Raw genomic sequence first — 144179 nt, 5'->3', positions numbered from 1 at the left:
GGTGGGGTGGCTGTTAGGGGGGAATGAGTGTAATAGCAATTGGTTTGGAAGAAAAATGTGAGACCTTGACCCTGTCTACCTCCAGAGAGTGCAGATAGTAAGAGGGCTGTGTGTGTGTGTGTGTGTGTGTGTGTGTGTGTGTGTGTGTGTGTGTGTGTGTGTGTGTGTGAGAGAGAGAGAGAGAGAGACCCAGCTGTCTCAGGCTCCATTAGTATCTAATGCCACTAGGCTTTTAGCACTGCTCAAAGAAATAAGCCCATCTGATACCAGCCTCTTCATTGCAATATACTCTCCGTCTGTGGTCATTATTCATATGTATGTTCAGTCATTTTGTACCAGTGTGATACTGACTGAGACACACATGCTCAGACATATACACACTTCCAATCTTTTAAACTATCTTAACATACTGTATACTCGAATATTTGATCCATAACATATAAATTCATGCTCAGCCTGTGAAGTCAGTTGTTATAAATGAACATCAACTTCATGTCAGTGTCATGTGTCATAACTTAATACATAATTTAATAGTGTGCAATAGAAATAAGTATTTTGACTCCACTGTTTCAATGCTTACTACATCTCAGCCAAATAATCATAATAAAAAAACAATTGAAATTAAATGCTGAAATACAAAAATAAAAAATAAATTTAAAAAATGGTTTGGAGCATGACTAGAAAGTTTCTGATCACAAGAAATGTGTGCTTTAAACGCAAAACAGTGCCCACTTCCTGTGGTGCAGTGATCTACAGGGATGACATATCTTTGCCAACCCGGAAGTTATCATCACCCTGTTTCCTTCGACAAAAACTCAATAGGATTTTTCCATTGGCTTTTATATTGTTGCAAAAAAATAAGCCCTGTGACCAACAAAAGTTCATGTTTCTTACATGTTTTGTTAATCAAGATAATCTTCACAAATGAACACAACTTTTATGAATGTTGAAGGTTGAAGATACAATCGCCAGAAGCAAAAAGCTAAAGTTGGTACGAACTACATTGGTACGTTGGTGACTTCAACGTCACCACCGCTACGCTTCTGACAACTCTTTCTAGCTTTACTTTAAAAAAAAACAAAAAAAACACTAAAACTAGAAAATACTATAAATTGATAAATCTACAAGTTGGAAAGTTTGAATTGGAATAATTTGCAAGAGCGAGAGTATTAACACAACAAGGCTGTAGTAGAAGAGTTTTCCTGTTTGGTGCGATGACGTTTAATGTCACCGACAACCTCTGTAGTCTCATTTAGCCACTTGTTAGCCACCGTCTTTTTCAAGACACGTAAAAGTTTTTTAAAAATCACGAGTGCGGTATTACCGATGCATTTTATGTTGTAGAATAAAATGTGAAAATATCTTGAGCTTGGCATTTAACCAAAAACTCATTTTAAAAAGCACGTCCACTTCGGGACGATGGAACCGGAAGTGCTAAAATGCTAACTCCGGTTTTGGGACTCATTCCTACAGCACTCTATAGATATTCGTCAGAATAGCAAATATCGTAATGCCATGGATACAAGTGCACTGAGAGTGTGTAGGAGGTTTTAAGAGCAGGTGAGTATCTAACTCACATAACAAAAGGACAGAAGTGTTTCCAAAGCAACAGGTGGCCGGGGAGATTACAAAGCATCAAGGAAAAAGAAGACTGGTGTGAAGGGGAAAGAACAGAGGAGAAACTCAGCTATTAAGGTCTAAACTGCATGTTTAGCTTCAAACGCATATGGCTGGTCCATGCGTGTTGTCACATCAAAGAGAAGAACGTGAGCATGGTGCAGGTCTAAACACCAAACACCCACTCAAAATGAAGAACAAAACGGTGGCATAGCCTTCAGCAGAAAAAGCAAGAAAATAGTGTGATCTGAGAGATGTGGTTTCCTGAGTGTGTTCCTCACACTTCTTCTTGAGTCTTACAGGGTTTTTCAGCAGTCTTGCACACACTGTTTGAGTGCCTTACACACAAACATTAATGTCAGTAGTGCAACTGCATAAAAAAGAGCATTTCACAATGCAAATTTCTTTACATGCAAATGATTTGGGGGGTTTAGGGATTCTTTTTTTTTTTTGTCTGTGTTGTTTCTTTTATCATATTGATATATGATGAATAAACTGCATGAGTCGCATGTAGAGAGAAACTCATACAAGATCAGTTATTCAGAAATAAAGATGTGTGCAGTACATGTAAATTAGGGACTCTGAGACTCTGTGAGAGACTGTTAAGTGATAGAAAATAAGGTTTTTGCTTTGTCTCATTCACATTATGCAAAAACACAACCTTATACAAACATTCATTTTTAATTCAGTTTTTTGCCCCATACGCGCACACACTCATACACACACAGTGAGAGATGAAAGGCATGTGCCCTTGCAGCTGGCCTCTGGTGCCGTCTCACATTTCACGTTGCCAGATGCTGCTGTCATGCATAGCCTTAAGTTAAATTGATTTTCTCATAACGGCTTGGGCTTCAGCCTGCAAAGAAACATGGGCAGTGCTTTTACTCCCTTCGTTATCTCACTTTCTATCTATCAACCTTTCAGTGAAAACTGAACACTCAAATAGCATTGGTCATGTTACTGGGAAATATCTAACACACTGCCTACAGTATATTCTGTGACTGGTAACATAAGCAATATTATAAATAATAATGTTCTTCAATGTAAATTTAACACTGAAAGAGATGAAATATGTAGGGAAATGCACTGATAAGTGACCTCATTACACACTGCATATTATTATAAGCAGAGGTATGGATTTTTAGGTGGTCAGATGGTCCATATATTAATAATCCTCAGAGTATCAGACCTAACTTATTATTAAAATACAGACATATTGCTAATTAAATTTTTTGATCATACGTACGTTTTCAACCAGTTCAAAAATGAACACAAATTCACGTATACTGAGTGGTGCAACAGAGTGTGTGATGTTCAAAATATGTCACTACAGTGATATTTTCAACCTACTTAGTGCCAAAATAGTACTAATGTTACTACCACATCTTAGAGACCACCTCTTACAGCAGACACAAGGCCAAAACATTTTTCTTGGTTGAAATAAAAGCTTTACATAAATTAAGCCCCTTACAATCTGCTTATTTGCATGTAGAATAGAAATAAACAAATTATTTGTTTCTACTAAATTTAAATTGGACAGTTGATGCATGGTAGATCAGATAATTACCAGAATTAATAAATAGGTTTAAAAGAAAACTATTTAAATACATCACACTGCAAAAAATGGCCTCTTGGCAAGAGAAAATATATTGAACATACTCAAATTTATCTACTATTCCATATTATAAGATTACTATAAACTAAATATAAAAATTATTAATTATTTTTGTAATCTTCTAATAGTAAAAAGGAAATAGGAAATCATTTTGACTATATTCAAGATATTTTCATTTGCTTCTTTTTTTTTTCTTTTTGCAGTACAAATGTATTCCCATAATAAATATGCCTTTGCTTATAGCCAGAAATTGTTTTCTACATCAATCAGTGCAAAATCTAATGGCATGTTATTATGAAAATGCTGAGCTACAAGTGGCATGAAGAAATGCTCAGATCATCATGTTTTCAGTCAGGTGGTCAAGCTTTGATCTCACAATTTATGTACCAGCTGAGGCAGCATGCACTGTATACACCCACACTCACATGCACACATGCATCAAACATCTACACTCAGCCCATTCCACACTCCATGCTGTGTTGTGGTTCTGGCAAAGGGAATGAAAAGAGAAAGAGAGAGAGAGAGAGAGAGAGAGAGAGAGAGAGAGAGAGAGAGAGAGAGAGAGAGAGAGAGCAATGATGATGATAAATTGCTGAAAGAAGAGTAGTCCAGCTGTGGGGAATTCTCCTTTAAAAGACCCTTCGCCTTTGACCTTTATCTCTTTTTTCCTAAGAGCTAAATGTTAGTCAGACTGTTACCATTCTGCTTCAGTGTGCACACACTCATATACACATTCTGCCATTCTGTCAGACACGGACAACCTCACACACTGCAGACTTACACAAACATGTAGACATCTTTATCTCATTATCTCTCTCTACCTCCCTCTGCAATGTCTCTCTTTTCCTTATTCTTTCATTTTATAAGTCATCTATTTCTCTTTTGTGCATGTGTGTGTGAGTGTGTGGTATCCACATCTCCTTCTGCTGTTTCCTCTACTTCCATCACCTTTCCACTTGATGCTGTTAGCTCTTACAATGTCAAAACTAACCTCAGTAAGAAACATTTGACTTCCACATCCCTTCCATCCTCCTGTACGTTGCATTTGGGCAGAATCATGGCCCAGAATGTAAGAATGGAGCCTGGATCTTAATGCAGGACCAGCCAGTGCCAAATGAAGATACACATGATGTTCTTTAATGGAATTTGGCAACCATTCATATGGCAAAGTACATCGCTGGCCACAGATAACCTGGGAAGAAATATAATTCTCTCTCTCTCTCTCTCTCTCTCTCTCTCTCTCTCTCTCTCTCTCTCTCTCTCTCACACACACACACACACACACACACACACACACACACACACACACACACACACATGCTTTGCCTAACATTTTAAAAGATCAGAGTCTGTCATTAAGAGGTATTAAGTTGTCCGCTATGTGAAGGTTCTCTGTATATGAAAGGGTTTGTGTTTTTTATTGTCATGCTCTGTCCTGACAACCAGAGGTATCACTTTTCTGATAACTCAGCACACAAGAGAAGAGACACAAACACGTGTCATTAGAGTGAATTTCCTGGCCTGACCCCATAAAGATAAGTGATCACTCTAAAATCACTGCCTGTCTCTCTCTCTCACACACAGACACACACAAATACACAGGCCTGCATTGTGTCTACTTATCTCTCCATCTTGGACTGGTAGAAGGGAGTGTTCGAGTGAACAAGAGAGGGAGATCGAAAGAGACATGCAGAGTGTATGGAGTTGGGAGGAGGGGACTGGACTGATGTTTAACTGCTGGTGCCCTGCAGCCTTTAACCTGTAATTTAGCCCCACCTCACACACTCCTGTGCAGCCAAACCAATGGAGGAAGAGAATGAGCAGAGAAATTAGGGAGGCAGAGAGAGAGAGAGAAGAGGAATGTTTTTCAAGCAAGTTAAATAGAGTCTGCTGGAGGTCTTTTGTGATAAAAGACACACACAAGCAACACAATCACACATACACTTCAACAGGGATGGCAAATATACAACCCTAATTCAAAAAAAGTTGAATGCAGAATGCACTGATTTGCAACCCATATGTTCTTCACAATAGAACATAGAAAACATATCAAATATTTAAACTGTGTAAATGTACCATTTTAAGAAAAAAATAAGGTAATTTTAAATTTTGATGACAAAAGTCCCTGTGTCATCAAAAGAGAATCTGGAGAAATCTCTGTGCACAAGGGACAAGGGTGAAAATCAATATTACATGGCCGTGATCTTCGGCTCTCAGGCGGAACTGCATTAAAATCAGGCATGATTCTGTAATGGAAATCACTGCATGGGCTCAGAAACACTACCAGAACTCACTGTCTGCAAACACAGTTCACCGTGCCATCTACAAATGCTGGTTAAAGCTCCATCATACAAAGAAGAAGCCATATGTGAACATGATCCAGAAACACTGTCGTCTTCTCTGGGCCAAAGCTCATTTAAAATGGACTGAGGCAAATTGGAAAACTGTTCTGTGATCAGACGAATTGAAATTTAAAATTTTTGGAAACCATACATGCCATGTCCTCTAAACTAAAGAGGTCTAAAGAAGAGAGGGACCATCCGGCTTTTCATCAGCACTCAGTTCAAAAGCCTGCATCTGTGATGATATAGGGGTGAATTAGTGCCTATGGAATGGGCAGCTTGCACATCTGGAAAGGCACCATCAATGCTGAAAGGTATATACAGGTTTTATAGCAATATATGCTTACATCCAGATTCAATCCCATCTTTACTTCGGAGAACTCTGCCTCTTTAAGATACTCTTTTTATACCCAATCATGTTACTGACCTGTTGTTAGTTCACCTAATTAGTTGCAAAATGTTCCTGCAGCTGTTTCCTTTTAGTAACACTTACTTTTCCAGCCTTTTGTTGCCCCGTCCCAACTTTTTTGAGATGTGTTGCAGCCATCAAATTCATGATTACCTTATTTTTTTCTTAAAATGGTACATTTCCTCAGTTTAAACATTTGATATGTTCTATTGTGAATAACATGGGTTTGTGAGATTTGGAAATCATTGCATTCTTATTTTATTTACATTTTACACAGCATCCCAACTTTTTTGTAATTGGGGTTGTACTAAAACATGTAATTGAAATATAAATTTTGTCATTTCTTTTGTATATTTTAGAAAAAGCACCTTAGGTTCTGTGTTTTTAGTTTTTCAAAATACAGAAAATACTTTAAGTGGTGACCTCTTGTAAACTAAAGGACATGCAATAATTATTGATTTTGTAATAATAATATATAAATAATATTAATAAGAAGAATGAGCGCTCTTTTTGTTGACTGTGACAAAACACCTGACATTTTGAGGAGAATAAATTTGCTCATTTGTATAGAAAAGTCCTGCTGCTAGCCATGTTTCCTACCATGTTGACGTGGGAAACAAATTAGAGATTAGAATCTAGGGATGCACGAGATATCCAAATATCATTTATTTCCTGTAATTAAGATATCAGTTTTGCCATATTTGAACTGGAAGATATTTAGAAGATATTTGGAAGATAGTTTAAGTTAAGTGCCAGTTAAGCGCCAAGTGGAAACATATACATGGAAAAAAGTAGCTGCCCTTAGATTTCCTCCTGTTTCCTTCCCCAGTCCAAAGACATGCATTGTAGACTAAGTGACATCTCTAAAATGTCCATAACATTTGAATGGGTGTGCAAGTGTGTGTGTGCAATTGTGCCCTTCATTGCGTTGGCACCCTGCCCAGGGTGTCCCCTGCCTTGAGCCTCAAGTCCACTGGGATAGACTCCAGGCTCCCCCATGACTTTGTGTAGGTATGGGAAATGGATGGATGGATGGATTGATCGATGTACATCATGCCTTCCTGTTTACTATCAGCTCCCTTGTTTGATGGACAGCTAAGATTCTCCTACTGTTCTGAAAGACTATGGAAAACTCAGGGCTTTTCAAAGTTGGGTCACTCTCAGAAGTAGCTCTGATGATATAAAATAAAGCCCTTAACATTACCAAGTGCTACTGCTCATGTTTTCCCTCTAAATGAGCATTTAGGTGAATACATACAGTATAAATTTAGGATATTTTATATTTTTTAAAAATGATGTATGTCGGTCCATTCATAGACACTCATGTTTACACATTCAGACTTCCTCAGATTTTTCATCACACACATAGTTTGCCACGGTCTACCTCTTTCTTGTGGTCTGAGCTCAGTGGTGGTGTCAGTGTCAGATAAACGGAGTTTCTATCTACTCCGTCAGCATGCCGATCTGATGCCCTGGTGCCATTAACACAACAGCTGTACTGTCACAGCGCCACCCAAAACATCAAGGCCTGATCTGGTCTTGGATAGTTTTGCAATAATGGAAGCCCTGTGTGTGGAGTATACAGTACACCTACACAGTCGATTCTGTATCTTTTTATGTTTGTTCTTGTGGGCATAACTGCTGGAGCTGATAAGAGTAAAACAAAATCAACAACCTTTTCACTGTAACATGAGTGCAGTAACAGATTCTGGTAGATTTATTAAAACTGCCCAAATGTGTACAAACTGTGCCTGAGTATATCACTGACTCTATAGTGTTGTTTGTACTGAAAATGTTGCTGTTCCTCTGTCCTTCAAACCAGGCAGTTCTGTTTCAGCTGAGAGGTTTTTTATGGACAACAAACAGTACAGACCCTCCCAAAACCCCATAAAATTGTACAACAAAAGCCACTCTGTGTGTGTGTGTGTGTGTGTGTGTGTGTGTGTGTGTGTGTGTGTGAGAGAGAGAGAGAGAGAGAGAGAGAGAGAGAGAGAGAGAGAGAGAGGCTTTGGTGGGGACTAATGAGAACTGGGTAATGAGAGAGCCAGACCGTCTGTTAGACCTGATTCTAACAAAGTGGACATTAATGGCTGTGGCTGCACTGGTCTCAGTGGACAGGGTAATGGAGGCTTAGAGCCACATGAGGACCAGTAAAATGGGCAACATTTAAGGGCCTAAAAAGGCTCATGCCAGCTGGGACCTGTGTATGTGCCAGCATATACAAGTAAGTTCCTTCTCCCTCAGCCAGCCAAGCTCCTACTGTATATAATTGAACTATATATAACTTAGCAAAGCTTTGTAATTTTAAACAAGGCTGTTTGGTTTTGTTAATTTTCAGAAATTAATAGAGCTCAGTGCTGCTGAAGTGTGAAAACACGTTCAAATACTGTGACTCTTTATAATATCAATTTCTAGGATTCTTAGTCACTTAACCAGTCTGGTAGCAAAAAATCACATCACAATATCTAGACACATTTTTATAAAAGCAGTACCAGCAAAGCAGTAGAGCCAATATGTTTAAAAATATAGAATACTATTTTAGGATTAAATTCAGAATTGACAAATAAATATAAATTGTATGAGAAGGAATAGTGGGACAAATTAAGTAATGATACAATTCATAAAACAAAACAAAACAAAAACTCTAAAAGTGTAATGTAGAGCATTTTATTTGCAATATTAACATCATATTATCTGCCCCATCTACTGTTGTGGTGAACTGTCCATATTCTCATGAAGTCCACACAAGTTTCTGCTAGATTCTACTGTTTTCTTTACACCTCCCAAAACAGTCAGAATGTAGGCGCTGCTTTGGGATTGCAACTGATCCAAAATCCCATTGATAAGACACTAATGATCTCATCCCACCTTTAGCATTCACATGGGTTAACAATCAACAAAACTGTTTTGCCTATTCTTTGATCTTACAATAGCAGTAGGTCTCACTAATCCATTGTGGTGGATCCAGAGCTTACCCAGGCAGGAGTGCTTCTTGGGTGGTATGCCAATCCATGACAGGGCACCACACACTGCTTCACACCTAGGTGCAAATTAAAGTATCAAGTCCACCTGTTGGAATGTTTTTTGGAGGTGTAAAGAAAACAGTAGAATCTAGCAGAAACTTGTGTGGACTTGATGAGAATATGTACAATTCGCCACAACAATAGATGTCCCATTTACAAATGTAGGTCAGCAGCATATAAATCTTGAATGCGATCATTTTTACATAGAAAGAAACCCAGCCATTGTAGTAACACTTTTGAGAGTGGCATCATCAATCAATTCCCAACTTGATTTATATGGTACAGATGAGACTGTGTGATAACTGGTAATAATCCCAACTATGGGTGAGACCAAAACAGTAACAGTAAGAAGGAAGTACATAGCAATGTCCATCATTTTTTAATAAAGCTGATAGAGATTTTACACAAAAAAAGTTATTTTTTGTTATGTTGAAGAGTTCTGCTACATTGCTGTGTTGTCTGCAATATTTGCAGAGTAGCTGTTAAGAATCTTTATTTTTGGAAGACTGAAAAAATTCCTGTCAACCTTCTTCCATTGCCCCATGGTCCATTTCTGATACTCACATGCCCATTCTAGGCACTTTTAGGTGGTGGACCGGGTTCAGCATGGGTACTCTGACCAGTCAGCTCCATAAGCAGTAAGCTATGATGCACTGTGTGTTCTGACACCTTTCTATCATAACCAGCATTAACTTTCTAGGAAATTTGTGCTATAGCATCTCTTCTGTGGGATCAGACCAAACGGGCTAGCCTTGGGCACCCATGACCCTGTCACCGGTTCACTGGTTTCCTTCCTTGGACCACTTTTGGTAATTACTAACCACTGTGTACCGGAAACACCCCACAAGACCTGCTGTTTTGGAGATGTTCTGACCCAGTCGCCTAGCCAACACAATTTGGCCCATGTCAAAGTCACTCAGATCCTTACACTTACCCATTTTTTTAGCTTCTAACACATCAAACTCGAGAATTGACAGTTCACTTACTGCCTAATTTATCCCACCCCTTGACAGGACCATTGTAATGATGCAATCAATGTTATTCACTTTACCTGTCAGTGATATATATATATATATATATATATATATATATATATATATATATATATATATATATATAGAGAGAGAGAGAGAGAGAGAGAGAGAGAGAGAGAGAAAGAGAAAGAGAGAGAGAGTGCTGTGAAATTTTTTTTGCCACCATCCCGATTTGTTCTGTTTTTGTGTATATCTCATACAGAATACAACATAAAACAAAGGCAACCTGAGTAAATACACAATACTGTTTTATTATAATTGTTTTATTGAAGCCAAAGAAAGCTATACAAAACCTATCACCCATGTGAAAAACTAATTGCCCCCTTAAACTTAAAATCTGTTCTGCTTCCGATAACTGGAGATCAGTCTTTCACCTACTTCTAGGACTAGGACTCAAGAGCTCCAGTTGCTCTTGAGTTTCAACACACGGATTGAAGATCAGACATTCTCCTTTAGGATTTTCTAGTAGAGAGCAGAATTCACGTTTCCCTTAAATATTGCAAGTTGCATAGTCCATGAAGCAACAAAGCATCCCCACACTATCACACCTCCACCACCATGAATTCGGTGTTTGGTTTACACCAGATGTAGCAGGACCCCTGTTTTCCAAACAGTTCTACTTTCAACTCATCAGTCCACAGAATATCCTCCCAAAATGTTTGAGGATCATCAAGGTGTGTTTTGGCAAAATTCAGATGAGCCTTAATGTTCTGGTTGCCTCTAGTCCAGCTGAACTTCATTATGAATGCAGTTACATAAATTTGGGCAATTAGTAACTACTACACACACAGTATATAACTCTAATCCTGTAATGCAAATACAGTAGAAGGATGGGCTAGAATTTAAGTAGAGGGAGAGAAGGTCCACAGTTAAGTCTTGTGAGTGTGAAAGGGTGTGCAGTAGTGTATGAGTGCTTATGACACAGTGTGTGTGTGCGCACATAAGTGGGAAGTGTGTGGACGGGGGGTGTAAATCTCCTGACTGACAGCTTCAGGCTCCTGTATTAATGAGATGATTCCTGAGTCAATGGCTCAGCTTTAGGGGAATTCTTCCTATGTGGGCTATGCCACCCATATGATGGGTGCCATCCAATTGGCATGTATTCCATAGTAGACTGTCATCATCACTGTAACATGGAGACAATATCCTAACTCAGAACCCCATTTCTGTGGCAGACCACAGGCATGTAGTAGACAGGACAGTATACACAACTACATGGTGAACGAATTTTAAGCAAATTCACATACGTTAATCATAAGATTTCTATACAGCTAATTGCCTTTAGAAAGATTGTATGTATGTGTAAAGAGCATGGAATGGCATGTTAACACAATACCTGTGTCTACCTGTGACTCCTGGCTGGCTTCACTCTATTTAGGGCAGTGGTGGGTCAGTGGTTCAAGTCTCTGGGTTATTGATCGAAAAGTTGTGGATTCAAGCCCCAGTACCTCCAAGCTGCCACTGCTGGGACTTTGAACAATGTCCTTAACCATATCTGCTCTAGGGGTGCTGTATCATGCCTGACCCTGTGCTCTGACTCCAGCTACAGTACATAACAAGCTGAGATATGTGAAGAACAAATTTAACTGTACTGTAATGTGTTTGTGACACAAAGGCTTATATAGTAGGCTAGGCTGATAGTGTGTGTGTGTTTTGGGAGCGGGCTGGTGGAGAACAGTTTGGAAACACCTTACGAAATATTTTGAAAACTGGTCTTATCATTCCAGTTTACAAAAAAGATCTTTTTGTGTGTATTTGTGTGAGTGGTTATGTGTGTGCATGGACAAGGATGTTAAATGTTCACATTTTTTATTAAGCCATTGATTTTTTTTGGCATTCTACTAACTCCTACAAATGTGAAGTATCTCTGTCTTTTTGTCTTTGTCTTCGTGTGTGCAACATCTGTGTATGAGAAACATCTGTTTCGCATTGAAGAGCCTCCACCCTTTTGGCCTCGCTTAGGGGTTCACAGCTCTGATATCGATTTAAAATATGTACACAGTGTGTGTGTGTGTGTGTGTGTGTGTGTGTGTGTGTGTGTGTGTGTGTGTGTGTGTGTGTGTGTGTGTGTATGGGTGTGTGTGTTTCTACTCTGTTTTCTTCTCTTTTGATTTTATTAACAAAGTGGCATGCATGGCCTTTCTGTGATTGAGTGAGGTTGTATGGGCATAACCTCTGCCTCTTCATGCTTCCTGAAGCCCAATCTCTCTGGATCTTTTCTGTCCAGATCAAACATTGAATCAGAATGCAGCACAGCACAGACATGGATGAAGTTGCAGCCCACAACTAAAATTGACATTTGGTGCTGATTGTCCTCCATGTATTCTCTCATTGCTGGGTGTCAAACCATCATGAACACATCTGGCATTCTTCACCTTTCACATGTGTGTGTGGACTTACATACGTATATGTAAAACCCCACCTGACCTCTTGTTTTTGACTCAAGGTCTGCTTGGCTGTTTTGGGCTGGTTTGTTTTTGGGATCTCAGAGGTGAAAGTAGTTTTCTGATATTGAATTGATCTCATTTCATATTTAGCTCCAGAGTTAAAACACAATAAAAGCATTTCTTGCAAAATGGTTCAGACTGTTGAGATAAAAGTCAACAAGTGTGGCACTTCTTGACTTGGCAGTATTTTCCCACTCTTTCTTGCAAAAACATTCTAGATCCATCAAATTGTAAGGGCATCTCCTGCACATAGATTTTTAGTTGGATTCAGAGCGGGATCCTTCACTGATTTTTTTGGTTAATAGGCAGTCCTTGCCCAAAAGAAGTCTTCAGTGTCGCAGCCCAATGATTGGAAACCTCTGGTTTAAAATATGTGACTATATATACCGCCAATTCAAAACTACAGCCATTACAATCTAACAACAAGAATGAAACAGACATGAAAGCATTTCTTACCAAAGGTGTATTATTATAGTTTTACACCATAATTTTCAATAACAGCACGACTCTGACTAGTTCTGGCTGCAAAGCAAATTTATATTTATATGTGTTCATTCTAACATGTTAGCATTTCTCTGTAGCATCTGTATTGCACACACAGCAAGTTCACAAGTTATTGTTGGAAAATTGCTGTGGTATAACAGGAATAGAACACTTCAGGATGTGCCGGGGTGGTAACAGTATCTCTGCTTCCTGTCGGGTGAACAAGTGTGCTAATATTAGCTAGCTACCTATCGAGCCACTGAAATGTCTAACCTGTTCAGAAGAAAAAAGCCATCTCTGCATTAGTCTTCAATCCCTTCAGATATCGGAGTTGCCGCCACCTCTCAAAAGCCATGCTGATATTTATTCTTATTAGCATGGGATCTGTCGCGTTCCCTTTTTGACTACAGGCTGTCCACAGTTCAAAGTTTCTTGGTTTTGACAACAGCTAATTCCCCAGATGTTAACGATGACTGCGTTTCGAACGATCCAGATTAAAAGCAGCTATCTAGATGACAAGATAAAATTCTAAGCAACTCTTGTAAGAACAAGCTACAAACACTCCACCATCCTCAGCCCTTCACACACCCAATACAGTAGCTCAATTTATAATTAATTATTATAAGCTTACCGTTGCGTATTGGGGTACGGTAAGGAGACAGTTTTGAACGCAGATGTTTTCATGTACTTGCTCGGTAATTTATTTTTGTTCATTTCTTACCCAAATAAGTTATGTACTGCAGCTACTGTATAATAATTTAGATTTAGCACTTACTATACAAATACCCTTGAATAAAGAATGCATAAAAGTATTCTACAGTCCCAACAACTGACCTTACACCTCCATTCTAAGTGAGTTTGGAGTTTGTTCTTTCATTTCAACGTAAATGGAAATGAGTGAAAAATCTCAAAGATTAGTGAATGTTAGAGTATTTTACATCTGGATAGTCTATGGCTTAAATTCTTAGTTCTTAGTAGAAACTTTGTTCCACTCAGTTTTATTTGTGTAACCCTTAGTGAGTCCAATGTGAGCTGACTAACCCATGAATTTGTCTTTATAGTGTTTCCCTTCTGATGGTAATAGTTGAGCCGCTTCAGTGATTTAACACAAAAAGTTTAGCTTGTTTTATCAGCAGCAGTGGAAGCAAAAGACCGAGACCTTGCTGAGTGCTACCCCATGTCCCTCAAATAAAATAAACAGTAGACTGGGGGCTTGACACAGCGGTGTCAAACAGCGGTAGCCCAGGGGAACTAATTAAGGTCGAGTACATGTTAGGTACAGATACGTACACACACACACACACACACACACACACACACACACACACACACACACACAAACAGAAGTTGCTCTACTATAATTGGGACCAATAACTCAGAAATCCAATAAAAATATACATGCAAAAAACATAAGGTTGGGCAACAATTAAGGCTCATAACACTGACTCACACGCACACCACACACTTAGCGACCCCCTGTTGAGGTCTGCAAGCATGACTGGAGTTCCAGTGATGTGATGATTGGCCATATTCAGCCAGGGTCCATTAATGCTTTGGAGAAATTATACAAACCGTTATCCATTTATAGGGCTTTGCATGTGTATTCCTGCTACGATGAGGCTTTTTGTTGCATATTCATGCTCATGGATGTTCATAGATGTTCCTAAATGCTCTGACTATATTCAGGCTTTTCCTCCATTATTCTTATTCTTCACTGGGTGCACCACATCTATCTTCTCTCTTTCTTCATCCCTCTCTGAACGTTGTGAGTTCAGATTACAGGTGTTCATTTTATAATCTCTGTTTTAATTAATTGATCTCCACATATAAATTCACTTATAATGTTGCATAACCATAACTATTAAAAGAAAACATGTGCTCATCTCAGCGCCTTCTTGTCTAGCACCAAAACAATGCCAGGTCACATGACCATGAGGATTGAGGATAGGGCAGGGGAACAACACACACATGCACACACACGTGTACTGAAAATAAAAGGGCAGGCACACACAAAGGCACAATTGAACTTTTTTTTTCTCCCAGTCCCTCCCTTTCTCTTGAGTTTTCCTCTCCTTTACACACACACACTGCCAGGAGAACCATGTTGTTTTCATTAGTACCCTCTGTGGTTTATGACCCAAATGGCTCTGCCGTAGTCAGGAATCTGATCCAAGCCCCAAACAGAAACCATAGCAACCATTTTTGTGGGAATTTTTTTCTTGCCCCTTGCCCTCATATACATACATACGGCCACATGTGTGCATGCACACACAGACACACACACACACACACACACACACACACACACACACACACAGCTAATCACTTCTGTATGTGAATTCATATATTGTGGTTGATTTCAAAAAGCCAACCTTTGGGCCATATAAATGGCAAAACCCTACACAACCACATGTACACACACACAGCCATCTGTTTTCATACACAGACTCACACTGATTGAATAATAAGCCCATAATTATGGAAATAAATTGTGTAGCACAGCAGGTCTACCTGGAATCAAGCCTTCATGTCCAGCAGCTATTCCTTCTTCCTTTAGGCAAAGGAAACTCACTGTAATTTATCCCTTCTGTTTTACACCTTTAACTCATTTAATTCCAGCAACATTAATATTCATATTAACACGTCTTAGTTCAATTTGCTGTCACTCAGCTCACGTACTTGATCTAGACATCAATGAGATCCTTATATTGTTTCAGTTTCCTGCTGTATACTTATTAATCCCTGTGTCACTAATGCAGCATGGCTGCTAGTCGCCCCATATACCCTGAAAAAGATTACATTTTATACTCTTCCATGTTTCTGCAGCTGTTCAGCAATAAGTAATAAGGAGAACAATAAGGCCATGTGGGGTTTGAAAGCCTTTTGCTGGCTCTCAGCTCTTCGGCACTGGAGCAGGCTGCCTTATTGCTTTCTTGTTTGATGTTCTGTGTTTAATAGCCAAAACCTTTTTGTCATTATTATAGAGTGTGTGCCATTTGCATTGTGGGCTGAGTGGAGTGCTGGCAAGTGGAGTGGAGGAGTGTGTGTGTGTGTGTGTGTGTGTGTGTGTGTGTGTGTGTGTGTGTGTGTGTGTGTGTGTGTGTGTGTGTGTGATAGACTAAGTGAAAGAGAGAGAGAGAGAGAGACGGCGAGAGAGTGTTTTAATCTGTCATGCCTGTTTTCATTACTCATGTTAGATGTAACCAGCCGCTGATTTATATTGGCACAGTAATGCGCTCAAGACAGCAACGGCTGAACCGATTGCCCCAGACTGTGTGTGAGTGTGTGTGAGTGTGTGCGAGTGTGTGTGGGTGTGGGTGTGGCTGTGTGTGTGTGTGTGTGTGTGTGTGTGTGTGTGTGTGTGTGTGTGTGTGTGTGTGTGTGTGTGTGTGTGTGTGTGTGTGTGTGTGTGTGTGTTTGCATGGGTGAATGTGTAGAGGTGAGTGCCTCAAGGAGGAACATTCAGTAACGTGGGAAGTGCACATACAGTGCCCTCCACTAATATTGGCACCCTTGGTAAATATGAGCAAAGAAGGCTGTGAAAAATTGTCTTCATTGTTTAAACTTTTGATCTTTTGTTAAAAAAAAATTCACAAAAATACTCTGCTCTTATGGATATCAAACAATTGCAACTAAACACAGGTTTATCAAAAAAAAATTGTTAAATATAGGTGTGCAGCAATTATTGGCACCCTTTTAGTAAATACTTTGTGCTACCTCCATTTGCCAAGATAACAGCTTTGAGTCTTCTCCTATAATGCCTGATGAGGTTGGAGAATACATGGCAAGGGATCTGAGACCATTCCTTCATACAGAATCTCTCCAGATCCTTCCAATTTTGAGGTCCATGCTGGTAGATTCTCCTCTTCAGTTCACTCCCACAGGTTTTCTATGGGTTTCAAGTCAGGGGACTGGGACAGCCATGGCAGGACCTTGATTTTGTGTTCAGTAAACCGTTTCTGTTGATATTGATGTATGTTTTGGATCATTGTCCTGCTCGAAGATCCAACCATGGCCCATTTTAAGCTTTCTGGCAGAGGCAGTCAGGTTTTCATTTAATATCTGTTGATATTTGATAGTCCATGATGCCATGTATCCTAACAAAATGTCTAGGTCCTCTGTCAGAAAAACAGCCCCAAAACATTAAAGAGCCTCTACCATATTTAACTGTGGACGTGAGGTACTTTTCCATATGGCTACCTCTCTGTGTGCCAATACTACCTCTGGGGTTTATTGACAAAAAGCTCTATTTTGGTTTCATCTGACCATAGAACCCGATCCCATTTGAAGTTCCAGTAGTGTCTGGCAAACTGAAGATGCTTGAGTTTGTTTTTGGATGAGAGTAGAGGCTTTTTTTCTTAAAACCCTTCCAAACAACTTGTGGTGATGTAGGTGACTTCAGATTGTAGTTTTGGAGACTTTCTGACCTCAAGATGCAACTAACTTCTGCAATTCTCCAGCTGTGATCCTTGGAGATGTTTTGGCTACTCAAATCATCCTCTTTACAGTGCACTTAGACAATATAGACACGTGTCCAATTCCAGGATGATTCATAACATTTCCAGTTGACTGGAGCTATTCTTACTTATTGCCCTGATGGTGGAAATGGGCATTTTCAATGCTTTTGCTATTTTCTTATAGCCACTTCCCATTTTGTGAAGCTCAACAACCTTTTGCCGCACATCACAGCTATACTCCTTGGTCTTACCCATTGTTCTGAATGACTCAGGGAAATTGGCCTATCTGCTATCTCATATTTATACCCCTGTGAAATAGGAAGTTGTGGTTGAACAATTTCCTGTTCCTACTAACCCAGGTGTACAAAAAAAAAAATAAATAACAATGGGAATATACTTACAAATATATTTTTCTCACATGAATTCATAGGGGTGCCAATAATTGTTGCACACCTATATTTAACAATTTTTTTTAATAAACCTGTTTTGTTTGCAATTGTTTGATATCCATGAGAGCAGAGTATTTTTTGTGAATTTTTTCTAACTTTTTCAAAAAGTTAAACAATAAAGACAATTTTTCTCAGCCTTCTTTGCTCATATTTACCAAGGGTGCCAATATTAGTGGAGGACACTGTATGTACTCTATATGTAAGTTTTATGTATTGTGTTTGGGCTGTACAATACGACAAGTATAACAATATGATATTGGTATATGTGATAAATTTCATCACTAATTGGTTTATTAAGAAAATTTTATAACGCTGACCATGACTATAGTTACTCACAGAAACTCATAGCTGATTGAATTCAGTTATTTAATCTTCCCTTTACTAGGTAAATATGGTAAAATGTGTTTATACAGCAATTAAATAAAATCTAATTTAAAATGTGTTTTCTGTAGAGATTTAAAATGTGAGGCAGGTTTTGTAGGTTTTTAATATTTGCTGGATTGTTCATAGTAGCATTTACACAAGAGATTTCATATGAAAATCCTGTTAGCATGGAAAAATGTTATCCTATGAGAGCACCTGAGTTTGCACAAATTTACATATACGGAGGACACGCTGCAGTGGTTCAGCTGTCGTATAAGCTGCTATTGTTTGCCACGGCATTTTCTTTTAATGCTGTGCAACACTTTAGAGCCAAGACTAGGTGAGCGATCTGTTATGTCTCAATCTGTGATGTGCTGTGTAATCCCTAGTGTGCTGCGTGCCATCATTGAGCATTGTTCATATATCGAGTTTCCTTAAAACACATAACCTCTTGCTTTTTCCAGCATGACCTCGGGAGCAAAAGCTGGTGTGAGAAAGGCCAGAGTGTGCGAGAGGCCAAAGAGCATGTCGGAATGAGAGAAGCAGACACTTAAAACAATTAAACATAGCAGTGTGAGGTGTGTGAGGTGTTTGGTGTCCATGATCACCTGGGTACAGTGTAGATATCTTTTTCTTTTTTTTTCCATTTTCATGTCAAGCTATTTTCTTTTCACCTCACTTAATTCACTTTTTCAGGTGCTGTTACACTGCCTACTACTATTTTTTATCAGGATAGATGTGAGTTCAATAACTTCCAACTCTGCTTCTGATTCCCTAATTCCCTTCCTTACCGTTTTGTCCTCATTTTGCTGTTTTCAGCTATTTGATTACGAGCGCTGCCTTTAATGGCGTTTTGTGGTGATTGCTAAATCTCAAACGAGCTCATGATTTTATAAATGATATAAATGGCATACGGCGACATACGCATATGAGTACTGTACAATGAAAATCGGCAGAATTATTTTGTTCAATTTGCCCTACAAAAAAGATTTATGCACAACTCTACTAGAAAATTGATAAATGAGGCCCATGGTTAGCAAACTTAAATATTATGATCTTAAATATACATCTCCAATATCATAAAAATGTTTTCAAGTACCCTAATCTAAGTATATTTGAAAGACAAATGATAGCATTTACACCTAAAAATCAACCTTACATGTTTCTCAACACATATGTTCACTCTTACCTGTCTTTTCAACAGTTACAATTTATGCAAACTGAGTTCAAATCTCAGTATTTTTGATCTAGATGCATGGACTATATGCTACCTCATTGGCTGAGGTGGTAAAAGTAGCTTTCACTCACTGAGTTTAATTACTGATGGTAAATTCACCATTCACCAGCCCTTTCACCAAAGAACGTGAAGAAACATTAGCTAACAAAAGTTAGCTAGCATGATAATAAATGTGATGATAAAAAACTAGCTGAATGCTAATAGCTAGTTGTCACAAACTGTCATGATAAATACAAAGTGTTTACGTAGCAACAGTGATGGGTATGAGGTTTCCTCTTCTTGCAGCCAGATTTGTTTTTATGTATCAAATAAATGATTATGAAGAAATGTAGTGATGTAATGTTTGAAAATGTAGTGAGTAGAAAGCATGGATTTATCTTTTTAAATGTAGTAAGTAAAAGTAAATGTATTAGGTGACAGAAAAATTAAAGCACTGCTATTTAAAAAGCAGACTTATGTACAGTTAAAATATAAACTTTCCACCTCTGCTCACTTGTATAAAAGCGTCATTAGCTGCAGCTCTATGCCTCTAAAGCTTACTGTTATACCTGGACCAGTCAGTCGTCCCAGAGGAGTCTGAAGCATTACTCTCTGTGATCTATCTCTCTCTTAATGCAGATCCCTATAATAGTTCTGGCTGTGTTTATGAGTTTTTTGGTTTGGGGATATGTGTGCGTGTGTGTGTGTGTGTGTGTGTGTGTGTGTGTGTGTGTGAGTGTAGCTGCAGTGCTGAAAGGTCGTGGAAGCTAATATATGAGAGTGGAGGAGGAAAGACTTGGGTACAGATCCCAATAGATCAGGCACATAGGTACTGCTTTAAAGAGGCCCTTGTTCTGAAGGTCATGCTCTGTTGAGATAAACCTGAAAATACTGCAACAGAGCAAGACCACTTGTGCTGCTTTACCCTTTTAAGTTCTCTCAGTAACAATGCTCTAGACTCATTCCAGACCTCTGGATAAGGAGGGAGTCTGTGCATGTTTTTCTGTAGAAGGGTGTGAGAGTTTGGACTAGCGAGCAGGTAGGAGGCAGATCAAGGGCAAGGGAAATGGGGGAAAAGGCAAAGGGAGAGGATGTGTGTGTGTCTGGTTAATACCATGTCTGTGGAGGCTGCAGATTTTATTTTGACCGTTTCCATACCAAAAAAACAGCTATGTGTTAAGATGTGGTTTTAGAAAGAAGAGCAAACATAATAATTACATCATTCAGCAAGTCTCATTTCTCCATTATGTATGTAAAATAAAATAATATCAATAATATTGGCATTGTATTGTTTATCGGACAGTTCAACTTTCCAGAGACAAAACCTACTCTTGCTCTGTTACAATGGATATAAATAGTCTGCATAGCCCCTGTTAAAATTTCAGCTTTTTGTGATGTAAAAAAAAAAAAAAAAAAAAAAGAAGCCAAACCAAGATACATCATGTCAAATCTTTTTCCACCTTTAATGTGATGCAGCAACCAAATTCAGGTGAAAGCCAAATAGAAGGAATTTGTTTTAGGGGAGAAAAAGAAAACAAAAAATCAACTTACAATAGCCTGGTACACATATTGGGGCATGTGACATCACAAAGCCTGCAATTTCAACTGGGGTGTGTAGACTTTTTATATCCACTGTATATCCAATTAGACACAGAGGCACACACACACACACACACACACACACACACACACACACGCTGTATACAAACCCTGACTAGTGTGTAGTATAAGGAGTGTCCTGAATGTTGTGAAGCTGATGTATCTACATTGTTCTCACTCACTATATCGTGGTCAGATGATAGGATATCCTCAGGAACTGGATAAAGACTGGATGAAGCATTGACCTAATTAAAACGTCTAATTATTGTCAAGATCACATCACAAAAGTCTCACACCAAAACTATGAACAGGAGAAGGTAACATACTTATTATCTGGGCCTAACGTGATTCAACAAAACCTAAGAGCCCAATGTTTCTCATGAAGCTAACCTACTGACTTTCTTTCTTTCTGACTGTCTTTCTCTCTCTCTCTCTCTCTCTCTCTCTCCCTCTCTCTCACACACACTCTCTCTCCCTCTCTCTCACACACACTCTCTCTCCCTCTCTCTCCCTCTCTCTCTCTCCTCAGAACCAAAAGCCATAAATTGGGAACGCTGAATGAAAAAACCATATGCCTAATGAAATGAAACTCCTAGCGACCAGCAGATGTAGTGATTTGTTACAGTAATTTTAGTAGCATTCAGATTCATGGGCTTAAAGACCTGTGGCATATGGGGAATGCTTATAACCCACATATAACTAAGGCTTGTAGCTTTCCCAGGCTCTTTATCAGCTGGATTGGATCTTTCTCTCTGTCAGGCCAAATAGAAGGCATGCAATGAAGTTCCATAAACTCCTTTGAAAATATCAGCACTGCCCTGTGATTACTGTCCAATTATGCACCCTAAAATACAATAAGCAGGCTGCCAGAAAAACACGACGTGATCAAAGCAACCACATTAATACAGAACAGTGCCATTTAAAATGTATATATATATATATATATATATATATAAAGCTTAAAATGGATTTGGATAGCATTACATCTTCAAGCCATAGCTGTTCTCATTTTTCATTAGGTGTAGTACTGATCAAAAGTAGCTAACAGGCTGCAAAAAGCAAAGAAAAGAATTTCACTGTGCTGTAATGTATATGTGGACAATAAAAGGCTTCTTTTCCTTCTTCAGTACTTCTTGCCCTGTGTCTCTGTTTGCTCTTTGTTAGCTGCGCACAGGGTGCAGAGTGTATTTTGTACGGAGTAAGATAGAGCTGATATGTGATACCAATTGACATGTGGACCCCTATCAGACCCCTGGAGTAATGGAACACATTTTGTGTATGTATAATATACATACATACATACACACACACACACACGAACACACACACACACACACAATATCCATGTTCTCACACACAACACATACACGTGTGTGTGTGTGTGTGTGTGTGTGTGTATGTGTGTGTGTGTGTGTGTACAGTCTGCCCCCACGCCCACTTGTGAAAATTTGGAAACCAGCCCCTGAGGACATGTGGTCTATGAGCAGTCGCAGAAGCCACTGACATATATACATATACAGTATATACCAAATATATGTATAGACACACACAGACATGCACACATTCTCACAAACCTTAATCTCAGACCCTGACACTCATTCCAGGCCAGGCATAGATTACTCATTCAGGCAGAGTAGAAGTAAATAGCAGTGGAATATACACCACAGAGACGGACAGTCTGACTCTCCTGAGGACGTTTCTCTATGTGTCAGGGTTTACAGATAGGAGTCAATGTCTGTCACTAATAAATTTTTGACAGCCATCGTTTTAGTCTGGTATTTTAGAAATGTGTTTGATCCGTAGATTCAGTTGCATGATAGCTATGCCACTATGGAGGGTGCGTGTGCGCCTGTATATGATCTCGGCCCTCATAAAGCCTCTCTCATCTGTCACTCTGTCTGTGTGGCTGCATATCCTGTGAAGTGCTCCTGGAAGCCCTCTTCCTCTCACAGAGCACGCACACACGCACACACACACACACACACACACTCATAAATCAGGGGTCATACAGATACTTCAACATAAACTCCCAGGAATTTTCAACCACTATTTAATTAGTTTTAAGGATGTTTGTAGAATAATGTCTTATTTTTCAGCCAGGTGTCACATCATTAACTCAGGGAATATAAACTAGGTGTCAGGTGTGAGGTGTTAGGTCTGTGCTGGTGCAAGTACTGCTTAGTCAGGAAGCCTACAGCTTCTTAATGTTGCCTTTGTGTGAACCCTGTAAATGTAAATGCCAGGAACAGGCTTATAAACTTCGCTAGGAATTGCTCAGGCCACATATGTACTCAGCTTCTCTAACTGCAGGCTCTTCTCAAGGCTATAGACTTTTACAAATACCATATGTACTCCATGTGTACACTTGGACAACTTCATGTACATACTCACACTTCAGTTAAAGTAATTAAATACTGCTTTTTTGTCACTGTAAATGCTATTGTCTACATATATTTTGAAGTATCATAATGTTATACTGCAGTTTAAGGCAGAAAGTGATGCCACACTGAATTGAATATGTCAAAAACATCAAGCATACACAAACCAATGACAGTGCTTTGGTTTGATTTTTGTTTTGGTTTTGATTTGAGTGTTTAATGCAACAGGATGTCAGTTTTGACCATAGACTTACCCTGGTATAGCTGTTCTAATATCTCAGAAACGAAGACCAGCACAAACAATGGTTGCAGCACAAACAAAAAGAAACACAACACAAAAACATAGGCTTTATTCAAATTCTTATTCGGTGGGGTGCCAACATGAGCGGTCACACATTTGCTTCACACCTCATGCAACAAAACATTATTCACTGAACGTGAACATTAATTTTGACTCAAGGTTACTGACAATCTAATACAAAAAAAAAATGTTGTGTTTCCTCTCCAATATCAAACATACTATTAGCTCAGTCTCAAAAAGCAATTTAGACTGATGTCATAAAAACAAACTTGGCCAGGCCTGTTGAACTGTGAATTCCTGTCTTGATGGCTGTCATTAGTTCTGAGCAGGCCAATGTTTTGATGTCCAGTAATTATATGTTATTGTGCCTGGAGTTGGGCTTCAAATGCATCTTTTTGTGGTATGTAGTAAACACAAATTATACAATGAATTCAAGTCAAGTTAAAGTTCAGCTTAGTTGTTTTAGTTAGTAGTGTTGGCTCCATTTATACCATTTAAAGCTTTGATTAATGTATTAATATCTTCAGTGAGATAGTGGAAACGGGGGTGCAATCAAAGAGTAACTCTAACTGTACTACAGAAAAGGTTAGGCTTGCTAAGTTTCTGTAGACATGAAATAGTTCTCCATGTGCAACAATGCACCAGTGACATCTAGTGGGTATGAGGTTTCCTGTAGAAACCCTGAAACGGTAAGCGAAGAGATCACACATGCCACAACTTTCTGTAATTACCAACTACAAAGGTTATGCTCTTGCCGGAGACGTGTCCACCAATGATCGTGTCCGCCAGTGAGACTGAGCACTACCTCTGGCCAGTCATATTTGTACAAATGAAGCATATGGATATTTTTCCAAGGACCAAAGACATTCCATCTGCATTCTATAAGCCTCAGTGGACAAAGAGGGGAATCCCTGCCTGTGTCCATGACCTTCTGAAACAGAGAGAGAGAGAGAGAGAGAGAGAGAGAGCAACTAGATCTGGAAACTACACCACACCAGAGCATCTGGCCCAAAACCACTGAGCCGCATAGCATTCAGGACCTTTAGAGTGTTACATGAGCTGTAGCTATGTGGGCTGTGCAGTTCTGGTAACTCACACCCAGCACTCTGAACACTGTTCCCATCACCTGCTTCTCAGGGCTCAGGGCCAGAAGCAGCCAGTGCTTCCTGCTCGTACAGGAGGACTGAAGATTGTGTGTCAATGATTTACTCGGCCAAGTGTCGGCATAGCAACATTCTTGCTTTTTAAATGGACAGATGGAATGCTTGTGATTAAGACACTTCCCTGAACGCCTCAGTGACACTCCATGTGTTAGTAATTTGGTTTACACCGAGTAGCTTCGTCCCCATGTACTAGGATAGATAATTGACAACAAAGCGTGAATACAACCACCAAGAAAATAAGATTCATTCAGTGACAGTCAAAGCTGATGGCATAACATTTTAACTAAAGTTGATCTTTACACCAGTTTTATAAACAGCTCCACATTCACTGGACTTATGCTGCCATCTGCTGGCTATGATGAGATAAGATGTTCCTTTATTGATACGCTATTAAAGGACATTGTTGGTTCTGCCTGCCTTCTGCTTACACTGTTTTAAATCTTTCATTGTCAAACATAAGATGCAAACAAGGCACAAACCTGAAATACTGAATTTACGTATTTCAACTCAAGCAATGAAAAAGTAATGTGCACTAAAATGTAATCCGTGACCCTGAAAAGGATAAACTGGTATAGAAGATGGATGGATGGATTGACTAAAATGTCATCTTTTATATATATATATATATATATATATATATATATATATATATACATAAAGACAAAGTGTATGAAATTCTACACATTTTCACTATGAGAATGTTTTGTGACCACAATATTTAATACATCAATACATTTCTAACATATTTTAGGTCAGTGGTCTCCAACATGGTGCATGTAGTCTGTGAGTTGCCCTCCAAGCGTGTTCTGTAAATAGGCTCGATTTACATGTAATACATTTCATATAACATTAAAACATTTTTTAAAAAATTATCATTTAGAAATGTAAATATTTAGAAGTTTACGCATGTTATTGTTAACGTACATTTGTCGTGACATAGGCACATGACAAGATGAACTCAATTATAACAAAAAAAAACAACAAATGATTAATTATGGCTGATGGTGCACCAGGCCCTGCAAAAAAAGAAAAAAGAATTTAACTTGGAGTAGGAGAGAGAATTTCTCTTCACAAATGCCTCATCTGTGGCGCTCGTATCACAGTATCCAAGAGACACAACGTGGAGACATTTCCCCTCAATCTACAAGACCTTCAATAGCAGTTATTCACCAGGTACATCACTTGGAAAAGCAAACATTAACGAGTTGAAAGCAACATTAAGCAGACCCGCTAAGAAGTCACAGGCTACAACTGAAGGTTTGTTTAGGGTTGCTAATTTTTTGACAAAACATAAAAAAATCGTTCTCTCAAGGGAGCAATTATGCACTTTGATAAAGCGACTAAAACAGGAATACTCCACATGTCTTAATTCCATTTGTGTTTACTTCGAGTATGACTTTGGTCGGATTAAGGTCATCAATAATCGCTGTTTACATGCTAGTTTCTTAATCAGAGTATTGTCTTAATCGGTTAATATCAGATTATTGTTGTCCATGTAAACGTACTGATTGTCTGTGATGGTGAACACACTTACTACGTTTACATGGACAGCAGTAATCTAATTATTGACCTTATTCAGAATAAGGTGTTTACATATTCCTTTCATGTTCACGTTTTACATGTTATAGAACATGGATGGATTAAACGGCACACGTCATTACGTCCCCACACCACGCCAACCGACGTTCCCTCCAGAATTTCACCTATCAACATACAGTTTTGGGTGTTTCGGTTTTAATTTTACAAAAGCTTAAAGTGCAGTTAATTATTTGTCCATGCTGTACATGCAAATAGACGACTGCTTGAAGCCGTGAGCTGTGTCCGAAACCACATACTTACCTACTATATAGTAGCCAAGATACGCGTATTTCTCCTACTACATAGCAGGTAAGTATGCGGTTTCGGACGCAGCCGTGCTCTCTTTCATCACAAAATGTGTTGAAAATTTCCACACGTCGTTAATAGTGTGATTAAGGTGTGTACATGTCTGTAACGCACGTTGATAAAATAAGAATACTCCACATGTCTTAATTCGATTTGTGTTTACTACGAGTATGATTTTAATCAGATTAAGGTCATCAATAACCGCTGTTTACATGCTAGTTTCTTAATCAGAGTATCGTCTTAATCTGGTTAATATCGGATTATCGTTGTCCATGTAAACGTACTGACTGTTTAAAAATCACAAGAATGGAGATGAAACCACGTCTGCACTCTCCGACGTTCAGCTCTGGGTGAACACAAAATTTCAATACATTTTCTTGGAATATTTTCCAGGATTGATTGTTTAATAAAAAATATTAAAACAGCTTGTGAGAAATCATTAACTTATTTTTATGCCAAGATATTTCAATATCCCTGTGACAATGGTGTTCATTGAAAGTTTAAAAAAAAAAAAAAAAAAAAAAAAAAAAAAAAAAAGCACCATTGTGTTTATATTTATATGATTTTTTTTTTTTTTTTTTAGTATATCAAACAAGTAGCCCCCTAGACCAGTGGTTCTCAACCAGGAGGGCACGGAGAGATCGGAAGGGGGGCACAAATTGTTTTCAATAAAAAAAAAAAACCGAGACAGGGCATCATTTGGGTTCTCAGTGTATTTTATTGCTTTTCAAAAAGAATGTGTATAAATGAAAAACCCAGCTTTCCCTCTCTCTTCCTGTATTTTGTTTTTGCTGGGGAGAGGTGGAGTTTAGCCTGCCTTTTATCTAGCAGTCAGTGCAGACCAGTGTTGCCAACTTAAGAGACTTTTCAGACCCCTTTTTTTGCACAAAAAAAAGCGATTAACGACAAATCCAGCGACTTTTTGGACAAACTTTAGCAACTTTCCAAATATCACCAGTACTGTCCTGCAAGCGCGAGGTCTTGCTTTCCCACTGCACTCACACCTCTCTCTACGTCTGCTCTGTTCAGTGAAGAGCCGAGAGCCGGGGATATAACAATGTCACAGATAACGAGACACACCCTTCGTCCCAATTTGCATCATCCGTATGTGAATGTTTTTAGAATGCAAGACGAATGTAATGCAACATGTTTTACATTTAAAATAGTCCCCGTTATTACAGCCAAGTTCTCGTTCAAAGTAGTTATAGTGCTCAGAAACATTTTTGATCATTCATGTTCCATACCTGTCCGTTATATAGTTTTATAAAAGTCATATTATTTTTTTAAAAATCATAAGTTATGAAAAGTAATTTTAAAAAGCTATTTTATACATTTATCGGGCTCTATGGACAGCTGTTACAGTCCTAAAAATCAGATGACAAGCACAATCACAAGACAAATAACGACAATAACACCAAATTAATCTAGTTAGCCTTCACATATCAGTATCTTACTAAAAGAATAATACATGAGACATTTTTCCAAAAGATATCTTTATTGTGTGTAAGGCACTACAATTTAGAGTGAAGTACATTCCACACTTTACTTGTCTTTTGTTTATCGTCTTGCTTCAGCCACATTTTCACTTAATTAGTGTCAGATAGAAAATTCAGAGTGATACAGGCTCCATATAGTTGAGCTGACTGAATTCGTTAACAAAATAATTAGGCTAATAGCAGAAAGAAGTGCTATGTCTATGATGCTCTTGAATCTTGACATCCCTGCTGTTTTGTTTATGGCTGTGGGGTATAGCGCAGGTATTTTTTCCCAGAAGGCAGTTCCTTGGTGGTGAATCCAGCAGGGAAAAGCTTCTTGGCCTCTTCATCTGAGAGAGAGGGGATAACCATCACTTCTTCTCCAGGCTTATGGGTGAAAGCAAAGTGATAGACAACCATGAAAAACATTCAATATTAAAGAACACCAACAAAACAAAAATACAGTGTTGACAGTTAGTCTTACCTTCCAGTCCACAGGTGTAGCCACCTTTTTGCTTGCCGTCAGCTGCAGGGAATCGATGACCCGAAGGATTTCGGTGAAATTGCGTCCTGTGGTGGCAGGATAAAGGATTGACAGCTTCAACCTCTTATCAGGCCCAATAACGAACACCTGTAAAATGACAAAAAATATTTTAGAGAAAATCTTTTAGACCATTGTCCACAGTTTTGAACATTTTGAAGGTCTATATGTATTCACATGTCCTGTAGTTATAGCAGCTATTGAACAGTGAACATTCCAGTCTGTTAAACCTGACTGAAACTGGAGTTCAGTCAGGCAAATCACAACAGCCATATCTTTAAGGTAAGCAACACAGTAACATTAAAACATAATGGTACGGCTTTCTTTCATAATCAGCACAAATGTTATTGTAAGCAAGTTTGTGGGGCAAAACAAATTGCGCAACAGAAAAATGTTGAGGAGATCACAAGTTCAAATCCCTGTGATGCCATAGCAATCTGTGGAGAGAAGTAAAAGAGAACAAAATCTGTCAGTGCTTAAGGCACCAGCACCAACAAAAAGCTACTGTTGGGTCCTTGAGCAAGACCACTGAAGCTGATGTGCTCAGGTACACTGGATAAAATCATCTACGAAATGAGTAAATGTAAATCAGATCGACACTAAAATAAAACATTAGAGTCTCTGAGCTCATGTACAGCCAGATCCAAAAGCATTTGTGACACACTTTCCGTAATTTTGCCTGTGTACACCACCACAATGGATTTGAAATGAAGAAATCAAGATGTGACTGAAGTCTAGGCTTTCAGCTTTAATTCAAGGGGTTTAAGATAAAGATAAATATATATATATATATATATATATATATATATATATATATATATATATATATATATATATATATATATATATATATATATATATATATATATATATATATATATATATTGCATGCACCATTTAGGAATTACAGCCAATTTTTACAGGCCCAAAAGTAATTAAACAAACTAACAATCATTAATTTAAGGATTATTTTTAGTAGTTGGTTTAGTAGTAGTAGTTGTTAGTTTGTCCAATTACTTTTGAGCCTGTGAAAATGGAGGGACTCTGCGAAAAATGGCCGTAGTTCCTAAAGGGTTAATACAATATTTTTCTTAAACCCCTTGAATTAAAGCTGAAAGTCTACACTTCAATCACATCTTCATTGCTTCATTTTTTCAAATCCACTGTAGTGGTGTACAGAGGCAAAATTATAAAAACTGTCACTGTCCAAATCCTTCTGGGCTTGACCGTATGTGGAAGAGGGTCGGTTGTACTTTCCATTGAGTGTGTTCAGTTGCCCTGTGATGTATGTGTATGTGTATGTGTATATATATATATATATATATATATATATATATATATATATATATATATATATATATATATATATATATATATCTCACATACACGTGCACAAATGAAAATGGGGTTTCAAATAATACATTTAAATAAATAAATAAATAAATAAATAAATAAATAAATAAACAAACGTGCTCATCTCAAATAGTGCTTAGACAAGATGATGCAAATAAGGTCTATATTCAGTTTCCATGGCATTCTGAAAATTTAGAAAGACACCAGGTAGGAAATCTTATACACAGAGGAACATTGTGGCTATTATTTTTACTGAAATTCAAACACAACTGGTTCCAGGTGTATAAACAATGCATGTTATTCTTCAAACAATTAAGTGGTGGAATCAGGTGTACTCCTGCTTGGTTGCAGTGAAAACCTGCAGCCCTTTGAGACTACGATTGGACACAGCTGGTGTACAATTCACTCCCTAAGGCTTCTATGTAAACTTGGTCTTATTAAGCATAGACAAACCAGAGATCTAGGTCATTAGAAATCACTAGGGAAACGCACACAGCGGGCAGTAAGGGGCATGCCATCTTTATCCCGCTCATCAGGGTCCAGCATTCCCAGTAGAACCGAGAGCTCCCGCTTATCATCTGCTATAATGGGGAATGGCAGAGGACTTCCTGCTGTTTCTGAGTGAAGTGCCACCACGTCCTATAAAAACACACATGAGGAGGTAGAAAGAAAGAAAGAAAGAAAGAAAGAAAGAAAGAAAGAAAGAGAGAGAGAGAGAGGTTTTAAACTTGGTTAGTCTACACATCAGTGTAAAGGTGATGAGCAAGAATATGGAGTATATAAACATAACCAATAATCACTTCTATCAATCAAATTTGGTTTATAAATGAAGGGGGAAATTTTTATCATAGGAGCTGTATAAGCAGCTAAAGTGAATAAGAGTTGTTCTTTAAAAAAAAAGGGCAGTAATAGCCTTTATCAGCTACTGGACTCCAGACAAACATAATATTACACCATGGGAAAGATGAGCTTTTACTGTTCACACAAGTTCAGCCAAAGGTTTGTGTCTGTGGGTGTGAAAACTGAGAATGGCAAGATACTTCTCTTGCACTCAAGCATTTAATGGGAATAAAACAAAGCTACAGAATCATTTAATAATCAAATAGCTCCAGTTCAATAACCATAGGGCAGGGGTTCCCAAATTAGAGGGCATGACCCAACATGGGGTGACTTGATTTACAAATGGGGTCACAAGATTTTTGTTTTATTCATTTAAAACATTTTACAAATGAATATTAGAAATTTCACTCTAACTATGAAGACTGATTTTGTGTATTAGTATTTTGAAGTTACTATGAGTTGCATTCAAACAAGCATTTATTCAAACACCTTTAAGAGTGTGCATTCTATGGGAGTCCTTTCACGATCCTGTTATGTAGCACTAATATAGGACTTCAGCAATAAAAAAAAAAAAAAAAAAGGACAAATTTCCCTTTCCATATACCTGCTCCAAAAAAAAAAAAAAACCCATAGTGTGTTTCAAAGCACATATTACACTATTCTAGACTGTTATTGAGTACTAACTACACTGCCAGTAGTACACTAACTTGCTAAACCACTCATTTTGCCTTTAAACCTAGATTAGTAAATGCTGTTCAGAGTTTTTTGAGATGCAGCTCAAGAGAACACGATCACAACAGTTCAGCAGTTCATGAGTGTGTTTAAGATCACTGTGCATGTAATCACTACGCATTTTACAGTTCAACTTGGAAACCAGGGATGTTTTGTCTCTGACATGCGACCTAGTGAGTTGCACATTTAAGGCTGCATGCTTCGGCATGCATGTAAACTCAGGAATCAAGTATAAACCAGACCCCTACAACAATGCAAAGCAAAGTTCAGCCTTCGCACTAGACTGATAAATCAGTGCAAGGAATATTACTTTGGATTTTAATCACTTATGTTACACAAACTGTATAATACTGAACTAATAAAATAAATATTATATAAAAAATTACAATAGTTATACATAATAAATCTGGAATTCAAATAAATAAATAAAAATGTGGGGTGGTCAAGGCTTGGGCTCACAGGAATTTGTAATGTCCATTTGGGGTTGTTTGCTCAAAAGGTTTTGGAACCAAACTGGCTTCATAACTGTAGCCATCTCATTTATTTATATACAATGTTTGAGCTTTTTAGATATAGCAATCTAAAAAAGTTCAATCATGCAACTGCTGTAGCAGTGCATGATGTTTTGTTTACCTTTTTGCCCTTTGAGATCACACAGAGGTGGTGCTGTGTCCACCAACCAGAGAACTCCAATGGTTCTAGGAGCCAATCTCTGATCACAGAAATTTAGCTTATGGTAAAAAAAATATTTTCCTTGCTTTTATATTAACTGAACTACTGGACTTGCTTAGTGCTGAACCTATGAACCGGATCAGGTGATAGGGGTAATATATAATGAATAACCCATTAGGCATTGGTAGAATTTGCAATAACAACTGACTAATCCCTAACCACACCTTGCTCCAGGCACAGTGGTCTGCCACGCTGTCTATGGACAGCGCGATCATCTTCACACCGCGCTTCTTAAACTCATCACTGAGCCTAGCAGCACAAGCCAGCTCGGTTGTGCACACAGGGGTGAAGTCGCGTGGGTGAGAGAACAGGATGCCCCATCTAGAAAAAATGGGAGAGAAAAGGAGGGACAAACAAGAGGGGAAAGAATATGTTAAAAGATGTTAAATTATTGCAGTTAGCACATCACTGTACAGGAAATTCCTGCTGATTTGTTCAGGGAGTTGGACTTTAAGTTACACAATAGCTTCCTCTGGAGAGTCTGGCTAGTAATTCATTACACAGTGAAATATCACCATAAGTAATATTGCACCAAGCAGGGAAAAGAACAAACAAGCAAAAAAAAACAAAACCCTCACCCTCCCTTTCCATACAACTCATAAAATGTAGCCAGCTCAGTCAGGAAAATGGCTCTCCAAAAGACCTCATAGTTGCTCAATAATGCACACCTTCTAGTCAAGCAGAAGTGCAACACCAGACATTGCTTAATGTTTTCCCACTGAGGCCTAATTTATACTTCTGCATCTTCATATCTGCAGTTGACACTTACACACACACACACACACACACACACACACACACACACAACAGGAACTTGTGTACTAGGAGACAGAGTCTCATGTAACAAACCAAAACGTACAGAAAAATATTACTTGGGAAAACAACGAAACGCAATACAGACTTGAGTCGGATGTCAGACATAAGAATTGATGGACATGAACCCTACTATATGATTAGCATATCTCCATCTTAGTTGCTTTGTTTCTAGAAAGATGAGAGCACGGACTACCATACAGTTTAATTTATCTTTAAATTCAGAATCTCAAGTGTGAATGTTTATCTAGATAAACTCAGCAAGAAGGAAGACTGCGCACTGCTAGAAGCAATATCTTTGGCAAAAACACTGAAAATTTGTGTTTAAACAATATTTATATTTTGTTTAATCACAATTTTCAGAGCATGAATAAATAAATAAATAAATAAATAAATAAATAAATAAGCAAGCTCTTGCACTCACGATTCAGTTGTGAAACCCAGTGCTACTGGATACACATCTCTGCTGAACCTTTCAGCAGTTGGCTGAAGCACAGCAGCACAACTTTGCATGATACAATATTGAGATTTTGGAGGCATGTACATCGCCTCCTCTGCAGACTGCTGTGAAGTACATGTACCCATAATCCCTTTCTCTGCACTACGATGCACATATAATCAGTCTCTGCAGGATTTCATGATTTTGCTATTGCAGAACTCCGCGATATTCGGAGGAACAAACGCCGCAATATTCTGAGGAACAAACGCGGCAAAAAAGAAGCAAGCACAAAAAACTCCGCAAGTTACATCGCAAAATTTAAAGAAAAAAAAAGCCAAAGTAAATTCAAGCATTTTTGGCCACAACAATCACAAAAAACCCCACAAAATCCTGTACGCACTGTACAATTACACACAACAGTAGAAATCAGTCAGCTGTGAATCCTTTCTGGCTGTCCACTTTTCCTGCATTTTACTGTAAGAGTTGCAAGTTAGAGTTTTCTAAAAGCGCTGCAGGTCAAGAAGTATTGTAAGACAGGAGATACGTGCAGTATTTGTTCACAATGTAGGGAAGTACAGTAAACCACAAGTTCCCCCAGGGCAAACAGTCTATTCTGCTTTCATCAACCATTCAATTGCAAATATAACGGAAACAAATTCTCAATAAATTATTATTACTATTATAATTATAGGTGGCTAAAGATGGCATGACATGGTTCATTCGTACGATTCATGTAGTTATGTAGTGTAACATAGTCAGTAATGTGATGGTTGACCAATGCAGGCAATACCCACTGACAGCGCTAGTAAGCATACAAAGGGGGAAAGAAAGAGAGAAAAAAAAAGAAAACAAGCACAGATACAGGAATACATTAATCACTGTTGTTAACTACTCTCATACGTTCACACCAACGTCACGTTAAAAAGTGTAAGAACTACTCATAAGTCTATGGAGAGGTGCCGGTTTCATATGTTCAATGGTCCACCTTGACAAAATCAGCCGTAAGTCACTTCATGTTCAACTGATTGTTTTAGAAATTGATTTCATACATTTGGGCTTATAGCGGGTTATACAAATATACATGCACTGTCAATAATCTAATTGAGCCGGACTGTTGGAATTGTTTTTGCTATTTTGTTGTGCCCAGATGATGTTGACCCTCTAGTAGAAGCATGAAAGATTGTGCAAAATATGTTTAAAGTATGGACATGTTAGGTTCCAAGTTGCAAGGTCCTACCATACTGTCTACATTTTCAAACTTAACAAGATATAAGCCCATTAGATATCAAGTCAAGTGGCTTTATTATCATTTCAACCATATACAGCTGGTACAGTACACAATGTAACAAAACAACGCTCCTCCAGGACCACGGTGCTACAGAAAACAACACACTAACCACACGAGACGACACCGAACTAAATAAGACCTACACATTTCTACATAAAGTGCACGTGCAAACAACACAAGACAGTACAGTAACTACTAAAACAAGAACAGCAGCAGGGCTGGGTGGTACAGATAAAAAAAATAAAAAATTATCATGATATAATGTTTCATATCATTCGGTATCGATAATTATTGATCAATTTGAATCTTTTTTTTTTCCCCCAACAGAAAAAAAGGGGGCCTACAAGACATTGTGCCCAGGGGCCTCAATTCTTAATCCGGACCTGGTCCTAACATACAATATAAACAGAAATTTAAATAAATAAATAAATAGATAGATAGATAGATAGATAGATAGATAGATAGATAGATAGATAGATAAATAAAAAATAAAAAAAGTTTTTAAAAAAACCGTAAAGTAATAAGAAAAAACTAACAAAACAACAACCATGTGTGTGTCCCTTTGTGTGTGTTTTTTAAAGCAAAACAGTTGCACATCTATTATGCTTTGTTACATAAGACAAGCATCTGATCTTATGTTGCACACGAGCTGAAATATGTCCTAAAGACAGAAAGCCCCTTGTCTTCTGTTTACAGAGAAAATGATGGTTGCCAAAAATGAGAAACCACTCTCGCCCTGCATTCTTCAGCCAATTCACCGTGACTCTGCAATTATTCTCCTCTACAGTAACTCCCTAAGGTGTAGGAAATTACAGGTGTGCCAGAATAGCAAAGAAAAGGAACTGAAAACAATACAAACAGCAAGGAAACTAAACAAATCTCTCTCCATACTACAAAAAAAAACAATGAAGGAGCAGAGCTTTTGCCTTGGCTTCAGCTAGATCACATGTAGATTATAAGGACATATGTGTCGCTAGTATGTCTGATGTGATTTAATTGTAGTTTTGGTGCATTTCACCTTTGTACAGACTGTAATCACAGTCCACATGCTGAAAATCCAGTTCGACAGTTTGCAGTCTGGGTTAGATGACTACTATAATACAGCTATATTCGCTTTCTGGGCAGACTGTGCATACAAAATTCATGGGAGTGTCTGATTACAGTGGAGCCTATCCCAGTGAACACGTGAGAGCTAAGATCAAATTGGAGGTCATGCGTGTTGTAGTACAGGTAAGGCCACATGAACTGTCCACTCAATCCAATCAAAGTTACTACTTACGAGTCGCCCAAGAATTCGTGAAATTTTATCTTGCCAATAGACGTGTCCGCTTCAAAGTTAGGGAAAACGTCTCCTAGCAGAACCCCTGGCATGATGACTCACACTCTCCTTCTCTCTCTAAACACAGCGAGGACTGAGAGCAAACACGCTGTCTCTGAGATGAAGCGTTCTACTTCCTATTTAGTAACGCTGCAATCGGGAGCCAGTGAACCAATCAACACTGCGTCGGATATGCGCATACATGTTATATTAACTGCAGAGGGTGCGTCTCATTTCTATATATTCTTATTCTCTGAGGATGCAAAGAAAGGATGCGAGGAAAAGAAATAAGGAGCGGTTCAATAATAATAATAATAATAATAATAATAATAAATCCATTTTCTGTACCGCTTATCCTACAAAGGGTCACGGGAGCCTTGACCCTATCCCAGGGCACAAGCAGAGGGTCACCCTGGACTGGGTGCGAACTAGGGCCGGCGCCACGAGGGGACTTGAGGGGGCGCCCCCTCACTCAGACTGTCCCGCCCCCTCAGTTAAGATGAATGTGAAAATTTTTTATTAAATTTAAAAAATTTATAAATTTTGAATAATCACAACACCCAAGTGTGTCGGCTTTTTAGTGTGAATATTAGAATAGTAATATTTTAGTTAAGGGCAGTGCGTTATTGGTTGTTTTGTTAAGCTCGCTCTCCACATCATCATAGACTCACAGTTTACTTGCGCAAGGAGAAGAAGAAGCAGAAGCCAGCTATTTTTTTCTGCCAATTTCAACATGGACATTCGCAAATGGATTAGAAAGACTAAACCTCTTACTGCAACCAGCTCTGGTCCTGCCTCTTCTCAGCCTACCAGGTGAAATATTTTCCAATGCTTTTGAGGGATAAATAATTGGTGAAAACTGCTGAACTGGTGTATCCAAGACATATAATTTATTTTTGTGGTGGTGGCTACTCCAGCCACTAAAAGACAGGCTACATATATATTCTGAATGTATAAAATGTATTTTGCTTTTTATTTTAGTATTACATTTTCATATTAAGATTAAGTTAGTCAATACTCAATTATTCAATACTGTGTTTGAACGTCAGAAAAAAACGTCAGGTGGGGGGGGGGGGGGTGCATAATGCATATGTTTTTCTAGTTGGGAATACCTTGCATTACGTCATCGTCCTCTTTCGGTGTTGCAAACACCCCCTTTTTGGTACACCACTGGTGCCAACCCAACGCATGTGCTATATAGTGTTATATAGTGTTATATGTGTTATATAGTTTAAAGCTGACCAAAATAGTTTAATACTGGCTTGTGGTTTCAGCTTCATTGGAGTAATAACATCTATTGCAATCCAAATAATTTTCATGTTCATGCTTAGACAAGCTCACTGAAGCGTCATTTTGTCACCTATTTATGATGGTGAACAAATATCAGGGTGTAACGGATGTATAGCAGATCTAAAAAAAAAAAAAAAAAAATGTATAGCTGATCTGCATCAAAACAACTTTAACTTTTAAATAAAATTTTACTGCATCACACATGAGCCTTCGAAATGTAAAAAATATTTTAAACCTTTGCCTTAGATTTAGTTTTGCTGTATTACACCACATTAGATATGTTTCCACACGTTTACACATATTAATCATTGTAATTCTAATCATTTCCTCCAGGATTTTGCGATCGCAAAAACTAACGCAAAATCAAGCAAATTCCATAATATTCAGAAGAGCTTGCAATTTTTCAAGTTTACCGTAGATTTTCCGCAGATTTGGGCCAAGACGTGCCGTGTGACGTCATCACAATGCGCATGCAGCCAAAGCCGTCTTCAGTTCATATGCATCAAATATGAGTAGAGCTGTAAGGTCTCATTTACCAACAACCATCACTGTGAACAACTGTGCGAAACAATTTTGTGTAATTGCAGTTTTTCCAATTCAAGTAGTTTTCCTCAAAAAAGCACAAAACACTCAGCAAGTTGCAAAAAAAAAAAAAAAACAAGCCTCGCAAAATCGGCTGTAACGATGACAAAGAAATCCTGTACTGTACGGACTGTCCAGTGTACATTGTCATAAATTATCTTTAAGGGATTACATTGAGTGTTTTTGACATTAGTAATACATCCACAAGGAGAAGCCTTCAGATTTGACATATAGCGTTGAATCCGGTATGAAAACAGGACGTTGATATCATCAGCACTACTCTTCCTTCAAGGTACTGAGCTAAAATGTCAAATGTCATTTATACTGTCTTCCTCTATTCTCATGCTACATCTCTCATGTTCCTCAGAGTGTGCCGTGTCGGAAATAACATGAGAATCGGACATTTTCACTGATCACTGTACAGTGAACAACCAGTTAATCAAACAAAATCAATGTTTATGGTAAAAAAAAATGTAATAGTGAATGTTGTAAGGAAACTACAGTATATTTATTATCCTGAATATTAGGATACATCCCCATCATTCAAGCTATTTATTGTTTTTAGGCTTTACATGTCTTTATTGCAGTGAGTTGAGATGACATACAGTTAGTCAATTCAAGTATAAATGTATAGATGGATAGATGTAGAGATAGATCATTAAATAAAATGTAAATGTAGAACACCCCCAAAACCAATTGAGCACATTAATGTAAACTTCTGTAGCTCTCGAGACCATATTTTCTTCTCAATCTCCACTAAACTTCTACAAAAAAAAAATCCCTTCTACACTAATCACTTAAACTAGTGCTGTTTTTTAAAGATTTTTTTGTTTTATTCTTTGCTTCATGTAACAGTCCTAAACTGTGTACATTTTCTATGTTCAGAAATTACAATAAATAAATAAATAAACAAACAAATGTCTTCAACATTACATATTTTAGACGTGAATTTTACTAATTTCGGATTTACCATTTTAAAAGATTTGTATTATTTCAGGCATACTGTCTGTTTTACTCCTTTTTTTACACATGGAAATGCTGTTCACTTTTTTTTCAAGTAATATTTAGACAGATTCATGCGTGAAAATAATATGCATGAATGGGTTAAACAAGATGTTGTTTTTTAACAAAACACGGACAAAAGCAAACAATATTTATTTAAAAAAATAAATAAATATAGACTGCCTAGACTCAATCACTTCACATTCAGATCACAGCTACCCCCCGACTTCTGCCTACGTCCCAAAACGCATGCTCTTTTCCTAAATACTACCTTCAAATCTAGTACACCACAGTATAGCTCCATAGCTGGAGTAGGACACACTATATAGCGACTGAGTGTGTGGTTTGGAACGCACCCTCAAGTGTGATCACGTGGTCGGGGTTTGAGGCTGTCTGGCTGCTCTGCTGTAATGTACAGTATATCCTTCAGCGGTTTTCAAAGATGGCGGTGCTCGACGGTACGGATGGATGCGAGCACAGGTGTTGCATGTAAAACGGTGAACTGAAACTTTCGGATTAAAAAATAATAATAACAGTGATTTTTGTGACAGTAATATTTGTCTACGATGCCGTCCCCGAAACCCGTCCGAGCAGGCAGCGCGCGCAGTAGCGGTGTTTCTGGAGTCGGCGGCGGTAGCAGCAGCAGCAGCAGCAGCAGCGGGCGGTACGAGTTCATGTCACTGACCCGGACGCCTCCACTTTCTCCTTCCCCTTCTCCGCACCTCCTCCAAAGGCAGGGCTCGGACCCTACAACAGCGCGGCTCCGTGTCTCTGAGAGCCCGTCTCGGCGGCGCAGGGGCTCCGCTTCCTCTAACGCCTCCACGTCATCGACCGGCGGCGCGCAGCAGTTACCGGAAGAGGACTGCATGCACCTCAATCCGTCCATCATCAGCGTGGCGCTCAGCTCTCTGCTCGCCGTAGACTTGTGGCTCTCCAAGCGGCTCGGCGTGTGTGCGTATGAGGAGGCGTCATGGGGCAGCGCGCGGCCCCTCATGAAGCTGGTGGAGGTTTCCGGTCACGGTATACCGTGGCTCATCGGCGCCGCGTACTGCCTGTACAAAAGCGACAGCGCCGCGGGTCAGGAGGTCATGCTGAACCTGCTCATGGGTGGGTAATGTAACTTGATTCTTACCAGGCTATACATCAGGAACCTGCAGAAACATCAGGGTTTCCAGGATCCGAGACACTCAAAGTCTATTTTGAAACGCAGTTATGTTCACCACAATCAAGTCAAGTGTTTTTATTGTGCATTCCACTATATAGCTAGTATACATGAGAACAAAATGTCCTTTCTCCAGGACTAGGGTGCAACACAAAACAGTACGCAAGACTACTGACCATAAAGTGCACTACACAACAGTGTGAGACAGGCACAGGACAGGCACAATAAATACACAGAACGTGGTGTGTGTCAATTCTAATCTGTTATGTAGTGTACGAGCAATATTGGCAGCAAAAACGAATTCCATAATAAACAGTGATGCCGGTGTTTGATGTTTTTGAGTCATACTGGGTTAGGTGTTTGACTAGTCCAGGTGAGCACTGGGAGGCAGCAGGGTGTTGAGTAATCTGACTGCCTCAGGGAAGAAACTGTTGCGGAGTCTGCTGGTGGTGGCACGGATGCTCCTGTACCAGCTGTCCACGAGAGGGTCGTCCACAATACTGGTGGCTTTGCGGATGCAGCGTTTGTTGTATGTGGTGTCTGATGGTGGGTAGAAAGATGCCAGTGGTCTTTGTAGCTGCTCTCATAATTCACTGTAGGGTCTGGATAAGGGCGTCTGCCAAATGGCGTAAATGACTTGCGGTCATAGATTGTGCAGTTCCTGTACCACACGGTGAGACATGTGGTCCTATCGTCCTCTCTGTAGAAGGTGGTATATGTGGCCAAAAGTTTATGGACACCTGACCATCACACCCATATTGTTCTTGTTGAGCATCCCATTGAATATTTAGTCCCCTTTTACCTTTACAGTAACCTCCACTTTCTGGGATTTTCCACTAGATTTTGGAGCACAAATTTGTGGGGATTTGTGCTCATTCAGACGCAAGAGCATTAGTGAGGTCAGGCGTGAAGTTCATCCCCAGTCAGGACTCTGTGCAGGACCCACTTTTTCATTTAACTTGACCCCCCCCCCCTTTTAAACAAACATGTTAATACAAGGTGTTCAAAACATTTTGCCTGATGGGATATACAGGTGGATGACAAATTAAAGAAGAAAACAAGATCTTATTAAAAAAATTTTAAAAGATCCCTATTAAGCTGTTGGGCCACAATTTCCAGCCTATCTCCATCCCTCAGAAGTAATCAGGCTGTTTTTGAGATGGTGTCTTTAAGACTATATGTAATATAATGTATATGTAAAGCTGTATGTAATGGGCCTCATTTATGATTGGATGATCACCTCACAGTGAAATGAGGTGCACCATTCCCAGGCCTCTAACTCCAATAGAACTGTAGCAAACATAGCTATATAGCTAGCTATGATAAGTAACAATTAAAGAAATATTAGCTAACTTTACTCCAGCGCAACAGCTGGCAACCCTGACACTAAACAAATAATACAAAAGTGAATTTTATTTATTTCTTGTATGGTTAGCTGGTTCAACGCTGTCAAAACTAGGGATATATTGGTACTATTTTTAAGTCTCATTTTGATTTTATATTGTTTTTTTAATTATTATTTTATATGCATGTCAATGTCGATACTGATGCTGAAATTAGTAACCTACTTGGGATTAAGCAGCACATGCAGTCTGGACTGTAAGGTGGGGAACCTATTTTTAAATTTAGGCTGAAAAATAAATGTCCAACACTCCTTTTGAACGTTTGTTTTTTTGGGGAGATTATGTAGACAGCTTTGTTTGCTGATGGCAAGGAACAGCACAATGTTCAGCTGCTTGCTATGACATCTCACTCCATTACCTCAGACTTGAGAAAACATGAAAAGGGGCCAGTTTAAATCCCCTCAGTGAGACTCTGTGTGTTGGAGAAGCCCACAATAGTCCCTGAAATGTAGCCGTTTTTCAGCCCCTAACTGAACCATCTACTTGCTAAAAACACCTAAGTTTTAGGGATGTTTTGCTTTGCTAAAAGAGTCATAGCAAAATGATATTGATGAGATTCACTTTAAAATCTTTACCATAGTTTACTGTCTGTAAAATATAAACTAGACTGCAGATTTTTGGGAGGACCGATTTAAACTACATTCATCTGATGTTAAAGCAATAGCAGTTGTTATTGTGTTCATATGTTGATGTACTGACACTTTACCTCTCTTTCTTTTAGCCTTGGTGTTGGACCTGGTGCTAGTGGGTATAGTTAAAGCCGTGGTGCGTCGCCGGCGTCCTGCTCATAACCGCATGGATATGTTTGCCACATTCTCTGTGGACCGCTACTCCTTCCCATCAGGCCATGCCACTCGAGCTGCTATGTGTGCTCGCTTCCTGCTGGCACACCTGGTTCTTGCCGCTCCACTGCGCGTGCTTGTCATGCTCTGGGCAGTCATTGTTGGCCTCTCCCGAGTCCTTCTCGGGCGTCATAACGTCACAGATGTGGCTTTTGGCTTATTAATGGGCTACTGCCAATATAACCTGGTGGAGGCGCTGTGGTTGTCACCAGCTATGCTGCAAAACATGGTGGGGCTGGAGTGAAGCCAGAAGGAGACAGTAGAGACATTGAGATTGAAGATACAAAAAGAAATGTAAAAGACTTGAACTACAGGCACTGTGATAGTAATAATTCCATATCATCACTAATTTATTTTTCATTTTTATTATTTTTTTGTGAATGTGGGTTTAAGAGGAGTGTCCTGGATCAGGCAAACTGATCATGTAAGCTGGGGTAAAAATTAGCTTAAGTCATGGTCAGAAAGGACGACCTCTGTCTTCCCCACACCGATGCTGCTGTGCCACTGTGTAATTACTGTGTTCACAATCACTTTCATAATCATAAATCTCTTTAAAAATCACTTTAAAACTCCTCGAAAGCAACGTAAATTTAACAAGTGTATCACATTAGTAACAGTATTACCTGGAACACTAGAAATGGAAACAAAATCTTCTCCTTCCAGATGTTTTTCTGTACTTTCAGAAAATCAATGTTGGAGAAAAAATCCCCAATATTTTTTTGTGTATGGGTAATATAATGGGTTAATGTTCATATTAATCATTAAGGTGTAATCAGTTGCTTTTTCAATACTTAATTTCTCTGAGTGGCTGGCAATACACGATACAGACCTTGCAAGGTTCTGTTACAATACTATGTCATTCCTCACAGGCATGAAGCTCAGATGCATGTTTTCTGTCAGTAAACATGACATTGTTTACAGCTGTGATACTAAATACATCAGTGGATTGGATTGGAAACTATGGACTGAAAAGAGTTTCTGTACCCTGCTGAATCTGTGCATCCCTAATATAAGCATGTAGATTATGGTGAACCTCACCACTTTTTTTATTGTCATAATGCAGTCGTTGTGTGCGGTCATGTTTTTCGTCTCTTTACTGAAGGATTTTGGGTAATGCACTATTTTTTCTAATCACATGATGTTTGTTCTTTATTCTTACATTTTAGACTACCATGATTTGTGAAGCAGATTATTATATTAAATGTACTTAATTTCTGTTCTTTTATCGAAATGGATGTGTTGTATATTGTGATGTTTCTTTACATTGGAATTATATTCACTGCCCAATTTAGTAAGAACACCTGTACACCCCACCCGCATGCGGTTGCATGCAAATTCTTGCAGTTATCCAGTAAGATAAATGTGTGGCAACAATGCATAACGTCATGCAGCTACAGGCCCAAAAATTACCCAAAGGTGTGAACAAAAAACTTACATTATATGGCAGTTCTGTCACTTGTTGATGCGAGAGGTCAGACTGGTTCTAACTGACAGGAAGACTACAGTAACTCAAATAACCACTCTTTCAGCCGTGGTGAGCAGAAAAGCATATCAGAATGCACAATATGCCAGACCTTGAGGAGCTACATTTGATCACATTTTCCTCCATTCTGAAGCTCTTGACCTCTATCTGCTTGATGTTATGGATTGCACTGCTGACACGTCATGGTCAGATTGAATAATTGCATGAATAAGCAGGCGTACAGATGTTCCTATTAAACTTCTATACCATTCTATGGTTTTATGGTTACATGCAGTGTTTTCATGTTACAAGTGTCCTTCACTATCACTGGCAGTGTAATCACTGATTTATACTACTCTTAATTCAGTATGCATGAAAAACAGAAATGTACACAACCAGGATTTTTATTTGATTCCTCCATAGGCAATTTAGTAGTTATGCTGTAGCCAACAGAAATGTCTGTTTTAAGCAGGTGCTGTATGTGTTACAGTTAGTTATGTTGTTCTACCACAGCAATGATTTATAAGAGGAGTTCAGTAGCACCCAAAAGCAATGAACATAGAAGAGGTATTTCCTTATAAAGGAACGATATAACCAGATATGTTACTCAGTTTCTCATCATCGTGTCTTATTTCCCTAATTTTTTTCATTCTATTTTCAATCTCTCTTCATCTACATTTTGTGCTTTTCAGTTGCACCTGTAGCACTCTTCTACTGATAAGATAACTTATAAGATGCTGGAGTTAACTGATTTACAGATGTACTCTCAATGTAGTCCTCAACACTAACAAGTGTATTATTCTAACTAGGTTACCTTATGAGAGGTAATGCATTGCTTACTGTGATGTTGCATGCCATACCACTGGTAGAAAACCAGTCTTGTTACTGTTTGTGTGGTGCTTTTGACTGTTGTAATTTTTCTGGCAATAACAGATGTTTTCATCACTCAGTGCATCCTCGGGTCTGCAGCATTAGAGAACGAGGAACATAGGCTCACCAAAGGCACTTTGTCTTCTATGAACTGCAATATTTTTTCCAGTTGGGTTTGTTTACCAGGGACCATCTTTGTGGAGTGCAAGGCTGGGCAGTGAAGGTTCATGGCCTGTATTCACACCTATCTGGTTCACACTGGTTCAATTTCTGTAGCTGTGACCAGTTCAGTCTGTGATCTCAGGTCTGCCTTCTGGTCCCTGTGATGCTTCATGCTATGCCTTCATCTCCAGTGACTTTACCAGCTATTCACAAAAATAACATAAATTATAAATATCTAAACACAGGTGCATCAAAAAAAAAAAAGTAATATCGTGGAATTTTTTTCCATAATTTAATTCAAAAAGTGGAACTTTCATATAATCTAGATATATTACACATAAAGTGAAATATTTCAAGCCTTTTTTTTTTAATCTTGATGATTACGGATTACAGCTCATGGAAATCAAAAATTCAGTATCTCAAAATATTAGAATAAAGAATTTATAATACAGAAATGTCAACCTTCTGAAAAGTATGTTAATTTATGCTCTCAGTACTTTGTCGGGGCTTTAATCCTTTTGCATGAATTACTGCATCAATGCGGCGTGGCATGGAGGCGATCAGCCTGTGGCACTGCTGAGGTGTTCTGGAAGCCCAGGTTGCTTTGTTTGCGGCCTTCAGCTTGTCTGTATAGTTTGGTCTGGTGTCTCTCAGATTCTCTATGGGGTTCAGGTCAGGCAAGTCGACTGGCCAACCAAGCACAGTAATACCATGCTCAGCAAACCAGTTGCTAGTAGTTTTGGCACTGTGGGCAGGTGCCAAGTCCTGCTGGAAAAGGAAATCAGCATCTCCATAAAGCTGGTCTTTAATCTTCCCCATGATTGTGCTTGTGTGTACTGAACCAGACTGAGAGATTAAAGACTCAGAAAACCTTTGCAGGTGTTTTGAGTTAATTAGCTGATTAGAGCTCTTCTCAGGTCGACATTTCTCTATTATAAATTCTTTATTCTAATATTTTGAGATACTGGATTTTTGATTTCCATGAGCTGTACGCTGAAATCAAGATTTAAAAAAAAAAAATTAAAAAGGCTTGAAAGATTTCACTTTATGTGTAATGAATCTAGAACATATGAAAGTTCCAATTTTTGAATTAAATGATGGAAGAAATTAACTTTTCCACGATATATATATATTTTTTTTTAGATTTACCTGTATATACTGTTGATGGTTATATAATGTCAAATCTAATTTAAAGTCTGTGTTTAAAAAAATATGCTGCAAAAAAACGAAAGTTATAAAAGTAATATCTTACTGTATGAGTGTGGTGGTTATACATGTGATGAATTGTGCTGTTATTGTATTTTCTAAAATAAATACAGAAATTGCTGCAATTTTTGTGCCTCTGTATAGGAGAGTGTGCATTGAGATGGACTAAACAGTTTATGGACTAAAAAATGCCACCTGTTGTTGCATGTGACTAGAAGTGGCTCAGTGTAAGAACTCTACTCTACCACCACCCCTCCCCCCCCCCACCCCTCCCGTATTGTAATGACAATGCAGGAATTAAAATTTTCTTTTTTTTGTTTATATCTCATACTAAATTGTTTAGATGCCATTTCTATCCCCAGGATATTATACAGTGCTATGAAAAAAGTTTATGCCCAATCCTGATTTTTTCAGCTTTTGTCTACATCATACTAAATTGTTTTAGACATTAAAACACAATCTAAGATAAAACAAAGGCAACCTGAATAAACACAAAATACATTTTTAAATGATAATGTTATTTAATAGTTATGAAGCAAAAAAAATTACCCAATACTGTACCAACTGGGCCTGTGTGAAAATTTATTTGCCCCATAGTTACTAATTCCCCAAATCTATAAAACTGCATTCATAAAGGGGTTCAGCTGGACTAGACACAACCAGGCCTGATTACTGCAAACCCTGTTCAATCAAATCAAAACTTAAATAGAACTTTTCCAACAGCATGAAGTTGGTTAAAAGGTCCAGTAACACACCATGCCAAAATTGAAGGAAATTCCAGAAATTATGAGGAAGAAGGAGATTGAAATACATCAGTCTGGGAAAGGTTACAAAGCTATTTCAAAGGCTCTGAGACTCCAAAGGTGCACAGTGAGATCCATTATCTCCAAATTGAAAAAATTGACACAGTAGTGAACCTTCCCAGAAGTGGACGACCTTCCAAAATTCTTCCATGAGCACAGCAACTAATCATCCAGGAAGACACAAAAGAGCCAAGGACAACATTAAAGGATCTACAGGCCTTTCTTGCATCAATAAAAGTCACTGTTCATGACTCCACTATTAGAAAGACACTAGGCAAAAATGGCTTCCATGGAAGAGTGGCGAGGTGAAAACCACTGCTAACCCAGAAGAACATTAAGGCTCATTGGAATGTTGCCAAAACACACCTTGATTATCCTCAAAGCTTTTGGGAGAATGTTCTGTGGATTAATGAGTCGAATGAGGAACTGTTTGGAAGACATGTGTCCCATTACATCTGATGTAAACCAAACACAGAATTCAACAAAAAGAACATCATATGTACGGTCAAGCATGGTGGTGGTAGTGTGATGGTGTGGGGATGCTTTGTTGTGATAATTGAGGGAAACGTGAATTCTGCTCTCTACCAGAAAATCCTAAAGGAGAATGTCCGATCTTCAGTCCATAAGATGAAACTCGGGCACAACTGAATTATGCAGCAAGACAATGATCCAAAGCATAGAATAAGTCCGAGTCCTAGAAGTAAGCGAAAGACTGATCTCCAGTTTTTGGAAGCGTTTGTCAATAAAAAACTGTATTATGTGTTTACTCAGGTTGCATTTGTTTTATGTTGTATTTCATTTGAAGATCTAAAACTATTTAGTATGACATATACACAAAAACAGAAGAAATCAGGATAGGGAAAATACTTTTTCACAGCACTGGATATGTTTGAAATGGCATAGTATATTGTATACTGCACCATTCCTCCAAGAGGTATCATTTGGTAGGCTGTCAAGTCATTACCTGTCAGTCAAATCCAGCTGTGCACTTCTTAATTTCCTTAGAATTACCTTACACTGTATTTTCATAGTAACTATGACTAAAAATGTATTAACAGGTGGTGTTTAAAGGCAGAGAAAGTCTTTATGCCCATCAAGTACATAATGGAAACAAGGACTCATACTCCAACTCCTACTCATAGCTTCAACTCACCAACAGTAAGAGCAATCCTCACAGGATGGCAGCCACATCTCAACATGTACTGTGGCTTCTCTTAATGATGACAGTAGCTAGTGTTTTAAATGAACAATTCTCTGTTTGGAGTAATATTAATAAATAAATTGAGCTTCATTCAGTGACATACATCAGAAGTTGTATCTAAATATTTCGACATTTTTATTTTAAATAAAGTATATTATGCAGTTTATAAGATAAGATAATACTTTATTAATCCCCAGATGGAGAAATTATGGTATGTAGTAGTTTATGTTCTAGTTATATTATAGTCTGTTTCTCTGACTCTGCACCCGAGCCTTTATAATCTCCCCTCCCCAGTCTGAGTATTGTCAATCTTCTGTCACTGCAAGTCCACCTTACAACCACACTAATTAGTACATTCTGTTCCCAAAAGCCCCCCATCCCCCCGCTTTTACATTTAAAAAAAACTAGCAACTTCGATTAAGTTTCAGGAAGAGAAGAGCAGCTAGTTTAACTGAAATTAAATTAAAAAAAAAAAAAGATCAGTGTAAAGTTGGTTATAGTTTACAAGGTAATATATTTATTTTATTATCTTATTCTTCCTAAACAATCTGACTGCAGCCAGTCACACATTAATTGTTCTTGAAATCTCAATCCCCCCCCCCCCCCCCCCCCCCCCCAAATAAATCACGGCTGAGAAAAAAGCAAAGTCCGAGCGGCTGCTTTGTGCACTGTTATCAGGTGAAAGGTAAGAAGTGTCACCTCTTTTTAAAACCTTTCTTCTAATTTAACTTAATATAAGCTTGTTGTATTGGGCTTAGACGGTGTGTTGTAAATTATTTTAATGACATGACACCTTGCATTGATTGTTGGGGTATATCTACATAAATTCTCTACTGATCTCCTTAGAATTAGAATAGTTTTTTTGTGTGTTTGTTTTTTTAGTGTTTTTTGTTTTGTTTTGTTTTGTGTTGTTTGTAAAACTAGTGTTATTTTTGGGAAGATTTTTTTTTTACTGCCTTTGCATGCAATAATCCTGAACTGTGTAATTTTTTCATGTTCAGTAATGATATTGTCTAATGTTTTTGTCTTCAACATTACATATTTTAGACCTGACTGTAAACATTTTTTTGGATGTTTGAAGATTAATTTTTTTTTACAATTATTATTTCAAGCACACTGTTTTTTTTACTCATTTACTTTTTAATACAAATAACATTTAGACAGAATCATGAACTTTTAAACAAGAAAAAGAAACTGTAAAAGAATCTGGATCTGTGTATAAACAATTTATGCATGAAAGGGTTTAAAAAGTTTATAACGGTGATCTCGACATAAGACACTCTGACTTTCTTCAGTTTAGTGTTAATTTTGGCAGCAATATTTTAATCTAGTCTTAGTCCTGTGTCAAATGTCCTTGGTTTTTATTCTGTTTTTTAGTTGGGTAAAAAAGGGCCACACCGCATTTGTGTGCTTCTGTGGGGATGAATCTTTGTATTTTCTACAAACCCAGTGCTGGAATGTGACACACAATGTCATGCCTGGTTTGAGTGTGCATGTTGCACAAATCAGTTAAACAGTTGTATCTATAAATGCTATCACTGATTTTCAGATCCACATTATGGCTCGGCGTGTTGCTGTGATTGGAGGAGGATGCTCTGGACTAACCTGCATAAAGTGCTGCTTGGATGAGGGTCTGGAGCCAGTGTGTTTTGAGAGCAGCGATGACATTGGAGGACTCTGGAGGTTTAAAGTAAGATGTTTTGCTAGGGAAATTAGACTAGATTTTTAATAAAATCCTGCTTCATGCAACATTTTATCACATACAGACAACTACAGAAATAATGGGAACACTTGAGTCAGTGAGTATATATCTCACTGGAGCATGTAAACATTGCACACCATCTTCCCAGCATTATCAAGATTTTGGACTTTTCAAAACAATCACTGTCATTGGAACACTGTACTTTCATCTAAACGTGAAAACATTGAAATAGGGAATATGAGAATCAAGTAAACATAGCTCAGAACTACAGACAGAAACGTGCAAAACAAGGCAAAAAAGGAGAATTGGGTACATACAGACAGTTCTAAATTTTCCACAAAGCAGGTGAAATTAACAAAGCAAAAGCAAAGCTGGCCTTTTGCATAGGGGATGTACACCGTCAGCTAGGGTACCATCATTATTCTTTGCTGAAGATGGCAGTCTCTGAAGAACTGCAAGAAGCCAGTTCCTGAGCAACCCCATCATTTATTGCACATCCAAGAGGAATTAATTTGTAAAACATATGTATTCAACCGGGTATTAAATTGTGGTGTAGGTAACACAAAGACCCATTCCCACAGATGTGAACCTAGTGAACTAGCATGAGGAAGTGTTTTTGATAGAGACTCCAAAGCACTTCTATAATTCTCTGTCTTCTAAATGCTGTAAACGTAATAAAAATTAGCAATTTTAGACTCTACAGTATATTCCAGATATAAAAGTGCAGTAATCCATGCAAACTCTATTATTTGAAGTCAAACTAGTCGAGGTGTGAACTCTAATACAAACGATTTACAAATATGGTTATATCCAGCTTGATGCATGAGGCTCATGGCCAAAGCTGAGGGGCAGCAGTGCTAAAGAAACTTCAAAGCCAGCAGTAAGGTTTTGTGATGGAGCCCTCTGCTTAATGTGCATGTGAAGACAGTAGACAGGAGGAAGATGAGACCATAGGACAAAAGAGGCAAGGCTACTGCAGAGTCCAGAATAGCTAGGGGCCCTGAAGCAACAAGGATGGGATATATCCCGTAGAGAAGTCAGGCCAGTAACAGAGACAGGACCTGGGACAGACACAGGAACAGAGCATTAGACAATAACTAGACAATAAGTCACTAAAATCTGTACCCAGAACATAGCCAAAGACTCGTGGTATGTGTACATGGTGCCCTACAATTGTCTGATATCCCATTCAGGGTGTATTTTTGCCTTGAACCCAGAGTTCATGGTCTAGGTTCCTGATCCACTAAGCTCCTGTCCTGATCAGGCTAAAGTAGTTACTGAATATGGATGAATGATTTGTTGTGTCATGTCCATGCTGTAATTCATTAAAACATCCACAAAAACTCTCATCTGGAGATATAAAATAGCCACAGTGACACAGTTTAAGAAATTTGTTTGGATTCGCAGTTGCATATTGCACTCTTATGCAATATGCCGTGCAAAGGCCATTACTCTGATAATGATTAATGAAGGACATGTTGTGCAAAACTAGTTTATTATCTACATTCTTTTAGTGATATAGTACTGTCCTTGATAACAGGGTACTGGAGCTTCAGAGTGCTGACAGGGAATCAGGCTCAGCACATGGGACAGCACACTGGAGTTGAGGCAGGAAGAACTAGCTTTCTGATGTCAGGACAGGAGAAACCAAATCCACATAGACTGTATACTAACACACCAGAAACCATAGTCAGATGGCACCAGGAATGGCCTCAGACAACAGAATCAAAGCAGAGAATTGAACATCCACCAAAAAATAGATGAATGGAAATGGAAGAAGGCTCTTGCAGGGTTTCAGAGGCATGAAGAAGTCCTGGCTGCAGTCCAGTAGAGTAGAGTAGGAGATCTGATGTAGCAAGACTTTCTTTGAAATCTTCTCTAGCTAATGGACCAAACCTTGTACAAAACCCTGTTTTTGACTATGCTTGCAAATGTTCAAATGGTATTTTGCAACAACGGACTATACCCTCAACTGAGCTTCAAGAGCTTCTTACATGAGCTTCAAATGAAACACAGGAGTCAACCAAGTACACCAAATTCTTTCACTGCTGCATATGATGTGACTGAAAGTACATCCAGAGTTACTGTGTAATCAGAATGCTTACTTCTAGCTGCATGTGTTCCCAGTAGAAGTACGTCTGTCTTGTCAGAATTATGTAAAAGGAAGTTAATTGGTATCCAATCTCTAATGTCCTTTACACATTCCTCAACTTTGTTAAGCTGGTGTCTGTCATCTGGCTTTGCTGAAACATACAACTGTGTGTCATCAGCATAACAGTGGAAGCTAATACGATGTTTACAAATAATTTTACCCAGAGGTAGCGTATATAGAGAAATAAGCACTGGGCCTAAAACAGAACATTGTGGAACACCAAACTTTACCTTAGTATGCATAAACAAGTCAGCATTTAATAAATGTCATTCCTGTGTAGGTATAAGCATAACTGACGTACCTTTTTTTGGATCTTACAGATAAAAGGGAGGTTTGAAATTGGCCTGTAGTTGGACAGCTGACAAGGGTCGAGGTCAGGGATTTTGTATCAGGGATTTGATAGCTGCTAGTTTAAAGGACTTAGGTGCATAGCCAGTGCTTTTTTTTTTTTTTTTTTTTTTAAGAAATTGCTTCTGGTAGTATCTGTTTGAATAAATGCATAGGTAAGGGATATAGTACGCAATAGAGGTGTAATGAATGGTCTATATTGATCAATGTATCGATCAAATAACCAACGATCCGATGTATCAATGCAGTGCGTAAACATCGATGCATGTATCATTTTTAAGATGGACCATAGCCAGAGTGGCTAATTGGCAGAATCCGGAGAATTGGGATAGGGAGAGCACATCAGTTACTTATGCATTAAAAAGTGCCGTTTTCTCATGTCACTTGGCTCGGAGCCAATGCGCTCTCTCTCTCTCTCTGTCTCTCTCTCTCTCTCTCTCTTTCACACACACACACACACACACACACACACACACAAGCGCACATACCATGGAGATATAAACAAACCATCGTCACATGCTGTGGCATGAGGTAGCTGCCAAAAATATATATATATTTCTTAGTGAAATACTTCATATTTGTTTGAATGCAAACCAACTTTTTTTCATAATGTTACAGTTGGACTTTTTGTAGCAGAAAACATGACTCGGTATGTCATTTGTTATTTAACTTTATATTCTTATTGTCACGACTTCCCCTTTAAGCAGCATGCTGCCGTGCAAGGTGCGCGAGCCCCTGCTTTTCGTTGTTGACATTCGTGACATTTGGACACGTGCATTTATGTTTTGTTATGTCTCCTCCCTGTCACTGGCAATGGCTTCACGTGTGTCTGAATTGCCCTCAGCCGTCACCTGTTACGCGGCTGATTATGTTCGTATATATACCGCGCGCCTCCCAGCACACGGCGCGGAACATACAGTACAGTACAGTAGAGTACAGTAGATTAGATTAGTTTAGTTTAGTTTAGATTCCTTACGATAGATAACCACAGTCACAGTCATAGTTCATGTCATGTTTCATGTTTCATGTTTAGATTCGTCTATTTAGTTCACGCTGGTTTCTCCGCTCCCAGTTCATAGTCATAGCTTATGTTTCATGGTTTGTATCTCGACTCTGTTTTCCGTGACCATGAAATAGTTTCCTGCCTTACCCCGTTTATGCCTGTTTGCCGATCGCCTGACCTTTTGCATGTTTCGGATTACGTTTATGGATTACGATTTGGATTTATCTACCTGTGTCTCTCTTAAATAAAACTGTTTCTACTGCACTTGCATCCGTCCCTATCTCCGTTACGTCACGATACGTGACACTTATTGAAACATGTCAATAATAAATAAAACCAGATAGTAAGACCTGAAATGTCACTTCAGTTATCAAAGTTGTTCCACCATGGAAAAAAATGGTCTGGTCTTGAGCATTAAACTCCCGGGCTGAAAATGATTCTCACAACGGCCCTGAGATGGACCCTTTATTTAGAACACTTTAATTCCAGCTATGTCTCGGATGTCCTAATTTCCACTGAAATGTGTAGTATTTCATAATGGGGAAAAAATCAATAAATATTCCAAACTATATTTTGATTGCATCTGTGAATTGATAGAGCTGTAACTGATCGTGTGAAATAGACACATCATTTAATATCGAATCAAAATCGTATCGTGGCAGTCACTGAGGTATCGGCAAATGTCAAATCGCTGGCAGAATTTTGGCTCTAATTATTCAGACACCTGATCAGATTCCATACGGTGATCCAATCAAAGTTGATAACTCTGGGAGATTATTGATAAAACTATGCACTACCTGACGTGAATGTACGTTTGCACAAGTAGTGTGGCAAAGTGCATATTATGACTATGACACGTTTTAAATGAGGTAATGATCTGAGATAGCTTCAGACTATGGAACTCTGACTATATTTTCTAGATTTAATCCGAACGTTCCCTTGTGGACTAGTGACAAACATGCGGCCATTCCCAGTCAGGGAACTAACCCCAGCCACTGGAGGGTTGCACGAGAGTGCACTCTCAGTGCTGGTCCAAAGACTGGAAAATGGGAAGGATTGCATCAGGAAGGACAAACTTGTACCAGCATCAAAATATGTGGACGGGTGATGTGCTATGGTGACCCCAAACTGGAGCAGCGGGGTGGGGGGGTGTTACATGTTGGTGTTACATCAAGAGTGTGACCACTATTATGAGTGGTTATCCTATTATGTACTGACTAACCCCTGTTGAATATAGAATGGACACAAACATTGTTATCAGAGGGTTTTCCAGGTTATCAAAATGAATATTGAAGTCTCCATCTATTAATTTTCTGTCTAAAGAAACAACCATGTTTGAGATGAAATCTGAAAAATTCACGAAGAAATTCCAAATAAAGCTCTGTGGGCCTGTAAATTATAATTGGTGGAATCGCCTGAAATATCACCTATGCTATGAACTGGTCATTGAAGCAGCTGAAATACGGCCATGCTTTGTGTTGTACACTACATCAAGTGGCAGATATACAACCCCTGTACTAAAAAAAGTATCCATTGTATTTCATTGCTACCCACTAGTCCAACACATTAGTGTTGCTCTGCTTTTTTTGCATGTGCAGGAGACACCAGAGGCTGAACGCTCCAGCATGTACCGCTCACTGGTCGTAAATACCTCAAAAGAGATGATGTGCTTTAGTGATTTCCCCATGCCAGCACACTATCCAAACTACATGCACCACTCCATGTTCCTGAACTATCTACGGCTGTATGCTGAGCACTTTGACTTGCTCAAGTACATTCACTTCCAGGTTATCGTTAGTTATTTCTTTGTTTCATTTTATTTTTTGCACATAGATGTTACTATGCATATGTAAAATATAATGTGTATGTTTCAGACAACAGTGCTCAGTGTGAGACAGAGGCATGACTTCTCTCACACAGGACAGTGGGAGGTGGTAACTGAGAACAGAGATGGACACAAAGAAACACAGGTGTTTGATGGGGTGTTTGTGTGTTCGGGAAGCTTCACACACCCTGTTACACCCCTCTCAGCGTTTCCTGGTATAATAATTCTCCCACTCTTCATACCTGTAAAGCACATAGACTTCAAAATCAGTCTTATTTTGATCCATTTCTTTTTTTTTCTGCTTTAGGAATAGACACGTTTCCAGGGAAGTGCTGCCATAGTTGGGAATATAAGGATCCACATCCATTCCATGGGAAGAGGGTGGTGGTTATTGGCATTGGCAACTCTGGTGGAGACATTGCTGTGGAGATCAGCAGAGTGGCAGAAAGAGTAAACACAAACAGGGAACTGATCAAAACACACTCCTGTACACGCCTGGTTTTCCAGATACTGGTTAAAACAAATAACAGACAAAAAGTTTTTGTTAAAATGAAACAGCTAGTCTGGCACTCAGGAACTAGCCATATGTTCATTCATAATATACTATTCCCCATATTATTTCCATTAAAGACTAATGGCAGGTTATCATTTAACATTGTGCACTACACCGATGGGTCAAAATATTAAGTCACTCACAGATGAAGCAAGTAAGATTGACTATCTTATAATTCTTATAATAATGGTGCATGTCATTGCGTGGAATATATTAAATGGTAAGCAAATCTTCGGTTCTCATAGTTGACCTGTTGGATGTGGGAGAAATGGGCATTTGTCAAGACCTGAGTGACTCTGACAAGTGCCAAATCATTATGGCCAGACAACTGGATCAGAGCATCTCCAAAAAGGCAAGGCTTATGGGGTGTTCCCAGTCAGCAGTGAGTATTTACTATCAGTGATCCAAGGAGGGACAAACCACAAACCGGCACCAGGGTACAGGGTCCACGAGTTTGAGAAGGCAGATTGTGGCAGATTGTGAAAAACCCTCGAGTGACTGCAAAAGACCTGCAGCAAGATTTGGTGGCAACGGGCATTGAAGTTTCAGTGAGCACAGTAAGGAGCGTACTAAATGCAGAAGGTTTTCATGCCAAAGATGTACACCACTACTGACCCAAAAGCACAAAAAAAAGTCTGATCAAAATCATATAAATAAGCCACAGAAGTTTTGGGATTCTGTTCTGTGGAGCGATGAAACAAAACTTTCACTCTGTCCACAGTCGAGCATGGTGGTGGCTCTCTGATGCTCTGGGGCTGCTTTGCATCAACTGGAAATCTGCAACAATGTGGAAGGCCAGATGGATTCATTGAAGTATCAGGAAATCCTAGGCGAAAACATCATGCCGTCTGTGAGGAAGCTGAAGCTTGGGCGTCATTGGACCATCCAACAGGACAATAATCTAAAGCATACCTCAAATTCCACCAAGGCTTGGTTACAGAAGAAGTCCTGGAAGATTCTACAGGGCCATCACAGTCACCTGCCTTGAACCCCACAGAAAATCTCTGGGATTTGAAGAAGACGGTTGCAGCACGCAAACCCAAGAATATTACTGAACTGGAGGCCATTGCTCATGAGGAATGGACTAAGATTCCTCAGGAATGCTGCCAGAAGCTGGTGTCTGGCTATGCATCTCATTTGCAGCAGGTCATAACAGCAAAAGAGTGCCCTACTAAGTACTAAAGATGCCTCCCATGAAGGGGTTGAATAATCTTGTGACAGGAGAAGTCATTTTCAGTTGAATTTGTGAAAACCATTTGAAGCACTCATTGTGTTTAAATATTTCAATTGGTTTTGTTTGATTTGTTCATTACAAACAGCTGAAAGCCTGTATATTTTGACAATAAACCTGATTTGCAGTGGGGGTTGAATAATTTTGAATGCAGCTGTAGATGTCACGTGGCAGACCAATAGCATGTTTGGCAGATCGTCTTAATGTTTTGGCTCATCTGTGTGTTAGTGCTCTTCATTATTGTGCCTACAAATGCACCCATAATCTACCATAATATAATTTAACATTTTGTTTGCTATCTATTTTTATCTCAAAGACTTTTCTGAGCACGCGCGATGGAGCATGGATTGTGAGCCGTTCATCTACTAGAGGCCTGCCTTTGGACATGCAACTTACACGTCTGAACAGCCTTCTGATGCAAGTGCTTCCTCGACCTCTGCTCAACTGGGCATTAGAGAGATTGTACAATCAGAAATTTAACCACAGGCTGTACGGACTTCAGCCCAGCCACAGGTACAGTGGAACAAAACAACACAGCACTACAGCTTGCACCTGAAAGGACATAAAGCACCTTTATGAAAAACTATAGATTTGCAGCCAGGGTTTAATAAAGGCATTACTGTTAGGGATAAGAACTACATCCCAGAAAAACTCATCACTATACACTAAAGCCTATTAAAGGACTACGTCACCCAAAAAAAGGCTATTGTAATTATCATTTAATGATGCAGCATACTGCTTGCTTCTCCATAGTAGTGTTTATTAACTATTAGATGTGCTAGCAACTTTTAGTAAAGGATTAATTAAAGCATTCCTTCAATGGCATCTTTTGCTCATCTATTTCTTTTGCCTGATCCTCAGCCAACCACCCGTTACAAATGATGACCTACCAGAACGCATCCTTCAGGGGGCACTGCAGGTGAAACCAAACGTGCGAGAGTTCCGAGGCTCGACTGTTGTATTTGATGACGAGGCAGTTGAAGATGGGATAGATGCAGTTGTCTTCTGTACAGGATACAGGGCAAGCTTCCCATTCTTACTGTCTTCAGAGAACAACAATCCTGTGGGGGAAGTGAGCCTCTACAGAAGAGTCTTCCCTCTGTACATAGAGCGCCCCACACTGGCTTTTGTTGGGTTACTCACTTCCTTTGGACCGCTAATGCCTATAATGGAAATGCAGGCACGATGGGCCACCCGAGTCTTTGCAGGTATTACAGAGCGAGGAGACAGTGAACCAAAAACTGCTGACAAGATTCTCACAGAATCAACTGAAATGAATGCTGATGCTTCATAAAATTGAGTTCATCTCAGTGTTTTACATAGTTATCTATGAACATAGCAGGGCAGTGGTCATGTATCTGCTTCTTGTCTTTTGGCTGGAAACAAGACAAATGACTCAAGGAGCTCTCTGGCTGGTAATAATACCAAATTGTTTATGAGTACAAATCGCATATGAGTTATGCTATTGATAGCTTGAGAGGGAAAATTATATAATGAATGAATACATTGTTAGTCAGTTTAAAATAATATGACTAATATTGTGTTATGAGATATGTAAGTGAAGTAGCCTGTTGGTGAGTCCTGAATGTCTGTAAAAAAGTTTAAAAATCTTGAAACAGTTTGTTCACTCTTTTTCTCAAGGTTTAAACCAACTTCCTCCTCTATCAATTATGCATAAGATCACTGAGAAAGACTGGAAGGCAAACATGAAAAGGTGATTTTGTTTAATTAAATTTTTATATAATTATTTTCTTCAGATATTTGCTGTCTTACTGTCTCATTTCTCATGTTTTTTTTCCATGTCTCTTGATCTTTCACAGATACTCTTGTCCAAAGAAAGCTGTTCACTTTGTGGACTATATCCCTTACTTGGATTCCATCGCACGGGAAATCGGTGTGCATCCCAACTGCTTGTGGCTGTTCCTGACCGATCCTGGTTTGGGTTTGAGGGTTCTGTTCGGCCCCTGCACCCCATACCAGTTTCGGCTGCATGGGCCGGGTCAGTGGGATGGAGCTCGTCAGGCCATCCTCACCCAGTGGGAGCGTGTAGCCCAGCCATTCAAGACACGCCCCATTCCAGAGCACAAAACTTCTGGACTACGTTACTGGCTGAGTCTGGCAGGAGGGGTGATGGTGATTTTTGCTCTCATTGAATTGCAGAAGAGAAATAAACCTTTCTTCAGTACCTGATTACATATAGTATGGCCTCCATAGCATAGTCTGCTTTAGAGTTTTGCATTTAAATAGAATGATTTCTTTTTTTAATCCAAAATTTAAATTTATATTCGTTCTTTGACAAATTGAGGTTAATAATAATCATCATTATCATCCTCATAATAGACTTTTTCTATTTGACAATAACAAAAAGATAAATATTTCTGTCACATATATAAAATGTAACATTACTTATATTGCTTATCTAAATATAATAAAATATACAGTACAAGTCGAAAACACACTTATTCATGAAAGATTAGTTTTTATGTTTTATTTTAATTACATCCACATTTTAGAATAATACTAAAACTGTAAAATAACACATATGGAATTATAGGATGAGGGAAAAGTGTTAAATACATCAAAACTAGATCTTTAAAAAAAACAAAAAAAAAAAAAACACCTTGATAGATTATGAAACAAATTTGTCATTCTCTTTTTTTCTTTTTTTATGCAAATAAAGATTTTTTATGCAAATAAAGATTGATACGTAATACAAATGCATAATACATAGTGACAAATACATAATAAGCGAGGCAAACAAACATACATATCAACTGCCAACTTGACAAGTCTATTATGATAACTCCTGTATATATATATATATATATATATATATATATATATATATATATATATATATATATCTGTGTATGTGTGGTGTGTGTATGTAAGTGTATCTGGGTGTGGGAGTGGAAGCATAAAATGAAAGGAACCTTTATAAATGTATAACAGACATAATAATAATAATAAAAACTAATAATAAGAGTAAGAAGAAGAAACTAATTTAATCAGGAATGAGGGTGGGTTGGAGGATGAGGAAGAGGACAAATAATAATAATAGTAGTCTAATAGTAGTGGTAGTAGCAGTAATAACAATAATAATAATAATAAATTATTATCAGACTGCCTCTGATCCTTCTGTCAATATAGCATAAGTTAGTCCCCCACCCATGTCTCACCACAGCGGGCCATCAAGGAGATATGCCGCGGGGCACGGGTCCCAAGGCCCAACCCCCAGGACACTCACCACCCCAGACCGCCACACACATGCCACGCTTACCATGTTTTGTTTGGTTGTTTGTTTTTATGTGTTTATTGTTAAACTCATAGTAGAGTTGTGTGTCAACTAGTGTGTGATGCATTAAAAAAGCAAGGCGTGCAGTACAGAACCAGCCCACTGCAAAGCCCATGCCACTACACCCACGCCACACTTACCCTGTGTGTGTTTTTTCCTTTCTGCCTTTTCTTTTTCTTTGCATTCTTTGTTTAAGCTCTTAATAGATGTGTATGTATCTCAGTTAATATGTGATGCATTTAAAAAGCGAGCCATGCAATGCGGAACCAGCCAAAGGCAAGGAATCCTGGGCGAAAGAGTGCAGGAAGCCAACTGGGGTCTCGCATGATGGAATGATGGATTTTTTAAAAATCTTTATATGTATTTAACTAGGTTTAATATTAATCAGTGTTGTTACCTTTTCCTACCACCTCCCCCAATCATATGTGGATGTTGATGGAGGTGTATCATTGAGGTTGGTCTCAGACAAAGAAGGCCAGTGGATTCATGACTGTTGGAAAGTAATGAGAGATGACCAAGAGGGGTGTAATTCTAGTGTATTGTTTTGAATGGAAGTGGACAGGTTTTCCATGGAGATGTAATCTGTTAGTAAGTTTTTCCAAGATGCAATATGTATGGTGTTCCTTGATTTCCAGTTCATGAGGATAGTTTTCTTGGCGATAGTTAGAGCCACTAAGAGTAATTGACTGTTTGTGTTGTTTAAATTGATTATGGATGTGTAGTGTGAGCAGGTTTCTGAAGTAAATCCCATGCTAAACAATTAATAAATTAGATATTATTGCAGATTTGTGTCCAGAAAACAGCATCAGGGGTAATGGATAAGTATGATTCCCATTTAGCATTTGGTAAGCTTAATGTTTTGTCTGATTTTGATATTATTCTGTATATTTTGGAGAGTAATTTTTGAGGACATATTAGCTCTGATATTGAAGGGGAAAGGTTTAGGTTACTGGTCAGACTGTCGATTTTAGATTGGATAGATGATTTGATTTGTAAGTATTCCAAAAAACATTTACTCCCGATGCCGTGTTTCTGGACCAAGTGAGAAAATGGTGCCAGATTATTATTATGAAAGATATGTTGAAGTTAAGGATAAAGTGAATTTGTAAAGATGAAGTTGTGTGATGCCCTTTTCTGCCCATGTGCGTAAGTTGATTGGCTTCTTATTAACTGTAAAATCTGGGTTATTCCAAATGGGGGTGAATTTAGATGGTGCAAGTTGGTTGTTTGTGATTTGATGAAATTTCCACCAGGCTGTCAGAGCTGATGCTATTGTTGGTGTTTTAAAACAGGGGTGTTTTTTTTTATTGTCTGACTGTAAAAGGGTAAGTCTGAAATGTGAATGTCCTTACAAATTGTTTGTTCAACATCTAACCATGTGTTTTCTGATGGGTTAGGATGAATCCATTTGTACCTATTATGAAGCTGATTGGCCAGATAGTAGTGGTAGAAATGCGGTGCTTCTAATCCTCCTTGTGTTTTTGGTTTCTGTGGGGTAGTCAATTTAATTCTTGGGGTCTTATTTTTCCAGTAGAATTTAGTAGTGATTGAGTCTAGTGATTTAAACCAGGTGAGGGTGGGTTGTGTTGGAATCATTGAGAATAAATAGTTTAGATTAGGGAGTATAGTCATTTTAATTACTGATATTCTGCCCATAATGGATAGTGGTAAGTTCATCCAGCATTGAAGATCATCATTGTTTTGAATAGTAAAATTAAGTCCAAACAGCTCGGCCGGCCTGGAGGAAACATTAATCCCTAAGTTTGTGATGTGATTGGTGCATAGAGGGATAGGTGGTGTCTGGGATGGCACTTCCAACCTCTTGGAATATAATGAAGGATTTACTCCAGTTGATTGAGTATTCAAAATATTAGAGAATGAATCAATGAGTTTAATCATTTCTTGTAATGATGATGGGGGTCTTGTAGATACAGTAATAAATCATCATCCTAAGTATTTGAATTCCTTTAATGTAGCTATTTTGATGAATAGCTGCTGCTAACTGTTCAGTGGAAATGGTACATAGTGAAGGGGAGAGTGGCCATCCTTGTCTAGTCCCCTGGTGCAGTGTGAAGCTACGTGACGTTCTGGATGGATTATAGCAATGATTTTGCAGATGATTTTAATGTCTACATTAATTAGAGAAATGGGACGATAGCCTGATGGTAATGTTGGGTCTTTATTGGGTTTGAGAAGGAGTCAAATTGTGGCTGTGTTCATGTTAGCTGGGAGTTTTGATTTTTGTTTTGATTCACTTATCATTCAAATGAAGAGTGGTGATAAAATTGACCATAGGTGTGTGTAGAACTCAACAGGGAATCCATCAGGACCTGGTTCTTTATTGTTCAGCATGCTGCATACATAATATCTGGGATTGTTTCTTTTTCCTTATTTCGCTTTGCCAATTATTTACCAGATTTATATCTGTGATGAAAGTCTTCTTGTCTTAGCCTGTGTATCAGGAATTGGATATTTTTATTGATTAATTCATTTAGTTTGAATTTATATTTTCTAAATTTATTCTCTGTTTATTCTGTTGGGTTATTTATATTGATGTCTTTGTTTGATTTTTTTGTTCCAGTTCTGCTTCTTGTTCCTTTTCTTTCATTTTTCCTCTTAGTACTGCTTTTGCTGCTTCCCACAGAAGAGACGGAGATGATACTGGAATGTCATTCATTAATAGAAAGCATGCCCACTCTCTTATAAAATAACTGTCAAATTCAGGGTCTTTCAGAAGAGATGTGTTAAAGCTTTATCTGGTAATGGGTTTATGTGGACTATTTCTATTCCATTTTAATGTTACCAGGGCATGGTCTCTAATGATTATTGGATGGATCTTTGAATCTGAAATATTTGATGTGATAGAATTACTGGTGAGAAACAAATCAATGTGGGAATATGAGTGGTGGACTGGTGAGAAGATTCTTTAGCATTTGGATGCTGTATTCGCCAACTATCGCCAAGACCAAAATCACTTATGAGTCGTCTGTGTTTGGGCCATATAGGTTACCAATTGTGACTAGGCTATTATTAATTGAAATGTATAATGAAATGTCCTTTGGGGTCTATAATGGTGGTGTTATTAACAAATGAGACGTTTTTTAACTTAAAATGCATACACCTCTTTGTTTTGTGCTGTAGTGAGACGAAAATTAATGATTGTACTTTAATTTAATTTTGTTGTATTTTAATTTTAATTTAATTTTGTAATATCTGATTCTGATTCTTTCCGTTTCTTGCAGAAGGCACATGTCAGCTTTTAGTTTATTTAAAAGGTTCAAAACTTTGATCTTCTTTGTCTGAGAACCAAATCCACAAATGCTCCAGGTTAGAAAAGTGATAGATGATATGTTTTTAATGAGGAAATGGAAAATAAACATAAATGTATCAATGTGTGAGCATGTTAGTACTGTATATGTATAAGTTTGAGTGTATAAATTCATGCAGTTATGGCAGTGTGTATATGTGTGTGCATTGCGTATTGCTCACTGAATCTGTAGTTTGGGCCTTTAAGTTGTCTGTATTGCCTCAGCTCTTTTTGTTTATGGTGTTCAAATTAGAAATAGAATGATTTCCACTCAGTAATTGTCACTTGGAAATGGTATTTGTGCATAAATAAAAATCATGTGAAAGGTTTGCCAAGCTGCATTTCTAGTATGTGACCATTGGTGAATTGCAAGCTTTTAATCTTATCAAAGAGGTCAGTTATCTGTGCTGATACTGGTACATCATCAAAATAATATGACGGCCTGCTTCCATTGATGGACTGGACAATATGTGCATAACAACTGATGGGCTACAGTAATAGCATTTGTACAAACCAAACTATGGTATGGCTGGATCTTATATAAAATAGCCAATGAGTGTAGAAACAAGGTAGGTGTAGCTAACTGCCTTATATCATCAAACTATATGTAAGGCATGGTGCTTTAGTGGTTAGCACGCTTGCCTTGCACCTCCAGGGTTGGGGGTTTGAATGCTGCCTCCACTCTGTATGTGTAGAGTTTCTCCCCATAGGTTTCCACCAGATACTCCGTCTTCCTTCCTCAGTCCAAAGGCATCTGCTGTAGGCTAATTGGCATTTCCAAATTGTCTGTAGTGTGTGATTGTGATGGGTTGAAATGGGTTGGCACCTATTACAGGGTGTCCCCTGCCTTGTGCCCCGAGTTCCCTGGGATAGGCTGTATGGAAAATGGATGCATGGATGTAAGGCAGGGGAATCTGGGGCTCTTTGTAAATTCAGTCAGTATAACAGGGTTGCAGTGCAGCAATGATTTTAACACATGAGAAAAGCTGACAGGAGTCCAGAATATTTACTTACCCACTAAATGGCACACATCTGTGAATCATGTATTTTATTTATACTGTTTGGTAGTGATCAGAGGAATGTTTTGAAATATTATGGTTTTTGATATAAAGAAACTGTTAAAGCTTCTAAAGTGTGGTAAAATGGTCATCTTACACTTTGGCCAAATCAGTACAGTACACCAGTGCCCTCTTACACAGAAAGTGCACATTATCACAGCAGGCTTATCTCCTCAGGTACACTTGTTATAAACATGAAACACCATAACCTGGCAAAAACTGCTTTGGAGGAAATCTAGATGAAAGGGCCTCTGTATTTATATAAGCATGCATGACAAACAAGTGAATGAAGACGAAAGGTAAATGAATGCTGATATGAGGGCTTGAGTTAATAGCAGACCATTTTTATGTTAGAGGTAACTTAAAGACCAAGCCATGTTTTGTAATTATTATTCATCACTCCTGAGCACGGTTTGCTCTTTTACTTGTAGGTTTAGTCTACACTAAACCTTGACCCCTGTTTATTTTAATAGCACCACTAGCACAAAACATTGCCTATTTAGAGGTCATTAAATGAGTGATACGTTAGATATATGCACTTCTGTTTTACGATTTTGAACTTTACTTGAGAGAGTGAGGAAGTTCCATTTAACTTGTGGCTTAGTGGTTAGCATGTTCGCCTCACACCTCCAGGCTCTGGGGTTCGTGTCCTGCTGGGGCCATGTGTGTGCGGAATTTGCATGTTCTCCTCGTGCTGCGGGGGTTTCCCCTGGGTCTTTGGTTTCCTCCCCCAGTCCAAAGACATGCATGGTAGGTTGGCGTGTCTGTAGTGTATGAATGGGTATGTGATTGTGCCTGAAAAAGGAGTAAGCAGTAGAAGATGGATGAAATAAGAAATAAGAAGCACACCTTGAGGTCCAGAGTATGACAGCCGAGTAGTTGAGGGAACGTTCTGTTTGTTAGTTTTCCTGGTCGGAGGTCGGGAATTATTAGTTGTGACGTCTAGTCGAATGCAGTAGTAGTCTTTTACTCATGAGAGTGCATGATGAGAAAGGGCGGGGCTTTGATCGTTTGGCCAATCAAACAGCACCATGTTTGAGGCTCTTCCCATTTGCAGCCTAGGAAGTTTGATAAATACATAAATACAGTTTGTGTGTAATTTTTGGAGATTATTTCTTGTTATTTTTACAGCAAGGTAAGTCTGTGTCTGTAATTCAGACTTTCTCATCGCCAATGCTTTACACTGTCAGCTGTAAATAAATCAGAGCGTGCTTGCGTGCGTGCGTGAGAGAGAGAGAGAGAGAGAGAGAGAGCATGTTTTATTTTTCTATAACTCAGGAATTTTTTGGGATCAGCTATCATCTCTCTCTCTCTCTCTCTCTCTCTCTCTCTCTCTCTCTCTCTCACACACACACACACACACACACACACACACAGGTGTAGTCATTTGTTTGGAATAACCAAATATGGTTCCGGTAAAAAATAAATACAAATCTTTTAATACAATAAGTAGTGAAAGAAAGTGATGGGGTGTAATGGATGCATGAAACACACTGTAACTACGGTTAAATGATACGTTTATGGATATTGTTTTCATTAAGTGGTGTTGTTATGAAACCTCTTAATAAGCAGTGGAATAAGGTAGACTGGGAAATATACAGTAGAACTTCACTACTGAGTGTGTAGTCAGTTTTACTTGGTGTTTATAATTCCTATAATAAAACATCAGGCTGATATTGATGTTTTTTGTTAATCCTGTTCTATACTGTTACTGAAAGATATAAATTATAAAATGTTATGTACCGTTTTAGTGGTGGTTTTCTGTTGTGATTATTGTGTAAGCCTGTACACACTTTTTATTAGTTAATTATGTTCAATACATAATTTGAGAAAAGATTGAAGATTTTTTAGTGCACAATATTTGAATTTGAATGCTGTTATTAGCATGTGATTTATTTACAGCTTGAATAAATGCTACAAATAAAAAATTTACCAAATATGACTTAAACAATGGGTTTCAATCTATCTTGAAAGAAATGGTAAGCCATGCTTCTTCACAATATGATGAATATGTAAGTTTCTTTTCTTCACATGTAGGTAGTCAACACCTTGAGGATTTTATAAATGTATCATGTGTTGGGGTATTTTGTTTCATTAATGGCAAGAAAGACGTGGTAGAAATTATATATATATATATATATATATATATATATATATATATATATATATATATATATATATATATATATTTTTTTTTAACTATATTTGTAATGTTTAAAGTACAATAGAGTTTGTTTCATTTTCCCCCCCTGGTGGTATCTGTATTTGAATACACTTGAAACATATTGTGACTCTGGGAGCTTTTCCTATTGTAAGGACTCTGCCTTTTTTCTTGTCTACCCTCCTTGCGTGTTTCCCTTGTACGTGTCCATCTACCCCTTGTATGAACCTTGCTTAAGTCGTAAATTTGACATACTTGAACAAAACCACAAGGAAAAAAATTATTCAACAGATATATCAATAGATGTGAGATTCGTCTGTGGAACCCCTGTACACTATTGAAACAAATATTGCCCCATTTAGCAGAAATAACATCTTGTAGGCGTTTTTCATAATTGTCTACCAGGCTAGCTGGAATTTTTGACCACTCTTCCATGCAATATTCTTTCAGTTGGAAGATGTTTGAGGTTTTTTTTTGCATGTTCTGCTCATGTCAAAACCCCTCACAACAATTCAATGAGATTCAAATCCAGGGTTTGACTACGCCATTCCATAACCCTCCATTTCTTCTTTTTGAGCTATTCCTTGGTAGATTTGCTAGTGTGCTTAGGATTATTATCCTGCTGAAAGATCCACTTTCTGTTCAATATCAACTTTAGGACATATGGTCCCACCTTATCTTTAAGCACTCTTTGATACGATGCAGAATTCATAGTTGAATCAATGAATGCAAAATGTCCAGTCCCTGAGGCAGTGAAGCAACCCCAAACCATAACATTTCCACCACTGTCTTTCACAGTTGGTATGAGGTGCTTCTCCTGAAAAGCTGTCTTTGGTCTGCACCAAACACGTGTACTGTTACTGTGACCAAACAACTCTATCTTTGATTCATCTGGCCAGAGCACATTATTCCAAAAGGCCTGGTCTTGCAATATATGCTCATTGACAAACTGTAGTCTTGCAAAGGCTTTTTCCCAGCACGCCTCTATGCAGGTCAAATTTGTGCAATCGCTTTCTGATTGTAGAAGCATGCATTTTGACACCAACAGTTGCAAGACTTACTAGCAGATCCTGTGATGAAATTTTGGGGTTCTTGGAGACTTCTTTTTGCATCATTTCAAGCACCACTGTATTTAATGTTACAACTTGCTATTTAGTTTCAGCCTTTCATCGTAAAGCACCTAATTCCACTTGTCTGCATGTAGAAGGCGCAGCATGGCTCAGCGAGTTGCTGTGATCGGAGGAGGAAGCTCTGGACTGACCTGCATTAAGTGTTGTTTGGATGAAGGTCTGGAGCCAATGTGCTTTGAAAGCAGTGATGACATCGGAGGACTCTGGCGGTTTAAGGTAGGATCAAGTGGTTCTCCCCAACTTCACTGTACTGCACTTGACACTTTATGTCTATGTTTAAATGAATATATAAACATGCCATATATTTGATCATAAACTTTAAAACTTAAACCTTTCTTCATGAGACTGTAAGATTTAGTCGACTGATTCACACAGAAGTATTTATGAATGGTTCTGAAATGAACAATTCTGAACTCTTGTCATCACATACTTTCCTCTCCAGGAGAATCCTGAGTCAGACAGGGCCAGCATCTATCATTCAGTGATCATCAACACTTCAAAGGAGATGATGTGTTTCAGTGATTTCCCCATTCCAGCCCATTTCCCAAACTACATGCACAATTCTTACATTATGGACTACTTTCACATGTATGCTGACCACTTCCAGCTCAGACCCTATATCCGCTTGCAGGTCAGTTAACAATCAGTGCAACTTATTACTAGCTGTTTGCCAGCCATTTGCTTAAATATTGTGTTGAACTTGGACCATTGTTTATATACTGAGATAAAGTTAGTTCTGTTTTCACTGCTAATGTCTAACAGTTTATATATACTGTACTTGGTTTAAAGGCTGGAAAAGAAGTTGCTGTGCTCTTATTACAGATGTGTGTGTATGTTTCAGACAAAAGTACTTAACGTCAGCCCAAGACCAGATTTTGCTCAGACAGGTCAGTGGGACATTGAGACAGAAGACAGGAATGGGAAGAAAGAGAAACATGTGTTTGATGCTGTGCTTGTCTGCACCGGACACCACTGTCACCCTCATCTTCCTCTGAAAGACTTCCCAGGTACAGGATCAAGTTTTTTTTTGAGCAGGCTCTCATTTTGCGACATGCATTCAAAATGAGGACATACCTCACCACTCTGCAGACCTAGATGAACATCCACATACTGTAATATATGCCCTTTGCCATAGTAGACTTGTGTTACTGTTTTAACTACCGTAGGTTATCACAGGGCATGGCTGCCATGTCAATATTACATAATTGTTACAGCATCTGCATTAGACTAAACTTTGGACTTTGTTTACTTATTAACTGTGCACATCGGAGAGGCTGGTTTGAATTTACAACATCGTATCTGCTTTCAGCTTACTCATTATAGGTTTGTGTGTTTGTGAAAATAATTTGCTAACTCCTGCAAAATAACATGCAAATTAATTATGTAACAGGACTATATTTAAACAAAATAGCACTTTTTTCCATGTGTTTTACATGTTTGACGTATGACATTTCTACCAAAAATTGCAATATCCTGGACAAGGAAACAAAATATAACACAGATGGTATGAGATACCACAGCTTTGTGCATCTGACTAAAGTCATATTTACTCCAGTAAGGCCGAAAATTGTAGGAGTCACTCTTCTCCCAGCTGTGACTTCTATGTTGGGCAGCCTAGTGTTATACCACATTCTTCTTCTTCTTGGAAACTGGGGTTCTTTTCTTAACCTCATTTTCATGTTCAGTCAATTCACACAATTATATATATTCACACATCACAGCCATAGCTGAGGCAGGAGGATATATTAAAGAGCATGGTCCAGGAAAGAGCTAATGAAAAAGTTACAAAGTCCAACTGCAACTGTTTGAAGAGAAGCCAAACAAATATGTGTTTGAAATGGAAACACCTCCCATCAATATTTAACAGGTATAACCATACCCCATGTGGAATAAACTTACACATTTTTTGGTATTGACAGCTCCCCTATGGAGATGGCCTTACAATCCACTGGGAGAACCACTTAGATAGTGTCTTTGCATTAGTTGCCACCCGAGCAGAAAGAAATCTACTTCTCAAATTCATTACTGGAATGACTGCTTTCCTTCACCATGACCGTTATTCCACTCATTGACACCTTGTCAAGAGCATTATTCACACCAATTCTTCTTACTCAATCCATTCAGCTCAGCCCTGAAGTGCCCAGTCCCCCTAATCCCTTACTCCACCTACCATGCATGTCTTTTTGACAGTCCACCATTGCATTAGTAAGTAAGTGCTCATTAACTTGTGCCCTTGTACACAGACTAGCCATAATATGAAAACCACTGACAGGCGACATGAATAACATTGATTATCTTGTTATAATGGCACCTGTCGAGGGATGGGATATATGAAGTAGCAAGTGAACAGTCAGTTCTCACAGTCGATGTGTTGGAAACTGGAAAAAATGGACAAGCGGAAGGATCTGAGTGACTTCGACAAGAGACAAATTGTGATGGTTAGACGACTGGGTCAGAACGTCCCCAAAACGGCAGGTGTTGTGGGGTGTTCCAGGTATGCAGTGGTTCTTTTACAGAGCTGTGAAAAAAGTATTTGCTGATTTCTCCTTTTTTGTGTATATCTCATACTAAATAGTTCTAGATCTTCAAACGAAATACAATATAAAACAAAGGCAACCTGAGTAAACACACAATACAGTTTATATATATATATATATATATATATATATATATATATATATATATATATATATATATATATATATATATATATATAAGCAAAAAAAATCACCCATGTGAAAAACTAATTGCCCCCTTAAACGTTAAAATCTGGTTGTCACACCTTTAGCAGCAAAACTACAACCAGACACTTCCAATAACTAGAGATCAGTCTTTCCCAGCACTGTGGTGGGATTTTTGGCCCACTCTTCTTTGTGGAACTGCTTTAGTTCAGCCACACTAGAGGGTGCCACAGCATCTCAATTGGTTCAAGCCAGGACTTTGACTAGGCCACTCCAAAACTTAATTTACCCTAATTTTCAGACTATTGAGCGCACCTGAATATAAGCCACACCCACTAACTTTAAAAATAAAAAAATTTTTGTACATATATAGGCCGCACTTGTCTATAAGCCACAGGTGTCCACGTTGTAACATGAGATATTTACACAGAAAGATGTTACACAGAAAGATTTTTTTAACTTTTAATTAAATATGTACCGTAAATGCTTTTTTCCGAACAGTGCCTGTAACACAGCTGGTTAAAAAAAAATAAAAAATACAGTTGCCTACCAGGAAAAGTTATTGATCGCTATCTTCATCTTCCTCCTGCGGACTAAAACCACTAAAGTTGTCTTCTTCAGTGTCGGAATTGAACAGCCTCAGAATTACCGGTACTTCGTCACACACCTCCTCAGTCTCTCTTTCGTTGTCGCTCTCAATGTCACTTACATCTCGGGGCAAATTAGCTCTTGAGCTTGTGCTGTCCTCTTCATCACACAGCAGTCCAGCCTTTCGAAACCCATTGGTGATAGTAGATTTTTTGACACTGTTCCACGCTGTTAGGATCCACTGGCAGACTGGAGCAAAAGTTGCTCTTCGCATGCGGCCAGTTTTGGTAAATGATTTCTCGCCGCTAGTCATTCAAGACTCCCACTCAACTCGGAGTGCCACTTTAACTTGAAAGCTGCATCATATTGGTGTGCATGAAGCGCAAAATGACTGATCTGAAGAATTTAATGTGAGTGCGTTTGATTTAATTCCAACAGTTTCATTGGTCCACTGTGACCTGTTTGGTAATTTCATTGGTCCGGTGTGACGAGGCTAAATGTTTTGGCGGCATGAAGCTCGTTAGCCCGTAAAAATCCATAAATTAGTCGCATCATTGTTTAAGCCGCAGTGTTCAAAGCGTGTGAAAAAAGTAGCGGCTTATAGTCTGGAAATTACGGTAACTTTTTTGTGCCATTCAGAGGTGGACTTACTCCTATCTTTTGGATCATTGTCTTGCTGCATAATCCAGTTGTGCTTGAGTTTCAATTTACGGACTGAATTCTCCTTTAGGATTTTCTGGTAGAGAGCAGAATTCACATTTCCCTCTATTATTGCAAGTTGCTCAGGCCCTGAAGCAGAAAAGCATCCCCACACCATCACACTACCACCACCATGCTTCACTGTAGTTATGATGTTCTTTTTTGTGGAATTCAGTGTTTGGTTTACACCAGATGTAACTGGACCCCGGTCCACTTTTCCACGGTTCCACTTTTGACTCATCAGTCTACAGAACATTCTCCCAAAAGGTTTGAGGATCATCAAGGTGTGTTTTGGCAATATTCAGGCTAGCATTAATGTTCTTCTGGGTTAGCAGTGGTTTTCACCTCGCCACTCTTCTATGGAAGCCATTTTTGCCCATTGTTTTTCTGATAGTGTAGTCATGAACAGTGACCTTTATTGATGCAATAGAGGCCTGAAGGTCCTTTAATGTTGTCTTTGGCTCTTTTGTGACTTCCTGGATGAATAGTTGCTGTGCTCTTTGAGGAATTTTGGAAGGTCGTCCACTTCTGGGAAGGTTCACTACTGTGCCGATTTTTTTTCCATTTGGAGATAATGGCTCTCACTGTGGTTCTTTGGAGTCCCAGAGCCTGTGAAATAGCTTTGTAACCCTTCCCAAACTGATATGACAGTTTCATAGATTTGGAGAATTATTAACTATGGGGGCAAATACATTTTCAGATAGGCCAAGTTGGTATTGGATAACTTTTTTTTGCTTCAATAAATAACATGATCATTTAAAAACTGTATTTTGTGTTTACTCAGGTTGCCGTTGTTTTTATTGTAGATTTTGTTTTAATTTCTGAAACAATTTAGTATGAGAGATACACAAAAACAGAAGAAATCAGGAATACTTTTTTCACACCACAGCATCACTTACCTGGGGAAGAGATGGCACCAGTATGCACTATGTGAAGAAGGCAAGCCGGCGGAGTGTGATGCTCTGGGCAATGTCATGCTGGGAAACCCTGGGTTCTGGCATTCATGTGGTGTTACTTTGACACGTATCACCTACCTGCACATCATTGCAGAACAAGCACACGCATTTTATGGCAACAGTATTCCCTAATGGCAGTGGAATCTTTCAGCAGGATAATGCTCCCTGCCACACTGCATAAATTGTTCAGGAATGCTTTGACAAACATGACAAAGAGTTCAAGGTGTTGACGTGGCTTCCAGATTCCCCAGATCTCAATCTGATCGAGCATCTGTGTGATGTGCTGGACAAGAAAGTCAGATCCATGGAGACCCCACCTCACAACTTACAGGACTTAGATGATCTCCTGCTAACGTCTTGGTGGCAGATAACACCACACACGACACAATAACAACTACACGATATTAGCCAGGTGGTTTTAATGTTATGGCTGATTGGTGTATGCTTCACATGCAGTTATGCAGATGTCTCAGGTTCAACTTTATACAGCAGCAATCACTGTTTTGTTTATAAATGACTTAAACCACATTTCATATAGTGTGGCAGATCTTGACATGAGTAACTCCTAGGAGTGTATTCAGCTACTCAACATGTTGCTGAAGGTGCAGGATACAGTTCCTGAACAATGTCAGCAAATACTTTTTCTTTACATGATGTATTAGGTGTTAAATAAACATCTTGATAAATATCTATATTTCACTACAGGGATAGACACATTCAAAGGGAAATACTTCCACAGTCGTGACTACAAGACTTCAGATGAATGGCGGAGCAAGAGAGTGGTTGTGATTGGAATTGGTAATTCAGGAGGCGACATTGCTGTGGAGCTCAGCAGGGTGACCAAACAGGTGGGTGCAACACTTCTACAAAGTGTGTATCCTTCAGGGGCACCTGGATGTTGTGTACTGACTTGTAATATTTCATCAGCAGTGAGCAGACACTGTTTTTTTTCAGGCTGCAATGTGAGGAGCAGTAACTTAGTAAAAGTTCATGAAAGCCTGCTGGTTCTGAGCTACAAAGTTTCTACGGTGGCATAAATCATTAAAAGAAGGACAGTGTTTGACTATTCTGGATAATATATCACTTTTTAGAACTATAAATCATGATGACTTGCGTAAAAATAACGAGTGCTTGTGACATTCACATCTGACACTACATTTAATTTATTATACTAATGATGAGGTTATACTGTTTCATATAAGACCACCAAGTCTAAACCCATGATGGAAGAAAAAACATTTGGATTTGCAAACCAATTGAGTAACAAAAAAAAACATGAAGCCAGAGCACATGTAGGTATCATGTTCAGTATTTCAGAGGACTTAAATAAAAAATCAATAAATCCTGCCTTCCCCTTCAGGTTTTCTTGAGCACTAGGAGAGGCTCCTGGGTCCTGAATCGTGTAGGAACCAATGGTCTTCCAGTCGATATGATTTGGAGCAGGGCATTTCGAATGATCCAGTCTATTCTGCCCTTTGGGTTCTTATGCAATGTGGCAGAGAAGAGGCTCAATGAGAGGTTCAATCATTCAATGTATGGGCTGAAGCCAAAACACAGGTACAGTGACGAATCGGTTAAACTGCTTACATTTAATTTGCATTGTACATTTCACAGTAGTGGAATTAATTCTTTAAATCTTACTAGAGCCAGTCAAAGCTAAGGTTAAATCAGACACAGCCCCTTTGTTCAACAGCATTTATATATCCTGTTTTGCTAAACCCAGTGTGTACAATTAATTACTCAATGATGAGGTGCTTGCCTTAGCTCTCAGCATTTACTCCAAGAGTTGTTTATAAAATTAGACCTATCGATACAGTCCCCTCTGAAACTATTGGAACGGCACAGTCAAGTCAATTGTTTTTACTTTAGACTGAACATATTTGGGTTTGAGATCAGAAGATGTTTAGAATTTCAGCTTTTATTTCCTTGTATTTATATCTAGATGTGTTAAACAACATAGAACATGACACATTTTGTATCAGACCACTTAATTTGTAGCTGAGAAAAATTTTGGAACACATGACATCTCCTGGTTTTAGCCTTCAGTTTCACCTACGAAGACTGCATTTGTTGTTTAAAAGGATAGTCCAACATCAAAATCAGTGAGAGAGAGAAAAGCAAGCCATTTTAAAGCTGAGAAAAGATGAAAAATCAATCAGAGGCACTGCACAAACATTTAGCATAGCCGATACAACAATTTGGACAGACACCAAATGGGTCCGCCAAGGAAAACAACAGCAGTTGATGACAAACCATGTCAGAGCTGTGAAGAGAACCCCCAAAACAACAGTCAGTGACCTCACCAACAACTTTCACATGGCAGGGGTGAAAGTATCACAATCCACCATTCGAGCAGAAATATAGAGGACATACCACAAGATGCAATCAGCTCATCAACAGTAAGAATCAGAAAGCCAGATATGAGCCACTAAAGTTCTGGAACCAAGATTGACCACTACCAAAGTGACTAAAAGGCCAAAGTGTGGAGAAAGAAAGCATCTGCTCATGATCCAAAACATACAAGCTCATCTGTGAAACATGGTGGAGGTAGTGTCATGGCTTGAATTGAATGGCTGCTTCTGGAACAGTCTCACTATTCTTTATTGATGGTATAACTCATGATGGTAGCAGCAGAATACATTCAAAAGTTTACAGGAACATTTTGTCTGCCAGTTTACAGAGAAATGCATCCAAATTAATAGAGAGGAACTTTAACACACTGCCAACTCAACAAAGTACTTTTTCACGGGGGAAAAGTGGAAGGCTTTAGATTGGCCAAGTCAATCACCAGACCTTAACCCAGTTGAGCAGCATTTCATGTCCTGAAGAGGAGCCTGAAAGAAGAAACCCCCCGAAACTACTGACAACTGAAAGAGGCTGCAGTAAAAGCCTGAAAAAGCATCACACCAGAAAAAAAACAACTTGGTGATGTCAGTGAGTCGCAGGTTTGATGCAGTTATTGCAAGCAAGGGATATGCAACCAAACATTAAGTGTTATTTACTTTCATTTACTTCAAGATTAATTTACTTATCTGTTCCTATACTTTTGTTCACCTAAAAAAAATGGGTGGTCTGATACAAAAGCTTCTATGTTGTTTAATACATCTAGATGTAAATACCCAGAAATAAAGGCTGAAATCCTAAACTCTTGACTCAAATCCATCTTTTGATCTCAAACCAAAATGTCTTTGGTGTATAGCACAAAGAAGGGGACTGTACATCCTGCAGACTTAACTAAACACATTTCCTTGTCACCATCTTCCAGATTGCTCAGCCAGCACCCCATGGTAAATGATGATCTGCCAAATCGAATCATTTCTGGCACCATCAAGGTGAAGCCGAATGTGCGTGAATTCCGCGGCTCCAGCGTCATCTTTGATGACAGTACTGTTGAGGACAACATTGATCTGGTGGTGTTTGCCACAGGCTACACCTTCTCTTTCCCCTTCCTGCAACGCAATGTGATCTCAGTCACAGAGAACAAGACACGCCTGTATAAGTATGTGTTCCCTCCAGGACTTGAAAGACCCACACTGGCTATCATTGGCCTCATCCAACCTCTGGGAGCCATTATGCCCATCTCTGAGATGCAGGCTCGCTGGGCCACACGTGTCTTCAAAGGTGAATGAATTTAAATGTTCAAAATAGCATGTTTACATATTTCACGGGGCATTAAATTGCAGGGCAGTCACTTTTCTGTAATAGGGTAATGTTTTGCTTTTTATGCATGTGGTGGATTTATAGACAGTTTTTTTTTTCTAGAAAATCTGACATGTACCCAGAAACTGTATGAATAGGACTTATATTGTTTAATGTTGCCATATAGGGCTTAGAAAGCTTCCGTCAATGAACAGCATGCTGAAAGACATTAAAATGAAGGAGGACCGTATGGCTAAGAGGTAATACACAGTTATATATGTGTCTTGGGAAAACTCTCTGTCTGTATAAGGAATTTAAAAAGTCATTGGGTTTAAAGAGGGTAATAGTGTACTGAGGATAATACTGTACTCTTCCATCCTTTTTCAGGTATGTAACCTCCCAGAGACATACCATCCAGGTAGATTACCTCCCCTACATGGATGAGCTGGCCACGCAAGTGGGTGTGCGTCCCAACCTCCCATGGTTGATGTTGACCGATCCTGGTTTGGGTTTGAGGGTTCTGTTCGGTCCCACCACTCCATACCAGTTTCGGCTGTGTGGGCCAGGTCAGTGGGACGGGGCTCGTCAGGCCATCCTCACCCAGTGGGAGCGTGTAGCCCAGCCGCTGAAGACACGCAAAGTCCCTGTGCAGGAATCACGTCACTCCCATCTCCCTCTCCTCCTGTCTGTTTCTGCTGCTGCTCTACTGTCAACTGCCTACTTCACCAGGGCCAATCTGCCTAGTTTCCTCCCAGACATCACGTCCTTCCTGGACAAGCTAAAATCTCATCTGCCTTTGCCTGTGTTGAGGCACTGACTGCTAATGCAGTGATTTATTTTAAAGCAGCTCAAGCAGGGGTTATTCTCTTGCAAGCATCATACATAGAGAAGGTCTAAGAGATATTTTATGAGTAAGAAGACAACATAAAAGTGAAATTGTTTTTAATATTTCCTGTTAAATTTTTAAAGCCTCAACAATAGCACTATGAAATACTCGCTACCTAACAATTCTCAATGTAAATAGCTACATACATATATTCTGCTCTATTAGAGACCGGTGCTATTGTTTGCAAATAACAGATTCCAAAACTCACTATGGTTCTTTATATTCCTTATATTCAAGGCTGCAGGTGCTAATGGGTACATTTATGTGCTATGGGTACATTTTAGAAATGTACCCATACCCTTTGTATAATTTTAAATAATTTTGTCTGTCGTGGGTTTTATTGATTTAAACATGCAACTTATTTTCTACTATAATACCATATAAGTTGACTTTCTCACATGGTTATGCATTTCATTAACATTAATAACCATTTCATTTTAATGATGGCATGTAAGTTTTTTCCACCACTTCCTGAACTGCTCTGTTATACCAACAAGCATTCATGTTATAGCAACTAGAGCATTATGATGCTTTATAATTTCACTAAATTATTTATTGATTTTATTGGCATTATTGTAGTTGATATGCTGATCATCTTAATTGTCTTAAATTCTGAATGAATTACAGTACATGAGTACTTGCAAATAGTTCTGTGAAACCTGTAAAACGTCATTACATTTTCATTAAGTCTAATGCCTTTTACATGTTAAACCATTTGTAACGAGGAGTGATTTTTGTGATAAAGAAAAGCAGATTGGACCAGTGATGCTTATGACACTTTCGTACCTACTTCATTTGGTTGGGCTTTGTCAAACTCTGTTCGGTTTAGATTGTATTTTGGGCTGGTAGACTCATTTAACCCTGCCATTCTAAAGAAATGATTTTGGGCTCTGGGCAAAAAAAGTACAAGCCAGGTCATGATGGTTCTCAAAAAATTGGGCAATCAACAGGATCAAAAGAGAGGACAAAGTTAATAAAAAAATGGATATCTTTGTCCAAGCTTATCTTCTTACACCATAAATATAATGTCCCGCTATTAGCAATCACTCAAAACACTGTACTTGCGAAAGAATCTCTACTAAATTGTGACCCTTGGATCCTTGATTGGTTCGGCACTGAGGAGACGGGAGGCAGACTTGGGGCAACTCAAATAGATTCTTTATTTCTCTCTGTACTTTTTCTTGTTTTATAGCACACACACACACACACACATGGCTCTGTGCTGCTTAGCTCGTCTTATTTCTCATCTAATATTATAATAGATATATGTTGCTGAAAAGCATTTAATTTGGTCATAGATATGGTTCAAAACGTGAAAATAAGTACCAAATTAACTTTATTCCTTGATAAAGCAGCAAGACCATACCATTTATCAGTGACATTAAGGCACTGACCTTTGATTCATCATCAGACAATCAATCTGGACAAAACAGAACTGATCTCTTCTATGCTGGACCTCCCAATTACCAAAGATATCCTCACAGTCCATCTGAGACACAGTGTAGGTACATTAGAGATGTTGACACTGGCTCCATCTGCTGGTCAAAAACATGTAAATACTTTGAAACCAAAACGAAAATGTAACAACAATAGGGAAGTTATTTGCATACATGTTGATTGAAGGGTACTCTGTAATGCATAATTTATACACAGAATAAGTAAAGTTCACACAAAGCCAGAGAGAACTCTATATCCTCTGTTCTCACCCAACTTAACGTGTCAGTTGCCAAGGATACTGTGAATTGACAGATCCTTATTTCAGGCGAAGAGTTTGTGTTCATCCCAAATTCATATCAGTGGTGTTCAGTTTGGTTAGGTCAGGGTTCTGTGTAGGCCTCTCATGATCCTCCACGCCAGCCTTGGCAAACCATGTCTTCATGGACATTGCTTTGTGCACGGAGGCACTGTCATGCTGAAACACGTTTGGGCCTCCTTAGTGCCAGTGTGTGGAAATTGTAATATTAGAGTATACAGAGACATTCTAGACTATACACCTACTTATGTCACTGGCTTAGGACCAATTAGGACCACCCCTGCTAATTTGGCATCTAGGTTTCCTCTATCTATACATGTTTTGGCGATGGTTGGTTCTAGAGATGAATTTACTTGCAGCAGCATTAATATATGTAAAACACAAATCGATGATGACCCAAACCGCATGCTACCACAAGTTACTAACTAGTACACTATATGGCCAATAGGATGCAAACACCTGTCCATCACAGCCATATGTGTTTTTTGAACATCCCATTCCAGATTTAGTCCCCACTTTGCTGTTATACTGTTATTTTTTAGTGTGGCTATAGGGATTTGTGCTTATTCTGCCATTGCCTTCTCCTGTCTGCTGTAAAAACAGCACCGCCTTTCGGATGAGACATTAAAGCGAGGTCCTGACTCTCTGTGGTCATTAAAAATCCCAGGACACATCATAAAAGAGTAGGTGTATACCCCGGTGTCCTTGCGAAATTCCCCCAATGACCCTTCTCTATTATGGCACCCTAATAATCCCCATCTCTGAAATGGCTATAGAACTCTCTCCTCTTCACTAATAGCTGGTGTGTGGTGGGTGTTCTGGTTCACTATGGCTTCCATCACATCATCCAGGTGGATACTACACAGTAGTGGTGGTTGAGGAGATCCCCCCCCAAGTATGTAAAGAGCTTTGAGTGTCTAGAAAAACGCTATATAAATGTAACTAACTAACTAACTAAGAGCATTAGTGAGCTCAGGCATTGACGTTGGACGAGGAGACCTGGGGTGCAGTCTGTGTCCCAGTTCATCCCAAAGGTTTTCAGCCAACCTTGGCAAACCATATCTTCATGGAGCCTCTTAGTTCCAGTGAAGGGAAATTGTAATACAAAGATATTCTATACAGTTGTGTAATTCAAACTTTGTGTGAACAGTTTGGAGATGAAATACATATGGGTCCGATGATCAGGTGTCCACAAAATACTGTATGTCACCTAAGACAGTGGTTTTCAAAGTGGGGGTTGTGGCCAGGGGGCCTCAACAAATTGGTGTGAAAAATAAATAAATACATGATTTATATATATATCCATCCATCCATCAATCTTCAACCGCTTACTCCTTTTCAGGGTCACAGGGGAACCTGGAGCCTATCCCAGGAAGCATCCGGCACAAGGCGGGGTACACCCTGGACAGGATCCCAGTCCATCGCAGGGCACAATCACATACACACTCACACACCCATTCATACACTACGGACACTTTAGACACGCCAATCAGCCTACCATGCATGTCTTTGGACTCGGGGAGGAAACCGGAGTGGGTTTTTTTTAGTGTAGTAGTGTGCTAGTATGCTGTTTGGGATGACTCATTAAGCTCACGGTCTCCCTCTGCCGGTGCAGTATCGCGTGCGCACGCGCCTGCCTTCTAAAATGACGTCCCGCTGCTACGTAATGACGTCATGGACTCGTGGATTGGCGTTCTGCCATCTTTGATTGCGCGACAGGCCGCGGCGGCGCGAGAGGGGGCCTCTCTCGACTGGAGAAGAGCTGTCTCAGACGAGACAACGGGGGGGAAGAAAAAAATAAATAAAAAGAAGAGGAAGAAAATATTATCAAGTAACGCCACCGGTCGGTCTGATTTTGTATTTTTCCCCCGCCAGGTTTTACCGGTCACGTTAAGCAAGAGAAACGTTACCGGACAGAGTCCTTCGCTTTTGGTAGAGATTGTGAGCTTGGGAGCTCTAGCTAACCAGTGTGTAGCATAGCATAGCATAGCATAGCATAGCGAGCTTTTGTAATCCAACACACGTACACGCGTGCACTCAGACGGGCAAATCGGCCTACATAAAGTCAGCGACGGGACCGGCGGAAACAGGTATGTGAAAAGACCCGAGGTATTGTCTCACACCACTCAGTCGGTAGAAGATGAAAAGCACGTACCCTGGCTGTGAGCATGCGGGCTGTGTTAGCATTGCTGTGTTAGCTAGCTGTGTTAGCATTGCTAAGTGGAGCAGGAATTAGTGCGCCGGACAGAGTCGAGTACAGCTCAGGGACTGGACTGAACAAAGCGGAAAACCTACAGAGTTGTGTGCTGGTAAGTTTTGTTCCGGTTGTGTGAGTTAGGTTGTGATTTTACTCGCTTTTTAGTGGTGGGAGGTTGGGGTCAGGGTCAGGTTTAGGAAGTTGAGGTTTAGAAAACGGGTCTGTGAACCGGAGGCCAACTCACCGGGCCGCTTTCACCCACCCTTCAGCAAAGACACGCTAGCTGTGTTTAGTCTTCTGGTGTAAACGCAGTACTATCTTCCTAACATCCATCGCTGGAAATAAAATAACACCTCATAGCCAACGGAAACCGCAGTGGATTTATTAGCTCTCGAAGCTAAAGTGCATGTACACAATGCCTGTGCGTTTACTCTGTTCTCCTGGAGGCTTATTAAAAGCACCGTGGTTACTAATGAAGCCTTTCTCTCAATAATAAGACTATCATAACTCAGGATGTTCCTCTGCAGACAGAGTTTCTGTGCTCCCTCCTAATCCTCCTCCTCCTCAGGTATCCAGACAGTGCTAGATACCCTGACCACATTTGTTTTGTCGCGCCATTTACAATCAAATCAATGGACGAGTTGCAGAAAACAGCGTCAAGAAGCACTAGGCCTTTAACAAACACTCTTATATATCAGAGTCAGGGGCACTTCATCATCACCACAAGCAGGAGAGAAGGTCAGATGTGAATAATCTTCTCCTGCTGCTGTAATAAGGGGTACTCCGAGCTGAGAAGTCAGTAGGTGGCTGGATCATGTCATTACTTCCTTGTCTAAGTAAAGACTTGTTCGGGGGGGGGGGGGGGGGGGTTCATTTAACAAGGAAGTAGGTAAAAGTATATTTGACCAAGAGGCAAACAAGACAGATCATGCTTCCTGGCAAGACTGATCTGTCTATAATGGAGTAGTTATAAGAGCACATTGGCCGTTCTTACTGAAGAGAGATTGACTTTGCTTTGTCCCCTAGGGGCACTAGCTCAACACTGGCGATTGCTTGAATGCTGATGGGGAATATGTTGGTATTGTGATTGGCTTGTGTGTTTGTGAGGCAGATGTGTTAGAAAATGGTTTAGCTTCAAGCTTGGCTAAGCGCAAGTCTCAACCCCCTTCTCTCACCCACCATAGACCTCTTGATTGTGGTATTGAAGTCATATATAAATATATAATTTTCTGTTGTTGTCTAATACCTACAATGGAGCAGGTACTCACTCAAATATGCACACATGAAACCTACACCTTATGGCCAAAAGTATCTGTTGCCACAAATTTGTATAAGACACATGTTTGTGTAAAAGCTCTTGTATGTTTGCTGTAGCATTACACTTTCCCTTCACTGGAACTAAGAGGCCAAAATCTAGTCCAGCATGACAATGCCACTGTGCACAACGCGAAGTCCAGACATGATGCGCCACGGTTGGAGTGGACGAGCTCGAGTGTCCTGGACCTCAACCACACTACACTGACTGCACGTCTGACCTTTCTAAAGCTCTTGTGGCAGAATGAGCACATTCCCACAGCCACGCTCCTAAATCTGGTGGAAAATCTTCCCAGAAGAGTGGAGCTTTATTAGAACAGCAAAAGAGGACTAAATCTGGACTGGGATGTTCAACAAACACAAAAGGGCATATAGAGTAGTGTCTTGTTTCACTGGAACCCAGAGCCCTTCCTACCCCATGCTTCATCCCATCCATTATGACCTGCAAGTAAATGTTATCTGGAGCTGCCTTGGTTGTGGCTTGAAGTCAAACTCTCCGCTTATCGTATCCGGTTTTCTGAAGGTGAAACAAACTGCTTTCCTTAATTCATCTTGTTGAATTTCTTTCAAGGTGCATCTCAAAACGTCCATGAACAGTTGAGCGTCTGATCCTAATGCTCTCTTTGCTATATGACCAGTCACTTAGGAGTAAAACCTGATGGAAAATAAGCAGTGACAGGATGATGTTAATCCTTCAGCTGTCTCTTTTTTTTCTGTTTGCTGATGGTTAGACAAAAGAAATGCATCTTAAGTTACTGAGAAACACCAAATTCCATCCTGAAGACTTTCCACTTGTCAGAAGACTTATTTACAGTTTTATCTCAGACTGTTACACAGCACTGATGGTGGAGACTCCAAAATTTTCAGAGAACGGTTGTGGCCTTCAGAAAAAGACTGCTAATCTAGGATTAGTTTGAATGTTAATAATGCAGTTGTGGGTGCAAATAAACGCTCTTGCGCTAATGCACTGTGCATGTGGACAGAGAACTCTGTCCCTTGTCCTGACCTGATACAGGTTTTCAATATCGGGACAGCTATTGTCCTGAATCGCTCATTCAATATCAAACTGGATATTGCCTTAACCACCCCTTTTTTGGGGGGGGGGGCATTACGCGTCTTGTACATAATATACATGTTTTACAAGCCCACCCCCTGCATCTTTGTGATGTTTTACGTAGCCATCAGAATCTTGCAGTGAGTTTTAAGTGTTGTTACTCGGGCTGTGCCACATCGTATCGTCCATTATATACTGGCACAATTCATCCCCATGATTGGATTTTGACGATATAGTTGATGACGTGTTTACGTGCTGCAACGTGGGAGTCTCACACGTAGAACAAGAACAAGCATGACTGAAGGTAACGTTCAAACCCAAGACGAGGAAGAATAATTAATTCCCAAAAAGGAGCTTTCGGATACAGATCAGATGTGGAATCGGTGTCTGATTTCTAAAGTGTGTCAAAATCCTGTATCAACAAAGGGTGCAGACATCAGATTCGTTCCAGCACCTCAAGAAAAAAACCCACCACTGTATGCTGATGTGACTTGTGGCCAGAAACGATGGTGTTGAATGTTTACTCTTTTCCTCTGGTCATTTATATCGTCACTGCAAAAATACCATGAAATATCGCAATATAGTTTTAAGTCTGTATCTCCTATCCCTAGTGGTTACTTCTTGGTTCTATTGAACAGATGTACATTTGTATGCTCTTTGTGTGTGTGTGTGTGTGTGTGTGTGAGAGAGTGAGAGTGAGTGAGTGACCTCAATCAACCTCTTGTCTCATTTCCCCACCAAACCCTCACTTTAAACACCTTTGATTAATAAGTTATGTAGGATTGAGAAGCAGTAGTGTATACATTTCTGACAAATATAAAAGCTTTAAGAAGTCACTTTTGCTTGTTTTTTTTCTTAGCAGTCAATGTTTGTACTCTTGTACTCGTATCGGACAACTTTCACTTTCAGTTCTCGCCAAAGGAGCACGTGTAGTTTCGTATTCTATGAAGTGCTTAACAAGGGCTCATCTTTTTGTGTGTTTGCATGCAGTGTCGTTCACTTTGGGCATGTGAATGTTTGCACACCTCATTGTGGTGCTGTATTGCTGGCCATTGACCTTCACAGTACAGTGCAATGTTTTGCAATTCATCATTGTTACATAAATCTGCTAAAACTATGGATGTTGCTACTAGTCGACATTGAAAACAATAGTCGATTGCACACAAATTCCCCAGGATTCTGTCATTCAGATTACTGTCACTTCAATGTTGCATTTAAAACTTTTTTTTTTTTAATAACATTAAAATAAAATGTTTGGAAATAATGATAGAGTATTTTTAAGTGTATCTAGAGTGGAAATGAATTATTTTTATTTTACCTCAGATCTCGCATGCGTTTGTTCCAAGTCAGTCGTGGCGGGCTCAGAAATGACCACTCGAGATGAGCATGGTGTGGGAGTATTTTGACTAGGAAGAAAACGGAAAAGTTTTACGTAAGATGTGTCACTGAAGCCGTGCATAACCGTATTCAGCACAGGTACGTAGGTGGTATCATAGGAGAGACTAGCCGAAGCAAGCGAATGCCCATCACTTCAACCCGCTGCTGCTGTGATCCCGTCCATTCTTGGGGGGGGGGGGATTACCGCGCTTATCTCTGAGCGAGAGACATGCTATCACTCAGCTTCTGAAAATTGATTGACTTCGTCGAGCCTGAATACACACACAGGTCAAGGTTAGAGCCGAACATCAGGACATGCTCGCGTATATGAAAGAGACCATGGAGAAGACAGAGTATGTAGCAATAACATCGGATTGTTGGACATTAATGTTCACCTATTATCGTTTTCAAATATTACCTTTCATTTAGTGTGTTATAGAGTTGTTTGTGAATGTAAAAACATCTGCGAAGTTTCAAAAATCAAAGCGCTGGACAAAGAGTTATTGACTCCTAAAAGAAGAAACCTATTCTGAACAGCTGAAATGAGTCGTTAGTAATTCCAGACTTGTGCTAACCTACGTAGTTTTGTAACAGAAAGACCTGGTCTTCATTGGCTGCTTGCTAACAGCGGTAGACCAATCACAACAGCTGGTACATCAGAGCAGAGTGTGCTCTCTGAAAGGAGGAGTTTAGAATGAATCATTTAGAACGGATCATTTAATGAGTCGTTCGTGACCCAGGGGGGAGTAATCCCGCAATTTAAATTATGGGCACATTAAAGTGTTTTTTGACCTTGGGGCATGTAAATCTATTGTATGAGATCTTTAAAACAAAATTAGGTGCACTTTAATTATGGGGTTTGACTGTGGTTCATAATTATTTCAAATGGATCATATATACACACACTTTTTTTTTTTTTTTTTTTTTTTTTTTTTTGACTGTCTTCTGGGGGTTTCTTACTTTTTGACTGGTCGGTTACTAAACTTCAATTTAAACGTCAGGCAGATTAGTCATAGCGCACATCCCTAGCTAAAGCAATCCACTTCTAATTAGTATTGCTGTATTGTTGTTGTATGAGTATTTGCAGGAAAATTTGGTTTGCTGCCATTAAATATACAATGAATTATCTATAATCTTGGGGTGGACAAATCATAAATACATTATATAGCCCACTGGCCAAGTAAAAGCTCCAGTGTGCTACCTAGTCCCAGGATTTGGTTTGCTGGAAGCTTAACTGAAACTCGCAGTGGTTACTCCCAGTGAGTGGCAAAAAGACTGAGCGGCAGCATTAGTGTACGACGTGAATTCCACGTAAACACAGAAAAAAACATGTCTAAAATAGGGAAAAAACTGTTGTGCGATCGCCTACGCTAACAGATTCAACAAGAAATCAGCGCTATCTTTTTACAGAGCGCCAAAAAACATTCAGTCCTTTTTTACTAAGTGGGGCAGTGTAAGTGTCAGTTCTTTTGGCGCGTGGTATTCATGTTGTACAATGATGAATAAGTTGCTACATGTTGCTTTTTAAACGCTGCCTATTTCCATTGATGAATACCTGGGGCTCATTCATGCTCACACTGTGTTTTACCTTCACACATATATAATGTTAATAAGTGGAAGCAGTGTTCGCTTCAAACAAACTAAGACGAGCTAGCTTACGGGCTGCTATATAAAATTATTTATTTATTTTATTATATTTGTTTATTCAACCATAATGTTTTTGTGTTCTTGTCACTTTAATTTCTCCAACAAATCCCACCTTGAAGTAGGACCAACTGTCAAGGCTTTTGTATGACTTCATTCTTCAGGTGCATATAAATGTTGGGAAAACTGATTTCTGGCCACATGCCAATGTTCACGGACCACAGGTTCTTGGCAAGTTGTAAGGGTCACTGTGGAGTCCAACTGCCTTTAATTTAGGCTGAAAATCATTAGTTATACTTGTTTTCGTTGCTTCCCCTATTAAAACCAGCCATTTTGTTGGACGTTTGGCCACTCAATCTGGAAGAGCCGTCCGTGTTCCGGCAGGAAAGTGAAGTCAATGCATACCAAAATGTGGTAGCGAATTGAATGCAATAATGTACATTTGAGCTAGTTTTTTTTTTTTTTTCCTTTTCTGATTGTTAAACCTACTTGTCTAACTATGGAATAAGAAAACAAAAAAAACAAATAGCCTGGACACAATCTGCCCCGGCTACTAATTTGTCTACCAGTACATTTAACATTTTTGCAAATGACTCTTATATTTGGTGTTTACATCTTTGTTGGATGTAAAAGGTTGCTATTAGTTTTTCTGGTGGTGGGTAGACTTGCACCTATTATGATGTGATCCTCTTGCCTCATGCTTGTTTTAGTTCAGTTCCTCTGTGGTACTGATGACTCATCATCCATTTTGAATGGAACCCCATGTGATTTACAGACCTGTCACTTCAACATGAATGACGTTGCTGATTTATAGTGATTAAAGCTGCAGATCTTTGTAGCCACATGTTATCCCAGCTTAATCTTTAGATTTCTCTCCATAGCAAGGAGAGTTGTTGTAATTTGGAAATAACTTGGGCATAGTTAACTACAGAGGGAAGAATAAAAGCGTGGATGTCCAGCTTGACAGCGTTTAGTGTAGTAATATGCTTGAGAGATTTTGGCCTAGGCTTTCAATTACTTCGTGTTTTGCAAACTCCTATTTGCACTTGCTCAGGTTCATGTACTCCTACGACTTAGAGAAAACCCAACTTCTAACCGTCTGACTCAGCTTTAATCCATGGTAGAGGATCATCAACCAGAGTGTGTGTGTTGTTTTTCTTTCCCCTTCCTCGTCTGGACAGGAGCCTGGTTCTGAGGGGTGAGACCGGAGGACCAGACTCAATGAGTTTCCAGCGAAATGTCAGAGAAGTCAGGGCAGAGCACCAAGGCAAAGGATGGCAAGACCAAGTATGCAACCCTTAGCCTCTTCAACACTTACAAGGGCAAGTCTCTGGAGACTCAGAAAACTGCAGGTATGACAGCACCTAGAAAGGAACCCTTTCAAAAAGAAAACAACCATGTTTGTTCTGTCTAGTAGGCTTTATGGTTTATAGTTAAAATGATGTCTGTGCCAAGGTTAGGGTTGAGACTATGATTCGCAAGATGTTTGCATCAAGGTCAAGTTAACTTGTTTTAAAAAGCCACTCATTGTTATAGGAAGCGCTGATTAGCTGGGTGGAAGGTGAGGTGCTGGCTAGGAGTCTCTTTCTCTCCCTGGTTCATTTACATCTTCAGCTGAAATGATCAGCCTTTGTCCTCTTGAATCAGCATTCCTGTGTGTTCTATGTGAGCGTTTGTTTGTCCATCATAATTGCATCCCCTGGGCATGTCTTTATGTTGTTAGGATTAAATTCACACCTTCTTACTGTATGTGTAGCTTGACTTAAAATCAACTCCCCTCCCTTCCTCAGCAACTCCTTTTCTTTACCCTTTTCCTCGATCTCTTGCACATTATTCCCTTTTAGTTGCTGCCAGACATGGGCTCCAGAGTTTGGGCAAAGTTGCGGTCAGTCGGCGTATGCCCCCTCCAGCCAACCTGCCCAGTCTGAAGGCTGAGAACAAAGGCAATGACCCCAATGTCAGCATCGTTCCCAAGGACGGCAGTGGCTGGGCCTCGAAACAGGACCAGGCTGGAGACGAACGGTACATCATACTTTATTACACACACACACACCCCCCAAGTAAAATTTGCTTTGTTGGAGGGTTTATAAGGTTCATATTGCAGACTATTGCAATATTAGTATTCAAAGGCCAAGATTGTAGTGATAATTAACCCAAAACCATATTGTACTGCCATCACGGATGTGCTCACATAAGCATCTGATTATAGTAACCTCATCATTATTCCCCTCTTGTGAAAACTCGTGGCATCTTTCATATCTCAGTGGTTTTATTTTTTCTGAAAATAAAGTTTATTAAGCAGAATTAGTTTAAAATTTCAAGGCAATATTCAAAGACTACGCAAATATTAAACCCTTGATCAGCATGTGTAAATTTTAATGTAATGTAGTAGTTAATTAAAAAAAAAATTTCCACATGCTTATACAATTATTATTTTTAAATAACGTAGAAACATCTGTTCAAGGTAGAATTTTAATAACTGTCTTGAACACTCTTAGAAAAAAGGGACTAAACTGTACTTTTCTGTATTACTGGATCTTTTGTGCCTTTAGTAATCTTTTACCTGGGAAAGTGCATGTAGTGTACCTTTTAAAGTACTGCTCTAAAAGCTAATTAATGTGGCCCTTATGATCTACTTATGTACCTTAAGTCCTTTTAAATGTACTCTGCATTCTGATTACAATGTTAAAGATGGATGCTAAAGGTAAAATGGATCTGTGCTTGAGTGTACCATCCCAGTCACAAGGAATGGTACAGATTACCTCTCGTTTTTCTGAGAGCTTTCCATATCTTTGTAATTATTTCATGAGGCTGAAGTTGGTTTCTTATTCTGTTTTTCCATTCCACCTTAAAAGGCACCTGTAGATACGCACTCGCTTACTGTATCACTTTTTTAAAAAGACAGAATAATGAGGGAAATCTGATTCTTTCTGTTTATTCACAAAGCATCTCAAGTTGACAGTAACATTTGATGTACAGTATAAAACTGTAAACCTCGAGTCAATGAGTGTTCTTTTGGGTTACCCTCGCCATCTGCAAGGTAGCCAAAACATGCCCATAACTCACTCCTTGACTCCGTTTTTTTTTTTTTTTTGACAAGCTGTGGACATGGATTCGCTTCGACCATGCTTTTATCACGCTATACTGTGTGGTTTGTGTCGCTGTGCACTGTTGATTAGCAGTGTGTAATGTGATTCACCCAGGGAAAACGATGGTGCTATACCAAATTAAAGTCCGAAAGTATTGGGATCAAAAAAGTATTGAAGTTTCAATGCACCATGAAATCCTAATCCAGTGATATTCACGACAGCATGGTGAGCAAAATGCTTATAACATGCATGCAGCCACACACTTGCTCATGGATACACGGCACACAACTCTTGTAACTACTACTAAATAATCTGAAACCCATTATTAACTAATCAAATCAATTTGGATCAATTTAGTGCAAATAGACAATCGTGTTGTTAGAAATAGGTCTCTCTCCGTGGATAATCGCTGGGAATGCATCATCTACATCTGTTGCCGAATAGGCCAGTCCAGACTTGCTCAAAGGTTTTTGTTAACGGGTGAAGATTCAACTCCCCCCCCCCCCCCGTTTTTGATTTGTCTACTTTATTCAAGTCAGCATTCCTCCATCCGTCCTGTCTTTTGTTATATGTATAACCTCTAATGGTTTGTGTTTGTAGGCAGCAGGAGACTCCTCCCCCACAGCCAAAGCCTCCTGTCCCTCAGGTGTCTGAAAATCCTCTGGGCAGCCGCTCCTGGGCCAATAACAAGCAGTCCGGGCCAGTTGATGGTTAGGCACTGTACACACACTGCTTCTGTAGAGTGCTGATTAACATTTTTCCTATTCAATGCACAGAAAATTGTCAGTTATCTATAACCTACTGAGGTTTTATAAGACTTCTAAAAAGAAAAAAAATGATTTAATGATTTTTCAAATGTTAATTGTATTCATGCTGAATACAGATTTGACCCTGTGAATTGACTGAAAATGTGCTGTTCTCTCGAAGTAGGGACTCCAAGGGTAAGCAGCCAGTTCCACCAGGAGTTCCCCAGCCTGCAAGCAGCGGGTGAGGCTGAGAAATCAGGCGAGCAGGAGGAAGAGCCTTATGGACCAGGCCCCAGCCTCAGACCTCAAAGTAAGAAAAACGGTCCTTCCTGATTGTGATGAAAGCTTTGTTGCACGTTTAAGCGTTAGTGTAAAAACAATAAAAAGCCTTCTATTTATTTTCCCTTAATCAGTCTTTCTCTCTTCCTCCCTTTTCCTCTCCAAAGATGTGGGCAGCTGGCGAGAAGGTGGGGGTAGAAACCTGAACGTGGCTTCCGGCCCTTCTGAGATGGACAGCAAGGCTCCTGAAGAGGTAGGACTGGGTCGTGGTACACCTTCCCCAACAGGGGATGTGGACGTGGCAGGGAAACCCTCTACTGGGGAAGGCAAGGAGAAGAGAGACACCAAAGACAAGCTTCCTGCTCCAGCCCCACAGCACAAACTCAATGGCGGACAGCAGCCACCCGGTGGAGAACCCTCTCAGGTCCCTGCTCAGTTTAGAGGCATGATGCCACCTTATGTAAGTCACGATTCAATAACCTTGTAAAAGATAAAAAAGAAACAAGCACCATGTTTGTTTTGAGCATTGGTACATCCCTTTTTACGGCTTAACTCTGACACAGCAAGTAACAAGAGCTGCCATTTAAATGGTGTAAATTTATTTTTATTTTTTTGGTTTGCTTGATTGACATCAACTGATTCGAACCGTTCTGGGTCGCAGGTCTCCATCACTATTTTTATTTCTTAAACCTGTATTAGTGTGCTGCTAATTGTCTTCGTACTACATGAGACATAACAATTTAAGGTGATGTTTGTCAGCAATCGTTGTTCTTCCTTTGTTATACGTTAATGCTGAACTGTATAATGAACTGCACGGAATAACAGCCAATTCCATTTACTAATTTATGTGCAGTGTCATCGATCTCATTTTGGAATTCAATATGAACTTGATCATTCTTCCTGTTGTGTAGATGTTCCACGCCTACCCTCGTATGTCTTATGCACCTGTACAAGGAAACTTCAGGTACCCTGGGCAGCAAGATGGATTAAAGTGAGTAATCCAGCCAGGCCTTAAATAGTATAGATTTGTTCTAACGTCAAAGCAGCAGACTTTATTTCTTTAATAAAAATGAGATTCATTTGTAGTTAAACTTCTCAAGACTGCTTTTGTTGAGGCTCCTACCTCCTGCCTGTTTTCCTCTGAACCGTAGCATTTTCCCACAGTTAAATAAATAAGAGTGACTTTGCTCATTCACTTATGAGAAGATAAGACAGCATTTGAAATGGCTCCAAAGCATTCCTTCAGCCCTGTGAACTCTTTGTTCCTTGTGCCTATTTTTCCTCTCTCTGCTTTCTTCTCTAGAGGTCCAAGGCCTGGTGGAAGACCTTCCCAGCCTCCTCCACAGTCGTGGATGCAGGATCCAGACCGACCCTCAATTATTAGTGCTTCTGAACTGAAAGAGCTTGACAATCTTGACACGGATGCTGACGAGGGTTGGGCTGGTAAGTCGGCGCTCTTCAAGCCAAATCTAGCCTATTTAGCGGTCAGAGTAGTTCTTTAATCTCTTGCTGCAATCTTTTTATTTTCTTTTTCTTTCCCCTCCCAGGTGCCCAGATGGAAGTTGACTATACAGAGAAACTGAACTTCAGTGACGATGAGGATAATCATGCAGCCAAGGAGAAAGGAGACAATTGGTGAGTGCTAATCAATATTTTTATTTATTTTTTTGCGCCACACACGTTATAATATTAGATGCATTAATTGATTCATATCAATTTTAATACACTGGGGTGGTTGTTAATTGTAAATGAATGTACCTTTTAATGCCCAAAATGAATTTGTATGATATAGTTGACTGACCAGCATGTTTAACCTCTGACTGCTCACACCTACTCACACCAAACTTGAATAAACACCATGAGAATATTTTCTTCTTAATTTTTTTTTTTTTTGGACAATTTTTCATCTAGTCTTCTTATTTTTGCCACAGTCAAACTTTTCTTTGCACAACGTAGAAAAATCAAGTCTCAGTGGTGATGAGTCATTCTGAATGAACATAAAAGAAAATGACAATACTTCATAGGGAGCAGCAGCTTTTCAACCACGAGTTTGTTTTACAGTGATTGGTTTCACACACACACAGTAGGAGTAAATTTACTACCTGTAGCACGGTTGATGAACGGGTAAGTCACTGCAAGCTAAACAACCTTCAACACCTGATAGAAAGCTTGCCAGAAAGTTCCACATGACCTCTGGTTCAGGAGTTGAATATATTTATGTTCTGTAAATTGTTATTATTTATGACATTTAAAAAAAAACCACATAAAATACTTGTTCCGCTTAAGATTGAAATCTAAATACAGAAGCGCACAACAAATATTTTGAGCACAAAACAGTTGCAGTTACAGACTATGGAATTTTTACACCCATAGTATACTGGCAGGTAAGTAACAGTGACTGTAACTGAATTGTATGTGCGTTCATCCTATAAATGAAATTATCTAGCATATTTTATGGTGTTTGAGAGGAAAAATTTAACTTTGCAAAAAAAAAAAAAGCTTTTAATTTTTTCCATACAGGGAGTGGGTAAATAAGGTGGAACGCATACGATCTCGCAATGCTGATGCCCAGGAGAGTTGGAAAGAAGGGGGAGAGGACAGAAGTGAGCACAGGAACTCATGGGCAGACAGTGGGGAACCTAGAGCTTCCTCACCAATCAGTGCAACTCAATACAACAAAACAGGACCACCTCAAGACTACCAGGTAAGGCATGCAACTTCAGTTCGTCATCTTCATAAGTGTTGATTATGCCTATGCGGTCTGTATCTTGCTGTTGGATATATGAGATGAGCTTCCAGGCTGATAACAGGCTCTTTATTCTCCCAGGCTGGACGATCTGCAGGAACTGGTGTGGCTCGTTTGTCAAAACCTTCCACAGCCTACGCTGCTGGTGAGGATGATTCGGAGGCATGGCGACAGAAGCGTAAGAAGCAGTCTGAACTTTCCGAGGCTGTGGAACGTGCTCGGCGGCGGCGTGAGGAAGAGGAAAGGCGAATGGAGGAGCAGAGGCTGGCCGCCTGTGCTGAGAAGCTCAAACGCCTCAATGAAAAGCTACGGCCTGCTGTTACTCCGGAGGTTGCAAAACCTACTACGCCCGTCCAGAGCAATGAATCAGAGGCTGAAATAGTGCCTAGCTTGCCTGCTGAAACCTCGCCCACTCATGCTGCTCCTGCACAGCAACCCCTCCCATCTGTGCCCATACCTTCTCTTGATGGGCCAGAGCCAAGTGTGGAGGAGGAGCCGCAGTTTGTTACCAGGCAACCCAGCCCTCCGGTCCACAGGACTGTTACCGAATCGCAGGAAGCCGAGGTGGAGGTTGCAGTAGTTGAGGAGATACAGGTGGAAAGACAACCAATTAGAGACTACTTTAGCCCAGAAGAGTGTAGAGGTAAGAATGGGATGGAGAGTTTATATCCCTAAGGGCTTGGTTAGTGTCTGTCACTTAACTTATGTTGCCTAGTTTGTTGCAATATAAACTCATTGAAAGTACATTGAAAACAGGACAAAACATACAAATTTTTGAAAATGATATTCACATTGTGATCAAACATCAATCCCCACCTAAATGTCGGGTGAATTTTTGAGTGAGATTTCTCAAACAGTTGTTCGTGTATATTCTCTTGCAGTTGAAGAGCCTCCGATGCCTCGGCTTGATCGCGCTGTCAGTGAGGATATACCCCACCCACCACTGGAGAATGAGGGTGAGGTGGGGGCCACAATTCGTCCTTCACTCCCCTCTGGTTACTCCAAACAGTTCCAAAAATCTCTGCCACCCCGCTTCCTAAGACAGCAGGTATTTGCCTCACGCAGAGAATCATCGGTTTTGTAACCACCGCTTCACCGTTATTTCACATTAGTGTAAGGCATGCTTGAAAAGGAAGTCATGTCTGTAGGGGTTAATTAACGATCTATGTATAGAGTGCCTCTGGAGGGGTTTTTGACTTCTGTGAAACCACCGAAGATGATTGACAAAACGTTGACTGTCTCTTGGTGCACTTATTTATATTTCTATCTCAGGAGCAGTTGAAGCAACAGCAGTGGCAGCAACAGCAGCAGCAGCAACAACAGACTGCTGGAGGTTCAGTGTCCCCCTCAGGGGGATCAGTGCCCCCTCAGCATCGCTCTCTCTATCAGCCACTGAATCCGCATCATCAACATCTGGCCTCTATGGGTTTTGACCCACGCTGGCTGATGATGCAGTCATATATGGACCCACGTATAATGTCTGGACGCCCACCTATGGATATACCTCCCATGCATCCAGGTAAATTATTCCATCTTGAGTTTACTCCAGGAAAAAAAAAGTTTAATAACAATGTTATTTTTTTTATTGTTGTTCCACCAAGACATTTCTTCCTTGATACTCATTTCCTTGAATCTGCATAATCTTGATTTCCTATCCACTACAATTTTTTCTTTATGAATACGAATACGTTTGCGGATTCGTGCATCAGCGAGCAGTTTTGGGATTAAACACTCCAGCACATGCCTATATGTTTGTGGCATTGTTTCAAAGAAACGATCATGGTTTGCAAATTATTTCAACTATCTCTTAACAGGGAGAATGCCTCCAAAACAGTTGGTCCGCAGAGAGCCCACTGATAATAGTAGTTCTGGTTCCGATTCCTTTGATCACCGACCAATAAGAGAGCATGGGATGACCAGTGAGCCTCGAATGGTGTGGGGATCGGACCCTTACCCTCCGACTGAACCCTTAACTTCTCCAACACCCCCTAAAGTCCAGGAGAACTGCAAGGAGCCGCGGTGAGTTTTAAAAGAAAGCTTTAATTTGTCGTACTTGGTTTTGATCTCTTCAAAATGGAACTTTTCTTGAAGCTCTTTATAATTTTTTTTTTTAGTAATTGGTCAGTCACTCTGGGTGTAAAAGGAAACCTATTGAGAGAAACCTCTTTTCAAATATGAAATTCCTGTTTCATATGCTCTCTCTCTCTCTGTCTTTTATATGAGTAGACTGGATGCTGGTCTGGACTTGGAAAGAGGACTATCATCTGTGTATCCTCAGGAACACAGCACGCTGGAACCGAGGGGCAAGAGTGACTTTTTCAGAGACTCTTCTGAGCCTCTCTCCACCTTTAGCCATGTTTCAGAAGAGGTGCCAGGTCTCCTGCATACAGACAGGGCCCCCGTCATCTCTTCCTTTGAATCTGAGGTAGCCACTCTCTCTGGTGGAGATGAGGTTGAGGCTATTGGGCAGGCTGTGCTGAAGAGGACCATCTCTCAAGGGTCAAGTCACTCTCTCAAACTGGAAGAGCCCAGGTTTGAAGGCGTTTCTGTAGTACAGAAGACGGTGGATCTCCCTGAAGCTTCAGAACGGCTGGAGGACAGTTCCAGAAAGGAGCCCTTTGGCCAGGGACATGTAATTAACATTAACCGTGCCACTCCACCTATTGCTACAGATGGTATGCACAAAGCAGATAAGCTGCCTCTACAAGCACCTGGTAAGCAGAAGGGTGAGCTGCGCTGGGGGTCTCGCGGAGGGAGAAGAGAAGGAGTTGGGGGGGAGAGGCCGGTTAGGAGGTCAGGGCCAATAAAGAAGCCTGTCCTGCGAGACATGAAGGAGGAGAGGGAGCAGAGGCGAGAGAAAGAGGAGCGTCATGAGCGAGGGGAGCGATCGAAAAAAGAAGGTCCTGCTCTCAAAAACCCCCCACCCAGTGTGGCCACCGTGTCTGATGGCCAGAAGTTTTCTAGTGAGGGGACGAAAGAGATCATGGTTGGACCAGAGGAAGGAGCAGCACCTGGTGTCACCAAAGCAAGAGAGCCTCAGGCACCCATAGGTACAACAGCCACCACCACCACCCAGGAGGAAAAACCAAGCAAACCCCCGCCCAGTGACAAGCGCCTTGAACCCAAACTACCCTCTCGAAAAGAATCCAACCTGTCAAGAGCCAACCGCAGAGAAGAGCGGGAGAGGGAAAGAGAGCGAGAGAGGGACAGGGAGGCGGACAAGGAACATGACTGGCCTGCTGATGCAAACTTCAAAGGGCGGGGTCGGGGCGAGTACTACTCACGTGGGCGTAGTTATCGAGGCAGTTACAGTGGACGAGGACGAGGTAGCCGTGGGCGTAGTCGTGTGGAGCGTGTGGAGTACTCGTACCGAGAGCCACGCTCCCGTCCCGATCTGCTGAGCGTCTCTGGGACTGCAGGTTTCCGCTGCCGTGAGGAGAGCGAGACTCGCAGTGAAAGTTCAGATTTTGAAGTGCTTCCTAAACGCAGGCGCAGGAGGGGGTCAGACACAGACTCTGAGAGCGAAGGCCGAGAGTCTGCTAGTGACACTGGACCTTCTGACCGCGAGCCCACTGCTAAACCTAGTAGACCCCTACGCCGTGATCTGCCTGACCCTCGTCCTGCCACAAAAGCTGCCTCTGGGTTCGGACCCGGACACCTACCAGATAAATCCGGCCCTCGGGAAGAGGAGGGTCGGCCCAAACCAGGATTTCTTCCTAAGGGAGAACCAACACGACGTGGTAGAGGAGGGCTATACAACCGGAGAGGTGGAGGGAGAGAGCGTGCTGCCAACAGGTCTGCTCCCATGCGTAGGCCTGCGGTGAGAGAGAGCCTGCCTTGGCCCTCCAAGCCCATGGAGACGTTTAGGCCAGAAGAAGCCGAGGCATCTCGCATGGACGGCACCACCTCTGAACAGCGCTTGCCTAAACACGAAGGCAAGAAAATAAGAGATGCTGGCCAAATCACTAGAGAGAGACCTCGGAGGCCAAGGCCAGCGAGACCCCCCAGGCAGGACAAACCACCACGCTTTAGAAGACTTAAAGAACGTGAAGCAGCGATCATAGCAGGTGAAGCAGCAACTGTTGCAGCAACACAATCACCTGCCCCAGTGTCTGAATCTATGTCTGCAGCAGTGTCCAAAGCTCCAGGAATGCCTGTCACCCTCCCTGAAGGTCCTGCTATAGCAGCACCTATTACCACTGCCACCACTCCTGCCGAGGTTCCTGTAACAGAGGCGGTACTTCCTGAGACGGGAACCACCACAGTGGTTGCTGCTGGCAGCAAATCCCCGGACTTGTCTAACCAGAACTCTTCAGACCAGGCCAACGAGGAGTGGGAGACCGCTTCTGAAAGTAGTGACTTTAATGAGCGGAGGGAACGAGAAGAGCGAAAGGGTGCACTTGATGCAGTGGTCGCTGTTACAGCATCTTCATCTGCACCCCCCCAATCCACGGGAGGTCAAAGCAAGTCTCCTGCCGAGGCAGGACTAACTCCGAAACGTGAGGCAGTCCCTGTAGCCAAGAGGAGCTTCTCCAGTCAAAGGCCAGGAGACAGACAAAACCGCAGGACTAACACTGGCGCAAAGGCTGGCAGAGGGTACGCAGGGGGCAAGGGTGAGCGCAGAGGAGGCTCCGGAGCGAAATCTGGACGCAGGGGGTGAGTGCCTTTTTGGTTAAACGGTTAAGTAGTTAACCTATTCATATAGACCTCTTGTTTGTGTTTGTATAGTGATGTCTAATGAGTAGGATTTTTACCTTGGTTGAAACAGGTCTGTGGCAGTTTCTAACTGAACCATACATTTTGATATATGGATGTGATTATCAACATACCCAATGTCTAAGGTTTCTAAATCATTAATAAAAATAAACCTTGTCTTTTCAAAGAGCAGTTTTATTTTGTTGTTTGCTACTATTTTGTAAGCGCAAAATTGAACCTGGTGAAACGAAGCAATCAGCGTACAGTTAGACTAGTTTGTTAGTTAGCATATACTGGCTAATTAATGCAAATAAGACTAAAATTAAGTAGGTATCTCCACCTTGATTTGTTTTTTGAGGGGTTTCTTTGGACCTAAGTGCTGTTATGTGAAGACTGTTAATGTTACTAGTTATTTGGCCAGAGACATAATATACTTTTAATAACTGGTGGAAAGGATGCAAAAGGAAAATGAACGCTCATTTCTGATACATATGGAAATTGTGTACCATTGTCTACAAGGCTGGCTGGTGTAAAAGCAACAGAAGTCCAAAGTTCATAAGTTCAAATAGCATAGGAAGTGCTACTATTGTACATGTATTACACAAAATTGGGCAATGATTTTTTTGGATCTGAGGGGTCCTGTAATTTCACGACAAAGTGTTTGGTGAAGGAAAAATAGTGGTCTTGCTATAGAAACCGCTTTAGGAATCTTCCTTTTATAACAGACATCCATTTGACCTCCAGCTTTGATGGTAATGTGCCAGCAAGAAGCTATATTGTGTCGGTGTCCAAGCATAGCTTTTCATATTTTTAGACTGTCTGCCTCTCTATAGCTGAACGAGAGTCTGAAATAGCAAGGTTGCTGTCCTACATGCTTTTGAAGTGAATGTGTCTAAGCTTATATCAGTATTACTGGAATATTTGGCTCTTTCAAAAGAAATATAAAGTAATAACAAAAACCGATTTTTAAGTAATGCAGTCATTGCCCTTGCTCCACACTCTCTGTATCTCTTCTGGACCTTACCTTAATCATATTCAACTCCTGTCTGTTTCTTTGAATTTCCTTCTAAATATATTTTCATGCTGTTGTTGGTACTTTCTCTGTAGTGCTGCAGCTCAGAGTGCGGATGCTGCCCAGACTGGAGCAGGTCAGAAGTCCAGTAGAGAGCCAGCTCCTGGCCGGCGTAAAGAGGAGTCCAGGCAACCCGTTAAGAAACCTAAGGAGAAGGAGAACGCACTATCCCAGTTTGACCTTAACAACTATGCCAGTGAGTCGCCGAAATCCTGTTTGGTGGCACTGCTATCTCTAGAACCTTCAAACCTTGACGTTTTAAGATGCTGCGCAGTGGCTCATTGCACCTTGTATTTGATTAACTTAGGCGTGGTAATCATTGATGATCATCCAGAGGTGACGACCTTGGAGGATCCACAGTCCAACACTAATGATGATGGCTTCACAGAGGTTGTGTCTCGAAAGCAGCAGAAGCGTCTGCAGGATGAGGAAAGGAGAAAGAAGGAGGAGCAGACTGTGCAGGTTTGTATCATTTGGGTGAACGGTTGCACTTTATTGTGAAATCTGTGAATCCGCTTTGCGGTTTATGCAACCGAGCCGAGAACGACACTGCTGCATTTCCGTTGCTCATGCGCTCTTACCCACAAATTGTCAGTTGGAGATTTAATGGGAACCATCGGGCTAGAGTCGTAAAACTTGGGACATTTTGAGTAAACAGCATGCTGTGCCAGATATGAATATATGGCTGTCTTGCAGGATAAAGGAAATGTATTGTGTGTGTGTCTCTCTCTCTCTCTCTCTCTCTCTCTCTCTCTCTCTCTCTCTCTCTCTCTCTCTCTCTCTCTCTCTCTCTCTCTCTCTCTCTCTCTCTCTCTCTCTCTCTAGAACTGGGGTAAAAAGAGCTCAGGGGAAAAGGGCAGGGGTGGAGGTGGATCCAAGCTGCCACCAAGGTTTGCCAGAAAACAGCAACAGCAGCAGACATCAGCTGCATCCGCAGCCCATCAGACTCAGACCTCTTCTCAGTCAGCTCATCAGTCTCAACCACAGCCATCAATCTCTGTCTCCCAACATAGCCTTTCTGCTCAGACCCAGACAACTGCCTCCTCGCAGCCTCTAGAGGGTACTGTGGCCCCTCTGCCCCCTGCATCTGTCGACTTCTCCACTAAAACCCAGGCACACAGCACTCTGGGTACCGAGCTGTGGGAGAATAAAGTGGCTGGCTCCACTGTCCTCACTGATGTCAAGAAACGTACGGCTTCGCACATGTCCATGATCGTGATTGGCTAGTTTTGTCTTTTGTCATTTATTTATATAAATTATTTTATTTTATTTTTTTAACACTTTTTTTGTTGATTGTATGGTTCATACTGTTTGTTTGTGTGCATTAATTTCAGTTGGGCCCATCAGCCCCCCTCAGCCACCCTCAGTCAGTGCCTGGAATAAACCTCTTACCTCTTTTGCTGGGACCGTGACCTCTGAAGTGAGTGTGGTGTCATTCTGTATTACTTCATTTACCTTACTTCACGACTGTATTTTACAATACGCACAGATATTTCATTCTTATTTTATTGTCGTGGATAAACAGTCTACATAAGTGGTTCTGTCGTTATATGTTAAGGGTGTGAAGGCAACAACGGACAGTGGTGTTGAGCTCGGCATGGAGCGTATCCAATTTGGCGCTCCCTCTTCAGCAGGTAGTACGGACAGTGATGGAGCACCAGCTATGTTGGAGAAAACCTCTGATAATAAACTACCCGAACCCAAAGAACAGAGACAGAAACAACCCCGTGCTGGACCCATCAAAGCGCAAAAGGTATATTTTGCCGTCACAGGACCCAGGCCTGGGAGCCTGCTTTAAAGTTGGCAGTGTTTGTTTGTTTTTTTTCCCCTTTACAACATGTCATTCAGACTGTTGTGTGTTAATATTTTCAATATTCTCTTTGCTAATAATAAGCTATTTTTGCATTTATTTTCGCAAATATTTTGCTAAACTGACTTTATACTTCATTGCAGTCTGTTAGTGCAGGGGTTAACAAACTTTTCCAGGGCAAGGCCCCCCAAATGGCATTAACATTTGACCAAGGACCCCCTTTTGTAAGATGTCTTTAAAACACATTAAAAATAGAGACTTCAGAATACATCCCCCTTTTTTACGTTGATGTTTTGTCTATTTAGCAATTAGAAAGTTAGGTATAGCAAATGTGATTTTTAATATGTATTGTTACAAATAACATGTTATAGTAATGTGTATATATAGCAAATCATGTATTTATTTTTCACACCAAATTGTTGAGGCCCCCTGGTGGCCCCCACTTTGAAAACCATTGTGTTAGTGCACCAATCAAACTGACCCATGATCCCTAAAATCTTGTAAACTCCAGGCTTTTTCAATTTTGTCCAAATATTTTTGAAGCAATTAATCGCAACAATCTCCGTCTTGATAGGAACAAATATCTAAAGGTAACCAAAATTATAGGTAGTGTTTTACACCCAAGGAAAAATCTAGCCACCCCAAATGTCCCTGTGGTTCCTCACATTGTTTGGTAGTGGTCAAAATGCTTTGCTTCCTCTCCATTGCATATAGTTAAACTTTTTATTTTTTCTCTCCTCCCTTCAGCTGCCTGACATGGCTGTTCCTGAGCCGAAGGAGTACAAGCCTGGCCCGATCGGTAAGGAACGCTCACTAAAGAACCGCAAGGCCAAAGATGTACGCCAGTCAGAAGGAGATGGATTGGAGAAGGGTGGTCCTGTTGGTAGCAGGGACAGGGACTCCAGTTCTCCTGCTCAAGACAAAGTTCCTGAACTAGGAGGCGATATTGAAGGCATGATCACAGTCCCCTCAGCTGAGTATTCAAGCAGTTCCAAGGTATGGGAGCTAAAAGAGACATCAGACCTACATGTTTGTTTTTTTACAGCATTTAGTTATTTCTTAATATAGAAAAATATTTACAACAAGGATCCTTGTAATAGCTGCATGTTAGACATTTGTTAGTGTTTTTGTAGTTGAACACTTTGATGTAAGTGTAGTCCTAATGGTGTTCGAGTTGTTCTAATGGTGCTGTATTGTAGGAATCTGTGACTGACTACACTACCCCGTCCTCCTCACTGGCTGACACTGTGCCTACTGGAGGAAGCAAGATTGAGGAGAGCCTAGTTGCTAATGTAAGCCACGGCTGCAATTAGTATGTCTAATTCTCATTCCGTTTGTCATGCTTCTTCTTCTCTCTAACCTTTTTCTTTGATTTTTCTAACGCTGCAAGTATCCATATAGATTTTTACATATGACTCAAACTTCCTCTGTTTGTATATTCAGGTGGCACTCCCTCCCTCACTTCCACTGCCTCGTAGAGAAACCCTACAGCAGAGCACGAGCCTGAGCACAGTTTCTCCTGCTACGGTGGACCTCACACTGAAGGTAATGTTCAGTGCTTTTATATTGGAAATTATCTACTTGTACATTTCAGACTTTAACTAATTTTATTAGAAAATTATTTCAGACAAACTTAATTTGGCCAAATACTTGTGTAAAAAAGTGTTTTAAAAGTGGTTTGCTATAATATTAGGGAAAATGTAGGATATCAAAGTGTTTGAGACAGCCATGTCAAATTGCTATCTTTTAAGACCCTGTTAATTGCTGTGCAGTATATACATTGTACATTTTCTACATCCAGAGTCGACTCTTAAGCCTTTACTTGTTTCTGACCCCCAACAGATGGAGTCAGCTCGTAAGGCATGGGAGAATTCCCCAAGTCTGGTAGAGAAGAGCTCTCCTGTCACCTCCTCTGCTTCCCCAATTACCAGCGGAGGAGGTGCGGGCAATGCCTCTTTCAGCTCCTTCTCCAGTGCCTCCATGCCTCAGATACCTGTTGCTTCAGTGACACCTAGCACCTCGTTGTCAGGTATGCTCTGAGACTGCTCCTTGGTCCCAGAAACCCAATAATTCAAATCTATATTCTTGTTAAGTCATGACCCACTGCTTATCGTTCATGTAGATACGTATGATATTAATGATAAGTCTTCTACAGGTTCATCCACTTACACCACATCATCGTTGAGCACCAAGACCACATCTGCTTCAGACCCTCCCAACATCTGTAAGGTGAAACCACAGCAGCTGCAGAGTTCAGGAATGTCCACCAGCAACTTCTCCCAGCTTGGTTGTGTACCTCCTATGTTACCACAGCAGCAGACCCCACAGGTCTTCGTCTCCCAGTCTGCAGCAGGTAAACTGTTCGTTTGGTTTTAAGGCAAAACTTCACTTTTCTTAATGATTGTTCTCTTATTTGTTTACAGTGGCACAGTGCTGGTGTCATTGTGACATTGATTTCTTTATTCGATCATTTTCTCAGACGTTGCTGTACTGTATTTGCTGTGTGTGTGTCTGTGTGTGTGTACGTGCAGGTTCTGCTGCACAAATCCCAGCCTTCTATATGGACACCAGTCATCTGTTTAGCACACCCCATCCTCGCCTGCCTCCTCCCTCCATGGCCCAGCAACAAGGCTTTCAGCCTGGCCTCTCACAGGTACATCTTGCATACTTTTTTACTATTTGTACACCTGGGTCCATCTTATAACTGTGTGTGTGAGATAAATGTAAAAAACTAAAAAGTGGAATCGCTTTCAATTTTTCCAAAGCCTTCTAGGTTGTCGTCTTGTTCATGACAATCTACACACACCTTTACATTCCTAGTTGTCACTTTTTAGTGTACTGTCCTTGTGGTTTTGTATTCTATTAAGTACGTACTCCACCTGTCAAAAGTTTGTGGACACTTGACTGGATTGTTTCTCATGATCTTAAAAACTTTTTGATCTGAAGGTGTATGATTTAAATGTTTGAAATCGGTGTTGTAGACGAAAATATAATTGTGCCGACATATTCATTTCTTTCATTAGAAAACTAACATTTTATTTAGTTGTTTTTTTGTTTTTTTTAAATCTGATGAATCTGGTGAAATATTCAGAAAAAGCAGCTAATAAGTGTCCAGCGTAGGCGGGAGCTCCTTCAATACTATTTAAAAAGTTTCCTAGGGGGATTCCTCAAGAAATCGGTTGAGAAAAAGCCAAGAATACATTTCTGGAAATTCTAAACCAAAAAAAAATTCTAAGCACTTTTGACTGTGCTAAAATATTAAATTATATATCAAAGTGTAAATATTCCTTTTCATATCCACTGTTGCATATCAGCATTTACAGTATATTGTGTTCTGATGGGTGATTTAATTTTTTTTTGTATGTTTTTGTGTTCTTGCAGCCTACAGCAGTGCAGCAGATTCCTATCCCAATATACGCCCCTCTCCAGGGTCAGCCACAGCACCAGGCTCAGCTCGGCCTCAGCACCGGCCCTCCTGTCTCTCAGCCACAAGATCTCTTCAGCTCCTCCATACAACCCTATAGGTAACCCAAATGTTTTTTCTGCTTTATTTGAACTGGCTTTTTTTTTTTATTTTTTATTTTTTATTTTTTTTTTTTTAAACCCTGTTTTGTATCTTGCACATGTTAAAGCATCATGAAACACTAAACTAAATTTTCTGAGATTAACAGAGGTGTTCTTATCGCACATCATAAAAGACAATCTTAGCATTCGTTAATTTTAATTGTAGGAGAAAACTGGTTAATTTTGAGGGTTGTGGGGGTTTTTTTTTTTGGTTTTTGTTTTTTTTTTGCTATTTTCATCTTCAGGGTTTAAAGTCTCATCCTCTCACACGTCACAGGCAGTGACTTGGCAGTGTACTATAAGACTTCGATGATGTGTCGGTGTCTCATAATTATTCATGAGACTGTGTTCTTATCATATGAGAAGATGCTGTCTCTTAATTGTTCATGACAGCACGTGGTGCTTTGATACAGGTGTAGTAGATGAGAGAGGCGTTCAAGTGGGTCACAAGAGTTTGTTTCAGTGGTGTAAGAGTTCAAGTATGTTTCTTCGGGAGAGCTATGAGAATTGGAGAAAGGTGGACTTTGGACTTGGTTATGAAAGCAGTTTGCGTCTACACAATGATGTGGTAACAAGTCCTGAGGACTTTTCCATCCCTTCAAATGAGGCATGTGTCTAATTTTAACCATGACCGTTTTACTTGTCGTGTGCAAACCTATACAACGAGAGTCCATGTTGAAGGGAAGAGCCTTCGTCTTTTATTCCTGAAAAGCTCGAGCCTATTAGCTAGCCATCATTCCGACACTTTGCCTGTGGACACCTCTGCCTCCGGTGTTATTTTATGTTTTCCCCCGTAGTCACTCCAGGGGCTAATGGTTCAAATACATAGGTCAGAGGACCTGCACTGCTATTTATTGTCTTTCCATTTAGCCCTGGAGATTCAGGAGGAGAGAAGTCCTCTGTCTCATCTGAAAACTTTATCACTATCCATCTTTATTGTGAGTGTTCTGAAGGCTCATCCCCCTCTTCCTCCCCTGCCTTTCCCGGTCATGCCCACTCCCCCTCCCTTCGTCACACTGTCATCCATGCCCATTTAAGCTGCATTTTTTTAAAACATTGAGAGGTAGACTTGAGCTGAAAGAGGGAGGTTTCATGGCCCTTTAAAAAATGTTTGCTCTTTCCCCTTCTCCAGGTCTCAACAGGCGTTCATGCAGAACAGCTTGTCCCAGCCATCTCCCATGATGTTATCAGGGACAACGCTGCACAGCTACCCTGGAGTGCAGCCCCCTGATCTGGGTAAGCCCCAGTCCAGCCTGGCCTTCCAGCAAACCTCCAACACGCAGCACATCCCCATCCTGTTTGAACCACAGCTCAACCAGCCCTCTGGAATCGGTGGCTCCCAGCTTATAGATACACACATCCTGCAGGTGAAGATCAGTTCACACACTTAAGATGTTAAATAATATTCCCAGCTCAGGATTTTTCAGAAATTCAGGCATTTTAGTGTGTAAAGCTGCTTTTTTATGTTATAGCTTGTTGCTATAACTTGCACTATGATTATATTGCAGCGCCAGGGCATGAGTCAGCATTCAAATTTGTACTCTGGACAAGTGCAGCAGCATACACAGAACAGTTACTACAGCTCGACACAGAGCCCCAGCTCTGCACTACAACAGGTATCCACATAGCACATTATATACTTATGTGCATGTAGCAGATACAAACTTTTCTTTAGGGTGCAATTTAATATATTCATAAGTCATACCATTTATCGTCACCTCCTCTCACTAGGTGACTGTCCCCATGCCTGGCTCTCAGCTGTCATTGCCTAGCTATGGCTCTGGTGGGGGTCAGCCTCTGCTGGCCCTGCCCCAGTCTCTGCCCCCTACCCCACCTCAGGCTCAGCCACCCAACATGAACCGCCAGCCCCCAAGCAGCCAGCCATACCGTGGCCTCATTGGCCAGAACACACACAACATGATGCAGCCTTCCAACAAGGTGTGTGCTCTTCTTTTTAGTCTCATTCTGGGCTATGTTTAAAATAAAATAAAAAATACAAGTGATCTTTGAAGTAGACCACTGCAAATGCTTTTAAAGAAAATCCCTGTCTACACGAAGATGAATCACATGTTTATTAGCTAGGCAGCGTTTTGTGTGATCAGGCATGCTAATACTCTGTTTGTGACAGATGTGTGATATGGACATAAAGCTCTTTGGCACTGGGATGGATGTGAAACCTGGAACTCCCCCAGTCAGTGCAAGAAGCACGACCCCTACCTCAAGTCCTTACAGGTATGTATGCTCTTGGATACCAGGGATATCAGAACAAATGTAGCTGTTTTAAAGGTAAATGTTCATGATATCCATGTAGTTGAAGGCAAAATTTTAGTCATTTGAGTATATTGACTGATACTGGATAAATGACCTATGCTGTTTAATATAAGAAAATGGCTTTAAATAAATATACGTGTTTTTCTAATAATTTTATGATGAATGTTCTATGTACATGGTTTATTATTCAGTTATTGGACTCATTTGACACATGGTGTCTTATGTACTGTAGGTTCTACAACATAACACCATGCCATTATCTGTATTAGGGCTCAAAATATTTGTTTGTATTCAAATCTGAAGTGTCTGTACTGGTTTTTAAAATTCAGTACTTATTTTTAAAAGAATGTTATCCCTGATACTATGCCCTAGAAACACTAAAAATCTATAATTTAAAAAAAAAAAAAAAAAAAAAAAACCTGGGCTGCTGGGAAAAGTAATTTTTCATTCGCACATTAATCGTAAAGTACCTTTATTGAACTCTTGACCCGGACACACTGTGGAACTGTAGCTTTCTAATTTCTGGCTAATGTGACTGACTGATGTATAAGCAGGCTCACTGTGTTTCAAAACGGCGCGTCTCCCAAATCAAGAAACACTTTAGACCAGTGTTTCCCAACCATGGTGCCGTGACCCCTGGGGTGCTGTCTGATGAGAGCAGGGGTGCCATGTAAAAAAATCCTTCAAAGATTTCTAAAATGTGTATAAAACATTTAGTATATATGATAAATATCTGATGTCTGAAACACTAACCGACAGAAATAATGACACGCATAACAATAATGAAAAATTATATATATAAAATACTAATAATTCCCTCCTCCTCGACCCCCTCGCTGACCTGTCAGCAACACATCAACATTAGTATGCGTAATGAATGCGTGTGTTTTTTTTTTTTTATCCTAATAATTGGCACGTGACTGTGTGTGTATTGCAAAAGAATATGGACAGATTTCTTAAAAGAAAAGCTTCAGATGCTTCTGGACCATCAACTTCATGTAGTTACAGCCTTGTTTATACTTTCGCCTGGCTCTGCACCACGAGCCTCCATTTACTACAAAATATAGCTATAAAAACAACGTGTAAAACTAAATTGAACAACCTTGATTAAAAAAAATATTTTTATTAATTTTATTAAGATTTTTATTAAACATGGACCTTTACTTTCATTAAATATACTTATTTATTGTGGGTTCATTTTGGAAATGTTAGCAATTACTGTAGACATGAGCAAAAAGTTGGCGCTTCCTGCAAATGTCATCTCACATTTACAAAATCAGGTGATTGTTTGCCCATCAGTGTAAATAAAGAAAGATATTACAGAATGATCATTCTGTATGTTCAACCATCCATGTAAACGTCTCTACATATAAAGACAGCAGAATGAGGTTTAATCACTGTATGACGGTGTAATGTAGTGACAGTGTTTATTTGTGAACATACTGATGAATGAAAACATGGTGCACCACAAAAAACTTTCAGCTTTGGCTTTATTCTTTCAGCAGTATGTACAAAGCACATTGAAATCACAATTTTAAAATATTTCCATGAATTTTGTGCCATCTGGCTATCTCTATGGCATGGATGGATCCTCGAGATACCTGTACAATCATACCTGTCTGCAAGAGTCACCTCAAAGTCATTCGGATGCACCGCCGTGTGGCAAGTTACAAAAAAATGCAGTGCAAACCGCCACGTAGAATGAGGCCTTGCCCACTCAACGCTCAATTGCATACTCCGTGATGACATTTTTGCTGTACGCTCCCTCGTGCTAACGTGGACGCATGGAGTATAAACCAGGCTTAACTCTGTCTAGCATTAGTGTTTGTGTAGGGCGGCACAATTTTAAAAAAAAAATAAAAAATTTTAACATTGTTAAAGGTTGTTGAGACTGAAAAAAGGGTTGCTGCTTTACACTTCAGTTGAAAATCTAATAATGTTTGATCAGATTGACTAGTTTTGGGGTTTGTTACATTCCAGAAAGGTCAGAAACTTTGCTGAAACCTGGCAACCTTCTCCACAGGCTTTTCTTTAAAGTCCAAGACTTGTTTGTTTCATTAGAACTAAATATCAATTTATAGAATATCAATTTCATCATGTGAAGGGTTTCTCTAGGTACATGCATTAACATCGCAAATTCTCTGTTCCTCAGGGCGAGCTCCACAAGCCCAAGCAGTCAGTCTAGTAAGATGAACAGCATGTTGTATCCCAAACAGTTTCAGTCTGCATCACAAGGCATGCGAATCCCACAGCACTTCCCTGGACAGTTCAACCCGCAGGTAGGTCACAGAGAGAATTAATTTCAGGGAATTTCATGAAATTCGACACTAACAATGTCTAAATATAGCTAAATTTTTATCCCAAATAGATGTTGTCTCAGCCCAACATGGTGTCTCCCCTGGTTCGTCCCCCACATGCTAACTCTTTTCCTGGGGGGGTGCAACGAACCCCCATGGGTCCGCCCATGTCCCCCAACCTTAGTGGGGGGCTGATGCCACACCCCAGACCCCAGCACCCTCCCAGAGGCCCCTCTATGCCACCTCTAGCACCCCGTGGCACACATGCAGCTCTTAAGGCTGAGCAGGACCTTAAGGTAATGCTAACATTTTATTATACTTATTAGATAGGTTATATAATAAGAATGAATGTTTGATTAGAATGATTGTTTATGAATGTACAGTGCTTTCCATCCTCCTAGGCAAAACAGAGAGCAGAGGTACTACAGTCGACTCATAAGTTCTTCTCTGAGCAGCAGCAGCAGATGAAGACTTCAGCTGCTAAGTCTGCTCGTATGGATGGAGCAGGCAAGTCCATTGACAGTGTCGCTCCAAACCACCAGGGGGCTCCACAAGACCGTACCGAGCCTGACAAACCCGCACCCCTTGCTGCGACCAAGCCTATCCGCACAGGTCCCATCAAGCCCCAGGCCATCAAACCGGAGGAGAGCAAGTAAACCAGCGTCACCTCCAACAGGACTGACGCATGGATTGATTCAGTGATTTGACAGGGGATAATTGTTAGAGGGGAAGAGGTAGTTTGAGTTGTGGAGAGGAGATTGGGATTGCTGGGTGAACTGTAGCGTGTAATTTAAGCTATAATGTGTGTGGATCACTCACCTTTGCCCTGCCTCTCTTCTGCTCCACCACCCACTGATCTCCTGTTCTCTCCATAGTGGAGAGATGTCTCCTTTTTTTTTTTTTTTTTTTTTTTTTTTTTTTCTCTCCTTTTTTTTTTTCCAACGGACGTAAAAAAAAAGTAGAACATAAATGACTGTACATCTCTAATGTACAATGAAGGTATAAAGCGAAATGAGAATTTAATTTGCTGCTGGGTGCACCATTTTTTTTAATTGACCCCCCCTTTACTCGAGTAGAATCACATGATAGAAGGGCAGTTATTTCCTTTTTGTTTTTTGAAAAGTTTTGTCTGTCCCCTTTTTTTTATTGTAGGTAAAGAGAAATCTTTGTTTAAAATGTTTGATTTTCTATTTGTTATCTTTTTTCTTTCTTTCAAGCTTTGCGGTTTAAGCAATTGAGAGACCTAAATGTGCACACCTCCATCTTTACCTGTGTATGGCCACTGCTCATCTTCTCTCTCTTCTTCTCCTTCTCACTATAGTGAAGCAATTTCTCTTGACCAAGATGTGCGTCAAAAACAAGACAGTGCAGCTTATATAAAAATGCTGAAGTGTCTTTATGCTTTTAATTCCCTTGAGAGAATTGCATGGTTAGAGTAACTGATTGGATATTTTTGCTGATGAATTCAATCGATTCATTGATGGCTGTCCCTATTGAGAGCCTTCCTTCGTACCTTCTTCCCTGAATTTTTATTATGATTATTTTTCCCCCTGGTGAGCTGTGTGTAAAACAAGCGTGTTTACAAGTCTGGAATCTTTAGTCAAAGGTTAGGCATTATAAGACAGCCCCTTTATCATACAAAATAACTTTTTTTTTTTTTTTTTTCTCTCTCTCTCTTTTTAAATAAACAGTTACTAGTTTACTTCAGAATTGGTCTCGTATGCTTCAGCGCTTCACTGTTTGCTGAATATGAGTGGAGGAGTTTCAAATGTTCACACTCTTTGGCACAGTTCACAGCCATGCTGCTGACAATACTAGAGGATGGAACCCCGTTCTTTCAGTCATGGTAGAAAGGCATCACGGAAAACTGAGCTTGGGTTTCTATACATATATGCGCAAAATAAAGAGAACATTTCAAAATGTGAGGCAGCCTTTAGAAGAGTGTAAAAGGGCAGATGGATGGGAAAAAAAATGATTGAACTGTAGTTCAGATGCAAAAAGGACTCCTTTTCTGTTGTAATGTCCACAGGCCTCAATCTCCTGGGCCTTTACTCTCTCCAGTCCATTTCTTTCAGGTTGCTAATGCAAACGGGAGGCTGCAGATATACAGGGGTTTAAGTGTGGCTCCCAAATGACAAACGGGAGAGGAAGGAGTGGAGAGGGGAATAATTTTGTTTTTGTTTTACTTGTACAGGGGTTAAATCGCTGTATTAAAATATGTACGGTCTTATTTACATTGGTTTGGTTACAGAAACTAATAAAATAATATGCTGTCAAAAATGAAAAGTCTGAACTGATGTCTGTTTCCATCTTCCTCTCCTTTTTTATTTAAACCAGTGGTCACCAACCTTGGAGATGTATCTTCCTAAAGACTTTAGCTCCCATCATCATGCCCTAATCATTGCCTCGAGAAGCTCTTGATCAACTAGAACGGGTGTGTATTTTGGGAGATTTTGGTTGGAGATGAAACCTGTATGAAGGTTTCTCTCCAGAAACAGGGTTGGTGACCACTGCTTTTAAATCTATTAAGAGAACAATTTGGTGATGTGGGAGTTACCATGCATACCTCTTTGGTGTAGTTGATTGTTCAATAAAGACTTCAAATTAATAAGGCCAGCCATGTTCATTATACAATAATCTTTATTCAGACTTTGAGTTTGTACATGGTTAGTTTCATGAATAACCGTAAAATCAGTAGCGTATGCTGTATTGAGTGATTAAAAAATTACTGACTCTGACAAGCTAAAGCAAGGTGAGAATATTTTTTTTTTTTTTTTTTTTTTTTTTTTTTTTTTTTTAAATGTTTATATACTACTATTAATTTTGGCATATGTTGGATGTGCTTTCCTCTCCCTCAGACTTCTTTACAGTGCTGTATAGAAACAAACAAAAATGTCCCTGACAAAATGTAGAAAAATAATTTCTCTATTGACGCAGCAAGTGGGCCGTGCACCTGCACTGGAGAACACAAAATGATCTGATTTAAAATAAAAAGCTTTGGTGGTTGGTTAGTTTTTTGGTTTTTAAAAGATGAACAAAAGGTAAATCCTTTCTTACTCCATAGAATGTTATTCTCAAAGGCATGTACGTTTAAATGACGAGTTACAAGCAGAAATTATATTAATAAGCCACATCTAGAGCCGTTTCAAATGACTGGCTGCCGGTATTTCTGCTGGTAAGTTTTAGCATTAGGCTCAATCACCAGATCACTAATGTATCTGATTTTTGGAGCCTGATTGCATTGGTTAAAGGCTGATATGTGCCTGTGATTTTTCTGCAATATATATAGTATTCCTAAACCAATCAGACTCCTTTACAGTATCAGCTTGCGTACAGATTTATGAAATATTTGATGACTGCTTTTGCTTACATCTGTGATCATTTCAAATTGTAAGTATATGAATAATCGCAAAGCCAGCATAACCATATTTTTTGCAGTCTACAATCTGCTACCCTCTCTAGCTAATCTCCCAGCATGACCCCTTCACTGTTGCTTCCCCAGCCGGATGTCATAAGACACCATGTAGTAGTTGTCCCAGGCAAAAAGCTTCCTCTGAGCTGGGTTGTAGTCGATCATGCTGTTGTAACGGTACCGATTTTGGAACGGGACTGCAATGGCCTTACTTTGGCTGGTGATTGTGTCAAAGCTGTAGTTGACTGTGGTGTTGGGTGAGGCATAGCTTGCCACTGTGTACAGCCTGCCACAGATCATGAAGGCATTGGCCACTGTTGTTTTGCGAATGTTGGTCTCCCAGCTCTTCTTCACCTCCAGGGTGTGAGGATCGAGCTGGGAAACCACAATGGCGCCTTTAGCCTTGTTCGTGCTGTAGATGACCCAGAGGCCATTCTCATCCACAGCAAAGTCAATGTCTGTGTAGCCACCCCATGAGTAGGGGAACTGGCCATGGAAGCCGGCATGCGGGAGTTCTCGGCGGGCAGCGACACTCTCTGACCCTAACTCGTAGCGTATGAGCGTACGGCTACGGCGCCGCTGGAAGTAGAACGAGCCCCGGTACATAGTGGCACCCGTGCTCTCCACTGCCTCAGGTAAGAGCAGCACTTTGGCCGGAAAGCCACGGGTGAACTGGTCCATGTCCTCATAGCCATAGAGTTGGCGCACCTCTGTGCCGACTGTGTCAATTCGCCACACCATGTTGGAGCCATAAGGACTCGCAGCTTCTGGGTCCTGCATCCACACGCCATACCTACCAGCAATGCTGTCTGCTTTACGGTGGGTCACTGGCTCTCCCACCCACAGCAGCTCACCACAGCCTGAAAAAGAACAGAGATACAATAAGGAGATTTAACTGGGGAATTCAGACAGTGTGCCTTCATGGAAGCGGACATAACTAGTCCTGTGACTGAAAAGTTGCACACACAAGGTGAAGGACATTATTTGGCAAATTGACACAAAATTGAAATTAGAATGTAGCTGTGAACGTGTGTTCAAAGACACAGTGTAAGTGATCAGGGGTATACTTACCCTTTCCTTTTTTAGGCCCTTGCTAAACATACAGCAAGCTCATTTGTAAGCTGGACAGTTTAGGCTCCAAGTACTGTGGTAAAAATAGCTGTATTTGTTCATGTCAGCAGAGCCACAAGACTAATGTGTCCTGTATTTGCAGCGTACGGGAAGTACTGGAACTTGGTTTCAGGCAACTGGATTGTGTCTTGGTGATGCTTGGATAGCATGGTGTGTGTGTAAATAAAGCCAAGAGTGACTTTCTGTACCTCTGTTATCTTCAGTGTCCTCTGGTCTTGGGGCAGGAAATTCAGCAACTTCAGCCTTCAACTCCAGGTATGCTGGACTACCATAGGACCAAGAGGAATCTGTGGGAGAACAAGTGGGGGGGGGGGGGGGGAATAGGCAAACAATTTCACACATCAAGCAGGTGTGAAACAGAACAGCATGTAAAACACTCAGGAGAGTGAAGGTAAAGCAGAGAGTGAACATAAGGCAAGAGGTGGGACAGCAACTGGAGACCACACACAGCTGCTTCATCTCTTATCAATCTGAGATGTGGTCCATGAGTTACACTCTGATTTACTTACTCTGTAAAGCAGTGGTTAATAACCCTGTTCCTGGATCTCTACCTTCCTGAAGACTTTAGCTCCAACCATAATCAGGCCGACCTGCCCATCTAATCATTAATCAGCTAAAACAAGTGTTCGATTTTGATTGGAGATGAAACCTGCAGGAAAGTCGATCTCAAGAAAGAGGGTTGGTGACCGCTGCTGTTGAAGGAACTCGTTGCACTATTTTGTCATTCTAAGCAAAGCGTTAAGATGTTCCCACCTTAAGTGACACTGACATCATAACAGGACTACAGTTTAGACTTCCGTGGCCCATTCCTCTCCCAAATTCATTTATGTTGGATGGAAGATCCTCAAAAGTACATCAAATCCCAACAATCTACGTAATTGCCAATCTTTAATCCCTTTCCAACTCATTATTAACACAATAGCATGCATTTGCTTTGGGGGAAAATGTTTGCTTGAATGTGTAGGTGTTTGTGAAGAGTTTGAGCTCACCTCTTAGACTGCTCGTGTCTCCTTGTGTCCTGCCTGGCCTGGAAACCAGATGAGAATTGGATGTGCCTACAAGACAGACAGCAAGTCACATTTCCAGATGCAAAAAAAAGTGTACTTTATACCAACTCATGTCTTCTTGGTATTTAAAACAAATAAGGCAATGGGAACACTGGAACATTCAGGAAAGCAAGGCTGCATTACGGAATACCAGACACAGAGGGGGGCTATCTCTGATCTCTGACGCACCTGATCCTCTGTTCACTTAGGAGTGTGTCCAAGAGAGCTGGGTGGAGTTCAGTGACAGACAGGAATCTTCGAGAGGGAAATAAACAGTGCTGAGCGGATTACCAGCTGGTGTGGATCCTACTTGCACTCACACACTTGTGTTTCAGATTGAGACTCGTACACATCTTTCTACATCCTCATTGGCTTTGTAAGTTTGAGGTTCTGCCATATTTACAACATGAAGCAACAACTGCTGTTTCACTTTACGAGCATTGTAAACAAAAGTGGCAAAGTGTTTACAAGACTTTCTAATGGACCTTAAATTACGGTCAGTTGTTAATGCCAGGAAGCTGGATTTGAGGATCAGAGGTGCTGCTGATTACTGGTTTAAAGGTGTTTTTTTTTTTTTTTACCCTAATGTAAAAAATAAATAAAATATCTGGATTCATATCTCAGCAAGCTAACTTTGGATTTAGTTTTAAGGAGTTGAGTCAAAGTTAAGCAGTGGTGAATTTAACAATGTTAACTTCAACTGAAAAATGAGTCGACACCTGTAGGTCTAAGCCCAAAGGTACATGGTGTTCATGAGGTCTGTTTGTCTGCCTGGGCCATGTGTTGCTTGATGGATATCAGAGTATTACAATGAGAAACCTTTCAAAGCAAGTGGAGTGCAGAGTGATTCTAACTAAACATAATTGCTTACTCCTGAACGTTTCTCTGCTTATGATTGCTGGCATGCTGAGCCTTTGCTGCTTAAATGATCCTACCTTTACTCCCCTCGATAGGATTAAATGTATAAAATTTCTTGCCTTTTTTATCTGGTGGATGTTATTTCACCACAGGCATACCAACATTAAACCTGCTCCTACCCTTGCAAGGATCTTCAATACAAGCTAACCAATGTGTGGCTAACATGTGACTAACATCTTTGGCATAGTTATGGCAACTATGTTTTTATCCAATAACCAATCAACTGCAGAATTATTGGTCCCTTTATATGAACTTATATGAAAAAAATAACGTAAGCTTAGACACGTAGCTCACTATGAAGCCACACGTTTACAGGAGGGTTCACCTCTGTAGACTGCGATGGTCACCATTTTTGTAATGATTTGGAAGTCTGTTTAGGGTCATCGTATTCTGTGGCCCGAGTTGTAACCTCCTGGCACAGATCATCAGGTTTAGTAGTAAAATATTCTAGTCCTTGGAGGAATTCATGATGACAACAATACTGACGAGAAGCCGTGGCCCACCAGCTACAAAACAGCCCCAGTGTCTGTAAGGTGAATATCCATCCATCCAGTTTTCATTCCCCTTTTTTCATGTTGTTGGTGTTCTTAGCCATAAAGTTCGATTTTGGTCTCATCTGACCACATGCTTCCAAAAATAATTTCTTCAGTTTTTTTAAATAATTGATTCCAATCTCCATTATTCAGCTAAACTGTCCAGTTTTGAAGCTGTTACCTTTGGGCTCTTTTTCGATTCTGGTTAATATACTGGTTTAGCCTCTATCTGGCATCCTCCAGGGTTAGGGTTTGCATGTTTTTGCCGCGCTTTGGGGATTCCTCCAGGTACACCAGTTTCCTCCCCCAGTCCAAAGACGTGTTTTGTAGGCTGATTGGCATTTCCAAATTGTCAGTAGTTTGAGTGTGCACGCAATTGTGCCCTGTGATGGGTTGGTACCCCGTCCTGGCTCCCCAGTGATCGTGTGTAGGATATGCGTTTTGGAAAAAGGTAGCCAAAAGAAATATTGCTGTAGCTGTTTAATTTTGTGAATTTTTGCTTTCTGATCAATCTAAATACTGTGTTCTGTTGGAAAACCCAAGACATAGAATAGGATAAGAGTGCTCTGAAGGAGTCCTTCAGCCTCTTACTAATGAGTGTCACCACAGTTCATTGCATCTCTTCTCCCTCTGTTTTAAGCATTTGCATTTTTTATCTTTTTGGCACTAGGCTCAGCAGGCTTCAGCAACATAGGTGTCAACATGAAGAGCAGAACAGATGTTGAAGATGAGCACCAAAAAAGAGAGAGCGGAACATCTGTACTTCCTTATGGGAACATGGGAGTACTTAGTCCAGAGGGTTGCTGGTTTAATATGTTTCAGCTTGATAACATACCAAGGCCAGATCAAGAAAAGCATTCAGTGTGGAAGTAGGATAAGGCCACAATCACACTCGTATTATAGAGTCCTTTGTGCCAAATTTGAGTTTTTCCTCTGCTCCCTAACCACTCGAATATGCCCTTTTTCAAGTCAGTGGTTGGTATAAAATAAATATGCATTGTTTCTTCTGTATAAACTATGACAGACTGTTATATAGTTAAAGAACAGAATTTCCTTTGAATGAAACTCCATTCTATTTATACTGCTCCCTACTGGTTTTAAGAGGGACACTTGCTGGCCATTGGACCCACCTCTGTGCGTGACTAATACTACCAGTCAGGTATGATGGAGAAAGCTTCAAGAATCTAAAGAGCATATGGCTCATTATTACCAGCACAGACTCGTAACTTGCATAAACTACCAGCTGCTTTGGCAGTCTCATTGCCAAGTCGCCCTTGCTTTCAGGCTTTTTTTCCATCAGCACAATTTTATATAAGCTGACCAAAAATTTAGTGTCATTACTGGTGCTAAAAGACACACCCAACTTCTGGATTTACAGCTGGCAACCCAGACATGGCACAGGGGTCTCAGTCTTATCCACGAAAAGGCCACTTGTTCCACTCGTTTAATCCCATCTTGGTCATCAACCAGCTATCAGTTGTGCTTCTAATGTGGCTGGAATGGAAGTCTGCAGTCACATCAGCCTTTTGCAGATAAGACTGAAGACCCCTCGTTTAGACATTAGTCTTCTTCACATTACAATCATAGAACAGAAAACAAAGCTCCTGCAAGCATACCTTTTTTGACCAACATCTCCAGATCACATCAAGGCAGATGAACTTGTAGCAGACTGTTTGAAGATGTATTGCCACTTATCCAAGGTGCTTCACTATGCCATGTTAGATATTACAAAATGACCAATAATCTTATTGAAATCTTCAGGTCAGGCAGCTGTACTAAATAAACATTTTAAAGGTGTAAATGCAAATAATCCGGAGTTGGAGAAGAATACGTACCTGTTACTGGTTGGCGATTGCTATCATAGAGTGACACACTTTGGGGAGGCTGCTGTGTACATGGTCTGCTTCTCAGCCTCTCCACTTCACGCTGGAGCCCCTCCACCGTCTGCTGGAGCTGTTCTACCTGCTGAGCCAGCCTGGCTTTCTCCTGCTGCAACCTGTCCCTCTCTTCAGTTACTTGGGTGTAGGCTGTCCGAAGTCCCATCTGAGCTTCAGTGCCTGATGCTTCACCACCAGACAGGCGGGCTACCAGTGCCTCTACCAGCCCTAGTCGAGATTTCAGGGCTTCCATCTCAGCACTGGATGCTGTCGAGGGGCAGCTAGCCTCTGTAGGGCTGTCCACCGTGAAGGTGTACTGACAGCGCCTGTTGCGGTCATTGCCTCTCGAGAAGCTGGCAGTGCTCTGAGCCTGAGTGCCTACAAGAAGGCTGGAGATCCACATTACAACGAGGAACCACATTGTGATGCAGACTGTGAATGGCTGGAATACACAACCCTTTGCCTCTTCTTTGCCTTGGTTATGCTTGGATGCTCAGCTAGTTTCTATTTCTGCAGCTCTTTTGTTCACTCTCGTGTTCGTTGATCTCCCTGATCCGCCGTTCTGCTTGTTCTCGTTCAAGGCAAAATAAGAAATGCAGAAGTGACTGACTTGTTGCCAGTGACTTTAAGCACAGCTCAGTCTTTAACTGTGTCTGGTTCTCTCCTGCTCCTGTTTCTGCAGTTTCCTAAAGCTGGTGTCAAAAGTTTATTGGTAATTGATGTTTGTGATCCTGGTTCAGTTTGTGTTCTGTGCGCAGGAGGCAATTTCTCTGAGCCTGGGGACCCCAGCAGGGGTTATTTATACAGTCTAAAAGGGAGAGAGAAGGTGGGGATGTGGGAGTGAACTGGTGAGGGAGGGATTTCCTCAAACAGCAAGAATTTATTACTTTTTTCCTTCTCTTCTCAGGGACTGTCTTGGATGCGTATGTGTTTATGTATTATGGTCTCTCTTTTTTCTTTTCTTTTTTTTCCCTCTCTGTGGGAATGGGTGAAAAATCTAAGGGAGGACAAAATGATTTGTCCATGCACAGGATATTTTGTCTCCATGTATGAATATGATTATGATGTCAGTTGCCCGGTTCTAGCTTGCTGTAGAGTTGAGATCCAACCTTAATCGAACATCTGTTACAAAGTTTAGGAGCACTTCAGTATTACAGCCAGGTAGGTGTTGTCATTGTCCTGGAACTACACACTTTAAGAGAAGGTAATAAATCGGAGAATATGAACTTCCTGCAAAACGTAATGGTTTCTAGTGTGGTAATGTTGGTTGATGTGTTAAGTATTATATAAAACATGTCCACAGTTTACAATGTCTGTGTGGAAGTGTTTCATTGCAAGTCAATTGAGGTGAGTGGGTATGTGCTGTTTTCTAATTCTGGTGCTGTGGTTTTTGTGGCCCTATCGGCTTGCTGCCGATGCTCCATCATGACGGGGAAGTCGCAGTAGGTCATTTTAGACGCCCTGTTATGAGAGGGGGGAAGATAGATAGGGTTACCCCTGTTCCCTTGACTGAAAATTGATGGGCAAAATGTGCTACAGGCAGAGAGTCTGGGCAAAGAATGTGTGCTCTCGTGATCATCCACTATTTAATGGTGATATTCTAATAATTAAACCTGCTAACTCTTTCTCTTCGACTGTTACCCACAGTGTGTACATATTTTCTATTAATTATGTATATATATGTGTGTGTGTGTGTGTGTGTGTGTGTGTAAATATATAAATACTTTCTTACAAATTGTAACTTTTCTTCTATTTAAAAACAACCTTCTTTTCTCTCCTCTGATTGAGTCCCTACTACACAAATCAAACATGTTTGCTTATGACCCCTGACCTCACCTCTGCTTACATTTTATTATTCCACTTAAATTTCTTAGATTCTACTACCACTCAAAATCAGACCTAAAGATACCCCTACAAAACAGGCTAGATTTCCCAAGGATTGGAGTTGGAAGATATGAGAGAAAGTGACACCCTTCTGGAGTTTCTGAAATGTGTCTTCCCTACTTGTGTTCATGCATGAGTGAGAGAAATGCACGATACAGCCAAAAGTTTGTGGACACCTGACCATCATACTCATTCTAGATTTAGTCCCCCTTTGCTCTTCTGAAAAGGCTTTCCACTCGATTTTGGAGCGTGGCTGTGGGGATTTGTGTTCCTTCATCCACAAGAGCATTAGTGAGGTCGTGGTGTTGGATGTGGTGGTATGGGGTGCAGTCGACATTCCAGTTCATCCCAAAGGTGTTCAGGTTGAGGTCCGAGCTCTGTGCAGGATACTCGAGTTCTTCCCAAGCAACCTTGACCAAATCATGTCTAAATGGTGACTATGTGGGCAAAAGTATGTGACCACCTGACCGAGTATAGTGAGAGAGAATTCGTTCACTCTAAGATCAACCATCTACTTTGGATGAACCATTTAAAAATCATTTCTCTTTCATTGGATCTTTAATGGTCTTAATTTAGGTAAAGGGGATCTAATTTCCTTATCTAATAGGGGAAACCCTATTTTGTAGGGCTCTACATAGAACCTTTAAATGTTTCTCCAGAGGAACAAAACAATGAACGCTTAGATAGAATCTGCATATCAGATGCTCATAAGTAATTGGACCTAAATAATAATAATAATAATAAAAATTCTTTCATGTATAGAATCTTGTTGCAAATCATTTGCAGTCAATGACTGTTGGAAGCCTTCATGTTTATCTGAAAGGCTTTCCTATAAACTGAATTCATACACATTGGGCTTCAGTTTAGATGACTTGAATTGCAAAGCTTATAACATTCCATTTCTTGGTCATAAAGTTCATGAAAATGCTGCAAAATGAGCCATTGTGTTTTGAAACATTAGTTGGATCCATACACCAAAAATGGTTCTACTAACCAGATATACATCCCCATGCCACCATGTTATGGCATGCATTGTCTCATAAGCCATTCCTTTTTGTTTTTATTTACTTTCCACCTTCCATCCCACTGGCCCAGGTTCTAAAATGTCAGCATTCTATTCTTACTCTTTACCAGTGGAGTGCATGTTTTTGCAGCTTTTGTTTCCGTGATTTAAAACATTATTTGATCAGTCACTCCTGTGAATGTCTTCAAAGTTAAAATGCCAGAACCAGAACCAAACTCTTTAGTGAGGTCTCTTTTACATACAAATTTGAGTCAGTTTATACAGTATGTGCTTATGGCAATTTGCACCGTAAGCTGCCGCTGACGACTTGCCTTCTTCCCATAGTGCATTCTGGTGCCATCTCTGCCCCAGGAAAGTGACGCACATGTACCCAGCCAGGCCACTTTCTTCCCTTGCTCCATGGTCCAGTTCTGATGCTCACATGGCCATTGTAAATTCTTTCGGCAGTGGACAGGGGTCAGTGTGGGGACTCTGACCAGTCTGTGGCCATACACACCAAGCTGTGATGTACTGTGTGATCTGACACCTTTCTATCATAGCCAGCATTAAGGTCTTCAGCAGTTTGTGCTACAGTAGCTCTTCCGTGGAATCAGACCAGACGGGCTTTTTTTTTTTTTTTTTTTTTTTTTTTGAGTTGTTGAGTAATGTTTCTTTTGAACTATGAGTAACTCATCTCTGTCAGGGAATAAAGTGTTCCTGTTATTTTACCACCATGAAGCACAAACTAAAAACACACCTTAACTCCAGCTTCTGTCCATGTGTTTCCTGTAATTTATGCTTGTCAGGGTTCACAACCTGCTTTGGAAGAGTTTTAACACACTAGCTCATGCCTAGAGAGCAATAAGAAGCAAAACTTTGACTTGCGTAACTGCCCAGAAACAAAGCCTCTTTATTGGTTGTGTGACTCAACACTGTCAGGGAAATTTACTGACTGCAATAGATGCTGCTGTGTCCATGTTGGCTAATGAGCCAGGAATAGCACACCACTGATTCAGAAAGGTCTGGGGATGATGAACTGCATGTTGTCCATTAATAAGAATGTAATACTGTAGATGCCAGACTGCATCATCAGGTTGTTTATTTAGTAAATAATATTGTTTACCCTTGATATTCAAGCACTGTTAAACTTGTTCCATAATTTTTCATCCCAAAGTGGCAGCTTTATTTCAACAATAAACCTGCATACACATTCTTCCATGAAGTGTCATCTCACTGAGAGACTGTGTTCCAGAGAAAGATCATCACATACTGGCCTTCATGCAAGTGACTTCACATATTAAATAACTCAGATGTTTTTGTTTTTTTACTAACATTTATTGGACTTTTTACATTTTTTTCCTTTTCTCTTTTCAATAGCTGCTTTATCCTGGTCATGGTGGATTTACTTTTTAAAATGTTCTTTACTTCCTAATAAATGTCATGTTTTATATTTAGATTACTCGACATTAAGAAATATTAACTTCAGCATGAATAAACAATAGGTATTGTTAAGACCTTGGAGTTTTAACTAAAAACACTGCCATAGGTTTAGTCAGTTATTCCATCCATAACTAAGATTTGTACATAAATTAGCATAAATTACAGCATGTTACTAAATTTCACATTAACTGAAATATTGGAACCCTACCCTCAGCCTTTCCCTCAAAGAACGTAATAAATCGGACATCAGTAATGATCGTGGAATAAAATAGACATTTAATAATGCAGGTGTCCATTATTTGGCTAGTTTAATGTTACTTAAAAAATAATACATGCATTGTTTTATTAACATTATACAAAGCCCCTGAAAGAAAAGGGAAAAAAATGAAAACTAAATTCTCTTATGCGCGTGTGAAAGTCTTTCATCCATTTTTTTTTCCTGAAAGAAAACAAAGTAACTGGCGCACATCAACAATTACCTAAAAACGTTACTCCTTACTCTTTCAGGGAAAATAATCTTGTAAAAACAGAAAATTGTGTGTGCAATAGATTGATTGTTTTCACAAGATATTTTCATTTACCCCCCCGCAAGGGTCTCTTCAGTGGCTTGGTAAAAAAAATTAATTATGGTGTATTAATACAGATGTGCATGGTTTGATGTTACAGAAATAGGTAATATAACTATTTTATTATTTTTTTTGTGTGTGAAGTTATACATATTAAATCATATTATACATTTCATATATTAAATATGAAATATTCTGTACTATAAGACTTTTCTTCTTCATCATCATGAAACACCAGTAACCTCATTTTCAACTAAGGATTTAAAGAGTGCATGCCTGGAGATTTGGCTGTGTCAAGATTCAAACCAGAAGCACGGCAGTAGGGCTCATGCCTGCACCTCTTAGCTTGCAGTTTTCGGCATGTCTTGATATACAGCGTCGATACAAACTTCACTTGAGTAAACGGGAGATGAGATGAAGCGAGATGGAAAAATAAAGTGGGATATAAGGAGACAGTCACAAAGAAACTGAATACCGCTCCGTCTATTCCATCTCCCTATAAATAGGCTGGCTATTGCTGCAGTATTTAATGTGTCTTTGTGTTCGTTGCCATGGCTTGGTCCTCCTGTGGACCTGCAGAAACTAACTACACCCTGGCAATGAGAACAGAGGGACTGGGATATAAATTGAAAGATGGAAGAAAAAAAAAATTTTTTTTAAAGGTAAAAGCAGGAAATAAAACTGGAATGACAGTTTTTTAACGAAGCAGTTTTAGCAGCGACAAGGGACTCGGTACTGAGCAGTGGTTATCTAGTAAAAGCCTGAATAATGCAAATACAGTAAAAAGTAGAGAGCAGAGGGATGAGGAGAATGAAGTGAGCTCCATTTCAGTAGTAGTAGTAGTAGTTTTCATTTAAGGCGGCAGACGTCTCCGTCTCGCTCTTCGGCTTCTGAAACGCATCCAGCCAGACTCGCTTTAAAACCAGTTTATTTCAAAACGCAAAAGTAGTTCACAGTCTAACGCAAATCCCCTTGTTTAAGGAATGGATATTTACATATAAATTAAATACAAAAGAATAGTACATCATTAAAGCGATACAAATTTACAGATGTCTCCATGTTACCTCCTGTTAACAATGAAACCATCAGGAGCAACTCGCCTATAGGCCAAACGACTCTGATTACTCATCCAACCAACTTTCAGCGGTAATAATGCAAACGCTCGGGCCCGTGCGTCCCTTCTAAACTCTTCCATGTGCAGATAACGAGCATATCGTTTCCATACGTTCTGTCCAAAAAATACTGCAGTTCATTCTAGTCCTACTTTATACGATATAGTTATTGCAAGGCAGTTTTTTTTTTTTTGCCAGCTTTACATTTGGAGTATACAATTTTAATTTTTTAATTAAGCTACAGATCAGAATTTCCACTCGTTTCATCACCTCATTGCTGTAAGGGTAATTAGATGAGTATTCAGGCTTGTATGGCCTTAATGAAGCTCATAAAAGCAGCGAACCCGTCAAAGTCGAACTTGCCAAATTATTATGAACACAGCTGATAATTTATACTTAAACCTCTATAAGAAGTGCTCAGTGAAAACCAAAACACTAAAACTCACCACAATTAGCCGTGATCATTTAACTTTTTTTTCTTTTCTTTTTTTTTTTTTTTAAAACACCTGCCAAGTAACTGAAAAGCATTTACTTTTAGAGAAAATGATTATAGAAGCTGATATTTAAAGGCATCTCTTTTTCTCTTGGATTAACTCTAATAACTTGTACATATCAACAGTACAGAGTGAAGGCGTCCTCTCCTGCATGGTGACCTAATTCCACTAATGTGGGGTGGGGGTTGGGGGGATGATAACAGTGTGCGTGCGTGCTGGTAAGCATGGGAGGAATGGTTGAGGTCTTTGTTTTGTCAGACAACAGTATAATAATAAAGTCGGATATAAACCTTAAGACTAAGACTGATTCTAGGTTTAGAAACACTACTATGTATATACATTTACTGCATGAGGAGGATACAGTAGGGTGTGGATGTAAGGTGGACGACTTGCAATGGCGTGTCGACCTAATCAAAGCCCACACGTACGCATACACGCTCTGCCCTGCACCGATGTTGTAGATGATCCTGCTGAAGCTTCAGTGAGAGTTCACTGGGTCTCGCAGCACCCCATTCTTGTGTGGAGGAATGGCAAAGGAGGAAGAGGAGGATGGAGGAAGAGCAGATGAAGCCTCCAACCTCCATGCAGGAAACTAATGATACCGCAGTATCACAGGGACTAGGCAGAAAAAGAGTGAGATGGAGAATCAAATAGTTTCACTGTTTTGTTAACTACATTCATCTAAGTGAATGAATATTTATCTGTAAGACTGAATACATACTAATTATAATAAGCAGCAATACGACTATCACTAATGCCACGACCATCTTCATCTGAGGAGGCAAGGGGGACAAAAAAAAGATTAGTGCTGTTCCGTTTTAAATCGAAACAAAAGCTGAACTGGATGTAGAAAGAAATCTAGTAAATATTAAATCAATCCGTCCAGGATTTCACGAAACTGACGCAGAATCAAGCAAAGTCCACACTTTTCGGAGGAGCTTGGAATTTTTCAAAATTACCGCAGATTTCAGTCAGATTTCATGTGAAGTCATCACAACGCGCATTCAAACAAAACCCTCGATTCACATCGAACATGAGTATAGGTTAAAAAAAAACACGCATTTTGAAAAAGGCCACAGCAAAATTGAGCATTTTTGGCCACAACGATCACTAAAAAAACCAATGCGAAATCCTGTACGGACTGAATGGTATTTGGTAAAAAAAACTGCCTGCTTTACCATGTTATCATTAAATATAAGGTATAAAAGTAATCGTTAAATACATTAAATCAGTTATTTACCATGTGCTTTTACTGTCTTACTTGAAATTGTATCGGAACCATCACAAACAGTGCCTTTACTTTTAAACAGAGTATTTTATCAAGTTCATTATTACTTCTGCTTGAGGATGTGTGTATATATTTATTTTTCTACAACACACCCATACAGAGTTCTGTTTTTTTTTTTTTTGGCAGGTATTAGAGGACGCACCTTTATGTCCCGCCACCACATCCTCCGGTGTAGCTGTTTGGCCCGGCTGCTGAACGCAGACGCATTGTCTGACAGGCTCTCTGGAAAATCACAGGATCAAGAAATGAACACTCGAGAACACTTTGGTCCACTGAATGACAGGACATGGTTACGCAACACACACCTAGTCAGTGTTTATTTAAAAAAAGTTGAATCTGCGCAGTCATGATGTCCTGCCCATCCCACTACACTTGGATGAGCTGAAGACCATCAGGCAACTTCAAAGACTAGACTGATGTGGAAAGAATTGAGACACAGTGGACACTTCTTTTTTTTTTTCTTTCTTTTTCTCTCCTCTCTCTCCCCCTGCTTATGTAACAGCTCTACTGAGATCACTATTACTGGCCCAGTCTGTCTCCAGGAGATGCTTGTTGACATTCAGTGGGCACAGAAAGTTTGGCTTGGTCTCCGCGTCTGGAATTCTCAACCGTTCTCGTTAACAAGCATCAGAATAATGACAGTAAATTTAAAGGCACGTTGTCGGGCCATGTTTCGCTCCACTCTCATGCTCAATAATGGTCTGACATCGTCTCTTGAAGTTCATGATCATTATTCCGTTTGACATTCAATCCTTAATGAGTGTAGAAAAAGAGAATCCCAGAGACTGACACGACGCCAAGCTGTCTTTCACAGGGAGATGCCTGCTGATATTTGCTGTGCCTGCTGGGTACAGGTATAAACAAGATCAAAACAGGCAGCTTTTCCTTCACCGAAGGCCAAGTATAATCATCTGAACAAGTACACAGCATTGCTGAGGCAAAGCAGCACTCTTGCTGAGCATGTGAGTAAATATACATCACTTAATAATATACAGTCAGGTCAGGTATTTGGACAGTGACTTTTTTTTTTTTTTTATAATTTTGCCTCTGTACACCACCACAATGGATTTGAAGATCAAGATGTGAGTGAAGTGTTGACTTTCAGCTTTAATTCATGGAACTGAACAAAAAAAAATATTGCATTGACCATTTAGAAATTACAGCCAGTCTCTCCAATTTCACAGGCTCAAAAGTAATTGGACAATCATAAATATTAGGATTATTTTTAATACTTGGAAGCAAATCGATGACCGCCTGAAATCTGTAACCCATAGACATCATCAAATACTTTAAAACTGATAGGAAGGCGCAAAACGTACTGCGAAATCAAGTCAAGAGCTTCTCAAAGCAAAAAATTAAATGTCCGATGACCTCAACCCAATTGAGCATGCTTCTTACTTACTGGAGACAAAACTGAAGGCAGAAACATCCACAAACAAACAAGCAGCAAATGAAGGCGGCTGCAGTAAAGGCCTGGCAAAGCACCTCAAGTGAGGAAACTCGGCATTTATTGATGTCTATGGGTTCCAGACGCCAGGTGGTCATTGATTGCAAAGGATTTGCACCCAAGTATTAAAAACAAGGCTACTATTTCCATTTATGTTCGTTTGTCCCAATTACTTTTGAGCCTGTGAAAATGGAGGGACTCTGTAAAAATTATGGCTGTAATTCCTAAATAGTTAATGCAATATTTTTCTATTTGTCCAAATCCATTGTTGTGGTGTAAAGAGGCAAAGCTACAAAAATTGTGTCACTGTCCAAATACTAATGGACCTGACTGTACATAATTGAAGCCTAGACCAGATCAAACATGGAAGTTCAGAAAAAGGAAGCTGTTAAGGTTCCTGTTCATAGACGACTGACCCCATCCGAGTATATGATGTCAGAAACTACCCTTGTGATAAACATTTGGTTTATGAATACAGCTTGTCGTCGCAAAGAAAAACGGGATATTATATTAAACCGATATTTTTGGCCTGGTGTTACACAAGATGCGATCTGATGGCAGTTTCTTCCCTTTAAACAAGTTACAAGCCATAATGTCCAAAAGGCCATAATGTTCTTCGCATCTAAACATTATCATAATATTATAGTAATGTTATTACTACAGTTTGGTAGTATTTGACTTGAATAATAGCTTTGTGCAGCATAATAGTGTAAAGGTGTAGGATACAGAGGAATACTATAAAAAAAATTTTTTTACTGATATCATTTAAATGTAAATGAATGCCTGGATCACTTTGTAGAAACGGCAATCCTAACTATTTTTTTTTTCTCGTCCAAACTACAGACGTCTGAACTATAAAGGTAATAGGCTCATCATGACTCTTTGCACGTAGACTGTTTTTTATTGTTTGATGAGAAAAGCATATGGTCTTTGCCAAGCTGTTTAGTAGCTTACACACCTCTCTGGTCTGATGTTGCTCTACAGATTGCTGCTCAATGTTCCTTTGAGCCTCATGGAGAAATCTTGCAATATTTCACCGCGATATTTGTTCTTCTGAGTGTGATGCAGTTTACAGTGACACATAAGCATCGTCAGTCGTTTGATATTCATGTCAGTTGGCTCATCTGCCTTTTTTTTACTGGAGGACTGGTGTATTTTTGAGCAGTATCTCGCATCAGCACACTCTGATCTTAAATTGCAAAGCTCCCTATGCAAAATGTGTAAAAGGTTTGCAGGTCTGCTCTGTTATTCACAACAAGATCTCCTGAGATAATCCTTTCCTAATGCTTTGGCTCTGGGTTCCGCAGGGACAACAACTCCTTTGACTAGTATACCTCATAAACTTCTCCTGAACTGCAAACAAAGGGCACTAAAGCAGGATATGTATTCAGTTTGCACCAGGAGTGACACACTGCTGTCTCAAATAACCTAGATCAGTGTTTAATAATCCACAAATGTTTGCCCTTTCCCAGATCCCGCTATTCAGTGATGTTTGGTCCAAGCATGTTGGTAGCTGGAATAGAGCCCCTGTGGACTATATTGAGAAACTTCCCTAGATACACATTTAAGAGTAGAGGGTTCAAATCACTTACAATACTAACCCAAGCCACCCGTGTCTGAAAAATCTACAAAATCTTTCTTAGGAGGAAATGGGGGAAGAAATCACATTTAAAAAAAAAAAAAAAAAAAAAAAAAAAAAAAAAAAAAACACCCTATGGAAAGGCATTTGTTTTAAAGTCATGTGGAGAAGTTGCCCAAAAACCTCCCCTGTTCTCACTGCTACAGTCCTAAACAGGATCCAGCAGACACAAGACACTGACAGTTTACATGGACATCAATAATCTAATAATGGACCTTATTCTGAATAAGACAGTATTGTGATTAAGGTGTTTACATGAGTCACTTTTAGAATATTCCTTTCATGTTCGCATTTTACATGTTATAGATCATCGATTAACGGCACACGTCATTACGTTCCCACGCCACGCCGTCCATCCGAAGTTCCCTCCAGAATTTCACGTATTGACAAACTTCGTCTTCATTATGGTACTGCATACGGTTATGAGTGTTTCATTTTTTATTTTATGAAAGCTTCAAGTGCAATTAATTATTTGTCATGCTATACATGCAAATAGACGACTGCTTGAAGCCGTGGGCTGCGTCCCAAACTGCGTACTTACATACTTTATATAGCCGTAGTACATGTATTTCTCCCACTATATAGCAGGTAAGTATGTGGTTTCGGACGCAGCCGTGCGTTTGTGTGTCCTGTCACAAAATACGGTGAAAACTCCCACACGACATTAATAGACAATATTATCTATTAACTATATGGATTATAATATTATCTATTATATCCAATAATATCGGATTATTGTTGTCCATGTAAACGTACTGACTGACTTGTGAAATAAGAAATGAAAATATGAACCATCATTAGCCTGGTAGTGCCTCAGGATGTTTAAAACATAGTTCACATAATCCAAGGGTGGACAATTCATATACGTAAATACTATGTTTTGGTAGACCACAAACCTACCGTATGTTAGCTAACATAAATGTAATAGGTAGTCAAGTGTTTTAATTCATACATGACAGTAGAGTGTTGCTTGGGTGTAGAAAAATGTCACTCACATCACATACAGTCTTTCTATATGTACTGGAAACTAAAATATTAAGATGTTTCTACATATAGCACATTCTTTTGGTTGTTAGTTTATTATTGTTTTAACCTAATGTGTTGTTTCTTCTACTTAATATGGTTTGAAAACCTGGTCCGTCATGCAACTCTTCACCTGTTCATACTGATCATGTGATTACTTGTTAACATCTAGAAGAAACGGTCCAAAAGCACACCTTAATGGCGGAAATGCGTAGGCATTTTTTAAAAAACTAAGTATGACTGAATCGCCAAGAGATGCTAAAGGCTTTTGAAAGAGTTTATCCTCCTGAGTGCCTCAGATTTCTTTAACAATACTCAAAGTTGTGCGAGGAGAGCTTTGCGCTTTATGTTGCAGTTTGTTTTGCTCAGTTGTCGGTGTTTGCACATACCCGAGTTCTGCGGATTCTGTAAAAGCAGTCGGTCATTCGTGCAGCCTAGTTAATCCAACTCATAAAAATAAATAAATAAAACTTTGAAAAACCAGAACAGTGTGCACTATAGTTATAGCAACGAGGTGGGTCACACTAGCTTAAATATTGAATAATGTCGAATGAAAAAACATTTGTTTTGTGAAAGTCAACACAGTCATGCCTTTTCTTTTTTTTTTGGTTGTTGAACGAGAAGGGGAAAAAACAAAACCCTGGTGACCACTAGACTACTAAGTCTACATATCTGCCCTGACATGTACTCAGCTTGCTCCAGGCACCTGTGTGAGTGATTTATCCACCCCATCCCTTGTAATCGATCACATTCTCTTCTGTGACAGATTGTACATCTCACCAGATTTATCCTGCAGGTCTTCTAGACGTTCTCCACGTTCAATCACCTTCGAGATGTTTTCCTGCATCACATCAATGACCTCATCGACCTGAGACTGCACCCTGATGCACAAGAGTGAAACAGAGCATTGCAGTAGCTGTTAAAGAAGGTAAGACAAAATTTGAGCAAGAGTTCTTATACTTCTAAGGAGCCTTCACCGGACAAGTGAAGTCAGGAGAGGATGTGTTCCCGTACAGGTAATACATGATAGTGGTGCATGGGGCAGGATATTTTGACCTATAGTAACACTGTGGCCGCACAAACCTCGATTTAAATATGATAAAAGTACACAACAGGTCCTGCAGTCACTGACATGTGGTTACCGGAATGAACGGTCATCAAAGCCAATTGTGCAGGAGTCTCAGTCCAACGAGCCTACCACCTGCTGCAAACGTGCACCTCGTACCACCCACAGTTATACTGCTCGCTCCGCCGGTCTGGGACACCAAAACACTGGTCAGGCCAAGGGTGGCGGCCAACTGCAGAAACCTCACACTGGCTTACCTAAACAGTTTGCAGCATGGCTGCATGGGCTGAACCACACCAGAGACCTGAGGATCGGTGGAACTTAACGGTGTGGTCCGAATTCAAAACAACAAGTGCATACCAATACCACAATTCCCAATGTCAACCTCGGGGTGGGGCGAAAAAAAACAAGAAGGTGTTTGTATTCACTCCATCGAATGTTTTGAATTACACACTTTCAAATGCAATTATTTTGTTCTGTCCTGGTAACCCAAACAATGGGCGAACCGTTTTTCTGATCAATGATGTGAATGCAGACTGGGTATGTCTGTGAAGAATGTCTCCATCACTGGAAAAGTGTGTTTTCAGAGATCTATTTATGAGAAGTTATGTAAGGTCACCAGGACCAAGTTGCAAGCCACGTGCAGGAGAAAGTACATTTCTCTTGAACTAATAATGTTTCCTGTGCGTGTGTCCGTGCACGTGTGTGTCAATCTATTTGAAATTCATTTGTTAGTATTCACTCCATTTAACAACAGTAGTGGAATGAAACTAATAATTACACTGAAAACAACCTGATACATCTGGTAACAACTTACTGTCTGATTTTGTCATTCTGGGGGCCAAACCTGGGTCCAGTTGGTCCTCTTCTGTAAGAAGAAGGAAAAAAGACCAGGGTCTTCTTTTAAAATCATTTCAACATGTAATAAAATGTTAAATGCCATCACATTTAACCACAAATATTCCTACGCTGTGTGTGTTACTCACAAGAAGAAGTCTTCCTCCTCATCAGAGTCTTCTTCCAGTAAGTTTCTCTGTTGAAAAAGAAGGTCCGATCAGTTACATTTATTTCCAAGTGCAGGTTATTTCCTTTCCTGCAGGTTAATGACTTTCTGCTGTGTCTACTGCAAGACGACGAGCATACGTATGCATAAGACGACGGGTAGTGGACAGATATTTGCAGTCCGTTTATTTCTTCTGAATTTGGCTGTATTTTGGAAATGTAGCGATCTGAATGAGGAGCTTCTGCTTCACATCCAGTCCACGTTATAATAATTTTACACTGTGTTACTGTGACTAAATGCGTACGGTACAGATAACCAAGAGCTGTTCGAGGGAAAGGTTTAACATCATCTATACATAAAGCCATAAGTGCACCCAGACTCCACGTGCAGGTCTGGAGTGTTTTGGCATTTCTTTTATACAGTAATATAAATATGAAATCCCTCTCTTTTTCAGAATGGGGTAAAATCTTCCGTGATTGTGTAACAACCACCTGAGGGACGTATTAGACAAATATCAGTTACACGTTCTCACTTCAGAGATGTCTGAACTGGAATATTTACGAAGAAAACTTCACAAGACATTTCTTTGGCTGTACTAAGGCTCGGCATCGTCGGCCGACGTTTTTGCAGCTGGTTCTTTAACAGACCCAAATACGGTGATGACAATGATGAGAACAGCGGCATATCAAGGTTTTCCGCACAAGCTAGACGTTCCATAGTAGACAGACAGACGTGTTGAAGGAAGTTAGAAACAGGTCTTTATTCCTATGTAAACCCTGCAGCTGCAAGGCCCAGAAATACATCCATCTTCATTTTGATCCCTGCTTATCTCACAGTTGTTTTTGTTTAACCTCCTAAATGTTAATCATCTTACTGTCTCTTCCGCCATCTTTTTCACATTAAACTTTTTTTTCTGCCGTTTGCCTCATGAAGAGACATGCAGGTAGACTGTTTTTTGCAGACAAATGGCTCTTTATGGTTTTATTTAACACCATGAGGAAGTAATAATACGCAAACTGTCGTTCAGAGACCTAAAATTCTGAATAGGAATAAAAGTAAATGAGAAAATGAAGTATGAGTAATGCAAGGACAAAGACATGAGAAAGAGCCAGGGATGGAGAAGAGGTCACATGGGTGAACAACAATCAAGAACGCAGACGTGGACTGGTAGTCATTACCGGTGATCTGCTGGGAGGAAGAAAAGAGCAAGTGTGTGTGCTATGGTTGTTTTTAACGGTCTAATGGAGGAAAACTTGAACATAGACAAGAGCCATTAATCTTCCTAATATCCTCCAACAATACAGACACATTTTGTTTACTGAGGTTAGAGGTTTAATCCAATTTAACGTTCATCCCTTTTGGTCCACATTGGTTCATTGTTCGTATCTCTCTCTCTTTCTCTTTCACTGACTCAAATCACCTGAAGAACAACACTGCCAGGTGTCTCTTATTTGTCGTAGAGTAAATGTACAATCATGTATGTATAAACCCTATACGGTCAAACGTTTGTGGACATCTGACCACCGAATTGTCTAGAATGTCTTTGTGTGCTGTAGCATAACAATTTCCCTTCACTGGAACTAAGAGGCCCAAACCTATTCCAGCACAAAGCGTACAAAGCAAGCTCCATAAAGCCAAGGTTTGACTAGGTTGGAGTGGTAGAACTTGAGTGGCCCGAGCCCGGACGCCAACACTGTTGGGATAAACTGGATAACTTACTGCATCCCAGAAATCCTCCTCACCCAACATCAGTACCTGACCCCACTAAGAAATGGAGGTTATTATAACAGCAAAGGGGAGGATAAATCTTGAATGAGATGTTCAAGTACATATGGGTGTGAAGGTCAGTTGTCCACAAACTTTTGGTTATATCGCGTATACATGGACATCCGGTTTCTTTGGCTGCCATTATAAACAACCAGCGTTCTCCACAGAACTTTCCAGTGACACCAAGAGAGAAACAGCTCATTGTTGATGTGCTAAAATGCTGAGCGCATGCAGAACGCTCCCGAAATGTGTATTCCATAATTGCCATGCTTCACTGTGTTGAAGACCCATTTGGACTTCAGAATTCCCACGATGCCCTGCGACATGACACGTCTTACCCTCTCACTGCGCACGGAGCCGGTGACCTCGTCGTCGTTCAGGTGCCGCTTGAATTTGGGAGGCATGCTGGCGTCAGTCTGCTCCTCCCTCTCTGGCTCCCTCTTTCACGGCAAAACAAGGAAAAAAATCAATCATGCATTATAGCCTACACAGTCAAAAAGCACTTAATAATAATAACAACTTAATAATATATCGCTTTGCTTGTATTTTTCTCATTTGTAAGTCGCTTTGGATAAAAGTGTCTGCTAAGTGAATAAATCTAAATGTAATAAACACAAATAAGTGCAAAAGTTTGCATCCCCCATAGTGTGGGGTGTCCCTATATAACCTAGGGTGAATGAAGGCTGGCAGAGATAACATTTGTTAAGAGGAGTAGATGGACAAGGATTTAGATATAGAGCTCGATGCAACAGGGAGAATGTTTTAACTGAGAGGATCCCAACTGATCTGCTATAAGAACAATTTAAGCTTGAAATGAATAAAACAAACAACAACAAATGATGACAATGCTCTAATTAAAACTACTAGGTATATCTACCTATATTTAAAGATTTCTATGCTTGCTAAGTTTTTTGCAGGTAACAATCCTTAAAGCTCCCACAGTAGCATGCCAGAACCTTTTTCTTATGAATACATGCATGTACACTTTGAGAATGCTTCAATTCTCACTGCCGACTTTCATGGAAGAACAATAAATAAAACGCTTTAACTAGGGATGTACTAATGCGATCTTGAGAAGTTGACCGACATCGCAGATGCTACTACATGGGAACGCAGGGCACGAGGGATCTTGACGCCTAGGCTTGGGTCACTGTGAATACATCAGTGCGGTATCAGATGACACTTAGGGTGTTTTCACATTTGAGTCTTCTTTAAAAGAGCTGAACTCTTTCACAATATCTATGAACTCTTTCACAATATCTGTTGTTACCCAGATGAGGATGGGTTCCCTTCTGAGTCGGGTTCCTCTCAAGGTTTCTTCCTCTTAAAACATCTTAGGGAGTTTTTCCTTGCCACCGTCGCCACTCACTGGCTTGCTCAGTTGGGATAAATTCGCACCTTTAATATCTGTATACCATGTTGATATTTCTGTAAAGCTGCTTTGAGACAATGTCTATTGTAAAAAGCGCTATACAAATAAAATTGAATTGAATTGAATTGAATTCAGACCCCTTGAAGTGGACCAAAACGTAAACCAAGTGAACAAGAACCCAGTTCTCTTTACTTTCACAATGTCCCTTTAACTGAAAGAGGACTCTGATCCTTTTTTGGACCACTTAAACAGTAATGGGGTCTCAGGGTATGGCGCACGGTGGCTTAGTGGTTAGCACGTTCGCCTCACACCGCCAGGGTCCGGGGTTCGAGTTTGCATGTTTCCTCCAGGTACTCTGTTTCCTCCCCCAGTCCAAAGACATGCATGGTAGGCTGAGTTGTGTGTCTGAAGTGTCTGTAGTGAATGAATGGGTGTGTGAATGTGTGCCCTGCAATGGACTGGCACCCTGTCCAGGGTGTACCCCGCCTTGTGCCCGATGATCCCTGGGATAGGCTCCAGGTTCCCCGTGACCCTGAAAAGGAGTAAGCAGTAGAAGATGGATGGATGGATGGGGTCTCAGGGTGTTTTTACACCTGGCTCATTTGGAGTGATTGTTTTTGGAAACTGGTGCATTTTCTCCCTTGGTTCGGTTCGTTTAGACATATACAAACATGGCAATTGTGCTCGGATCCACACCAAAACCATCTCAAAAACGAACTCTGGAGCAGCTCGCTTGTGGTGAGCAAATCCGACCCAACGGACCAACAAACCAACTTGCATAGCAATGCGTGATGGGAACTGCATTACATAAAAAGCATGTTTGTTTTGTTAAAGGCTCGCAGTATGAATCACGGTTTAACTTGGACCAAAGACCAGGTAAAATGCCTAATTTAAATTTGGTCTAATCAACAGATTTCTAAACAACTTATCAAAAGTGAATAAAAACACAGTTAAACCACGATTCGTTAGCAAAACAAACTTTTTTTATGTAACACAGTTCCCATTCAGCATTGCTGTACAGGTTGGTCTATTGGATCAGATTGCTTTCTCACCACAAGCGTACCGCTCCAGAGTTCGTTTTGGTGCAGATCCGAGCGCGATTGCTGCATTCATATGCGACTAAACGAACTCAACCAAGGGAGAAAACGCACCAGGTTCTGAAACAGATGCTCCAAATGAATCAGGTGTGAAAACACTATTAAAGTCCCCGTTTCAGAACAAAGCACAGATCTACAGGTCTGAAAACACCCTCAGACCTCTTTGTGTTCATACTGTTGCATTTTGGGTCCTAGTCCTCTTGCAATGCTGTGCATTGAGAGTATAGCAATATTACACAAATGACAATTTTATTAAACCAACGTTATTCTGAAAATAATGGCTATAATGCTTCTATGAGCAGCTAAATAGGTAAAGCAAGTTTGTAATGAATGTCCATTATCATCCTTGTTTAAGTGTCAACACTTGACATCCAATGGGTTTGCTCAGGGGCTTGTACCAAGAATTTCAGCTAACAAATCATAGAGAGGCCACTTGACATCAGTTGACTGTCCACTAGATCGCAGTTTATCTCGTGTGGCCATATATTTCTGGCAGAATTTTTTTCACTTTAACTCGGCACTGCAAGGCAGTCCGGGTGAATTCTCAGTTTTGCTGAAAAATTTATTGAATTGAATTTCTTTGGGTGGTAGATAGTCATTTCTTAATATAGTATTAAGAATAGCTGCAATATTTGGAGAAGCACAGCTGCTTCCTCATCTGTCCAGAACATCCCTCTTCCAGCAGAAGCAGCCATGTTGAATAGCGAGGCCTGTATGAGAATTTGCGAATGGAAAAATCAAGCGAGCCCGGAGCACTTTGTGTTCACGATGCACGTTTTTTATCGAATCGTAGCGTAAGCTAAAAGCAAAGCATACTCAGACCACCTCCCAAGATGGTCTTGGTTCGGTTGGTTCTTGGCTTTAAAAGGGTCTGAGCTCGTTTGGAGTGCTCAGACCCCAGAGAAAAAATCCAGAGAACCGTGCTCAGACCCCTGAAAGAGACCAAGTGTGAAAACACCCTTAGAGTGTTGGGGAAAGTGGGACTGATGCATTCGGACGTGTAAGAGTTTTTGTCTGCTTTACTAGTCAGTGTTAACTAACACTTCAATGCAAATCCATTCTTGGCGCACAAAGGGAAATGGCCAATATCAAGATCCACTGGCCTGTTTTCCCTACAGCATCTAAAAGCTGCCAGTATGCTGCCGTCACTTCAGCAACTCCGTCTCTTCTCCTATACTGCAGAATACAGACTATGAATTCCTCGCTCTTTAATATCACTTGGGGCAATGAGACATGCTTGTAGACGAGATGTAAATTTTCAAACATCATTTTGAAGAACATCTTTCCCAGTGGGGAGGGGAACCACCCCCCCAAAACAAACCAAAATAAAAAATGTCCCCCTGGCACTCCCATCCCTTCAACCCAATTTCAGTATGGAGGTGGGGTACCATTGAATCCACTGTCCTCTCTTTGAGATTGCTTTCTGCTTGTTGCGTTGGAAAAAACAGACGGAAAACAGAATCTCTTCTGGCCCACGTGCACGGCGAACGATCCAGAAATCAGGAGAAGAGAAAAACTGGGGATGCAAAGTCAAAAGCAGGAGAATAAAGAGAAAACACAGAGAGAGAGAGAGAGAGAGAGAGAGAGAGAGAGAGAGAGAGAGAGAGAGAGAGAAGGAATTCAGGAGGAGCACTTCAGTATGAATGAAAGAGAAAGACGCAGAAAGAAATCCACATAACTTTCCAATAGTAATAACAGAACTTGGGAAGAAAATGTAAATAATGAACAAAACATAAGAAGGACATGTGGATAGTTGAGACAGTGAGATATAAGGACGGTGACCCCTTTAGTGTAGAGTACATTAAAACCTTGATAAATCCAGTACTATCCATGGTTATGATCCAGGATATGATTTATCTGATCCCCAGGAAAGTAACCAACGAGAAGATTCAACAAAAAGGAAATGATAATGAAGTTTTACCATACAGGGTAGTCATAAATGGGAGTTGGGGTATAACATGTAATTGTGAAATGTGTCAAATGAATAGGTTTTCCACAATAAAAAATAATGTTCATTAATGTTGTTGTTTTTTAAACTCAATGACTCAGAGTGTATGAATCTGTCAGAGAGCTTTCACGAGTTCTCACCTCTTTTTAAACACAACTGGATATAATATTGAATCAATACATTTATGCTAACTAGTCCACAGCTACCCCTGAGCTAAATTAACCTAGCTGGGTTAGCCGAGTTAGCCATCTTATCTTGGCTAACATTTTTGACAATACCATCGTTTGTGGTTTATAAAAGGTTTCAGAAGAAATACTAGCTACATCCAAACTAATCTTTGGGTTTGTGTCAAATCCAGGTCGAGCTAAAATGACGCCGATAGCTAGTTAGCTACATGTCAAACACAGAGGCTGCGTCTGAAGCAGCATAATAGCGTACTACGTAGTGTAGTCAAGTGTGTGCGCGAGAGAGAATAGCAGTGTTTTAGCCTTGCTGGCTACAGCTACAATGGCAGGGTTAGCTATTATCACAGTCTTTCACAGCTACTACACACAGCGAGTAGGATCATGACAATGTCATGACAAATAAATAAAGCAGAAAGAAGAAAAAATGAAATACTAAACAAATGGAAAAACCTCAATGAAACGCCAAGCCGCCAATACAGCTGTCTGTGCGCCTCAGTAACACACACACAGGCCTCTGTGAATTAACAGCAGCAGAGCCGTGACATCAGTATCTACCTGTAGTTTGTTGTCCTTATGGGTCGAATGTTCCGTTTATAGGATGGTTAAAGGTAAACAAACCGGGGAGAGAGCGGATTTTCTGCCCTGATGTTAGCGGTAAGGAGCTGCTAGACCGGGATACAGCGGACTGATTCCCCTCTCACATGACCAGGAAGTGAACACACGCTCACTCACTCACTCTCTCTCTCTCTCTCTCTCTCTCTCTCTCTCTCTCTCTCTCTCTCTCTCTCTCTCTCTCTCACTCACACACACACACACACTCACTCACTCTCTCTCTCTCTCTCTCTCTCTCTCACACTCACTCACTCACTCTCTCTCACACATACACTCTCTCTCTCACTCACTCACACTCACACACACTTTACATTTATTCACACTTACACACAATCTCACACTCACACACAAACTCTCTCTCGCACGCACAATCTCACACTCTCACACTCACACACATTCTCTCACACTCACACACACACTCGCATGCATACTCTTTCTCTCTCCCACTCTCTCTCTGTCACACACTCTCTCATTCACACCCGCACGCGCTCACTCTCTCTGACTCACATGCACACACACTCTCACATACACTCTCTCTCACTCACATGCATACACTCCCTCTCCTATACTCTCTCTCACTCACATACACACACTCCCTCACCTACACTCTCTTCTCTCTCACTCACCCACACACACACACACACACACTCTCACACTGTCTCTCTCATACAATCTCTCTCGGTCACACTCTTTCTCTATGCGCATGCGCGGTAGAGGAGCGAGTGTGGTGGCGTTTTGCCTACTTTTTCGGCATTTAATGCAACTTTTTCTGTCTAAACATCAATTAAACATCAAAAAAACAAATTACTTTTTTGGTGTGAAGGAGTGTGTGTGTGTGTGTGTGTGTGTGTGTGTGTGTGTGTTCATTCGCAAACTAATATGGGGACATCGGCCTGTTTACACCCCAATAAGGTGGGGACATTTGTGATTGTGGGGACCTAAAATCTCATTAGTCCTCAACATTGACATCTACATGACAAAAGTGTGTGTGTATGGGGGAACTGCATGAAGTTGGCCCCCCACCCAATGCAAAATGTCGGCAAAATAGTCTTAATCGTTTGTGCTGTGAAAATCTTTGTTTGAGCTGCTTTGGTTTTGGAAATATTCAAAGAATATTTATAGGTCATTCTGAGGTCACTCAGACCCTGCTCCAAATTCACCCCAAATAGTTTTGTTTGTTTGTGCTGCTTTGGTTTTTTAAATATTAGACATCAAGTTATAGGCGATGACGTTAAACCCCGGCCGGCACCTTCAGAATTGGTGAAGTCGTGAAACTTTTAATAAGGGTGAAAACGAGGGTTTGAAAATGAGTCCAACAAATGAGGCTATTTTCCACATTACCACCGATCGGGATAAAGCAGGGCTTGATGTGAAATACATTAATGCATTCAAAGGTGAGCAAACCATATAAATAAACATGGACTTTATCCCGATAAAACAGTGGGTTAGTTAGCACGCTTTATTATTCCTAAACAAGGCAGAGAAGTGTTTACTTCACTAAAGGAGAATTTATGCTGAAATATAGAGGAGACCTAATCAACTCTCTGGAAAGTAAAAGAAGGCAATGAGTTTACCACAACAACATGAAAGGATTTAGGTTCAACTTCATCTAGCACGGAAAATTCTGGACGTGAGTACGCATATATATATATATATATTTTCCTTTATTCATTATGGTCTGAGGGGCAATCTGCTCGAGAGAATGATTTTAGATCGATTAGTTTATTAACAATTTATTACTGTGAATCATTAATATTTACATCCTGAGAAAGCTAGCATTATATATTCGATGTTTTGGCAGCTCTGAAGCCATGTTTAAAGACCTGCTCACAGATTAGTCTGTGATTCATCTCGGTTCTGAATCGTTTTTAACAATAATATTGTCCGTTATCAGAAAAACAATTTTAATAGCTTTTATCATATGCCTTATTAGTGGCTTTCTTTTTTTTATTTTAGATTTGTTAAATGTGTAAATGTTTCATCTGACACATGATTCTGGTGAGCTGCGCATCAGAAACGCAGCACAGTGCCACTCAATTAAAATTAAAGTGCTAAAGTTAAAACGTAAATTGCTGCGTTTCCGATGCGCAGCTCATCAGAATCATGCGTCAGACATTACCTTTATATCCAGTAGCATTTGATTATCCAGTTCTATTTGCCAGACGTATCCTAATCTGTTTTACGCAGCACAGCTATACTGTGCTTTATGGTCATTCTTTGGTTCACTACTAGGCTATTTCTATTTAACAAAATGCCATGTTCCTTAACTCAAAATGCATGATCAGGTGTGACCTGTAGACACATTCTGTAGAGTTTCAAAGAAATGTCATTACTTAAAAGAGGAAGATGGAAACTGTGAACAATCTAATAATAATAATAATAATAATAATAATAATAATAATAATAATAATAGTAGTAGTAGTAGCAGTAGTAGTTGTTATTATGAACAACATTGTCACTGTGATGGTATTTAATGTTTGGTTTTATTGGGGGTTTTAATTCTACAACTATACAATTAAAATGTGATTATTTTTTAAAGATTTTATTTTTGTTGGTCACTAAATAAAAGTCTTTTGTTTTGTTCAAATTCAGTATTGAAGCTGCAAGGGATGATGACTCTTGGAAGATGAGCACATTAACTCCAATTGCAAAATGAAGAGAATCATTGTGAAAGGAAAGCCCCATTTGTGCTTTTTTGCTTTAAGAGACATAACACCTGGAGAGGAGATCGCAGGCTATAATTACGGAGATGCTGATTGTCCCTGGAGGAGTAAAGTAAGACTGTTGCTTCTTGTAGTAATCGTGGATAATTGTGGATGTGGACACTAATCGTCTGGAGTCAGGTGGTACCTCTGGAGATGATACCCAGTGCACCCAACATTCACAGCACAAATCTGCTTCCCACATCCAGGTAATTAACTCTCTCTCTCTCTCTCACACACACTCTCTCTCACACTCTCTCTCACACCCACACACTCACACACTCTCTCTGACATCCATACTCTCTCTCTCTCACACACACACACACACACTCTCACACACTCTCTTAAACCCATACTCTCTCACACACTGACACACACAGACACACACACACACACACACACTCACATATAAATCATTAAAGCCACCTAACTGAATTTAATCCCATTTTCATGAACCTAAAACTTCCCTGATAACATCAGGTCAAAGAAAACATAATAAAGACAACAAAAACAAGCAAAATGTGACTCAGCAGCTCTTTGGGGGCATGGCTTACTGAGCAAGCATGGAATATTTTTCATATACTACATGATCACTTAAGCAGATGTGACTGAGCATCTCTCCTGAGAGGATGAAGTACTCAGCCAAGATGAACGAAGAGGTTCTCTGTCCTCAAAAATCAGCTGGACAAAGCAAGGTAATGTCCTAAAAACCAGTAAACTCCTTAAAGTGTGATGGTGGATGTGTTTAAAATATTACTCTATAGTAAGTAATTGTAAATTGTATGGTATATTATCAGCTGTTTATAATTTGTAAACCTGGCCTTATGTTTGGCACCAATTACTGACTATTTTATTATACATGCAGTAGATTCACACAGATTTGTGTGTGAGTAAGCACATTGGTACAAACTGAGATTGTTAAGCTTTTTAAAATGTTTCCTTTGTGTATACATGGTTGGCTTGATATATTTCCGGACTTCAAGTACTCTTCCAGCACTTTTCCTGCTCCATCTCTCTCTCTCTCGTTATCTCTCTCCCCTTTGGTTTCCCATATGGGAACATTTTATGGAAATTCAACCACATTTTAATCAACTCTTTTATTCATAGCCATTTTAAAACAAATTATTATTGCTCATTTTTTATTTCTGGACAGGACACAGTATCAGAGAGTCAAGGAGGCATCAATTAGTGTATCGTGAACATATAGTGAAAATGACATGTTCTAGTAGCTGGCTGCTGTACAATGTGCCACTTCACACATGAAAATGGCATGTTAGTTTTTTTTTTCCATGTTAGAAGTGCCAGTCTTGAATTGTGCATCATTGAGCAGGGACCACTGCACTGTTTCTCCATTATTATTATGACAGCTTTGAGAGGGGTTTTTTTTGTATTGTTTTTTTTGTTGTTTGTTTTATGCTGATTGTGATTCTTCCCTAAATGTAATGTTCATGTTAGCATATGTGTGGTGCATGCCTAATGGTGAAACAATGCTCAGTTTGAATGCTTCGGGTTTAAGGTGCTTAGCAATCCGAACGCCTTCGAACACACGTCTAACATGAAAGCGTAAGCTCTACTTCCATTTGTGGATAGAGGATACTAACACTACTTAGCTGTAGTATTATAAAAATCAAGGTCAATTTAGTATGTATACATCGTACATTATATAGGTATATTATATTAGGTAGCTAATCCCTTGTTCATTAACCTTGCTTTGGTTAGCATTACTTAAGATAAACTAACATGATTTGCCACTGTTAATATGAGGTAATATCAGATATATAGCTATATATAACTCACTCATGTTTTTTTCCGGTCATTATTCACACTTTATAAAATATTATTAAATTTGCTAACTGTACTCATTCATCCATAATAAATAAGAGCAGATCAGACATTAGGCAGATACACTGCACAGACTCTGTCTCTGATTATCATTTACTTTCAAAAACATGAACAAGATTCTCCAAAAACAGCATGATGGGAACCGTAGGAGCCATGCTATACACCATATATACAGTCACATACAGATAATTGAGGAAACATTGTGAGAGTCAGGTCTGGCATTTAAATACACACTCATTTCACATTCATTTATATTAATTCATCAGACACAACCTACGATAAAGACGCAGTACAATTCATGTACATAATGTGGCTGAACATTCAGTGTTGAGTGTTGCTCAACAGTGGGTCTTC

At 39.9% G+C, this 144179-nt stretch overlaps 7 protein-coding genes and 1 long non-coding RNA gene across 14 annotated transcripts; 4 read left to right on the top strand and 4 right to left on the bottom strand.

Moving 5' to 3' along the window:
• Positions 1-28256: 28256 nt before the first annotated feature.
• On the bottom strand, positions 28257-36419 carry prdx6 (peroxiredoxin 6). The gene is given in 5 exon segments (NM_001200231.1): positions 28257-28642; positions 28740-28886; positions 30642-30788; positions 32618-32774; positions 36273-36419. Coding segments are annotated over 5 exon segments (672 nt in total). The 5' UTR covers positions 36365-36419; the 3' UTR covers positions 28257-28513.
• Positions 36420-39421: 3002 nt separating this feature from the next.
• On the top strand, positions 39422-46417 carry plpp6 (phospholipid phosphatase 6). Its single transcript, XM_017456640.3, has 2 exons — positions 39422-40292; positions 42472-46417. The coding sequence occupies exons 1-2, from the start codon at positions 39752-39754 to the stop codon at positions 42834-42836; spliced, it is 906 nt and encodes a 301-aa protein (XP_017312129.2). The 5' UTR covers positions 39422-39751; the 3' UTR covers positions 42837-46417.
• Positions 46418-48915: 2498 nt separating this feature from the next.
• On the top strand, positions 48916-64041 carry LOC108257967 (flavin-containing monooxygenase 5). Of its 2 annotated transcripts, XM_017456151.3 has the most exons (9): positions 48916-48981; positions 49846-49986; positions 55100-55288; positions 55376-55541; positions 55634-55776; positions 57427-57623; positions 57972-58318; positions 58752-58824; positions 58931-64041. In XM_017456151.3, the coding sequence occupies exons 2-9, from the start codon at positions 49855-49857 to the stop codon at positions 59298-59300; spliced, it is 1617 nt and encodes a 538-aa protein (XP_017311640.1). In that variant the 5' UTR covers positions 48916-48981; positions 49846-49854; the 3' UTR covers positions 59301-64041. The 2 variants fall into 2 exon arrangements, with proteins under 2 accessions (XP_017311640.1, XP_053531602.1); XM_053675627.1 differs by lacking the exons at positions 48916-48981; positions 58752-58824; positions 58931-64041 and having other exon boundaries at positions 57972-58029; positions 58124-58318.
• A 1355-nt stretch (positions 64042-65396) lies between these two features.
• On the bottom strand, positions 65397-65754 carry LOC128629139 (uncharacterized). Its single transcript, XR_008393432.1, has 2 exons — positions 65620-65754; positions 65397-65534 (listed from the first exon to the last, which is right to left on the bottom strand). It is a non-coding gene; the product is annotated as an uncharacterized LOC128629139 (long non-coding RNA).
• On the top strand, positions 65754-78274 carry LOC108257966 (flavin-containing monooxygenase 5). The gene is made up of 9 exons (XM_017456149.3): positions 65754-65905; positions 68136-68277; positions 68504-68692; positions 68903-69068; positions 73691-73833; positions 74346-74542; positions 76251-76606; positions 76812-76884; positions 77012-78274. Exons 2-9 carry the CDS (start codon positions 68146-68148, stop codon positions 77439-77441), a joined length of 1686 nt encoding a protein of 561 aa, XP_017311638.2. The 5' UTR covers positions 65754-65905; positions 68136-68145; the 3' UTR covers positions 77442-78274.
• A 2678-nt stretch (positions 78275-80952) lies between these two features.
• On the top strand, positions 80953-111704 carry prrc2c (proline-rich coiled-coil 2C). Of its 5 annotated transcripts, none has more exons than XM_017455833.3 (34): positions 80953-81106; positions 88031-88201; positions 88694-88871; positions 90539-90648; positions 90866-90994; positions 91131-91423; positions 91875-91954; positions 92267-92406; positions 92511-92598; positions 93484-93667; positions 93791-94352; positions 94591-94757; positions 94982-95228; positions 95524-95728; positions 95936-98365; positions 99512-99672; positions 99784-99938; positions 100302-100665; positions 100811-100896; positions 101035-101229; positions 102034-102282; positions 102486-102578; positions 102730-102831; positions 103129-103315; positions 103442-103639; positions 103818-103939; positions 104668-104810; positions 105983-106217; positions 106359-106466; positions 106582-106788; positions 106979-107082; positions 109274-109400; positions 109490-109714; positions 109820-111704. In XM_017455833.3, the coding sequence occupies exons 2-34, from the start codon at positions 88087-88089 to the stop codon at positions 110072-110074; spliced, it is 8244 nt and encodes a 2747-aa protein (XP_017311322.1). In that variant the 5' UTR covers positions 80953-81106; positions 88031-88086; the 3' UTR covers positions 110075-111704. The 5 variants fall into 5 exon arrangements, with proteins under 5 accessions (XP_017311322.1, XP_017311324.1, XP_017311320.1 ...); XM_017455835.3 differs by having other exon boundaries at positions 80953-81353; positions 90869-90994; XM_017455831.3 differs by having other exon boundaries at positions 80953-81353.
• A 336-nt stretch (positions 111705-112040) lies between these two features.
• myoc (myocilin) lies at positions 112041-119124 on the bottom strand. Its single transcript, XM_017455837.3, has 4 exons — positions 118294-119124; positions 114951-115016; positions 114150-114248; positions 112041-113690 (listed from the first exon to the last, which is right to left on the bottom strand). Exons 1-4 carry the CDS (start codon positions 118754-118756, stop codon positions 112903-112905), a joined length of 1416 nt encoding a protein of 471 aa, XP_017311326.1. The 5' UTR covers positions 118757-119124; the 3' UTR covers positions 112041-112902.
• Positions 119125-122915: 3791 nt separating this feature from the next.
• vamp4 (vesicle-associated membrane protein 4) lies at positions 122916-139401 on the bottom strand. 2 transcript variants are annotated; one of them, XM_017455839.3, is made up of 9 exons: positions 139225-139401; positions 137925-138052; positions 134406-134507; positions 132284-132330; positions 132115-132165; positions 131012-131112; positions 126265-126344; positions 125556-125607; positions 122916-125452 (listed from the first exon to the last, which is right to left on the bottom strand). In XM_017455839.3, exons 2-9 carry the CDS (start codon positions 137925-137927, stop codon positions 125427-125429), a joined length of 462 nt encoding a protein of 153 aa, XP_017311328.1. In that variant the 5' UTR covers positions 137928-138052; positions 139225-139401; the 3' UTR covers positions 122916-125426. The 2 variants fall into 2 exon arrangements, with proteins under 2 accessions (XP_017311328.1, XP_017311329.1); XM_017455840.3 differs by lacking the exon at positions 137925-138052 and having other exon boundaries at positions 139225-139400.
• Between the last annotated feature and the right edge of the window lie 4778 nt (positions 139402-144179).

Source organism: Ictalurus punctatus, chromosome 25 (genome assembly GCF_001660625.3).
Source record: "Ictalurus punctatus breed USDA103 chromosome 25, Coco_2.0, whole genome shotgun sequence".
Lineage (NCBI taxonomy): Eukaryota > Metazoa > Chordata > Actinopteri > Siluriformes > Ictaluridae > Ictalurus > Ictalurus punctatus.
The sequence above is the reverse complement of the archived record's forward strand: the minus strand, read 5'-3'. Positions and strand labels throughout refer to the sequence as shown.

Coding starts and splice junctions, on each gene's coding strand:
- plpp6 (XM_017456640.3), top strand. CDS start 39,752: ATGCCGTCCCCGAAACCCGTCCGAGCAGGCAGCGCGCGCAGTAGCGGT. Junction 40,293..42,471: donor CATGCTGAACCTGCTCATGG/GTGGGTAATGTA, acceptor TCTTTCTTTTAG/CCTTGGTGTTGGACCTGGTG.
- LOC108257967 (XM_017456151.3), top strand. CDS start 49,855: ATGGCTCGGCGTGTTGCTGTGATTGGAGGAGGATGCTCTGGACTAACC. Junction 55,777..57,426: donor TCAGCAGAGTGGCAGAAAGA/GTAAACACAAAC, acceptor TTTATCTCAAAG/ACTTTTCTGAGCACGCGCGA. Junction 57,624..57,971: donor GGACTTCAGCCCAGCCACAG/GTACAGTGGAAC, acceptor CCTGATCCTCAG/CCAACCACCCGTTACAAATG.
- LOC108257966 (XM_017456149.3), top strand. CDS start 68,146: ATGGCTCAGCGAGTTGCTGTGATCGGAGGAGGAAGCTCTGGACTGACC. Junction 73,834..74,345: donor TCAGCAGGGTGACCAAACAG/GTGGGTGCAACA, acceptor CTTCCCCTTCAG/GTTTTCTTGAGCACTAGGAG. Junction 76,885..77,011: donor GAGGACCGTATGGCTAAGAG/GTAATACACAGT, acceptor ATCCTTTTTCAG/GTATGTAACCTCCCAGAGAC.
- prrc2c (XM_017455833.3), top strand. CDS start 88,087: ATGTCAGAGAAGTCAGGGCAGAGCACCAAGGCAAAGGATGGCAAGACC. Junction 92,599..93,483: donor AAGGAGAAAGGAGACAATTG/GTGAGTGCTAAT, acceptor TTTTCCATACAG/GGAGTGGGTAAATAAGGTGG. Junction 102,283..102,485: donor AGTATTCAAGCAGTTCCAAG/GTATGGGAGCTA, acceptor GCTGTATTGTAG/GAATCTGTGACTGACTACAC.
- myoc (XM_017455837.3), bottom strand. CDS start 118,756: ATGTGGTTCCTCGTTGTAATGTGGATCTCCAGCCTTCTTGTAGGCACT. Junction 114,249..114,950: donor AGACACGAGCAGTCTAAGAG/GTGAGCTCAAAC, acceptor GTTCTCCCACAG/ATTCCTCTTGGTCCTATGGT. Junction 113,691..114,149: donor GGACACTGAAGATAACAGAG/GTACAGAAAGTC, acceptor GTTCTTTTTCAG/GCTGTGGTGAGCTGCTGTGG.
- vamp4 (XM_017455839.3), bottom strand. Junction 132,166..132,283: donor GAGGAGGAAGACTTCTTCTT/GTGAGTAACACA, acceptor TTCTTCTTACAG/AAGAGGACCAACTGGACCCA. Junction 131,113..132,114: donor CAGAATGACAAAATCAGACA/GTAAGTTGTTAC, acceptor CTTGTGCATCAG/GGTGCAGTCTCAGGTCGATG.